Source organism: Sarcophilus harrisii, chromosome 5 (assembly GCF_902635505.1).
Source record: "Sarcophilus harrisii chromosome 5, mSarHar1.11, whole genome shotgun sequence".
NCBI classification, from domain to species: Eukaryota; Metazoa; Chordata; class Mammalia; order Dasyuromorphia; family Dasyuridae; genus Sarcophilus; species Sarcophilus harrisii.
The window spans coordinates 23705247-23810027 of record NC_045430.1 but is presented as its reverse complement, the minus strand read 5'-3'; the positions used below and the strand labels follow the sequence as shown (position 1 = coordinate 23810027).

Sequence of the window (104781 nt, the reverse complement as noted above, 5' to 3'; positions counted from 1 at the left end):
TAGTTTTTAATTGTCTAAAATCTAACAAAGAGACATATAACAATGGACTACATCTCCCTTATCAATCTAGCTCTGAAAATCTTTTCTAGATGGGAAAACTACTTCTCCGACCATCGCCACTACTAAAAAAGGCTACTCTGGGGAAAAAAAGGAAGCCTCTTTGCTTGTTCAGAAATGTATTTGTGGAAAAGGGAAGAACTGAAATGAGTATTTCACAGTTTGAGTGATGAAAATATTTACAAATATAGTGAGAAATGTGATTATTTCTGAAAAGACCACTAGCTGGTACTGGTGGCCATAGGGTAGAAATTAAACTTGATGAAATCACATTGGATATTCAGTCACTGTAAGTGGATTTTAAATGTTGTTGGTAAGGAGTAAATGCTAGAGGTAAAAAGAGATGAGACTAGAAACAGCTTAGATTTTAACCCCTGTTCATGTTCCTCATCTCTAGATAGATTCAATGATCTCCAACTCCCTTTTCTACTCCTAACATTTCTTATTTCTACAAGAGAGAGAATCATTTAGGTGAATTTTCATTGTTTTAAATTGCCATTTGCCATTCTTGTATGAAAATGTAGTACTTTTAACTTCAGCAATCTCGAGTTGGGAAAACTTTAGTGTTCTGAAATCGACCTGCAAGAGGGATGGAGAAATGGATGAAAGACCTTTTCTCCAGGTGTCTGGCCCCAGAGCACTGTGATCCCCAAGAAATGTGTGTTGATGAAGGGTGAAAAACATGGAGATGGAGGAAGTAAAGACCTTATGTGACTCTGAGGACCAAGAGAAAGAAGGGAAACTTTCAGGAAAGAGCAAAGACAATAAAAGTGGTTGGAGTTGACACGGAAAAAGGGCCAGTTGAGAAATAATAGCATTCTATGAAAAACCTGAGCATCCATTAGAGATGGACTGTTGATACTGAATGACTGCTTATAAGGGGGCGGATGTAGATAAAGACCAAGATGTGTGCTGATACTCCCTGGTTGAGGGGAAGCCTACTCTTTCTACCCCAGACTGAGGGTGATCTCTTTTATTTCCTGTCTAAGACTCTTTAACTATCATGGGGAACTGAAGCCATCTACAGAACTTGACTCATTGGGAACTATGGAGAGCTCCATTCATGCATATGCAGAAATGGTGTGCGAAGAGAATAGACCAATGACCAATTAGGCTAAGTACTAAGAAGTGGTAACAGTTATAGGAGAGCTAAGGCTATCTGTCCAGTCTTTTCAGGGTTAATGGAGCCAGCCAATGCCCACTGGTAGAATATATAGTATGTAACCCTAGTAAGTGATATTATCCCTTTAATGCAATCCTTTTAATGTTTTGTCTTTCCATATTAGAATGTAAACTCCTGAAAAGTAGGGATTGTTTTGTTTTCTTCTTGTATCCCCAGTAGTTAGTTAGATGCTTGACATATAACAAGTACTTAATAAATGCCCTTTCCTTCCCTTTTTTCTCCTCCCTCCTCTCATGCTTTCTCCTTCCCTCTCTGCCTCCCTCCCTCTGCAGCTTTATCATAGATATACTATTCATTTACCTGAGATCTATATATCTGAGACAATTTGTCTATAATAATCCAATATTTAATTTAAGATATTAAATGACACATACCTACAGTCTGAACACATGCATCTATTATATGTATATTATAATGTAATTTTTAAAAACTGGGAACAGTACAGGAAGCTATTTGATATAATGGGGATATAAACAGTCAAGTCTTTCTAATATGGGATTTATGGATTTAAAAATTTTTTGATGATGATACTTCAATACAACTGGTTTCCTTTCTATTTAATTTATGCCTTTAGTCCATAGGCTGCTAGGACACAAAAAAGTTAAGAATTTCCAGCCTAAAGGAACTGGAAAATGAGTAGATGCCCATCAGGTGAGAAATAGCTGATTAAGTTATTATGTGTGAATGTAATGGAATATTATTGTTTTATAAAAAATAATCAGCAGGCTGATTTCCAAAAAGTATAGAAAGACTTATACGAACTGATGCTGAGTGAAGTGAGCAGAACTCAAAAGTCTTACAAAAATCAATGTTGAAAATGATCTTTACACATAATTAGAAAAAGATACTACTGACTTATTTCAGAAAAAAAAAAAAAGCCTAGAGTCAGGGGATCCAGGTTCAAATCCCACCTTTGAATATACTTGGATGACCTTAAATAAGTCAGAACCTCATCTATCAAAAAAAAAAACAAAACAAACAAACAAAAAAAAAAAAACAGATTTGGATTGAATGTGGTCTTGGAGACTCCTTCTAGTACTGCATCTCTAATTTTATTCTCCTCTGGGTAAACAATGGAAAAGCTATGTTTCAGGTGATGGAAAGGACTACATTTCCTTCAGTACCTGGCCTCAGACATCACCTGACAAAATATGAGAACATTAATTCCCATAAACTATCTGTATTTTTAAAGTGATTCTTTGGGAAGTGAGAGAAATAAAGGGATGGAGCTTGCATTCTAATACTGGAAGATGAAACATCAAAGGAGTGATTTGCAAGCATATACTACTTATTAGGTCATATAATATATACTCTACTTTCTGAGACTGAACAAAGGCAGCAGTTTGGGTTTTTTGTTTTTTTTTTAATATTATTAGAGGTTGAGATGAAGGAACCATTCAGACCCCTGAAAAGTTGGCCCACTTTAACTGCACACTATTCACTTGCATAGCAGTGATAGAAGTAAGTTTGACAAGACTCGGCCCTTCCTGCAAGTCAAACCAAGCCTAGACCCAGCTAGGAATACTGACTTGTCTGAGACTTTGACTCAGTCTTTTTCCCTTTCTGGAGATAAGAATCCTGCAGGAGCTTATTTCCAAAAGTGCTTAAGGGTAGAGGGAAGCAGAAAGAGGGAAAAGACTGAGGCTGAATCCATTTGGGGAACATGTGTTGGTATTATTTGTCTCTTATTGTATTAAACTAGTTTTAAATCCACCCTACTGTTCCTGGAAGGATATGTCAAAATCAAATGAGATCACAAATAAAGCACTAAAAGCAGCTTAGGGAACATTACAATGCATAGAGTACCACTCCACAAAGCTTCCTCTCTCCAAGTTCAAATCCAGCCTCAGACACTAACTAGTTGTGTGATCCTGGGCAAGTCATTTAACCTTATCTGCCTCAGTTTCCTCATCTGCAAATTGTGCTGGAGAAGAAAATGGCAAACCACTCCAGTATCTTTGCTAAGAAAATCCCAAACAGGGTCACTAAATCAGGTAGGATTGAAACAATTGGACAGCATATAACATTATGTAAAGAACTATATGAAGAGTCTATTATATAATTATTGTTATGTCAATCAATTGACCTATGGTTCCCCTTATCATCTTAGTGATTTCTTAGACCAAAATACCCCTCTTTGGCTCTCTTGGATGTGTCATTTTCAGTGATTAGAATATAAACTCCTTGAGGTTAGTTACTGTCTTGCTCTTTCTTGTGACTTCAGTGCCAAGCTCAGCATTTTAAAATACTCATTCATTTTTTTTCAATGCTTTTTTTGTTTTGTATTTTGGCCTGGGTCTGATAGCAAAGCACGGTGAGAAACTAAACATTTAGCCTTGAATTGGCTCCATCTGTCCCCAGTTTCAAACTAAATGGAGACCAAGTGAATTAGGAGAATTACCATTAAAAATTCTAATACCTTGAACCCAAATCCAAGGAGGTTTATAATTGGTAGAAATCATGGACTAAAGCTTAAAGTCACCTTACTGATTCAATGTTGTATAACTCATCTCAGTCTTAGGATAAATAGGGAAGATGCACGAGGACACCAAATACTAGCAGGCACTCAATAAATGCTGAATTCCTGTGAGCTCACTAAAACCAAGGGCTGTCAGATTAAATCTAAACACTCAGCAGCATCAGGAGCCACATTTGTAGAATGAATGAAGTAGAACTTAAAAGGCTTCTGCTTACCTGGACCCTTTGGTAAGATTATAATCTAATATTGCCTCTGACTGTTGCCTCACCTTTTGCATTTCTCCTCCAGCCCTCCGATAAATCCTCCAAAGAATCGATGATTTCGATTTGGTTGCCAGCTGCTACAATCGCCCTTCCAGTACCTACCTCTTCTAAGACTGTCTCCCTTTCCTCTTCTACCCTCCCTCTTCAGATGACAAGGGCATCTCCCTTCTGCTTCCCTTTTACACTTTTTGTTTTGAAGAAAAATGTGCTCACTGGAACATACTGCAACTTTGGTCCCCATCTCCAAAGCCATTTGTGCTATCTCCCACCCTTCCAACACCTCCAATTCCTGCTTATACCCTGGCTACAAGGGATGGTTCTTCCTGCTTCTAGGTAGGTGCTCACTATCGCTCAGAGGCTTCTTTCACATTCACACCATCTAGCTCAACCTTTCTGGTCAAATGAATGCATGAACCAACAGAACATACAGGGTTCTATGTGACAGATTTTGAGTTCTGGGATATAAATCATTCTGCCTTCAGGGAAGAAGTCACAAATACTGTAATCGATACTTCCTTTCTAGATGGAAGCAGAAAGATAAAAGAAATATATGGTGCTTCAGAGGCTGAGAGTGGAGCAGGGAAACACACCATATGAATTTGGGTTGAACTAGATGAGAGCTTTCACCAATCAGTAGGCCAGGGCTCCAGGACAGGAGCTGAATTCTCATTTCTATCATCCTCTATGTGATTCTTTCACTCTTCAAGCATTTAGAACTTGGTTCAGTCTTCCCTCTTTACCCCAAGCAACTGTCCTGGGGTTGAGCTCCACTTCTCCAAGTGAAAAGCACTTGGAAATAAATTAAATAATCCACCACTCTGCTGAGAATCAGATCCCCCGAAGTACCTATAACAATAATCCTTTAAGGGTTTACAAAGCACTTTAGAAAAATTATCTTAGATCTGTGAAGGAAGGAATTTATGTCCAAAGAAGAACTAGAGAACATTATGAAATGCAAAACTCTTTAGAATCTAGCTATTATCTTAGGAATGTTCATTGAAAGGAAATGAACTGAATTCAGAGTCCAAGAATATAGGTCTGACTATATATGAAGGTAGGCAACTCATCCTAATTTCATAGTCCTAAGTTTTCTCCTCTGTAAAATGCTGTAAGTGGATAACCATCATTTGGGAAATGGCTATAAAAGTTATGGTATAAGAATGTAATAGATTATTATTTTATAAGAGATGATGAGCAGGGGCGCAGCTAGGTGGCACAGTGGATAGAACACCAGCCCTGAAGTCAGGAGGACCTGAGTTCAAATGTGACTTCAAACACTTAACACTTCCTAACGTGTGACCCTGGGCAAGTCACTTAACCCCAATTGTCTCAGCAAAAAAAAAAAAAAAAAAAAGAGCAGGCTGATTTCAGAACTCTGCAAAGACTTATATGAACTGATGCTAAGTGAAGTGAGCAGAACCAAGAGAACATTGCATACAGTAACAATAAGATTATGTGATGATCAATTATGATGGACTTGGCTCTTTTCAATAATGAAGTGATTCAAGGCAATTCCAATAAGCTTAGGATGGAAAATGTCATCTACATTGAGAGAACCATAAAGACTGAATATGGATCAAAGCATATAGTGTTATCACCTATTTTATTGTCTTTTTTCCCTTTTGATCTGATTTTTCTTGTACAACATGACAAGGAAATATGTTTAAAAGAATGGCACATATTTAACCTGTATCTGATTGCTTACCAGCTTGGGGAGGAACTAAGAAAGAGGGAGAAAAATTTGGAACACAAAGTTTCACAAAAATGAATGCTGAAAACTATCTTTACATGTATTTGGAAAAAAATACTATTAAAACCTTAAAAAAAAAAAGAAACAGACCAACTACTTTTTAAAGAAATAGAAGAAATAAAAAAGAAATAACTGATCCATCATATAGAAAAATCTCATTTTTTTTTCACTAATCCTGGGAAGAGGAGCTATTATTATCCTCATTTACAAATGAGGAAATTGAGGTTGAGAGGTAAAGCAGTTTGCTTAGAATCACACAGGCTAGCTAGAGGCAGGATTCAAAGTGAATCTTTCTTAACTCCACATCCAACATTCTATCCACCATGCCCATGGGAAACAAATATACCAATTAAAATAAAATAAAAAATGTAAGAACCTTGTTCATTCTGTCTTTTTGAAAGCTGTCAAGAACAGTAGCTCAACTGAACATCAAACATCCAACTACAGGCCTGGAGAGCAGCTGGCAGTACTGCTTTATTTTATGATCCTAGGACTGGGATTTAGGACCAGGCTGGAACGTCACACATGGCTTCATAAGATAGCCAAGAGAGAAACACAGAAATACTTGTTGGCAACAGGCTGGATGCCTATTCAAGCTGCCACAAGCAACCAAGGACAGGAAAATGAATCCTGATTTGAGACTATGAAGATTGTCTTTGTCAGCAATACTGGCAAATGGCAGGGAATTGCCCCAGATTATGCCTCTATCTGGCACAGAGGAATTTAAATACACAAGATGGCTCTATTTCAACAAACATCAATCAGTCTTTAACGTGGAAAGGGTATAGCAGAGGACAAGGACTAAATAATCTTTTAGGGATACATCTTGACTTGTCAGAAGTACTGTTCTCAAACATGAGGGACATAATCTACACTGTAGTTTCACGTATTGTGGAATAAAATTTCTTTTGATGATTTCAAGTTACTGGGGATCATCTGAGTTAGTGGAATATTTAAACGATAAAGGTTAAAAAAATGCCATTTGAACATTTATAATTATAACTAAACTAGTCAAATGCTACTGAGTATAGCTTCTTGAGAATCAGTATTTTCAAAGTGCTTTGATGTAGAGATTTATTTTCCTTGCAATCTTGATCAAACAGTAACAGTTCAGTTAAATCTTTCTTTAAAAACAATTGGGTACAAGTAAAACCTGTTCAGTCCTGTTTCAATTATTATGAATTTTGAATCCACATATTTATCTTGATAGGCAAATTCAGTAAAGAACCAAGCAAGTGTATCTACAAGAAGAGCTTCTAGTTTTAAAACCCAAAGCATGACCAAAAGTCTATGGGGGACACTGAGAATGGTGTGGTAGAAAACCAAACCAAAACACTCTCATGTTCCTCTCCTCCCAACTATCTACAAAAGTGAAAGAAAATGCTGATAATTTCTAGTTCAGACCTCTATTCCTGAGTCAGACTTCTTCTCCCATAGCATTTTCCAACACAAATTATTATAATTTATTATTACCATTATGCCTCTATTTATGCATAGACCAGAGAGGCTCCGAGAGCTGAAAGAACATTAAATTATAGCAACTAAAGTTCAAAGACTAGTTCTTCTATTTATCAGATGTATAAACTTGAGCAAAAGTTAAAGGTTGGTTTCCAAATCTGTAAAATGGGAGTTTTTAATGTATGTGCTAAGTTACTTAAATTAGGATATTATCAAACCTCTTTACACTAGGGATATTTCATTGTGCTTGTATTTCCAGAATCCAGTATAATACCCGGAGAACAGTAAGTATACTTAAGATATACTTGTTGACATGGCTAATATGGCACTATGTTTGACATGACTTCGCACATAAAATGGCTATCATATGGCTTGCCTTCTCAATAGGGGTGTGGAAGATGTTATGGGAGGAGTGAAAGGAGGGAGAGAAACAATGAATGTTAAATAAGTATTAAGTCTAAAATATAAGTTAGAACCTAAAATGTGTGTGCATGTCTGGTTTTTTTTTATTACACATATATACATACATACTTGCTAACTGGCAGAAAGCCTGAAAGTATTTATGTAAAAGTATGTAAGTGAAAATTATTCTTCCCCCAGAAATCTTGGGTAGCATTTCTCTTCTAGAACAGAGCGATCTCCCCTCCCACTCCTCATGAGCATCTTCTCTTCTTTTGATAAATACACTTATTTAAATGGTGCTGAATATTCAGTGATAATGAACTAGTCTAGAAAAACTTTATAAAGTTTGTTTAAAATGTAAGGGCAAAAAGCATCAGACAAGCGACATTTTTTCAAGTGAGCCTTTTAACCACACAGTGATAGCACAAACATATTCTGTACATTCCAAATTATACAATTATTACAAAATGATTAGTATTTTTGAAAGAATACTGCTGTGACTGTGATTTAAAGTACATGTCAGAATGTCAGCGTGAAAAGCTTTTCCTCCCAAGTCTTCTATAGTTCTATAGAAGTCATAACATGATGCTGTGTGAGAGCATGCCCATACTTAGAAAGATGCTCAATATGTGGCCCTTGGTACCACCTGCTACTGTGTTAAAGGACAGTATCACTAATTTCTACAGTGAGGCACTTTTGTTTGTGTTTTACACTGTTTCCACAACACCAGCAGGCTTGGTCAATAGCCCTTTGGGCAAAGGCCTCCAAACCCAATCCTTGCATTCCTAGGGGGCCCAGACCAAGGGATTTCAGATGTCAGTGGTTGAGATCTTCCGAGGCCAAATCGCACTAACTTTCTTCAAATCCAAATTTTTTTTTTGATCCTCCCAATATGAGACTGTGTTTAAATACATTCACCAATAAGTTTCGGCATCACAGTTCAGACACAAGAACAGCTAAACGAGTTAATTTGGTTGTTACTTATTTTAAAATGGAAAATGAAAAAAGCATCCCAGCAAGAGAACAGCAGAATGCTTTGGAATACCAAGGCTGAGGGCAGCCACTTAGTAACTATTTGCTCCTTGGCCTGAGATTCCGATATTAAATTGACTTGGCAATGTGCACTGCGATAAAGGCAGCTGTCTCTCTTTCAGTAACCCTTTTTATAAAAAGGATAACATGTCCATGAGCTAATGCTTCCAAAGTGAAATTCCAGCAGAGGGTCGCCCAACACAACCAGTATGTTTCAGGGTGTCCATTAAACAACTCGGCCGGTCTGCATGTCCACTTTGTGTCCACAGCTTGTCATCTTCAGGGATATTATTCTTCATTTGTCAGGCCTGGACCACGATGCATCACATCACACCACATCACATCACAAAGAAACCCTTCTCATTGAGTGAACACGACGGCGGCTCTTGTGTCACCTCCTACACTCCGAGACGTTCGGTACCAACTTCTTTGTGGATCCTCCTTCTGGGAAAAATCTTCCGTTTGAGGGCAATTAGCTAAATAGTGGAAGGAAGGCAAAACATGACTTGGACATGTCCATAATAGGATTTAAAATACAGTAATCAACAGCAGAATGGCGGCATCAATCAAACTCAGTAAATCAACCTGCTACATATATTTTCAATCTTGCCAACCCTGAGAAAATAGTCATCAGCATGTAGAATTTTAAAAAGCCTACTGCAAATCTGTATGGAAATAAGAAGTTTGGACTGGTATTTTAATTTAATAAAATTTATCCATGAAGCATAATTCCTTTAAGCCCATACACAATTGTGTTAAAAAGTACACACTTTTTTTTAAAGAGATGACTCACAATTAGGTAAAATTAAAAGACTAACATCACATTTATCCAATAAATGTACTGTTTCTGTATCTAAAAATGCACGACATGGTCATCTGGTTAAAAGATTTGGAAAATTTACTATAATATAAACTTATTATATTATAAACTTATTCCAGTGAAGGAATAATAATCAATTTAGATTATTTATACAGACATGCACATGAAGAGTGTGTACATATCTAGCATTACATACAAAAATGTGTCTTACAAAATGTAATAGTATCAGATGACATAAAAACTAGTGTTAGAAATGGAACTTTTGAAACAGTGAAGAAAAACAATTAAGTATCTCTTAGGATTAAATTTGGATATTAAATTAGGATATTTGAACAGATATTCAAATATCCCTCTTTGAGAATGTTAATAAGGTTATAGCTTGAGTCACCAAAGGTCACCTGTTGAATCTTCAGGTCAAAAATATTACAGGCAATAAGTTTTGAGGGTAATAAAGGAGTACACTGTTTGATGATATATATTTGGATATCATATATCTAAAGTTAAAAGTTTTAGGACATTATAGATTATAAATTTATATAACTTTCTTCAAATTATCAGATATTAGCATATAATAAATAAGGTCTGGTATTTAGCTAAAGCTCACAAACCTTACCTGCTCAGCAAAAAATGAGAATACAGTAAACATGATCAATGTTACAAGTACACAATGGGTCCAAAATTTTAATTTATCTCTATATGTTCTCCTGCAAAGAGAAAGAAGAAAACAATTATGCACTTTCACATAAGCTTATCCCTACCAATATTTAGATTGTGGTCAATTATCATTCTTTAAATAGAATAAATGAATATGGAAAGGATATGTGGTTTCAAGAATAGGGAACTTCTGCTAGGAAAACTCCCTCTACCAATGCAGGTAGCAATCTGTCATTAACTTCTCTGAACAGTCCTGGGAGTAGACTGAGGTGTGCAGAAGGGAAATGTCTTGTCTAGGGGCACAGAGTATCAGAGATATATGATCTACACTTAGATTTTCTTGATGCTAAGTCCTTATGCTATCATGCTATAAGTACTAAGCTATTATGCTATTCACTAGACAATGTTACCACTATAAAATAATGACTTCAAAATCAAAATCATTATTTGCACCATCTGCCTTTGAAGGTATTTTCTTCAAAATTTAAACACAATCTCACAAAGCAAATATTAATTCTCCTCCTTCCCCCATGTTAAATACTATTAATTTCCTTTTGTGAAAGAAATCACTCAAAGGAAAAACTTAAAATTATATGAAACTCTCAAGTCTGCCCTCAATAAGTTTTTCTATGAAACTTGTCTCTTTATTTTAATCAATATACAAACTAATCATGTTTCCTCTCATGCTTTAATCATGTTTTTCCTAGATGGCAAGCACGTCTCTAAATGAAAAGCACACCAACAGTTAATAGCGGTTTGCTGGAGAGGAAGGCTGGAAAGTATCTCACAGTTCTCCTTCTCTGAATGGAGGGGAAACAAAAATGCTCTTAAGCCAATTCTTTAAATTTCAAGAAGGAAGGAAAGGAAGGATTGAAGGAGGGAGCACTATGACCTACAAACAGCTTCCTCTTCTATTAAGAAGGCAATATTTGGATGTGGATAACATGCTCCTTTAGAATGTCACTGATAAGCCATAAAGGTGGCACGGAGGAGGGGTGGGGAGCAGTATACCCTTCCCCTTCCTCTAGAATTTTCCCTCCTAGGTGCAGTTGATCTTGTGAAGTCCCTGTTTGCTGACTCTGCTTCCTTCATTCCTGGTCCAAGGTCACTGCCCGTGGCCTTTGGTTTCTCTCTTTAAGTTCACTCATCCTCTGAAGAACTCACTGACTGATGCTCTCGGCTTCTCCATTATCTCTGTGCAGATGACTGTCCATAGCACTAACCTAAAATCAAACTTATCATTTTCTCTCCCAAATCTGCTTCCCAAATGCCTTCCTCATTTATCTTATTCTGAATTTAACATGCATTCAGAATGAGCATTTCCACATACAAAGAAGACCACAAAGGACAGTACACATGAAACCATGACTCCCAATTTCATACTGCACGTATTTAAAAAGTCAATAATAAATGCATTGGATTTTTGCACTGGAATTGCAATGCATTCTTTTCAAAATGATTCTGCTTGTCTGGGCTTACTTTCCATACTCAACATTCCTTATTTCTGTCGCTAAAACTCGAAATCATTTTTTATCTTTTCTTTTTTCTCGCATCTCAAAAGCCCATCAATTCTTTTCACTCTCATCCATTCCTGCCTTTTTCACTGCCTTAGTTTTAGCCTTATCATCTCACATTTGGATTAATTCAACAACTTTTTGTCTCTTGCCTTTTCTCTTTAATCCATCTTGCTAGAGCAACTGACCACATTAACCTTCCTAAAATAACATTTTTGAGGTAAAAATTCACTGCCCATGAACCAATCTGAACAGTGCCCCAAAGTATAGTAATTGCTAACAGTTATAGAACATTTGAAGGTTTACAAAGTACTTTTGTAAATGGAATAAAGTCTAAATTGCTTAGGTTAGCATCCCAAGTCCTCCACAATCAGGCCCCAGTTTACTTTTTTAAAACCTCATCTTCCACTGCTACCCAATGGCTCGAATCTGGCTATCTGTCCATCCATTTTATCCACCTATCTGTCCATACGTGCATGTGCCTATATGCTCACACATGGGCATGCATATGCCCCCCCCACCCACACACACTGTGTGTCTCTCTCAGTCTGTCTGTCTCTGTCTTTGTGTGTGTGTCTGTCTCTCTCTTCCTATCCCTGAAAAACTTTTCTCATTTCCATCTTAACATCCTTACTGACATAGTTCTCCATCTTTCTTTCAGCTCAAACAACTCTTGAAAGCCAGAACTTAAAGATTCCCTCATCTATTCCCCTCACTTTACAGATAAGGAGATTGAATTCAAGAGGCTGGAGTTTCTCCCAAGGGCAGAGTAAATTGGTTGCAGAACCTAGTCCAGAATTCTTGCCATTAAACTGTGTAAGCACTTATGCTATGCCACCTTGATAACACTTTTTAGGACCGACTCTCACTCTTACAACAACCTACCAACCCTGAAGACATACTTTATACTGTTTTCCTGCAGGGCATCTGGAATGCATATGATAGGTGTTCTATAAATGTGTTCCAAGGCTAAATTAATGAGTAATTTTTTAAATTTTGTTTTTATTTTTTTAAGAAACATTCTGTAATTGAATCTTAACTATTGAGTAGGCTTTGGTGGAATGATTCCTCCCTACAATTTTACAAATAAACCATCCCTCCAAAGCAATCCCAACAAATTTTGGATAGAAAACAACATCTCCATCCAGAAAAAAGAACTATGAAGATTGAATGTAAATCAACACATGCTATGTTCGCTTCTTTTTTTTTTTCCCCTCTTCTCCTATGGTTTTTCCCTTTTGTTCTGATTTTTCTCTCCCAACAGGATGCATAAAGCAATGAGTGCCCAATAAATAAATAAAAAATTTGGGGGGGAGGAGGAGGGAGAAAAAAATCCTATCATCAGCATAAAGGGATAGTTTTTTATCTCCTCTTTGCCCATCTTTATATCTCGAATTCTATCTTTTATCTTAGTTCTATTGCTAGCATTTCTAAAATTATATCAAATATTATCAGAGAGAATAGGCTTTATATTCTTAGATAATTGGGAAATTTCTAGTATATTCTTTTTCTGTATTTTAATCCCAGATCCAGAAAGTTAAATGTTTTTCTTGGTTTTTATCTTAATCTTTTACACATTTGCCATCTATAACTGCTTTTCTTTTCTGAAGCTCCTTGCTTTTTATAATATTAAGATGTCTTTATTTTGTAGGAGCACTTATTTAAATATTATAAATGAATATTTTGAGAAATAATATATGCTCTGTGATTACTGTGATCAACTGTATGATCATGACATGACAAAAGAACTTACCATTCCTGGAGCTCATGCATATGAAGGAAACGATTCCGATATTCTCGTGGTAGCTCAAACTGGGATGGCTGGGGAAACATGGACTCATAAAAATCTCTTAGCACTGCTTTTACTGTCTGCGCATCTTTATGATTGTGATCAATATTGTCATTCAGGCAAACAAATTTCCTGAAAGAACAAGCATCTGTTGTTATTTCTATATTATATCTTCAAAATTTGAAGAAAAGACTCAATTTATTACATTCAGAAATTAATGAGAATCAGTGCAAAACACACATATTGTATCTAGGATCTACGGTGACATACTCAACATGCCATCTGGGGGAGGGGGTGAAAGGAGGGAGGGGAAAAGTCGGAACAGAAGTGAGTGCAAGGGATAATGTTGTAAAAAAAATTACCCAGGCATGGGGTCTGTCAATAAAAAGTCATTAAAAAAAAAAAAAAAAATCAGTGCAAAAGAATGAAAGTTATCACTTGTGAATCTCTTCCTAATAAATAATCTATGTAAAAGATTGGATATAATTCCAATAGACTTGGGATGGAAAATGCCATCTGCATCCAGAGAGAGCAATGGAGACGGAATGTGAGTCGAAGCATAGTTGTTTTTTTTTCCCCCATTGTTTGTTTTCTTCTTTCTTGTGTTTTTCCCCCCTTTTGGTTTAATTTTTCTTGTACAACATGACAAATGTGAAAGTATGTTTAAAAGAACTGCACATATTTAATCTATATCAGATTACTTGCTGCCTTGAGGAGGAGGGAAGAAAGGAAGGGAAAAAGAAAAGTTTTGGAATACAAAGTCTTACAAAAATGAATGTTGAAAACTATCTTTACACATTATTTGGAAAAGTAAAAAAGTATTGAAAAATTGAAAAAAATAGATTCTACAGAGAAGCAATGCCATCAAAAAGGGTACCAGTTCCACTGATACTGTTCCCATTCTGTCTAGAATTTAATAGATACTCTAAGAATAGCTGTATCAAACAGGGTGATAATCCTTCTTAAGTCTTCTTAATAAAGCCAGTTCTCAGATCACCGATTTATCAATCAGAACACACCTCAATCTTTTATAATTTAGTAGGGGCTATAAGAAAAAACAGCATTTATTTTATGTAAGTTAAAATGGTTTCCCAATCTTTAATTCGTCTGGGCTGAAAGCAATATAAAAAAGTCTACCCTAAGGCACTGATGATGATATTCCTTCCCGCTACCCTGTAGGACACCAATTTGATCAAGCATTATTTCCCTGATAATGTGGAAGTAGAAGACAGCAGCATTTTAAAAAAATAATTATATTATCTTTAATTCTTTCACTACAAGGAAAAAATTTTTGTTTCAATTTATTGGCCTTGAGAACGTCAATGGATCTCAATCTCAAGCCTCAGTAAATGGAACTTGACCTGGGCTTGGCCTGGCCCAGAGCACCTGACATCAGTTAACTAGCCTGAATCAGAATAAATCTGTGGTTGTTGAACTGGGAGGCCATATGAAAAAGAGTCTGATATCTTGTAGCTGCAACATATCCTCTCAATGGGAAAAGGAGAAGACCTTTGTTGACCCCCTGGTATTAGCCTGATGGATAGTAAAGGAGCTTGATACGGAAAGCAAAAATATAATTTCCTAGCTTTACAAAGTTTTAGAAAATCTAGATTACCAATACAGGGAAAATGAAAACAAACTGTCTTTGAGAATTCAACAACTGATAAAGTTAATAACACTTAACTAGGTTTCTACAATATGCCTTATTAGCCACCAAAAACTTCTACATTATTATATTGCTACATGACAGACATGATACCTTTTCCAAGAATACAGCCTGCTTGCCATATTAGAAGAGGGAAAATTAAAATGAATAAATATTCAAGAAACCAAAAAAAGATTTCAGTAGTTCTGCCTTCTCTTCACCTCAATGTTTATTTGTCCCACTCATCCTTTCCTCCAAAAATAGCTATTTAAAAAAAAAAGCCCCTCTGGTAGTCCTTAACAATGTTCATTGGCTAAACTTTGACACGGTTGACGTTCTTCTCAGAGAGCTACATTACCACTTCGTATCTATCAATTACTTAACTTTACTTCCATTTCCTGTACTTTTTTTTAAAAACTATATTAGTCAATGACTTAAATGTGATACACAACATTATCTTTTAATCATTTTTTCTTTAAGTTGTTCAATTGAAATCTGAGTGTTGTCACATACTCTCTCTTTGGGGCTAATTTCCCTCCCACATAATTTTCAGCCAGGGACTATACTTGTTCTTTGTTCAAACTCTTTGAAATCTGTATTCCAAATAAAGGGCAGATATCAGTTTAAGCCTGTCCACCCCTGTACCAACAAACTATAAAAGGGGCTACTTTCTCCCAACATTCTCAGTGTTTTGACATAGTTGGAATCAAGTGTGGATTAAGAGTTCCAATTATCTTGTTAAGAATTTTCAGTTGTTCTCTTTTTAACAGACCTAACACTCAAGGAAATATCTGGGTAAGGAACTGCAACTCTATGTCATCTGCCCCCTCAAAAACCTACCCCATTCTCTAGAATTTGCAGAATTAAATAGAAAATTCTTTGAAATTCAAAGCCCTTCATAACTTGTCCCACCCTCTTATCTTTCCATTCTTCTTTCAACTTATATCCCTCCCTGGAATATAACAGGTGCTTAATAAATGTTACTGGCTGACATATCATACCTCCATTCCAAATTCATTGAAGTTCCCCAAACCCATCAACCTTTTCTCCTTTTTGGCCAGGTGGTCTTTAATATATTCCCACCTGGCCTGGCCTCCTATTAGCCCTAATCCAAAAGTTCCCAGGCATTCCCGGGTTATTTTTACCTTCTGAATCTAATTCTTCCTGTGCAACAAGAAAACTGTTTGGTTCTGCACACATATATTATATCTAGGATATACTACGACATATTCAACATATATAGGACTGCTTGCCATCTAGGGGAGGGAGTGGAGGGTGGGAGGGAAAAATCGGAACAGAAGTGAGTGCAAGGGATAATGTTGTAAAAAATTACTGTGGCATGGGTTCTGTCAATAAAAAGTTACTATAAAAAAAAAAAAGTTCCCAGGCATGGTCCATGATTACCCATCCCCATCTTTGTTCTTGCATTTTCTCATAAGTGACATCTTTTGAACCTAATAACATCATGATTGATGCTGGCCCCTCTATCAAATTACTTCTTTTTTTTAAAAGTATATTCTTTCTTGTCCGTATTCTAAACAAGAATTCCATCCTACCCAAGTCACAAGGAACCTAAGAGGTAGAATATACCACTTTGAAGAAGATTTCTAATTCATTTTCTTTACTACTCCAAATGCATATTTTGTGCATTTGGAGCATTTTTATTTGAGACCAGAAGGATTACTATTTGGCCTTTTCCTGAATATTTTCCAAGATATACTAGTCTTCTCTGTTATTTGCTCTTCTTTCTCACAGTTTTTCTTCCCCTCTCCCCAAATTGCATTTTAATGCTTCACTTCTGAAACTTTTTTTAATTATTCAAAATGAGTTATAAGTAAAGAACATTAACCAAACCTATATCTAAAAGCCATTATTAGATATACTCCAAATACAGTTTAAGCCTCTCCATCTCTATACCTATCACAAACTATAAGATTCAATACTATTTCAGAACTTTTACAGATTGTATCTAGAATACTATGACTATTCATTTTAAATTATACTAATCTTAAGCAAAGGTAGGCAGTTCCTGCTTGCCAACTTAACTTGATTTTGGAATTTAATGGAGGTAGAATAAACAGACAAACAAAACATAAGATTGTGGCTTCTGTTCATACCTATGTAGCTAACGATTGATTAAAACAAAAGGTTTAAAAATTGGGGGACAATACTTTTCGCCAGGACTTACACAATTTTTGAGCATAGGACTGGTTAACTCAGTATTCTAAATGTATTCTAAACATATGTTTCATTTCTTAGGTATCTGAATTGCTAAAAGTCTAAAAGAATTATGAGGTGGGTTGAACTTTGCTCTTTTCTTCAATATTTGTTCAAAGAGAATTTTCTGACTTGAGAGTCAGAATACACAGTGGATTCAGTTCTAAGGGGATACTTATTAATATGATGTATTCTTGAGGTTTATTTTATTTGTTTGGTTTTATTTGTTTTGGTGTGTGCTTGACTATGACTATTTTATTCTGGTGTTGTGAACTATGAATTAGTATTTGCATATCATTTATGTTACTGTCAAAATGACTTAACTGGAGGCCAGAATTGTTTGTGGAACAAAGGAATGAGCCCTTTACAACCTGGCCCCAAACTATCTTTCTGGACTCACTAGATGTTCCTCTAACACCCTGGCATTCTGTTTTCTCCCATTTCCACGCTTTTGTACGGAAGGCCCCCCGCCTAGAATCTACTTCCTGCCCAACTCAATTTCACAGACTCTTTCCTTGATTCCAAGTTCTATGAAGCCCAAATTCTATCTTTTACATGAAGCCTTCCTGATCCCCTAAACCATTGGTGCCTTCTTTCCCTAACCACTTATTCAGTATATTTGTGGGTGTATTCTTGACCTCTCAACAGCAATTCCCCATTAGAAGTAAGCTCTCTGTGAGTAGGGACTGTTTCACTCATGCCATCTCCAAAACCGAGCACCATGTCTGCCATGTGGTATGCACATAATAAATGATTGATTCCAGTATCTTAACCCTTGCTCCAGAAATCTAAATACTCTTCTCCTTGATTTTTACCTTTTACATACTTTTTACCTTTTATACATACAGCCTTTCTTTCTGAAGCTCCCAATTTTATATCAGTAGCAATTTATAGCTATGTAGATTCTGTCCCAGAAGTCTATTTTTTCATCTAACACTTCATAATGCCTAAGCAACACTTTATAGGTTTCCAGGAAAACATTGTACACAATAACAGCAAGATGTTGTGATGATCAACTATGACAGACCTAAGTCTCTTTTCTGCAACACAGTGATCCAAGACAACTCCAAAAGATTTGGGATAGAAAATGTCATCCATATTCAGAGAGAGAGAACTAGGGAGACTGAATATGAATTGAAGTATAATATTTTTACCTTTTTTTTTTAAGTATTTTTTTCCCTCATTTTTTTTCTCTTTTGTTCTAATTTTTCTTTCACATAATGACTAATGTGGAAATATGTTTAAAATGACTGTACATGTACAACCTAAAAAAAAATAACTTTTAGGTTCTTCTTGATGTTATAACCTGTCTTTAAAACATTTTAAAATAAAAATTAACAGTCTAAAATACAAATTAGAAGAGTTAATTTCTATCTATATAAAACCATTCACAACCATTTTAAGGTGTTATAAAAAAAAAGATACATTATACATTATATATTGACTGAAGGAAAGGTCAAACAATTTGACATATGAAATATAATATTGGCAGCCATGTTTTAAAACCAATTACAAACAACCTAGACAAAATGATCATTTTTTGTTATCTGAAGGTTTATTTTTTTGAATTATTAATTATTGAGTTCATTCTAAATTAGTTTTTGCTAATAAAAAAATTTTTTAAAAAGAGACCATTTAAATTTCAATGTGCAAAATAAGAAATGAGTACCTGGGATTTTTTCTTATGTCATCTAATTGGCCAACCACATGAGAAACATTGGTGCGAATCATTTTGAAAGCAATTTCCTCTTCTCCCATGATTTCAAACCTAATTATTACCAAGACAAAATGAAAGGGAGAAAAAAAATTTACAGATTTAATATAAATATAATAACTTAGCTAAAATTAAAATCAATAAGTGCATAATCTTAGAAAATTTTAAATAAATATGTTTAGTGAAAAAGAGGATACTTGAAAAAGAATGAAAAATAATTGGCCCCATCATGCTTAAGCTCAAAACCACCATCACATAAATTACATACCTATATTTGTTTTTGTCTTTATATGCTTTATGGATTTTATCAGTTACTGGTTTACAGTTGGTTACTAGACTTTTAGTCACTGGTGGCTGTGAGAAAATATAAGACATATCAGGTATTAATGACATGTACAGACATTGTCAAATTTTCTCTTAATGGGTACAATCAATGGAAAAAATATCCTATTTACACAGTACAATTGGTCTTGGTTCTTTATGCAAACCAATGGAATTTGCAAAGTCTTATATTACTTAACTTCCAATCTTTATTTATAAATAATTTCTACACCTCAACTTTAATCTAAATTATAACAGGTATTGTCTTACTGACATTTACAGAGGAAAATCTATGCTAAAAATAAAACTGCTCCTCATATAGAAAACAAGATTTTTAAAAAATAAACTTTGCATTTCAAATTTGAATTGTGGTAGAACTTTATTGAAATCTCATCTCTTAATGATTCTATAATTTGATATCAATGTTATGCTGGAAATTTTAAAGGCCATGATTGTCCAAGGAAAAAGAACATGGTATAGTAAATAGGAACTAGCCTCTGAGTCAGGAAGACTGAAATTCAAATTCTATGGCTCAAATATTGACATTATCCTAGGCAAGTCATATAACTTCTGGATGACACAAGCAGTGAGCTATATAAATTGCAGAATAGCTGCTGCTCTGTAGTGGTGGAAGGGTTTCTTCATGAGTTCTCTATTCCATAATAATCAACAAGCATTTATTAAGTATCTATTGTGTGCCAGATTCTGGGGCTTCAAGTACACCAAATAGAATAATTTTTATGCACAAGGCGCTTATATTCTTTTAAAACACCTTTTCATTCTGCACTTTAATAATAATATGAAGTAGCATTTCTATGAACACAGCAAAATACAAAAAGGATTTTATATGAAAGAATAAGTTGCTTTTTTAAAAAGTACTTACTAAATTTTACCCACTTTTAAAACTTCTCTGCATGTCTCTGCTTCCCTCTGATCTCTTCTACACATCATAAAAAAGTTTTAACAGTCATTGTTTATTAGATATCATTACTATTATTGCCTGCCTCCCATCACTTCGTGGGAGGTATACCACTCTTCTCTCTGACAGAGAGATGAGGGATTGAATATGAATAATGAAATAAGACTTTTTGAACCTAGACAGTACAGAAATTTGTTTGGTTTTACAATGCATATTTGGCATTTGTTGCAAGAGGTTGATTTTTTCCCCTTTTTCCCTCCATGAAGGTGGGAAAGTTTAAAGAGAGAAAATAAATTTTTGGTTAAATAAAAAAATAACGTGAAGGGGTTAAGTGCAGATAAAATGATGGCTTATCTAAAAAACTCCAGAGTATCAGAAAAGAAACGAAGACAACGAATATTTTCAGAAAAATGGCAACAAAATAAAAAATTTGACAGGAGCTGTGAGCATTTCTATATAGCAGTAAAAAAAAAAAAATGCAGGAAGAAATCATAAAAAACAGAAATCTCATTCAAAAGAATGAAGTGCAAAAAACATCTAGAGAGATTCAAGATCAATGCAGATACAATTATAAGATACTATTTACAAAAATCACAAATGACAAATAATTGAAGGAGCATTCACCACTCATGGTTTGATTTTGTCAATGTAATTAAAATTATAATACATCTAAAATTATTTATAAACTTGCAAATAAATATATATATATTTATATGCATAACTACAAAGGGAGTTTTGTAACCAGACAAAATAACTTAAAATTTCATATGGAGGAACAAAAGTTTAGTATACCAAGGAAAATGACCAAAAAAAAAAAAAAGGAAATCAAGGCTGTATGTTAGTTTCAAACTTTAAATTATAAAGTGATATTCCTTAAAACTCTTTAGTACTGGATGAAAAACTGAAAAGGAAATAAGTGGAATACAGCATCCTAATCCAGCATATGTTAGTTAAGTGCCTGCTGCGTGCCAATCACTGTGTTAATGCTAACTTTTAAAGATTCAAGTAGGAAAAAAGAAATCCAAGAAAGACTAAAAAAAAATTCAATTCAATAACCTAGAATAAGATAAACCTGACTACCTGGGGATGAATTCCCTATTTGACTAGAAATACTTGAAAAACTAAAAAGCAATTAGTTAGACAAAAGTTACATTTATTCCAATACCTCCACCTATCTATCTACCTACCTATCTATATGCATATATATGTATATGTAATGTATATATATGTATATGTCTATATGTAAACTGCATATAAACAAATTAGGAGAATGGAATAAGAAGCAGATGACTGTCTAGATGTAGCATTCTTTTTTTTTTTTTAAACTGAAAAAGGGATATAGGAAATTAGAAAACATTCAAATACTTGGTTGTGATCACATGAGGATAAAAATTTTTAAAATGAACAAAATCAATGCAGCCAGTATAAGCAAACTGACAAAAATGACAAACGAGTCAAGTTATTGTTAAAGAAGCTGAGGAAAAACAAACCACTAATGCATTGTTGATTGAGAGCTATGACTATTCCAACCATTGAGACAATCAACATGAAGTATCACATGAAGAAAGTAATTAATTCGTCCATACCCTCTGATCCGCTGGTGAGCAAAACCCAAAAAGATGGATGATAAAAAAAAGGAAGGTCTCATCGATATTAAAACATGCAGAACAGTATTTTTTTTTTTTTTTTTTTTTTTTTTTTTGTGGTAGCAAAGAATTGGCCACAATTCTTAGGGCCCACAGAATTCCCCTAAGGAGAATGGCTAAACAATATTGTTATACCTGAATACAATGGGGATGCTTCTGCTTTAAGAAATAATGGTCATGAAGAATTCAGAAACATGAGGAGAGTGATTTGCATTGATTACAGAGTGAATTCTGTAGCAGAACCAAGAAACACTATATTCAATCACTATAGGTTTATAAATGGAAAGAATTGGAAAACAAATTTCAATTCGGTTGAACTGAAATGATAGTTTGGTAATGAAGAAAAGATGAGATGCTCTCTTCCTTTTTTTGTAGAGGTAGACAGGTATAAAATACTGTAAATACTGTAGATACACTTCATGTTTTATTGGTTTTGCTAAACTGTCTTTTCCTCCATTTTCTTTTATTATCTTTGTTACAATAGAAAATGTGCTAGGTAGGGAAAAGGGAGAAGAAAGGATATATTCAGAAATTAATGTAATACAACTTTTTAAAAGGCAATTTTTTTGGTTGTCTAGACTAGATCGCTTCTAAAATTCCATAATGTGAAGAAAAACAAAAATAAATATATAATTACAAAGACAGAAACATATTATTACTCAAGGACAAAAAAAGAAGGCCCAGTTAATGTTAAATTGGGCTTGATGAGCAGGGGAAAGAGATTAGTTAAAGGGATCTGTGGTCAGAGACTCTCAGACAGATGGAGCACATCAGGACAGAATCTTGGGAAGTCTGCTGGGCCTGGATCCAGGGTCAAGATGACCTGCCAGAAAGGGTTTTGATGACCTGCCAGAAAGAGCCTTGCTTTCTCAGTGAATTGGGCTGAGACAGTCCAAACTCATCCTGGCACAGAAAAGATTCTGAGAGATTGAGCTGATTTAACCCTCATCTGGCAAATGACTACTCTACAATATTCTTGACAAGTGGTCACCCAACCCTCTTTAAGATTGCTCAGGGCAGGGATCAAACCAGCCTATTCCATCTTGAGCCAAATCTGCACCCACTTTCTATCCTAATTCTGGAGCCAGGAAACACAGAATAACCTGTAATCTTGATGACTTTTAGAGTGAGAGTGGGGAAAAGGATGGAACACAGAAGCCTCGCTTAGGTATTTTGCGAATATTACCTCATTTGATCCTCACAACAACATTGAGAAGTGGATGTTATTATCCCCATCTTACAAATGAGGAAACTGAGGCAGAAAGAGTGACTTGCCTAGGGACATGCAGCTATTAAGTGTCTGAAGCTGGATTTGAATTCAGATCTTCCTAACTCTATCTCAACATCATATCCAGCTATTAATAAATGGAAGAATTATCTGAATTTAATAATTATCTTTCATCCAACAACACATTATTAATTGCTTAAGTGTGAAGCACTGCATTAGGTGCTAGAGTACAAAGTGAAAATGTTGAGTTTATTGATCCTTTTCTTCCAGGCACTTAAGGCCCACTTATGTCTTCCTGCTTTTCCAACCTTATCTTCTATCCCTCTCCCCTAGACATTCTACCCTCAATGGTAAAAAAAAAAATGGCCATCCTCTCCACATATGCTCCATGCTTCCCCACCTGCACAGTTACAATGGCCATCTCCCTGCTCAATCCTTCCAAGGGAACCCCTGGCCATGTAACCTGCTCTGGGACTATGCCTGCAGGAGTCCTTCCTCCCATCTCCAAATAACAACACCCCACTCCAGCCTCCTAGCAGTAACACTGTAAGCAGCCCTGAGTCTCAAAAAAGCAGGAAAGCATTTCATTCATTAATCTCCCCTTTACAGAGAATACCGTGCTGCATCCAATGTTCAAGGCTCTAGATAGGGCTTACAAAGTTATGATTAAGGGGCTCTGGAATCAGGAGGACCTGAATTCAAGTCTAGCCTCAGACACTTGATACTAGCTGTGTGATCCAGGACAAGTCACAATCTCAATTGCCCCCCCACACACACACAAGCTATAGATAACAAGTAGGGGGTGAAGATTACCATCAAATGAACAGACAATTTTCAGATGATGAAATTGAAACTACTACCACTCATATGAAAGAGTGTTCCAAATCAGAGAAATGCAAATTAAGACAACTGAGATACCACTACACACCTGTCAGATTGGCTAAGATTGGCTAAGATGACAGGAAAAAATAATGATGAATGTTGGAGGCCATGTGGGAAAACTGGGACACTGATGCATTTTTGGTAGAGTTGTGAACGAATCCAACCATTCTGGAGAGCAATCTGGAATTATGCCCAAAAAGTTATCAAACTGTGCATACCCTTTGACCCAGCAGTGCTACTACTGGGCTTATACTCCAAAGAGATACTAAAGAAGGGAAAGGGATCTGTATGTGCCAAAATGTCTGTGGCAGCCCTGTTTGTAGTGGCTAGAAGCTGGAAAATGAATGGATGCCCATCAATTGGAGAAAGGTTGGGTAAATTGTGGTATATGAATGTTATGGAATATTATTGTTCTGTAAGAAATGACCAGCAGGATGACTACAGAGAGGCTTGGAGAGACTTACAGGAACTGATGCTAAGTGAAATGAGCAGAACCAGGAAATCATTATATACCTCAACAATGATACTGTATGAAGATGTATTCTGATGGAAGTGGATTTCTTTGACAAAGAGAAGATCTAACTCAGTTTCAATTGATCAATGATGGACAGAAGCAGCTACACCCAAAGAAAGAACACTGGAAAATGAATGTAAACTGTCTGCATTTTTGTTTTTCTTCCTGGGTTATTTTTACCTTCTAAATCCAATTCTCTTTGTGCAACAAGAGAACTGTTCAACTCTGCACACATATATTGTATCTAGGATATACTGCGACATATTTAACATATATAGGACTGCTTGCCATCTGGGGGAGGGGGTGGAGGGAGAGAGGGGAAAAATCGGAACAGAAGTGAGTGCAAGAGATAATGTTGTAAAAAAATCACCGTGGCATGGATTCTGTCAATAAAAAGTTATTATAATAAATTAAAAAAAAAAAAGAAAAGAAAAAAGATGATTACCATCAAATCACCCAAGACTAAAGCCATACACCAATAGATAAGTGGTAAAAAGAATAATAACACACTACGAATATCCACATAAAAAGAGTTCTCTAGATGGCCACAAAAAAAGGAAATGCAAATCAAACTAAATTGGAGGTTTCTCTTTGCAGTAAATTACCACAGATGACCAAAGTGCACTGGCACATTAATGTGCTGTTGGTAGAGCTGGAGGGTAATTTGGAATTATCTGAAGAAACTGACTGTTCATGCTCTTTGACCCAGAGATTCCATGCATATGCATATATTTCACAGAGGTCAATAACAAAAACTATAAGAAATGGCCCTATAAACTCCAAAATATTTATAGGGTGGATTTTTGCAGCAGCAAAGTACTGGATGCACAGTAACTAGGTGATAGGGAAAGCAGCTGTACTGTATGGATATAATGGAATCTTACTGGGCTCTACAATGAGTACAGACAGAGAAGCAAGGACTTGGATGAACTGAGTTTACAAAGTATAGTAAATATCAATGGAGAAGCAACAAAGACAACTGCAATAGGGTACAAAGGGAAAAAAATGACAACAGAGGGGTAAGGGACTGTGATGTGGAGCACAGCATGTTCTATCAAACTTTTTGGATATGGCAGTTAATTGGGTTGAGCTGTTTTTTTTCTCTTTTTTATTCTTTGTAATATCATTGCTGACTGACAGAGGGAGGGGGACATACTAAGGGCATGTGGGGAATGTAAAGACCAATGATGGAAAGAAAATTAAAATATATTTTTAGAAGCTTCTCTCTGTTGAAGCTCAGCTTTGAGAGAAAAAGTTTGCTCATGGAAGAGTTCTCTATGGAAATGACATCAAATAGCTGTCCATTTCCCCCACAAAACCACAATTCTACTAGTCTTCTTTCAATCATTTCCTACACTCTTGGGAAATACCATCATGCAATCATAAAAGCAGTCTCCTGCTTTTCTCATTCTCTTACCCATTATTTACCTGTCATCTTTTTATAAATTTTCAGATCCAGAGCAGAGACTAACATTAAGAGATGGAGAAATCATGAAATAATAGACCTAAGAGCTGGAAGGCCTCTACAAGGACATCTGGCCCAGGCCCTCCTTGTATGGAAGAGGAAGGCAAGGCTCTAGCAAGGGTGGCCTGAGCCTCCGAAGATCCCCCAGGCTGGGAGCCTCCGAGTCAGAATCCAGACAGACTGCAGAGCTGGGTTCTTTAAATTGTACCAAGTGCCCTCTCTGATCCCATTCTTTCTTCTGACCCTTCCTAATCTGCCTCCAGCCTTTCCACTGGCACCATGAATTCTTTTATGTAACCTGTTTGCAGTTTTTCTGAGAGGAAAAAGGAAAACTATTGGGAAAAGTTTTTTAGTTGCCATAAGTCTTGACTACAATCCACCAAAAATCCCAGAGAGGAATGGATTGCTGGCAGCTTTGTTTTGTCCTTTTCAGGAGGCTATATAGATAGTTCAGCTTCATTCTGTCACAGTGATGACAGGGTCATTGAATCTGTTCCTTTGCATCCATGCTATCCCATAAAGTTAGCTTCCCTATGCCACTCACGAGGCATCTGGCATGGACCTCCAAGTGAAGTTTTAGAGGGGGTCCACAACTATTTCCAGCTCACTTCTGAAGTACAGATTAGCAACCCTAAGCTTTCAGTCCTGAAAGCCAAAAGCCAAGCAGATTCACTGCCACGATCCCTGCCACTCATCCTGTGGGAGCTAGGGGATATGTACCAACAGGAGGAGGGGAGAAAAAGGCAGGGACCACATTCCATTCCTGGACATTTAAGTTCAACCAATATTAAATCACAAAGGATATCTGTTGTGGAAGTTATGGCATGTACTTAGATGAACTATTAACAGAGAGCTTTTCTATTAGTGTGTGTGAATGTGTACACCTTTCCTCCTTAAGCAGCTGTCGTTAGCCCTGTGCTAGTTATCATTTTTTAGTCATTTGAACAAAAAAGCATAAATGGTTACACACACACACACACACACACACACACACGCACGGACACACATACACACACGTACATGGAAAATTAGTTGCAAGATGACAGGAAAAAATAATGATGATTGTTGGAGGGGATGCGGGAAAACTGGGACATTGATGCATTGTTGGTGGAGTTGTGAACGAATCCAACCATTTTGGAGAGTAGTTTGGAACTATGCTCAAAAAATTATCAAACTGTGCATACCCTTTGATTCAGCAGTGTTACTACTGGGATTATATCCCAAAGAGATTATAAAGAAGGGAAAGGGACCTGTATGTGCACGAATGTTTGTGGCAGCCCTTTTTGTAGTGGCTAGAAACTGGAAACTGAATGGATGTCCATCAGTTGGAGAATGGCTGAATAAATTGTGGTATATGAATATTATGGAATATTACTGTTCTGTAAGAAATGACCAGCAGGATGATTTCAGAAAGGCCTGGAGAGACTTACACGAACTGATGCTGAGTGAAATGAGCAGGACCAGGAGATCATTATATACTTCAACAACAATACTAGATGATGACCAGTCCTGATGGACCAGGCCATCCTCAGCAACGAGATCAACCAAATCATTTCTAATGGAGCAGTAATGAACTGAACTAGCTATACCCAGAAAAAGAACTCTGGGAGATGACTAAAAACCATTACATTGAATTCCCAATCCCTATATTTATGCACACCTGCATTTTTGATTTCCTTCACAAGCTAATTGTACAATATTTCAGAGTCTGATTCTTTTTGTACAGCAAAATAACGTTTTGGTCATGTATACTTATTGTGTATCTAATTTATATTTTAATATATTTAACATCTATTGGTCATCCTGCCATCTAGGGGAGGGGGTGGGGGGGGTAAGAGGTGAAAAATTGGAACAAGAGGTTTGGCAATTGTTAATCCTGTAAAGTTACCCATGTATATATCCTGTAAATAAAAGGCTATTAAATTTAAAAAAAAAAAAAAAAAGGAAAATTAGTTGCATCCAGAAAAGAGGAGAAGACTGGGCTAAGTGAGCTGCCTTTAGAAAATTTTATAGTTTTTATTATCTTCTAGTTTCTCCTAAAAACAAAGACCCATACTTTTAATGCCAAGATTTGTGACTGAAGAATTCAAAGAACACACAATGGAAAACAGAGATGACATAAAAACAAAAGACATCGATAAAAAGGATCATATTAAAAGCACATCCCATTTGAGAAGACAATGTGCATGGTGGATGCAAGGATGCATCAAGTTCCCCAAAAGACTGAACAAGGACAATGGGCTAGCCACATGGTAGGCATTCAGATCTATTGATCACTACATGATGTCAAAAGACAGCAAGGGGGAGCCCCGGGAGTGACCTTACAGGGGGCAGGGGCTATGGTGGGAAGAGCCCAGTCCCTGGATTCTGAGGACCTGTGGTCAAACCCCAGCTCTAATAGTGTAACTCTGAACAAATCCCTCCTCTGGGCCTCCATAAATGAGGAGGCTGGTTCCTTGCAGCTTTAGACCCATGATCCTGGGCCAGGGCCAAGGGGAGCACTGAATGGCAGGCACAGAGGAGCTAAGCTCAGCACTGCAGGGAGCATGTTCAAACACAGGAGGTTACCCACTATCGGTGAGATCTCAGGAAGGAGAAGAGGGACACAGCTAAATGACGGCTGAAAGGCTTCTCAGGCAGGTGACAGAGCCAGGAGAGATGGCTAACCTTCTAGAGGACAGAGTTAGTGGGCAAAAAAGCTCTCAAGGAACTAGAGTATTGGCTGAAATCTAATGAGGTGAACTGCAACGGAGGTTTATGAGCACTTAAAAAAAACTTCACAAGAACAAAATCTGAAAAAGGCCTGGGGATTCTGGTGGCTCCCAGCTTGACAAAAGCCACTAGTGCCAAAGAGGAGAGGCAGAGCGTCTGGAAGCAGAAAGGTGGACATTTCCTCACCCTGGGCAATGCAGAAGTCCATGACAAGCTGGACAGCCCCCACAGAGCGGAGATAGGATGGGGAAGGACCTGGAAATCAGCCCCATGACCAGCCTATAGGCATTTCCTCGGAGGAAGGAAAGACTTAGAGGAGTACTATCAGCTAGAAGAACGATGAGACTTGGCTCAGAGACAGATGAGGCTTGAGGTAAGGAAGACTTACTCCATAGTGAGCTGGCCCAGCAGTCCCTGCTCCCCCCCACCTTGAGTGTGAAACCCTTGTTGGGGAGGCTGTCAGGGCACTCTCCTTTGAGAACACTTAGGGTGTTCTTGCAGTCAGTCATCCCCTCCAAATCTGCCTGGGTGAAGCTGTAGAAGGGGAAGGCACTGCTAACTCTGTGTAGAGACAGACCTATACCTACTGATGGAAGCAATTTTTTCTCTTCAATGTAAATCAACAAAATTTATTAAATGGCTACCGTATGGAAGCCACCATGCTAGGGACATATCATTGATTTCTTTGTTTCTTCTTTTTTTCTAATTTGCTCCTAGAGCCAAAAATAAAATGGTGAAGACATGACTTTAATAGTCCTGCTTAACACTAAAATTCTCTTTGACATGATACTTTATTTTTAAGGGCAGGGATGGTCTGGCTAGTGTCTATTCTAAATGTCTATTTGGATTATTATTATTATTTTTTTTTTTTTTTTTTTTGCTGAGGCAATTGGGGTTAAGTGATTTGCCCGGGATCACACAGCTAGGAAGTATTAAGTGTCTGAGACCAGACTTGAACTTAGGTCCTCCTGACTTCAGGGCTGGTGTTCTATCCACTGTACCACTTAGCTGCCCCTTGGATATTTTTTTTTAAAAAATACCAAACACTTGCTGAACTCCTGGCCAAAATGGCAGAGTGAATAGAAGCAATGCAGCCCAGTTCCCATCGACATAATCCAGAAATAATAAAACAAAAGAATATCACAAAGAACAATGATTAGGAAATAAAGAAAATTTACATTGAGCACCTTCCTCCAGCCTAAGTCAGTACTTAGGTAAGAAAGCACCCAAAAGGTTGAGAATACTAAGGTGCTTGGAGGATTCCAGCTCAAACCAGTTCAGGCCAAAAAGATAGAGGACCTTGCCAATAAGGCTGTCAAGCCCTGCTGCCCCCACCCCCACCCCCCAAAATCAATTATCATTCTGGAGGACTGAGAAGCTCTAAAGAGTTTACAGCTGGGGCAGCTGGGTGGCACAGTGGATAAAGCACCAGCCCTGCAGTCAGGAGGAGGAGTTCAAATCTGGCCTCAGACACTTAACACGTCCTAGCTCTGTGATCCTGGGCAGGTCACTTAACCCCAATTGCCTCGGGGGGGGGGAAGAAGGGGGGGAAGGGGGGGAATAATTTACAGCTACTGACCTGAGCTGCCCCTGACAGACTTGGAGAGCTAGCTCAGCACTCTGTACCCAGGGAGCTGCATCTAACAGAGGAGAGGGCAAGGGACAGAAGCCTGAACAACACAAATGGATTCCAAACAGGGACTCACCATTTCATCTAAAAAGGCAGGAATTGATGGACCCTGCACTTGACTAAAAGGTCTGGAATATGAATAAATGAAATATGAAGGCATCAATGACAAAGAAATTGTTGTGTATTCAGGGAGCATCAGGGTATAACCTTAGAAAAAGAGAGCTAATTCTATAGTAAACACAAGCAAAGTCTCAGATTAAGTAAATACAAAGTTTCAGATTAAGTTTGGCTTGTCTATAAGATTTATTAGAATTCCTGAAAAAGATGAAAAAAATAAAAATACTATAAATAAAATGAGAGCCCTGAAGCAAAGAACTGAAAAGAGAATCAATAGTTTAGTAAAGAATGTGCAAAACCTTACTGAAGGAATAGATTCCCTGAAAATTAGTATGGACCAAACAGAAACAAATGATTCCATAAAACAAGAAGAAATAGTAAAGCCAAAAAAAAAATTCTTTTTTAAAATAGAAGAAAATGTAGAAATTATCTATCTAAAACTGATCCAGTAAATGGTTCAAGGAAAGAAAATCTTAAGAATCATGACCACCCAGCCCTCTTTGTAGTGGCCAGAAACTGGAAACTGAGTGGATGCCCATCAATTGGAGAATGGCGGAATAAATTGTGGTATATGATTATATGGAATGTTATTGTTTGGTAAGAAATGACCAACAGGATGATTTCAAAGAGGCCTGGAGAGACTTACATGAACTGATGCTAAGTGAAATGAGCAGGACGAGGAGATCATTGTATACTTCAACAACAATACTATCTGATGATCAATTGTGATGGACCTGGCCATCCTCAGCAATGAGATCAACCAAATCAGTTCCAATGGAGCAGTAATGAACTGAAGCAGCTACAACCAGCAAAAGAACTCTGGGAGATGACTAAAAACCATTACATAGAATTCCCAAACCCTCTATTTTTTTCCAGCTACATTTTTTATTTCCTTCACAGGCTAATTGTACACTATTTCAGAGTCCAATTCTTTATGTACAGCAAAATAATTGTTTGGACATGTATACTTATTTTGTATTTAATTTATACTTTAACAGATTTAATATGTATTGGTCAACCTGCCATCTAGGGGAGGGGGTGGAGTGAAAGAGGAGAAAAACTGGAACAAAAGGTTTAGCAACTGTCAATGCTGTAAAATTACCCATGCATATAACTTGTAAATAAAAAGCTATTAAAAAAAAAAAAGAATCATGACCACCCTCTATCCTGATTCCTCACCACTCCCCTAAATTTCCTATATACCACATTCTAAGAAATCCTAAATGAAAACTGTCTTATACCAATTATAACCAAAGTTCAAAGTGAAAATAGAAAGTTACATCTTAAAAGAAATCTTAAAATGAAAATTTCCAGGAATGCCAAAATCCAAAGCTTCTAAATGAATAAAAAAATAGTATGAATAGAGATACAGTGAGAGTTCAGGTACCAAAGGACCACAATCAGGTTTAAACAAGACTTGATAACTATAATTTTAAAGGGTGGGGAAGTTGAAATATGTTATTATAAAAGAAAAACAATAAAAAGCCTTTAACCAATAATATTTTACTTAGTAAAACTGAGTATAAATCTCTAAGAGGAAAAAAATGGACTCAATGAAAAAAAAAAGAAACCAAATCATTTCTGATAAAAAGAGAAGTGCTAAATACAGTCTTTGAAACACAAAAATCAAAAGCAACTGGAAAGGTAAACCCAGCAACTGGAAAGGCTATACAATAAGTTTTTATCATCTAATAGGGGAAGAAGAAACAAATATCCCCTCAGAACCCTAATGATTTTAAAGATCATAAAGGAAATTAAAAATAAGACAAACGGAGATCCTATAGATAATTTTGTGAAGAATAAGGAGGTAGGAAAGAATACACTAAAGAAGAACGAGGGAAGAATTTACTATTTGTCATAGTCAAGGGTACAAAAGAAAAAGAAAAACTAAAACATATACACTATGATGTATAAAAATATCAAATTCAATAGAGACCCAAATGAAGACAAGGAAAGATAAGGGGAAAAGGAGAGTAGCCACATAGACTCACTCATTACAAAAATAAACTCCAGCACTGGAGAAGTTGGGAAAGAAGGGCAGGGAAAAGAAAGAAGAAGGAAAAGGGAAAGAAAAGGCAAAAACTTGTAATCTGAGACTGAAGGGAAAACTAGGGGAACAGCAAAATTGGAAGGTCAATCACTAATGTTGAGCACCCTCCCCATCTCACATTTTTACATTCTTTATAAATGAGGGAATAGAGGTAAAGAAATGGGAGAGTATAAAAGGAAAGATTAGAAGAGTATATGCAATAACAATCACGATAACCATGAATGGGGTGAATTCAACTATAAAACGAAAAAAGTTGGCAGAATGGGTACAGAAAGTAGAATCTAACAATATGTTGTTTACAAGAAACACTTTAGATAGAGACTGGAGCAAAATTCATTATGCTTCAAATGAGCTCAAAAAGCAGGAATGGCATCATGAGCTCAGACAAAGCCACAATAAAGAAACATGATTAAACAGAGATAAAAAGAGACATTACATTATGCATAAAAAGGCACCAATGACAACAAATTAACAGCTAGTGAGTCATTAAATGGGAGAAGAAAGGGCACACATTTCAAAGCTGAGCAAAGTTCTTTTACAAAAATGAGCAAGTATTAGGGCAAAGAAACCTCACCAAAAAATGCAAGAAAGGTGAACTATGTTTTTTATCGATCACAATGCAATAAAAATTATACTTAATAAAGGAACTTTGAAGAAAACAAAAAATTTAATTGGAGATATAAAATTTGATATCATACTGATCTTATATCAACAGATCTAAAATACCAGTATCATTTCTGCTAAAAATACTAAAAAGTATAAGACTATTCCTTAATGTAATCAATGGCATATATATATTTTTAAAAATAGAAAATTTCATCCAAAAAAAAAAAAAAGAGATAAACATACCAAAACTTTTGAAATGCATCCAAAGAAGTCCTGAGGGAAAAAATTTATATCTCTAAACACTTTCATTAACAAAAGAAAAGAAAAGATTGATAAATTAGCATGCAACCAAAAAAAAAAAAAAATTCCCCCCTCACCAAATTAAAACACCAAAATAGAAATATTGAAAATCAAAGAAATCAAGACTGAGAACAAAAACCCAAAATGAATAATACTATTGAATAATATTAGCTAGTCTTATGAAAAAAAAAAGGAAAACCAAATAACACATGTTAAAAATAAAAAAGGAGAAACCAAAAGATGAAGAAATAGAGGAAATTTTTAGAAATAGTTTTATCCCAAATACCAACAATTTAAATGAAATGGATTAATGACTACAAAAACTTTGAATGCCCAAGTTAAAAGAAGAAAAAAAAGAGAACTTAAATCACACAATTTCAGAAAAATAAACTAAACAAGTCATAAATGATCCCCCAAAGGAGAAAAAAACAAACCCAGTACCAGATGGATTTAAAATTGAATCTGATCAAATGTTCAAAGAACAATGAATTCCAATATGCAAAAATAGGAAAAGGTATCCTACCAAATTCCTTCTATGATACAAATATGTTCTTGATACCTAAACCAGAAAGACAAAAATCAGAGAAAGAAAACTAAAGACCAACAGAGGAGTATTAGCATAAATAATTTTAAAAGCAGCTACTCAACAAATCAAAAAGATTGTACATTAAGATCACTAAGATTTATATACCAGAATGTAAAGTTAATTCCATATTAGGAAAACTGCGAACTTAATAGACTATATTAAATAATAATCAAAATTACATATGAATAGATGCAAAAAAAAAAAAAAAAAAAAAAAAAAAAAAAAAAAAAAAAAAAAAAAAAAAAAAAAAAAAAAAAAAAAAAAAAAGCTTGACAAAAAACAACACCTATTTCTGGCAGAAACACTAAACAGCACAGGAATAAATGTAACTTTCCATATTATGACAAGTAATATCTATCTAAAACCAAGACCTAGGCTAGCTTTATATATAATAGAAATAAACTAAAGGCCTTTCCAGTAAGATCACAAGTAAAGTGAGGATGTCTTTTATCACCTTATTCTTTAAACATTACTAGAGATGTTGAATATAGCAGTAAGACAAGAATAAGAAATTGAGAGAATAAGCATAGACAAAAAACAAAATTAACACTTTTGCATATGATGAGATGGTCTACCTAGAGAATTCTAGTCAAAACTGAAACAAGTGGTAACCTTAGCAAAATAGCAACCCCCAAGTGCTTCAGCCTTTCTATATATTACCAACAAAATCAAGCATGAAGAGATACAAAAGAAAAATTCCATTCACAACTAAAAGATGCATAAAATAAATGTATGCACATACCTGCTAAAGCACACATAGGAACTATAGTAATAACAACTACAAAACTTTCTTTATAGAAACTAAGACAGAATAATATTGCGATAATATTACCCATATTAATTTGCTTACTTAGTGCTATTATACATTTTTTAAGTATGTTAGAAAGGTAGAAAAAAAATCAACAATAATAAAGCTGTTTTTAAAGAATAAGGTTAAGATTTTTGAGAGAAATTATGGGAGGGAAAACAGGAGGAACTCTAAGAGTATCAGATTTCAAACTATACTACAAAGGAATAATAAAACTATTTAGTACTTGACAAAAAATAGAAAATTCAATGAGTACAAGAGATTAGTTACATAATAGAAAAGCAAATGAACATAGTAATGATGCTTAATAAACACAGAAACTAAAACTACTGGCTAAGAATTCTACTAAACAAAAAATTACTGAGAAAACTAGAAAGTAATCTGGAAGAAAATTAGGTTTAGAATAGCATCTCACATTTTGTACATACACCATGATGAGTTCCAAAAAATATATATAACTATATGTTACATATATCTATAGGTGTGTGTGTGTGTGTGTGTGTGTGTGTGTGTATATATATATTTTTTATATTAAAGGTCACATTATAAACACATTAGAGGATCAAGGAAGAAAATACCTTTCTGCCAACTCTGAAAAAAGTAAAAGTTTGTGCCCAATGATTCTTTTAATAACATAAAAGTAAAAACTTTTTGCACAAACAAAAGCAATACAGTTAAAGTTACAAGGGAAACAGTAAAGCACTTAGCATACCATTTATTTAAGGAAACTATTTAGCACCTGCTGTTGTATGCCAGAAACTAAATTAAGTGCTTTACAAATACATCATCTCACTTCATCCTTATAGCAACCTTGTGAGGAAGGTGTAATTATCACCATCCTTAATTTACAGTTGAGCAAATTATGACAAATAGAGGTTAAATAGTTTGGCCACAGTCACAGCTAGTCAGTTTCTGGTGCCAAATTTGAGTTTGAGTCTCCTTCCTCCAGGTTTGTGCTCTATCCAAGACAATGGATATACAAGATAAATGTAGAACTGATTCAAATATCTAAGAATGACAGCCATTCTTCCAAGACAACTGATCAAAGAAACTGATCAAAGTGCTTTCAAATAAAGAAATCCAAATTATCAACAGACATAATTTAAAAAGTTTCAAATCACTAAATAATTAGAGATGTGCAAGTCAAAACAATCTGAGATTCTACTTCAGTACTCATCAGTTTGGGTAGATGACAAAAGAAAAATGACAAAGCCCCCAAGATCACTAAACTTTATATAAAGAGTTAATACTACTGAGCCTATACTCCAAAAATAACCCTCCCCCCCCCAAAAAAAAAAGAAAAAGGAAAAAGAATTATATATACAAAAATTCTTATGGCATTTGTTGTTGTTGTTGCAGCAAAGAACTGGGAAGAAAGAGAGTGTCCATTGACTGAGGAATAGCTTAATAGCTGGTCTAGAAAAGGAATGGAATATAACTGATGAAATGACAAAAAAAGAAAGCTGGGAACACTTTTTTTGAAAAATAAAGACAGAAAAAAACCGAGCCAAATGAACCATTTATACAATAACGACAATACAGTCGAACATTGAAAGACTTTGGACCCTGATGAGAAATTAGCTAGTCAGAACTCCAGAGACCAGATGATGAGGCCTGCATCTCTTAGTAGGGCAACAATGGAGCCAACATGGAGAATGGTAGGCATACATTATGGGACATGGTAAACATGTGGATTTGTTCTGTTTGACTATTTATCTGTTAAAAAGTATTGTATATTTCTTTCAGGGTGAAGGGGAGTTAAAAAAAATACTTATTGACAACTATGGATTTTGTGATATTGCGTAAAACAACACTGAACAAGCATAGATCACAAGATTAAAATCTAGACTGAAAAGGGAATCTATGGCTCTTTCAGTTATACAAATAGGCAATCAAGAAACAATATGATTGCTCTTTCTCCAATGCATATGGTCATGTTTATCAAATATAGTAAAAATATCAGTACTTCCCAAATTCATGTGTAGACTTACTGTGATACTCAACTATCACAGGCCAGGAATCAGATATAATCCTACCAAAAATTCATAGGGAAGAACAAGGAGAAACGACCAAGAGGAGCAGCTCTGGGAAATAATGATGAAATGTTTTTCATATAAATGGAACAACTAATGGTGAAAAATCAAAGGTTACTTTAGAGTTGTGATTACTGAAATTGAGAGTAGATTAAAAAAAACACACACAGTACTTCTTAAAGCAGAAACCATTTTGATTTTTGTTGCTTCTCTGTATCCCCAGTGCTTAGAACATTGCCTGTCATAGATAGTAGGTACTTAATAATAAATGCCTGTTAACTTACTAGGAGAAAAAAAAAACATGGAACAGGAAAAAAACATGGAAACAGAAGAGAAAAAAAATAAAAAAAAGAAACAGAATAGAGAATCCAAAAATAGAATCAAATGTATATAAGAAATCAGTGTTACGTTTATTAAAGATTCAAACAACAACTAAAAAAAAAAACAAAAAACCTAGAAAAGCAAATAAAAACTTGGATGTATTGAACTATTTGGGGAAAAACAGGTCCAGAGGTATAGCTCCTCCCATATACTACTCTGAACTCTACTTGAATCAATGATCCAAGATTTTAAAATTATTTCCAAAATAATTCAAATCTCTTAATATTTACATGTTTTGTTTTTTTTAATTCTAAAATGGAAGTATATTTATCTCATTTGAGGAGGAAAACTGTTTATCATACAAATGGAACCAAGTAACAGTGACATTTCTTTTTTTGTTTAAAATAAGTTTTTATTGGTATCTTCTGTTTTTCATATCATCATAGCTATCTCGAGTAAGCCTCTCTTTTTCCCTCCCAGAGCAGATTTCTATCTATAAAGGCAAAAAAAATGTGTATGATAAAAAGACATTTTCCACCCAAAAAAGAAAAGATAAAGTATTTGTGGTAAATACATCTGATCAAAATCTGATATTCAGAATTTATAATGATCTGGTACATATTTCTGAGAGTCACAATCGTTAACCAACAGTAGGATTGTGACCAAGTGACAATTTTGAAGGAAGAAATAAAGATTTTTAAGAACTACTTGAAAAATTGCTCAAAAATCTTAAATTAAGAAAAATGATTCTTAAATGATTTTACAATGACATTTTGTTCCCAAAATGGCAAAAAAAATAACTAAAAATTAATGTTAATGGGGTTGGAAGGAAATAAGAAATCATATTGTTGTATAATGGACTTTTTGGAGAGCAATCTGGCAAACTACTAATTTAGACATGAGTATAACATTATAGTGAATTTAGAGTTGGCTTTGGAAAAAATTTCAGGTCTAGCCTCTAACAAACACCAGCTTTGAGAACCTGGTCAAGTCCCTTAATTAAGCTCTTGGTGCATCAGATAGTTTTCTAAGCCTCTAAGTTATAGATGAGCAGCTCATGTGTAATGTAAAGGGAAATTTCCAGGACAGGCATTCCCTACATGGTTGAAATCCCAGGTGTAGAACCTGCAACTCCCAAACAATTCACTCTTAATGAGTTCATTTAGTTTAGAGATTGCTGTTCTCATACATAGCCATCCCAAGTAACCTTTCATTTTTCTAGAGCACATTATCATTTACCAAGAGACTGCTGTCATTGCTTTCCATTAACAGATAAGGAACATGACACAGGTGAAACAATGTGTTCTATGTCACCCAGCAAGCCATGTGTCAAGATAGGTTATAACATGAATCACAAACATAATTTAATTTGTTTTGGTAATGCCATTGTTGGAATTACATCCTAGACATATCAATAAAATAAAAAGGCCTAGAGGTATAAAAGTAGCCTTTGTTGTTTTATGATAAGATAGTAAAAGCCAGAAATAATCAATGATAAATTAAGATATGCTACAACATAACTATATCATAAAAAGACAGCTATACTAAAGAAATTTCATTATTTAAAGTGATTATGCTACAAATCCCTCTGTAACACAAATAACTGCCCTCTCCCTCAATTCCTCTTGCCCCCAACTACTCCATTTTGACTTTTAAATGTTTGGATATTGGATGCTTAGTAGGTGAGGCATATCCTTGGATATTCTATCCATGTAGACATCTATTTTTATCCCAAATAAACAATTTAAATACTTAGCAAGTATTACTAGTTTTTTTTACACCTCTTTAAAACATTCCAATGCACAGTCAATAATCATTTCTCCATGGATAAACAGTTACATTATCAATAAACTTAGCAGATTTCCCAAGATACATTTTTCCTTCTGGTAAGTTTTTCTCCTTACTTTTGGATACTTTCTGTCTGCCTTCTCCCCCCACTGCTCCTTTTGCCCCCTATTATTTCTATGAAATGAGGAAGCATAAGCAAAGCAACTGAAATATTAACCAAAACAAAGATTGATGTGGAATGTAGCATCTTGGAAAAAAAAGAAACACAAGGTACACTAGAGTGAGAAAGACTGATTTTTCACAGCATGGCACCCCTTGCCCAGTGCTGTGTACTACAGAAATGATACAAAAGCCCAGGCAAGGAAACTACTATGGGCTGGGTTTAAATTATAGTTCTGAGAAATGCTATCTTAGAAAATATTCTTACCAGGTTAGGGTCATAATAAGCTTCTTGGGTTGGAGGGATGTTGTTTATCAGAGTGACGTTAGTAGGGAGCATTTTAGAACAATTTATTAACATGTGCTCCAGGCCTGTCAAATCCTATCATGAGAAAACAAGAACGAAAAGTTAGAAGTATTTCAGCAACTGTTGGCATTTGGTTTTTAATGATATTGTGACACAGTCAAGTATCCAAAAATAGCTAAAATAATAAAGTTGACCTTGCAACAAAGATAAACACTAAGAAATCGTGGGTAGTGCATAGAGCACTAAGAGGCAACTTTGTTAAGTCACAGTAACCGCTGATCTGCATAGCCTAATGGTATCAAGCCTGGAAGAAGTTCATTATCCCAGGGAGGTAAAGGTTGCTCTCTGGACCCTTCCTCCCAAGCCGCAAGTAGTGTAAGTCAGCAAAATAAATGTTTCATATAAGCCTCCAAGTATCCCTCCAAATGGATAACATTTTGAACATTTGAACAAGGTGAAAGAAGAGGCATGCACTTGCCAATTTTGGAGACCATGGCCTTTCTCTTTCAATGTTGTGGCCTGCATAGCTTTTCAGCTCAATCCCTCTATTTCAGCTCCCATCCCCCCATTTTAGGAATGAGACAGAAGAAAGAAAAGTGATTCTGCAAAGGACCTAGGATCAAATCTGATTCTTTCATCTTCTTCAGTCTCAGTTTTCTCACCTATAAAATGAAGTTGGACTACATGACCTTTTAGATTACATCCAATTTAGACCTATGGATCTAGCCCTACTTGGAACAGCCCAAAGCTTAAGTGAGGCAAGCCACAGAGCCCCAAGGCCTTCTACCCCATGAAGGGTAAAGAGAAATAAAAGACCATTTTAAACGCATTTTCACCACAGTCAGTTGCCAGATCTTTTCCAAGTGCTGTGACTCAAAATAATCTGTCATGCTAAAGAAACAAACAGGAAAATACAAACTTTAAAAACTAACCAATCTTAATTCAGGTTATATTCTACTTAGGGCTAAAAAAAAAAGAAAAAGAAAGAAAAGCATAATGACAGATACTTTTTCCAACAAATGTGTATTGCTTTTTATTTGGGTAATAACCAAAATTTTATCTATTGGAGGAACAAAAGCAAAATCTTAAAAATCTAAGTTAAAATTTTACAGAGGCAACCTCTACAATCTTTCCTACTTCTAAATCTATCATCTCACTGTATAAAATATTAAATTTATTTTATTATAGTTATATCATATAATATATAAATATATGTAATAATTACATATTACATAATTATATTATAATAATAAAATTATAAATTAAATTAAATTTTCAAACATTGCCCATTAACTGTTTTGAAGGACGACACAAAAGTCCACGTGCTTTTCTTCCTAGTGTTCCTCCCCAGAACATACCCATCCCCAGTAGTGACATATCTAGTTAATACCTGCAAGCTTAAAGGCAGGTCATGAATCCTCGTAGCTAACGTCCGAATCTCCCTGTCTGACAAGATGCCAGAGTGGTCAGTATCAACTTCATCAAAAACTTGAGCAATGTTCAGCGGTTGCAGTGCACTCATGAGATAGTAGAAGTATGAAAAGGCAAACTGCATGTCTTCGGAGTGGCGCACTTTGTGAACTGAAGTCTTGTCAAATTCTTCAGGAAACCTAGTGCAAATACAACACAAGGAAGTCAGAGCTGGCTCCATCCAGAGTATCGGTATGCCATTAGATGTAGAGAGGGCTGAGTTGGTATGTAATGGCTACAATAATGTAAAGGATATGTATAACCTATATCAGATTGCTTACTGTCTCAGGGAGAAGTAAGAAGAGGGAAGGAAGGAGAGAATTTGGAAATTAAAATTTTTTTAAAAAATCTGAATGTTAAAAATTGTTTAATTAAAATAATTTATAATAATCATAAAAATAAGTAATGGAAGAGATAAAATCTTAAAAAATATTTATTGTGAGAGATAGCTACCTGGGCAGGTATGGGGAGGGATGTAGAAAAGGATATAGTTGAAACTGATATAACTAGAACTGATGTAACAAGCAAGGGTGTCCATTTTTTGGCTGTTCTTTAAATAAATGTAGTTTTAATATAGGAATTTTAAAAATGTCTTTTCCCCAACCTACATCTCATCACTCTCATTTCCAGTTACTTCCTACAAGTTCCTCTCTCTTGAATCAAGCAAATTTTTGTTTTGTTTCCCATACTGCATGTGTTCATTTTCTGCTTGACATCATTACTGGTCATTCTCCTGCCACAAGAAGGCTTCAGACTTCTTTTCATTACACTCTTTCTTCACCTTCAAGTTATGTTGCTCCCAGAATTCTTTATTGATGAATGCTTTCATAGGTAGCAACAGTACCTCTGGGAGACCAGAGAGCTTTAGACTTGGCTGGACACTTTGAGCATCACAGCTGTGAAGAGAACGTTAACTTTATAACTACTTACCTTTAACAGCTTCCTATTTACTTATACTCTGACTGCTAGAACAAGTACTTTGGCTTCACTGTCCCCTATAAAGCCAGCTATATCTCTTCCTTTGAGTTCTAAGACTACCTATGAAAGATAGGGGTGTTCCTATTCTACTGGTGTGATCTTGGAGCAATTTTTTTTATAGAGATGAATGGTTTAAATAACTAGTTCAACATATTACCAAATATTCCTCCTACAAATCCAACAGAATGGATATTTAAGTCTAGATACAGGCATTTTTACTCACATATCCTGCAGTTCTTGCATAACAATGCGGTCAATCATATGAGGCATATGGGCAGGGACTTTCCGAGATGTAAATCCAAACTTGCTATTTAGAATTTTATTTACATATCGGAGAGAATCGGCAAATGTATCTTTGAGTTGTCTTCCAACATATTTGCTTTCTGTAAAGTATGACAACTGTTTCTTTAGTGATTCTTCTTCCTAAGAAATCCATAAAAATATACAAGACTTTAAAAATAAAAATGATTGAAAGGAAGAGAACTGAGTAATATTTTATAAAAAGAAGTAACAATGATCAGTGAAGGAAAACCCCAACATCCTAAGTTTAAGATAAAATGGCTGTAAGGGATACTCTCGGGCTACCTGGACATCCTTGAAGGAACAGTTGCGAGAGTAACTGTATTTGCAAACATTATTTATGGAATGACACACATTTTGCTTTTCTGCTGATATTCAAATCTGTCTGTATCCTGAAGAACACACATTAATAGAAGTTAATACGGGCAAGTTAATTGTAGCTATAAAGAAGAAAGGAAGTCAATATAAACAAGTTAATTGTAGCTATAAAGAAAGGTGGTTCCCGGTAACTTAAATGCCGAAAAAGAAGACTTCAGCCATAGTGGAAGCCACCAAGGTTTCTTGCCTTAGCAAATATTGCATGGAGAGGCCAAACTGGCCGTGAATATGGCAGATGCCCTGGAGATTTCCTTTTAATTAGGCGCCAATGTGAACAATTAAAAGGGCCTGAGCTTGAAACAGACAACAAGGAGTGCGGGGAGAATGCTGGTCCTCTCGGCACAGACTGCCTAACTGGGAGAAACCACCGAACCTGGACATGTTAATGCTGGCAGGCCACAACCCTAAGGAAACAGAAGAAACCAAGGTTTGCAAAGATGAAATCACTTGCTTAGGGACAAAGAACTGGTCAAGGCTTCCAAGCCTCTGCCCCAGCTCTCCCCACGTCGCACTACAGTGCCACCTGTGTTGCCAGTTAGAACCGTGGCCCTGACACTGCCTCCTCTGACACGGCTGTGCCGGCAGGCAGTAACTGATAGAGAGGTTGTCTCAGAATCCAGAAGGTCTAACTCCCAGAGCACCAGGCCAGGGCGGTCCCAGATGCTCCTGGCAGGAGCTTCCGCCCCGAGACTTGCCAGCACCGAGTTGAAGCCTGTGCCCTGACTGAGCCCCCCCACCCAGAGTCTTCCTTCTCTCTCCCTGCTCAGCTCCCCCAGCACCTGCTCCCCACTGCAGCCCCCTCCCTTCCGATCTCCATCTTCTGCATGAAGCGCCCAGTGATCAATGCCCCCAGCTAGGATGAGTAACATGACTTTTTTTCCTTCTAACAGGAGAGGATGACACTGAGCCCAACTTACCTCCAGAAGATCTTGGAAATACTTCCTTTTTTCCCAAGGCAAGAAACCTGCGTAGCTCCCAGCATATTCCTGAAGCTTTCTTCCTGGTACTCCTGCACCATGGCCTGTTTCGCCGTCGGCAGCATGAGCTTCCTGTGACCCTCCTCCTCCTCCCTCCCTGACCTTCCCCACAAGCTCCTTGTCCTGGACAGAGGCCATTCCTCTGAAGCCGGCACGGCCTTCCACTTTCTGAGCGGCCGAAACAGCTTGGGCCCTGTCCTCAGGGAGCGTGTGATCCCGAAGCCCCTCAGCCAGTCTGCCAGCCCCTGCAGTTAAGAGGCCCGTTCCCTTTGCATTGTGGGCATTTTCTGAATTTTCTTTGGGGAGATCAGGGGGACGCTCGCTTTTCACTGGGTCTTGCAGACTCCTGTCCTTTTCCCTTTTTACAAGTGTCACTTCGATGACCTGAGTGGCACCTTTCAGAAACGGTTTCAACAGGGCTGACTTGGACAGGTTATATCCCTTCAAAGTAATGTCCCCAGCCTCCAGCTTTACATCCAGCTTCTTCAGACTCAATTGGACTTCTTTGGGGAGTTCAGAAATATTTACAAGGGGCATTTTTATAGTTTCCTGAACGTCCTCTGCAGGTTTCTTGTACTTTGGGAAGCGTTTTTCTTCTGGAACATCTTCAAATAGGATTTCTGCCTCTGGCAGAGGTGTAGTAGGACTAGCCAAACTGGAATGAGGCTTCTGGGTGGTAATATTGGACTTCGGCTCCTCCCTAGTGTCTACTTCCACCGTGATCTGCATTTTGAACTCCTGGTTGTTTTGATTTTGAAATGTGAGGTTGAAATGTATAACGGTGGCATTCATGCCACTGTGCAGTATGAGGTGGATGGTCTTCCACTTGTTGGCCACAGAGGCATGGCGGATGACTGGACTGTCACTGTAGGCACCCTCAATTCCTCTTTTGGCTATCTCAGCAAAGCTGAAATAGGGGAGACATTCGCCCTTGGGGATAACGTAGTGAGTCTGGTTCGGGATGAGAGTCACCTTGTATAATTCATCAAAATGATCTAGAAAAAATACCACAACACTTAAATATTCTGGTTTGGTAGAGGAAAGTTCAGTCTTGGGAGTTCCCTGCACCAAAGAATTCACAGATCTGGTATGGGAAAAACTGGTGCCTGGAAAACCTTTTTTTCTTCCTTTCTCTTTACTTCTCACTGCTAGCCTTAGGTCAAGTTTAAAACAGTGGCCCAAGTACATACTCATTTGAAACTGACACCGCCATCTCCTCAGGGTCTCTTGGGAATTTTCCTTTGGGTTTCAGCCCTCAGGACTCTCATCTTTATCTACTCCCAACTAGAAGGGATTCTGGGGCAGCTAGGTAGTGCAGTAGATAGAGCAGTCCTGAACTCAGGAGGACCTGAGTTCAAATCCAGCCTCAGACACTTAATACTTCCTAGCTGTGTGACCCTGGGCAAGTCACTTAACCCCAATTGCCTCAGCCAAAAAAAAAAAAAATTCCTTTTCCAATCCCTCCCAAGAATTCTCTGTGTCTTACTTGGTGATACACTGTCTGATGAACTCAGAACATTTTAATTTCTCCTATATATGCATATGTATTTGCTGTGAAAGTTCCCTGAAGACAGGCCAAGTATCCGTTTTCACTTCTATATCCCCAGCACCCAATGCCTATAGCAGGTACTTAATAAACATCTAGCATTATATGGAACCCAGAGACAAGACACTATGCCAGTGTATTCCAATGACCAATTTCATCTTTCGGAACATTTCTAATGCAATACATTCAAGCAAAATTTTATAGAGCTATCAATATGATCCCATTCTGAAGCTTTTTATCATTGCTAACTGTTTTTCTATGAGTGTATGTAGTGTATGCACACATACACATATATATATACACAGAGACATAAACATGTGTGTATGTATGTGTATGTATATAATAAAGAGAGAGAGAAGAGAAAGAAAAGAGACTGAGGGAGAAGAGGAGAGACAGAGACAAAGGAAATAGAAAAGGAGGAAAAGAGAGAGAGAGAGAGAGAAACAGATGAGAGACAGAGAGAGACAGAGGCAGACACAGATTTGTCGTTATTTTTGAAAGCTAAGGCAGACTTCTTTGAAAGCTAAGGCAGACTTCTTTGGCTAAAGTAACTGAATGTCAGTAATAGCAGGAAACAGAAATAGCAGGAAAAGAAACTTGCTTAGTTTCTACACTATTCTAATAAACTCTGTCCTTTTCTCAGTCCCATTTTAGAAAGTACCATGTTTTGGTTCTGAGCCCAAATGTAATCTTGCAGATAAGAGTCCCTCAAGAAAAAGTACCCAGCCCTTATTTACAAGATACTCATCCCTTCCCTCAGCAGGTCACATACCTTGTCCACAATCACCAGCGTCAAATCCACAAGACAACACATTGCATGCCTGATCACAGAACTTATCGGCAAGCCAAGAATTAGCACATCCTTGGTTACAGTAAGAGATACCACTAATTCCACCACCAAAGTGCCATGGAGGTCCAACCGCCCCGCCGCCGTGGCCACCCCCTCCAGCAGGATATCGACTGCTGCCACTGTTCCCTGAAAGAGAAGAGACTGATACTCATTGCCCTTTTTTAAAAATGGAATGCACTTATTCTGTTCTGTTTCTCATCTCCCACCTCTGTGCCTCTGCCCTTGATGGTCCCCACCTTGCCTCTACTACACAGAACATTTTTTCCTTCAAGATGTAACATAAACACCCTCTTTGCAACCTGTCCCACTTTCCTACAACTGTTAGGGCTCCCCCTATCTAATTGCCCCATATTTACCTTCTTAGAATTTATTCCACATACACATTTGCTGCCTCCCTCAATAGAAAGCAAGATCCTTGAAGCATGTGTGTCCCTTGTGTCCCGGGCTCTCACCCAGCACAACGCCTGGCACCCAATGCAGCAGGAGCCCAGGTCCTAGTCCTGACTCAGTGGAGGTCCAGCCACAGGCAGATCCCTCCTGAGGCTCAGGGACTTCACCTCCAAAGCAGACCCGGCACCGAGAATCTCTTTGTTGTTTTGTTGATTACTCCTTTCGGTCCTATCTGATTCCCTGATCCCCATTGGGGTTTTCTCAGAGTGCTTCACCTTTTCCTTCTATAGCTCATTTTATATATAAGGAAACTGAGGCAAACAGGATTAAGTGTGCAGGATCACAGCCAGTAAATGTTCAAGGTGAAACTTGAACTTGATCTTCCTGATTGACTCTGAGCCAGGCCCTCTCTCCACCAGGTCTCCTGGCTGTGCTTTGTAGACCATATCGCCATTACATTCTTTAAGAAAACTAACTACAACAGAAGTCTGGGCTCAGTACTGAGGCATTCTAAACTTAAGTCACTTTAAATAAGCAAAAAGGTTCCCCAGATTTCAAGACAACCCAGGGGAATTTCTTCTAAGTAAAATAGGAGACCAGGTCCAGAACAGATCTGTAAATAACTGTACAAGCTCTAAGCTGTTTTTTTTTTTTTTTTTGAGTGTCAATAAAAAATATCACCTAGATGCTTTTGCACCCTTTCTTACCAATGCAGTCTCCTCCATCCCAATCACATGCAGAGTTATTACAAGCCTTATCACAGTAACCATCTTTAATCCAGGAACCAGGGCAGCCCTCAGCACAGTTGGGAACAGGCCAAGTCAAATAAACCTATGGAAAATAAGAGATATTTTTAACTTCTTTTATCTCCACCTAGTCAGGATTCCAAAAAACTACCTACTAGACACTTAGAAAAAGTCAAGTGATAGATGCTGTCAAATCTCAACTAATCCAGATTTTGCTTCCAAGATCACTAACATCAACTAGAGTATTGGGTTTAACTACTTGTTCTGAAGATCACCCTTCCACCTTCTTCTTTCTCTTCCCTTCTCCTTCCCTAATCTCCTTTCTCTGTGTGCCTCTATCACTTTCCCTCCCTCCTTTTCTCTCCTTTCCCCACCCCATCCAAGCTCTATCTCTAGCTCGCCTCCTTCCCTTACCCTACTTTAATTACTCTGCCTATAGCCAGCATCTCACTTCAGCTTCTTGAAATCTAAACATTTAATGACCATTCCTGAGTCTAGAAAAAGTGGGGTAAGAAGGTGTTTCTGCCATTGCTTTATCATCACTTAGAAAGGAGCTATTTCCACATTTTTACATCCAAAGGTTCTGATAGAGGTCTCATTTCTAAAATATATAGAGAATTGACTCAAATTTATAATAATTCAAGTGATTCTCCAATTGATAAATGGCCAAAGGATATGAACAGACAGTTTTCAGATGAAGAAATTTTGACACTTTGTAGTCACATGAAAAGGTGCTCCAAATCACTATTAATCAAAGAAATGCAAATTAAGGCAACTCTGAGATACCACTACACACCTGTCAGAATGGCCAAGATGCCAGGAAACAATAATGACCAATGTTGGAGGGGATGTGGGAAAACTGGGATACTGATACATTGTTTGTAGAACTGTGAAACAGATACCTTAACTTATTTAACATATATTAGATTACCTGCCATGTAGGGGAGGAGGGTGAGGGGAAGAAGGGGAAAAGTTGAAACAGAAGTTTTTGCAAGGGTCAATGTTGAAAAATTATCTATGCATATGTTTTGTAAATAAAAAGCTATAATAATTAAAAAAAAAAGTGATCAAACTATGCATGTCCTTTGATCCAGCAGCATTTCTACTGGGCTTATATCCCAATGATATCTTAAAGGAGGGAAAGTTACCCATATGTGCAAAAATGTTTGTGGCAGCCCTGTTTGTAGTGGCTAGAAACTGGAAAATGAATGGATGCCCATCAATTGGAGAATGGCTGAATAAATTGTGGTATATGAATGTTATGGAATATTATTGTTCTGTAAGAAATGACCAGCAGAATGATTTCAGAGAGGCCTGGAGAGACTTATATGAACTGATGCTAAGTGAAATGAGCAGAAACAGGAGATCATTATACACTTCAACAACAATATTATATGAAGATCAATTCTGATGGACAATTCCAATGATCTTGTGATGAAGAGAGCCACATACTCCCAGAGAGAGGACTGTGAGAACTGAGAAAAAAGAAAAAGAAAAAAAAAACAAATCTCTCCCAGCACCAGAGCATCCCTGCCTGAGCTCATCCAGAGGCTCCCCAGAATATCCCTGCCTAGGCTCATGCAAAGGCTCCCCAGAGCATCACTGCCTGAGCTCATCAAGCATCTCCCCAGAACATCCCTGCCTGGGTTTGTCCAGATGCTCCCCAGAGAATCCCTTCCTAGAGAGGCATCTTCCCAGAGCATCCCTGCCTGAGCTTCTTCAGCATCTCCTGAGAACATCCCTGCCTAGGCTCATCCAGAGGCTCCCCAGAGAATCCCTGCCTAGACTCATCCAACATCTTCCCTGAACATCCCTGCCTGAGCTTGTCCAGCATCTCCCAAGAATATCCTTGCCTGGGCTTGTCCAACATCTCCCCAGAACATCCCTGCCTGGGCTCATCCAGAGGCCTTCTTGGCCGAGCGAATCTCTGGTACTTATCCAGCCCCTGCCTGTATACTCCTAATTTCTGATGATTGACAGAGACCTCCCCGCTTCCCAAATCGTTCCTTCCCCATCTCCAGCCTCCTCACACTGCACCTCACTGGTACCCTCCAGGGACCCACAGATTAAGACCAGCTCTTGCTCTTCCACAGGATAACCCTTCAGAGCTGAGACAGCTGCCAGATTTCCAGGCCATGGCGTGTCTCCTAACTTCCCCAGTCCCCCTATTCATCTCATCTTCAACTCACATTAAGGGCAGTCCCAAGACTTAAGCCATTCTGCAGACAGGGTCTAGCTGGCCGCTAATTGCCTCTCCTGCTCAGCCTCCTCCTGCTTGTGCCGATGGGGCCATGGCAGGACCAACTCCCTCTTCTGACTGTGCCTTTCCCTGAGTGCAGTGACCTATCTGAGGGGCCCTCTGGGAGCCCTGTCTCCTCTCTGATGCAGACCTGCAGTGTGTATGAAGTCGGCTACAAGTCTTTTTCCATTCAACTGCTCTCACATCTTCTTCTGTGCCCAGGAGGTATCCACAGGTGGGATTTCCCTTTTCCTTACTACAAATGGCCTCTGGTTCTAATCTGATGGAATCGTCAAATAGCATTTAGAACTGAGGGTATTTTAGAGGTCATTACTTTCATTTCAGAGGTGAAGTAATTGATGCTGAGAGAGGTTCGTTGATTCAGGCAGGGCAGAAGTGAGATGTGACCTTGGGTCCTCAGATGCTCTGAGTAGAGGAATGCCTAGCCCCCCAAAAGCCACCTAAAGGTCACTCTTTGTACTTTTTGTACACTCTTTGTACACTCTAAGTACTCACTCTTTGATGGGCCAGTGGGATTACATCTCATCCAAAAAAGTATAAACAATCTAATTCCATTCACTTCCTCCTAAATTCCCAACAGAACAAAGCTTTTTAAAAATACTTTTTTTCCTTGAGAATGAGATTGTTCGACAATTTTCAGATGAAGAAATTGAAACTATTTGTAGTCACGTGAAAAGGTGCTTCAAATCACTATTGGTCAGAGAAATTCAAATTAAGATAACTCTGAGATACCACTACACATCTCTCAGATTGGCTAAGATGACAGGAAAAGATAATGATGAATGTGGGAGGGGATGTGGGAAAACTAGGACACTGTTACATTGTTGGTAGAATTGTGAACAAATTCAGCCATTCAGGAGAGCAATTTGGAACTATGCTCAAAAAGTTATCAAACTCTGCCCAGCCTTTGATCCAGAGTGTTACTACTGGGCTTATATCTCAAAGAGATCTTACAGAATGGAAAGGGACCTGTGTGTGCACAAATGTTTGTGGCAGCCCTCTTTGTAGTGGCCAGAAACTGGAAACTGAGTGGATGCCCATCAATTGGAGAATGAATTGTGGTACATGAATGTTATGGAATATTATTGTTCTGTAAGAAATGACCAGCAGGATGATTTCAGAAGGGCCTGGAGAGACTGACACGAACTGATGCTGAGTGAAATGAGCAGGACCAGGAGATCATTATATACTTTAACAACAATACTATAGGATGATCAATTCTGATAGACGTGGCCCTCTTCAACAATGAGATGAATCAAATCAGTCCCAATAGAGCAGTAATGAACTGAACCAGCTACACCCAGAGAAAGGATCCTGGGAGATGACTATGAACCAATACTTAGAATTCCCAATCCCTCTATTTTTGTCCGCCTGCATTTTTGATTTCCTTCACAAGCTAATTGTACACTACTTCAAAGTTCAATTCTTTTTGTACAGCAAAATAACTGTATGGACATGTATACATATATTGTATTTAACTTATATTTTAATATATTTAACATGTATTAATCAATCTGCCATCTGGTGGAGGGGGTGGAGGGAAGGAGGGGAAAAGTTGGAACAAAAGGTTTTGCAATTGTCAATGCTAAAAAATTACCCATGCATATAACTTGTAAATAAAAAGCTATTAAAAATTTATAAAATAAAAATAAAAAACTATAATAAAAAAAAATTATCAAACTCTGCACCCTTTGATCTAGCAGTGTTGTTATTGGGCTTATATCCCAAAGAGATCTTAAAGAAGGGAAAGAGATCTGCATGTGCAAGAATGTTTGTGGCAGCCCTCTTTGTAGTGGCAAGAAACTGGAAACAGTGGATGCCCATCAATTGGAGAATGGCTGAATAAGCTGTGGTATATGAATGTTATGGAATATTATTGTTCTGTAAGAAATGACCAACAGAATGATTTCAGAGAGGCCTAGAGAGACTTACATGAACTGATGCTAAATGAAATGAGCAGAACAAGGAAATCATCGTACACGGCAACAACAAGAGTATATGATGATCAATTCTGATGGACGTGGTTCTCTTCAACAATGAGATGATTCAAACCAGATCCAATTGGATCTATGAACATCCAATTGTAGACGAAGAGAGCCATCTATACCCAGAGAAAGAACCATGGGAACAGAGTGTGGACCACAACATAGCATTTTCATGCTTTCTGTTGATGTTTGCTTGCATATTGTTTTCCTTCTCAGGTTTTTTTCTTTCTAGATCTGATTTTTCTTGTACAGCAAGATAACTATAGAAATATTTATACATATATTGGATTTAAAATATATTTTAACATATTTAAATGTACTGGACTACCTGCCATCTAAGAGAAGGGGTTGGGGGAAGGAGGGAAAAATGTGGAAGAGAAAGTTTTGCAATGGTAAATGTTAAAAAATTATCCATGCATATGTTTTGTAAATAAAAAGCTTTAAAAAAACAAATAAATTAATTAAAAAAAAGAAAGAAAGAAAATAAGACTGTCCCGGAAAATGTTTATACAATCCTCTGTCTTAATTGGCAAACAGTTAGATGAAAACTCAATATTAACTTTTGTAACTTTAATATTCTATCATAAATTTGAATAGAAACTTACACTAGCTAAGGAATTGTGATATTCTCCACATTTTAAAAGTCCTAAGTGATATGGAGCTATTTCCCAAAAATAATAAATAAAATATATACATATATATTTAAAGAAGCCTACAGGATTGATATGTCATTACTTTAAATGGAATGGCAGCTCTCTCTGGACAATCAGGACAAGAGTGGATGTCATTAATACAGATTATTTGGGAGAGATACATTTTCAGTCTTTTACTGTCATTTTTTTTACTCTGATGATTTTCTAAACTGCTGAGCATGGAGCACCTCAAAGACCTTCTGCTGCTAATGGAGGCTTTGTTCCCTCCATTCCTTGACAGGGGGTTGCAATCATCATTGTGGCCAAAAGTTATTACATGCCCAGCATTCAGGTGTGGAAGTGACTCAATAAACGATTAACTGCCCTATGGTTTGACTTTGTATCTAAGTAGGAACTTTCTTCTCAGCTTCACTCACCTTCTGACCTTTGGAGTGACTATAAAAATCATCTGGCCAGACATCCTTCCCAAACATCACATCATCATTTAAGTAAATAAATTTCTGCGACAGCCCTTCAATCCGATGGATGTGACTTTCAATAGCAGGGGAGCTAAAAGTAGGCAAGTGACTTAAATTCCGAAACACCTCCTATGAAGACAAAGCAGAAGAAGGATTGGGCTCTTTTGTCACAAGTCAATATATTCTTTATAGGCCACCTAGTGATTACTCAAGAACCAATTTCCCTTGACTTATAGGATACCTGCATGCTACCAAAGGAAGGATACCCTTAAACTCCTTCCCTTCAGGGCAGCAACCTCCCCAGAAGGCCTCCCTTCTCACCTCCCCACTTGGTCCTCCACTGTTTTTTTGTGATTCTGGTGATCTGAAACCTGAGTACAAATCACAGATCAGGAAATAAATTTCTCATCAGAATCCAAAGTTAAAGACCAACTAATCTGCACAGTAATTTGAGATAACTAAGACAATCCCTGCAGCACAATCTAAGATAAGGAAAGGAAATGGCAGAGACATGGACTCCTGGTGAGCAGGGATGGTTTCACTTTGTTTTTGTATTCTGAGAACAATGCTTGGCACGCAATAGGTGCTTAATAAGTGCTTGCTGAATAACTGATTGATGGGAGGACACTTACCTGATGTGTTACTATAGTAATCCGAGGATTATCAAGATTCAGCCAGGAAGGAATCTGCCCATTGGTTACGATGAAGATATTTCTCACCCAGGGAGCGTGCTTCTCTACGGACCTCAGAGAATATCTCAGCTCTTCATTGTCTTCAAAACGACTGGCAGAGATATCTTCGTCCTGTTTGGACTGCAAGAACCATCGAGCCTGTTAAGTTGTGCTCTCAGCACAGAGCTGAGAAAGGAACCTTTACCCATGTGGCAACCGCTGTCCCACAAGCTCTTCTCATCCCTTCTGCCCCCTGCTGAAGCTGGGATTAGAGGTAGGAACAGCTTGGGAATCTGGGCAAGTCACAATATCTGTCATTGGGCAGTTGGCTGCAGTAACTGTTACGTGCCCCAGCCAGGTAATTCTCCAGTGCTCTTTTCAGAGCCTTGATTGCTAACTTTTAAAAATCCCTCCCATTCCGTACCTGACTGATGGCACTGAGATCCCATAACAAATAGGCAGGACTGAGAGTCAGCTCTTTTCCCTCAATGGTCATGTTCTTCTTAGCTTGCTTATTCAGTTCCTGGAAACCTCTGGGGTTATTCAATTTGAGAAGAGCCACGCTGGCTTCTGAATACAACTGCAACTACACAGGAACAAATTAAGAAATAATAAGCTTCCAGGGGGAAAAAAGAGTCACTTCAGATTTTCCAAATCCACGTTTCCTCAACACCATTAGTTATGGAGGAACAATCCCCCAAAAGGAAGGCTGGAGTGTCATCAGGTCATTGGCCCTGAATCCATAGACCCTATCTGTGAGTCTTCTGTGTCAATAAATTTCAGATTGGGAGAAAAAATTACTTGAATGGAACAGTAACTAAAAAAGGAAGATAAACTGGATTAATTCTAAGGAAATAACCTGAAATATAGGGATTCAATGAGCCTGTACTTTGACTTATGTCACTGAGCCCTCACTCCACCCCTTGTACCCTGTTCTTCCTTTCTTCTGTCCTCCCTCTTTTGTCACCCAGTCATCTCCTTCAGCCAATCTTACAGATGGCATGGGTGACTACTCAAATGGGCAAGACTGGGACTGTTCAGCTTCTCTCCTCAGCATCCTCACCAGCCTGGATCTAATCTTTGTCCTGTGCTGCTCCTTTGCTCCCATCTCCTGTGGCCTTTGGCTCCAGCAGCCACCCTCCTCCTCTGATGGATTCCCACCTCCTCTTTCTATCAGCACCTTCTCCATGCCCAGGGCCTCCCGAGTCTTAGGAAAGCCTTTTCCTGACCTCAGGCCCATTGAATGTTTCCTCTTATCTCTGCTTCACTGCCCACGTCTTCAAAAGAACTGTCATCACTCTCATGGTGCCAATGCCCCCTTTCCTGGTGTGATACTCTCCCACCTCCCTAGCTTTGTCTATCTGTCCATCTTTGTCCTTCTGACAAAGAAGACCCAAGCTAGGTGCTCAGTGGACTAATGGAAAGTCCAGCAGTGGTGACACTGAAGCCTGTGACTGCTAAGGAAAGGACCTAGGGAACTACACCTTTCTACATCTCAGGCCTCTATTCCACCAGGCTAATTTCTCATTTGTTAGCTTAGCTGAATTGAAACGCTCCCGCAGTTCTGATCTTCACTGCCCTGTCAGCATTGGCCTCCTCTCCCAGCAGCTCAGGAGCACTCAGCAGCCCGTAGGCATATTTCTCCTTATCTCAATCTAGATTAAGCCTTCACATAGGACACCAGGTGTTAAATACTGCAATTCTCTGTTTACAAGTACTATCATGTGCTTGCACAAACATACACACTTCCTGTTACTTAATAATAAATCCCTGCAGATCAGAACTGTGAGTCCATGAGGAATGTCACACATGGAATAGCACAGCTGAATCTGGGACATTGTGAATTGTATACAATCCCCAGCAATCCCACTGAGAAAGAAAAGAAAAGCATACTGAAAAGAATTAATGTGGCTGCCAGGTGAAATATATCCCAGAGTCCTTCAATTTCAGGTCTGAAAACAATAGGTATCCAATTCAATGCTGCAATTTTATAGATGGAAGAAACTTAACCCACCCAAGGTCATCTGCTACTTGCCCACAGTAATATGACAAGAGGCAGGGCCAGAGGAGTGCATTCTTGGCCTCTTAAGCTGGACATCAGCCTTGATAAGCTCCTACTTTACAAGGAAGCTTATTTTTTAAAAGCATGGGGGGGGAGAGGGGGGAGGGGAGGATGGGCTGGAGGGAGGGGAAGAGCACAAGTAACAAAGCATTATGAAAAGCAGAGCACAAACTTTTACAGAAGGTGTAGGAATAAGCCAGGGTTTACTAACAATATGGAGGATGAGACAAAGAGCTGCCTTACCTATGCCCTGACTAAGACGGGCAGGAAAGAAATAAATGCAGTGCTTGAGACAGGTAGTGCCAGGCTAACAGATGCAAGAAAGTCAATCAGATGAAACCTGACTCTGGCCTAGACTTTTCTCTGAGATAATGACCTGAAAATTGGGAAGGAAAGGATATATTAAAAGAGGGAAACAGAGCTCAAGATCAGGAGGGAGATAAGAGGGCAGGGAAAACTTTACAAGAACTGAGAGGAAATTTCCAGGCCCAAATGAATTATCATCAGAGAGAAATGGGGGTGTTATTGGAAAGCTGCTGTTTCTCTTCTCTGAAGTATTACAAAGGCTGTTGCAAGGAGCTGGAGACTGGAAGTTTTGGTATCCCTATAAAAAAGGGGAACATGGACCCCAGAAACAATAACCTCATGAGCCTGACATGTTTTACCCTAGAGAAAAGTTCTAGTTACTAACCTGGTGGGATGTAAACATTAGAAAAGAAAAGGGAGCAGATGTAACTTCACAAAGCACTAACTTCAGTTTCTTTTTGATGGGGTTATTTAAGACTGAGGGCTGATTGCACAATAATTTTTGGGAACAGGATGAAGAAGGGTGAGCCACAGAATAGTACAGGTGGAGGCACCAGAACCACCAGGAAGACCTCCAGTGGTTTACCAGCCCTCTCTGGGTGGGGAACTGTGCTCATCACTCATTTGGAGGAATACACAGACCCTGTGCTCATCACCACACTAGCACATGAAACAACACTGGGTGAGGCACCTGCCTAAAAAGCTGGGCAATGACACCTTGGGCTCCCACAGGCCTCACACCTATGGTGATCACGTCATTTGTGGCTGTGGGGCTCACACTTAGCTTGCAGATGAGGCTCATGTACCTCATCCTGACAGACCAAAAGAAAGGACTGGAAGTAATCAGAGAGAACCAAAGGGTGCTAATCATTCTAGCTACAAAAACACCAGCTTCACTCCCTCAGCCTGTATCCCTGCCAGCTTCACCTTCTCTGACCTCTCAGCCCAATCAATGCAAAGGAAAAAAAAAGAAGCCCTCCCGAGCCCTGCTGCACAGAGAGCTGGGAATGTGAGCACTGCACCGAGATCTTTCTCAGCAGAGCCCTCTCCATCAGCTTGTGGCCGGGGAATCACTGAATCCAGGCCTGGTCACCAAGCTTCTGTGATGCTTCCCCTGACTCCTGCCTTGCTCATCCACTTGCTCTCATGTGGCAATGCCTTGATCCACACACTCAAACACTCCAGGGCCTTGGCTGGCCAGCCTGACCTCTGCCACCCTTGCTGGCTCCTATCCAGACTGCTCATCATTCACAGAGGGGAGACCCTCCTCCCCAACCTCAGCAGGTCTGACTAGTCTGGTTCCAGCAGCTCTCAGACTAGCCCCTCTTTGGTTTCTGAGCTTTGGCTCTGACAGGTTCGAAATACCAACCACACAAGTTCAGAATGAGGGAGGCTTGGCTTAGAGCTCACAAGGGAAAAAAAAAAAAAAAAAAAAAAAAAAAAAAAGACTTAGAGGAAAGTTTTACTTAGCTGCAATGTCCAAAATGTGGAACAGTGAAAAATAGCTACCAAAAAAGCCAACCCAGTTCTACGCTCATCACACCCCCCGGCCTCCCCAGCTGCACTCAGCATTCTCCCCCCTCCAAGGTTCACCGTACATGAAATGCTTTCCCAGCCTCCCCTTCATGCCATGGAAAATTCCTGCTCTATCATAAAGGTCACTTCCTCCTTGGCCTGGGGCAGGTTCTCAGCAGTCTTCTCCATCTGAAGATTTCCAACCCTGCTTTTCCCCTGTCTCTAATGTACTTTCCACAAGGGTAAACACTATACTATGAAATTGGAAGCCTCTTGAAGAGAAAGGACTTTATTTCACTTAAACTCTGAATCTCCAGCCCTGAGCCCAGCACTCTGCACAGAGAGAGCACTGAATACATAGAGCTTTTTGTTACTGAGAAACCACCACCAGCTCTTGAGAGAAACAAGACTGCTTATTTCCATATATGCATGCATGTGTGAGTGTTGGGGGGAGGGAAGGGGAGGACCTGCCCCAATAGTGTCAGTGGCCATTTTTCAGCCACCTGCCTCTAAAAGCATTCCCTCTCTCCCTTTCCAGTCTGCTCTTTTTAATACCCAGTAGATGAGAACTATGTATAAAAAGTAAAGCAGGGTAAGCCCCTGCTAACATCCCCTCCACATGTACCTGCATGCACACACCTGAGCACAGCACACCTTGGTTCCTCCCAGACCCTTATGTTGGTCTCTTTCATGGTTCTGGACTCTGGAGAGTCACTGTAACTACATGGACCAAGGGGCCAAGGCTGGAAAATCCCCACTTTCTTCACCTGGATTCACATTCCATCCACTGAGGGGGCCGGGAGAGTCTGTGTTCTTGAATTTCAGGATGAGTGTAGGGTTCCTCCACTATTCATCTACTTTTACCCCCATCCTTACCAGTGTTATTTTGGAGGCTAGGTTTTCTGGAAGCTTTGCTCTCAGCTGCTCAGTTTCCTTGAATGTCGGTGGAAATCCACTGAGGAAAGCCAAGTCACGCATGAGCACCAGGCCAGGGACTTCTTTATCTGTTGTCTGGAAAAAGACAAAATACATATAACCTGATTCTCTGGCTTTTTATGCTTTAGAGCTATACTTGTGACCCATGGAAAAGAGGTGAGACCAAAAACATTACTTTGTGTTTCTACTGGGCTTATACCCCAAGGAGATACTAAAGAAAAGAAAGGGACCAATATGTGCCAAAATGTTTGTGGCAACCCTGTTTGTAGTGGCTAGAAGCTGGAAACTGAGTGGATGCCCATCAATTGGAGAATGGTTGGGTAAATTGTGGTATATGAATGTTATGGAATATTATTGTTCTGTAAGAAATGACCAGCAGGATGAATACCGAGAGGCTTGGAGAGAATTACATGAACTGATGCTAAGTGAAATGAGCAGAACCAAGAGATCATTATATACCTCAACAACGATACTGTATGAAGATGTATTCTAATGGAAGTGGATTTCTTTGACAAAGAGACCTAATTCAGTTTCAATTGATCAATGATGGACAGAAGCAGCTACACCCAAAGAAAAAACACTGGGAAATGAATGTAAACTGTTTGCATTTTTGTTTTTCTTCCCGAGTTATTTTTACCTTCTGAATCCAATTCTCCCTGTGCAACAAGAAAACTGTTTGGATCTGCACACATACATTGTATCTAGGATATACTAGGACATATTCAACATATACAGGACTGCTTGTCATCTAGGGGAGGGGGTGGAAGGTGGGAGGGAAAAATCAGAACAGAAGTGAGTGCAAGGGATAATGTTGTAAAAAAAATTACCCTGGCATGGATTCTGTCAATAAAAAGTTACTATAATAATTAAAAAAAAAAAAAAAAAGTAAATGTTTAAATTATAAAAAAAAAAAATTACTTTGTATAAACCTCAAAATCGCAATGCCAGAAATAATTGGAGTTAATCTTAGTTAACCAGGGAGATGAGAGCATTAATGACAAAAGAGCTTCTCAAAGTCACAAGGCATTTATCACCAGTGCTGTTACATATCAGCATCATAGGTAACCTACCAGGTAGGCTCTCCACACAGACTGTTTGCTGACTCCTTTTGACATTCCAGCCTGGGCATCTTCAACTATAAAATATAATTACAACACATACTGAGCATTCACTCTGTGCCGAACATATAAAACAAGTATAAGACACAATAATCTTCGGCTTCAGAAAGCTGACAAGCAAGCTGGGGAGACAAAATTGAGATATAAAATCATTGGAGAGAAAGAAGATTATTAGACCTGGCATGGCAGTCTTGATGGATTGTCTTGCATTTGGGAGGGGAAAAATAACTATGCATTTGGGAAATGCACACATTGGCTGTACTAGCTGAACAGTTCAAATTGTTACAATACTTTGGAGAAGTTGTTCCTGAGTTAAACAGGTGGTCAGTATAGAAAATGTGCCAGTGTCAATGGAAAATTCCAACAAGGATGACACACAAAAAAAATGTATCTTGTCTGGAAAATCTGTAGGTTACAAGAACATATAACTTTTGTCCCAGTTTGTTTCTCCAATCACTGGATACATTTATGGAAGATACATAATAGGCTCCTGTGGGGAAAAAAGACAGATTATAAAGGATATTAAGCAGACAGATAATGGAATTTACTTTCAAGGATCCTGCATATCTGAAAGATTCCTCTATATGTAACATCAGATACTGAGAATAAACTTAGTACCAATAAAACTTATTTAACAGTTAAAAAAAAAAAAAAAAAAAGATGTAAAATTGTCCTGGAACAATGCAAAACAGTATGGACTAAGTAAACAGTTGAGACCCTCGGGACATCTGCTGGGGCCAGGGTGGTTAGTTAAGGAAGGGTTTGAGAAAGAGGTGGTACTCAAGCAAATCTTTTAGAGGAGAAACAGGATGTGGTCAAGGAAATAGTAAAGTAACAGCAGTGAGAAATTAAGGAGCATTTTATACATCTGGAGGGAAGTTTAGAAAAAAGTAGAGGAGAAAATTAGAGGGTAGGCCAGAGGACCAGAGCTGTAGTTTCCCTGTTACAAAAAACTCCAAGATGATCAAACTCTCTCAATCGATCTGCAATTCAGGCTTGCTGCCCCCATTTATACTCAGAGAGGTCCCAAGGGTACCAAGTGGTTCGGGGACTGACTAGCCCACAGGTCACAGATACAGGATCAGAGAGTCAGAGGGTCTTCACACACTAGACTACTCTCTAAAGAGAAAAAGGAAAAAAAAAAAATAGAACAGAGATTGGATAATTCAGGTGGGATTATATGATGAAGCGATCTGGAAGCCAAACAAAGAAGTTTAGACTAGAGACAATAAACAGACAATAATGATCAAAGAGTCACTTCTTAATTTTACAGATTTGGAAACTGAGGCCTAGTGAAGGACCACTGAATCTCAGATATAGCACCTGGAGGAACCTTGGAGGCCAACTTCGAGCCCACAGATGAAGTGACTTATCCTGAATAGTAACACTGATAGTCAATGGCTAAGATGGGAGCTGAGTCCAGATCCTCTCAGGCTAAATTTAGTAGACTTATTTTTCCCCAAACTGCTTCTTTTCTAGAGAAAATGTGTTTTTGGGCAGAAGAGGGACATAAAGTAGATGAAGTTTTAGGAAGCTGAGTCATGAAATGGGCAGTAGGACAATGAAGGAGAGAGCTGGCTGCACAGCCAGGAACATTTGAGACTCAGTTCCACCTCTCACAAATACTAGACACCCTGCCTTGGGCAAATTACTTGGCCTTTCAATGACACAGGGGCCTCTCTCTCTCTATGGCACAAGTCTATCAACCTGGATAGAGGGGGCTTCCTCACTGAGATCCTCATAACCAAGAAAGCAGAGGAAGGATATGTAGGATGATTATAGGGATGAGGTAGTCAAGGATATGGACACTGATAAGAACAGTGGGAATGGAGAGCAAGGAAGAAATGCAAGATACTTAAAGGAAAGAAAAGCTAGAAGGAATGAACTGAATTGGTCAATCTGAGAACTTAAAACTACAAATTTAACTAAAAATGATTAATTCAGACAATTGTCCCTCTAAGTTTTCTTCTAGTTCCAATAGTCAATAATTCAGAATTTAATATTGCATTAAATTAATTTCCCACTTGGATGTCATGATACTTCAATCCCAATCACAAAACCATAATTACTTCCATTTCTCCCAAGCTCAAAAATCTTTCAATGTCAACCGTGCCACAAGAATTGACTGAGGGACAGCTGGATGGCGCAGTGCACAGAGCACCAGCCTTAGAATCAGGAGGACTTGAATTCAAATCTAGTGCCAAACACTTAACACTTACTTGCTGTGTGACCCTGAGCAAATCACTTAACCCCAACTGCCTCACCCAAAAATAAAGAAATGAAACACCCTCCCCCCCCAAAAAAAAGAATCAATTCGAGAATTGAGTTGGTTTCACAGAACTAATGAATCACATTTATAAACTCTTTATTTTCAAATAAAACTTAAATAGGTGATCTCACAATTAACTAAATTTATAAATCTGAATGAATAGTAAACTAAGATTTCTTTAAATTGTAATTTCTTAGATGAACTTAAAATGGGATTTGATTTGCAAAACTTTGTTTTACCCTGGATGATTAAAGATGAGATTGATTGTGTAAAATGGGGGTAAAAGCTGTTTTCGAAAAACTACAAATCAGAACACGATAGCTGTCTTTGAGGATTTAAAGAACTACTTGTACATTTCAGAACTCTGACATTTCTCTTAAATCAAAATTCTTTCCTCTGTGCTCCTAGATCAATACCCCTCATTGGACCATGTTTCACTCATTAGAGTTCTGACCCTATTAGCACCAAATCAGTCCTCCACTATGCTCCATTCTTGAATCCTCTGCCTCTTTTCTCCTTTTGTCCATCACTTAGTCAAACCCCAAACCTAAGTAAACCCTCTTTTTCTCCATTCCTAGCTTCATAATGTTAACATGTACTGAAATACCCAATGGGTCCATTACCAATTTAGGTAATCTAATTTTAACTGAATACTCATCACTATATATTTAAATTAGGGGTTCTTAACCTGGAGAGGGAGTATTAACTGTATTTTGACAGAACTGGTTTTTTTGGTAACTACACACACACACACACACGCGCGCGCGCACGTGCTTGCTTTTTATGCATTTAAAACTACAATTCAGAGAAGGCAGCCATTGGCAGCATCAGCCTGCCAAAGGAATCCATGGCACAAAGAGAGGTACAAACTCCTACTTTAAATCCTCTCTTCTTTCCCAGACTAACTCTACCATGCTCCTTCCAGTCCCTACTCTAAGCTGCATCTTCTCAAAGCCCCTGTACCACACCTTCTTCTCCATGTCCACCTAAATAACTTGAACTCCTCATTTATTGAGGAAAGGCCATCCTCTACAAACTCCTTCTCCCTTCTTCCACATTTCTAGTCCCTCCTAAGATTCTCTATGTTCTCTTCCTGTGCTCCAGAGTTTATGGAAGACAAGGCTGCCCTACTTGTGATTTGTGACCTAGAACCCATTCCCTGTAGGCCATTGATTGCAGCCTCATCTCTACGAGTTCATTCCCCAACTAGCATGCCCAGGGATCTGGAGGCTACAAAATACCTTCACAGATCCTATATTGCTATCAAGTGATTACCCTTAAACAGTCACACTTTCCAAGTGTTATCCAGGCCTCCATCCGCTCACTTCCAGGACCTTCTTCAGTCACTGCCAAGGTTATCAAGGAGTTCTTTGCTTCTTAATTCTATACTTTGCTGAGTCCTGATCCTATTTCTTAACACAGTCCAGGAAGGGGATACCATTCTTCCATGAATAACTGAGGCATAAAGTAATATTTTCATCAAAGAGGGCAAGCAAAGTGCCATGTGAGATTCAAAGAGGAGAGAGGTCATTACTGATGCGGGGAATAGGAGTGAAACGAAGAAAGGTGGCAGGCAGGAAGCAGAAGGCAAAACACTCCACACACAGAGGCCAGGTCAAGTAAAAAAAAAAAAACAGGCCAAAACAAAGAACCGCATATTTCAACATGGCTCAACTACATTGTCCATGGAAGAAAGGAGTTTGTGTTCAGGCTGGAGAAGGGCTAGAGTGGCTCCAGACTGTGAAATACTTTGAAGGACAGGCCAAGGAACTTAGATTTTACTTGATAGACAATAGACTACAATAGGTAGCCACTACTGGTCTGAGACATAAGTACAGTTGCTTATAAAATGGCAGAGTTGTGAGAAAGATTTGGTATGTGCAAGAGCAGAAAGGAAGCAGCTCTCTCCCTTGGCAGTCTCACCCTTTGATTAGGCTGAGTGAAAGAATAAGGTCAAAGATTACTTTATAGTAGTAGGAACTGGGACCTAGAATTCAGGTGTAGAGGTCAGATGAAAGACAGTCTGGCAAAGCAGCCAAAGCTCTGGACTCAGAATAAGGGACATATGGCTTTGAAGTCCACCTCTGATCCTTGCCAGCTGTGCAACCATTGGCAGGTCAATTAACCTAAGAGTCATCTTCCTCCTATATAAAAAGGGAACAATAATACCCACAGAGCCTAACTTCATAAGGCTATTGTGAGACCACAATAAGATAATTTATGTAATTATGATTGGCAAGGAATATGGCTTCCTCTCCTTCTGAGAAGGAAGAAAAGAAGGGAAGGAAAAGTAAGAACCCAAAAGGCTTGGGAAGAAGGGAGGAAGGCTGTTTTAAGTGCATATGTTAAATAGCTTTCATGCTTGTCAGTATAGCAGTAGGTCAAGGTCATTTGCTAGTGGCAGGGATGGATAGGTGAGATGAGAGCTTAAGGGACCAAGAAGAATTACTTGGTCAAAAAGTAAGGAATCAAAGAGTTGCTTTGCAGCAGTTGGGGATACACTCATTCCATCCTGTGCAGCCACATTTATATGTGTTAGGGCTGGGGGAAAGAATACAATACAAGTTTTTGTTATTCAATCATTCCAGTCCAATTCAACTTTTCATAACACCATTTGGGATTTCTTGGCAGAAATACTGGAATGGTTTGCCATTTCCATCTCCAGCTCATTTTATAGATGAGGAAATGGAGGTAAATCGGATTAAGTGATATGCCACAGCTAGTAAATGTTTAAGGCTAGATTTGAACTCTGATTTCCTTACTCCAGGTTCAGCATTCTATTCACTATGGCACCTAACTGCCCTTTATAATAAAGTATTCAGCAGCAGACCTCTAAAAGGTGAGGTTTTAGGTAATGTGTACCATATAAAGGACAGAATGGCACTGTGGAGAGAGAGTTGACCCAGGACCGAGAAGAACCAGGTTCAAATACCAGCTTTGATATATATAGGCCATAAGACCCTAAATAAGTCATAAACACTGATAACTCTGCTCTAGACCAATCTCTAAAATTCTTGAAGGCAATGACTCTTAATAGTAAAGGAAGTTTCCTTATATAGGAAAGAAAACAAGCAATTATTAAGCACTTGTGGGTGTTCCCTACAGCAATGAAATCATAAGTACAGTTCTTAATCCTATATAAAGTCAATCAAATTCTCTTTCTCTAACATGGGACTGAAAGCAGTGGGTTTTTAAAAATCATTCTCTAAATATTCTGTTTACTAATTTCTTTTTGTTCTTCTTGTAACATTAATTTCATTGCAATTCATTTAATATGCACATCATGTTAATACAAATATCAAACAAGTAATTGTCACTTTTTTCATACCAATACAAAGGAGCTTACCTTCCTTCTGACTGTCAAAAACGACGACAGAAACATTACTTGATGGATTTTTGGGTTTTGCAACATAGAATATGTCACTAGCAGACTGCAAAGAAGGATAAATGGATGGCAACTCCTTCAGGCTGATGTTGACAGGCAAGGCGGGGTCAAGTATGAGCATGGGTACTTTGATGCAGTGTGTTAGCAAACATTCTAACTGCTTCTCACTAGAAAGAAATACCAGTATTATCATTAATAACTTTGAAAAACCAATCTGGCAGTAAAAATTATAGTAATATCATTATTTGTAATGACACTGAAAAGTCAGGATGTTTTAATAGACAAGCATTTCTATCAAGAACAAAAATACAAGAAAATAAAGACAACTAAGGTTACTAGTTATCTATGTGAATTAACATTTTAAAAAAATAATTCTTAAATATTTATTCACTTTAAGCTGTCAAAGAAATTAATCATTCACATTCTTATAGCATGGTTTATAAATTTTATTAGAAAAAACAAAAACACACAAACAAAAACCATGTGTGGGTTTTTTATCTACATTATTATCTACAACTATGTGCAAGTTAGCCCCATTTTGCAGATGTGGAATCTGAGGTTGTGAGAGACCAATCCCCTGCTCACAGATACAATGCCAGAGTACATGAAACTCTCAGTCTCATCAGAGCAAGGCCTCCTATTTCCCAAAAGGTTTCCTTGGCCTCTCCAGAATCCTTACTTATTCATCCCAACTCTTACCTATCCTTCCCTCCTCCAAAAAGTCATTGGTCATGATGTGACCAAATCCAATACAATAGTGTCAGCTTGACAACTGTCAGATTTCAGGACTTGAAACCTTTGTTTGTTTTTGCTCAAATACAGACTAATGTATAAAAATCATAACTAATATATAGTAATAAAATTAGTTTTCACTGAATAAGAGTTGAAAAACAAAAGTAATGTTTACCTTTTCTTTGTGGGTTCTGTGGAGTTCTTCCCAAGAATTTCTCTAAATAAAAACAATAAAATTAAGATCACCATAGAATAAAAACACATGGATGAAGATGTTCAACTGGTGTCAGGAAAAGAATGGTAAGAAATAGAATGTCTGATGAGCCAATTAATTATTATTAATGATAACAAAAGGTATTCCACCACCCCTTATGTCAGTCAGCAAGCCATTATTGAGCACTTACTATCAGGCAAATGCTAGATAACAACAAAAAAAGCATAGTCCCTGCTCTCAGGAAGAAATCTTGATTTTATTATTCGTTTTGGCTCTTTGTGGTTTAGGTATCAGTACCATATTTGTATCATAGAAGAAATTTGGCAAGACTCCTTCACCTATTTTTCCAAATAGTTTACATAGTAATGAAATTAATTATTCTTTAAATGTTTAGTAGGATTCACTTGTAAATCCATATGGCCCTGGAGATTTTTTCTTAGGGAATTCATTGATGGCTGTTCGATTTCTTTTTCCAAAATGGGATTATGTAAGTAATTTATTTTCTGTTAATCTGGGCAATTTTATTTTTGTAAATATTCATTCATTTCAATTAAATTGTCAGATTTGTTGGCATATAGCTGGGCAAAATAGCTCCTACTTAATGATTTAATTTCTTCTTCAGTGGTGATGAGCTCATCCTTTTCATTTTTGATGATGGCAATTTGATTTTTTTCTTTCTTTTTTCTACTCAAATTAGCCAAAGTTTTAGCTATTTTGTTAGTTTTTCATAATACCAACTCAAATTTTATTAATTAGTTCAATAGTCTTATTTCAATTTTATTAATCTCTCCTTTGATTTTCAGAATTTTTAATTTAGTATTTAATTGAGGGCTTTTAATTTGTTCTTTTTCTAATGTTTTTAGTTGTACACCCAATTCACTGATTTCTTTCTCTATTTTATTCACATAACTATTTAGATATATAAAATATCCCCTAAAAACTTGTTTGGCTGTATCCCATAGGTTTAAATATGTTGTCTCATCATTGCCATTCTTTTGGATGAAATTATTATTTCTATGATTTGTTGTTCAACCCACTCATTCTTTAGAATTAGATTATTTAATTTTAATTGCTTCTTAGTTTATCTTTCCCTGGCCCCTTGTTTAATGTAATTTTTATTGCATCATGACCTGAAAAGGAAGTACTTTATTTTTGTCTTTCTGCATCTGATTGTGAGGTTTTCATACCCTAATATATGGTGTAGGTGCCAATTTTTGTGTAGGAGCCATGTACTACTTTTAAAAAAGGTATATTTCTTTCTATCCCTATTCAATTTTGTGCTGGTCGTCTTAAAGCTCAGCCTGTCCAGATGCTGACAAGAGACTTTTGGGGAGGATGGAGAAGGGAGCTCCGGCCTTACCTCATTGCTTTCTGCTCTTCTTCCATCTGTTCTCTCACCTGCCGCAGTTCTTTAAGCAGTTCAACATCAGTGCCATTTACCCAGGTATAAACCACATCAATGGGCATGGGCAAACAGAGCCTGAAGGAGAAAGGTCCATACAACATTGGAGATTGAATTTTCCACATGGATTACAACAAAACTTCAAAAAAGAGTTTGAAACACCAACTTATAAAAGCCACATTATCATGTTTCTTCTCTAAGTGTCTGCTGGGAAGCAATGAATTCCATTTGTAAAGTACCAAATATACACATTTTCCAAAACAATGAAATTTCTTTGCTCTTTCCCTAGTTTGATTTAAATCAATCTGAAACACCAAAAAGTGAAGTTTTTAACCAATATGTGTGGGATTAGTATCCTGAGGCCATCGATTTATGCCTCAATTTGGGAGTTACATACAACAAATGCATCTATCTCCAAAGCATTCAATCATTTTTGGAAAAAAAAAAAAAAAAAAAAAGATAAATGGGAGAGGATAACTTTCCCTTTATACAAAAAAAAATTCATAATATAGTCATTAAACAGTCAGCTATCCAATGCTTTTAAAATTATTCAATTCATGATCAACTGATTTAAAGCACTACAAGCAAGATACAGATCCTTCGCTAAGGAAGCTTGCAGGTCCTTGAGGACAACATTAATGAAGAAAGAAAAACGGATATTAGCAAAATAATTATTTGAATGTTTATGGGCTCTTCTAAAACCCTTAACAAGTTTTGAAGTTGAATATGCCACCTTTAAAATTCTATGAATGCTTTTCCATTTTTCAGTTGAATCTTTTTTTTTTTTTTTTTCATAAATAGTGGAAATCTGTTTTCTAAATTATCACAATGCTGATAAATCAGCAGGTTCTCTGGTCTGCTTCTGAATTATTATAAAAATGTAGTTCGTACATTTAGAAAATACTGTAAGTATTGATGTAAAATACTGAATTAGGATCTAGAGCAGAGACTACTTCAGCTTTCTTGGGTCAAGAACCTCTTGGGAAGTAATTTATTTGGGTGAAGCCTTTAGATAGATACTTAGAGTCATGTTTTAAATGCATACGATAGAATACACAAGATTACAAAAAAATAAAATTATATTAAAATAAAGACGTAATTGTTTTTCCTTCTCCAAGTTCATGGACCTCCAGAAATAGAGGTTAAGAGGGGAAAACCTTTTATCTAGAGGAAGATCCAGTGGATATACACTCCCATAGAGGATTTATGGAAGGACATGGACTAAAATTACAGAATCAATCAATTAACAAGATTTATTAAATACTCTGCACAGTGACGGGAGGATGCTCTATAATGTACTAGACAAAATATAGGTAAAAATGGAACAAAGGCCATGCAAGAGTTATACAACTAAAAGCTAATCACACTATTGTAGAGCCCTGAGAGATGACCAATTTCCTGGCAACTATGGCATAAAAAGAAAACACTGGCATACAAAGTATTCATTCTCTGATGAAAGAGAAGGGAGAGATAAATTTTTTCTCATGATCCTCTCTTTCCTCCATGACTTCTCAAGATTGGGATTTTTTTTGCCCATGTCCTCACATAAATTCTGCAAAGATCTTTCCATGATTGAAGGCTTTCTCAGAGGTTTTTTTCTTTTTTCTAACCCTTCATTCCGGTATTCCCTCACTCAGACTACTCATCTGTTAAGCCTTGTTATTGCCATATAACCAACCAATCCACTTCTTTCTCTGATCCCCTATTTCCTGGATATTATTTATGTCTCTTCTTGCAAGTAAATTATCTCTGAGATATGCTGTGTTTTACACATATTCACCAGGTGTCTCTCTGCTGTCTTGTAAGTTGTTAATAGTCCCAAGTCTTCAAATACTGGGGTATTTATTCTATGATTCATAATCACATGGTATTCCACATAGGAAAATTTAACAGAAAATGTCAAGACTAAAACCTCAGATTTCTCAATTCCCAGTCCAAGAGCTTTCCACATGAAATGGATAAAGAAATGGTCAGGGGACTTTTTGGGCCAGCATGGATTAATTAAGAAAGATGTTGTTCCAGACAAACCTCATTTTTCTTTATTTAGGATTGAGTGGTACATCAGGGAAAGACTTTAGGATGGTATACCCAGCAAAGGATGTGACAAAATGCTGAGTTTAGTACTTTTCCATATGAGTTTTCAATTAAACAGGGTTGTTAGAATCAAGCCTGGAGATGGACAAATATAGTCCCGACTTTTTTGAAAATGGAAAACGGGAAAAAATGCTAGAGGGCAGCAAACTGAGTTTTGCAACATAATATTAAAAGGATGACTGAGAAGAATTTAGTATGAGAGGCTGTGAATAGTAAATGCATAACTTCTTCAAGAACAGGTCAGGCTAAATTAACCACAAATAACTTATTGAGTAGGCTGGCCAATCACAGAAAGGCTGACACCTTCCACCTGGATTTTTTCACTTAACACTGGAGTTTCATGCTATCCTTACAGACAAGATTAAAAGACATGGGTTAAAGAAGACAATGCAGATACGTAGATCTGGAACCAAAAAATGGTCATTATGAAACTAATATCAGCTGGAGGATGGTCTACAGTATATCCCAAGCATCTCTCCTTGAGTGCAAAAACTGTTTTCTTATGTTTCTTTGTATTCTTAATGTTTAGCACTGTGTCAGGCACATAATAGACACTTAACAAATGCTTGTTGATTTGCAGAAACCAAAGCTCAAAGAGATTAAATGATTTGGTTGAGTTTATATTAATTTTAACATCAGCCTTTGAAATAATTTGTTTCTTTTAAAAAAAAAAAAATCACCAAAGTTTGATGTGAAAGCTACGTGTAAAAAGATGTTTTCACATATTTGCTCTTAAAGATTATTTCTAAAAACACAAAACATCAATTCTTCTACTTAGAATAAACAGTAATAAGTATCCATCTGTTAACACTAAGGTTCTTGGAAGAGGATGGGGAAGAGCACAATCAGACCACATATCACGGGATAGCGTGTCCAGAATATAGGCAAGAGGGCGTCAGTTCTGCTGTCCTCTCCGCCAGTCAGATGATCTCAGAGTTCTAGGATCAGTTACTGTGCCCTCCATGTTAAAAAGAACATGTGGACAAAGCGGAGCTGGTGACTAAGAGGGTAAAAGGCCTAGAGATCACATCTATCATTCCCACAGGAAAAGGCCCTGCTGATGCTTTAGTCTCACAAAGTACTGGGGAAAATGACACCCCACTATGGAGATCTTCAAGGACCTGAAGCCTGTCATTTGAAAGGGGGTTCTGCCTTGTCCTGCTTTGCTCTAAGAGGCAGCACCAGGAACACTGGGTAACAACTGTAAGGGAATTCTCTAACAATGGCCTGGCCATGGGGCTTCAGAGGCAGGAAATGCCCTCTACTAAGAAGCAGCTCCAGGGAGTGGAGAGTCACCTTGCTGGAGAAGATGAGTCCCTCAACTAACATCAGTCAATACATATCAAAGACGGGATTTGAACTCAGGTCTTTCTGAGCAAAGCCAGCTTTTTTCCACACCACACTATTGTTTCTCAACATAATGGAGATGTTAATAGTAGAACAGGCTGACAGGTTAGGCGGTGGGTTTCCTGTCACTGGACATCTCTCAAATAGAAGCTAGATAATAACTTGGGGAGGCTGTAGGGGAGCTTCAGGGAGGGGCTGGCAAACAAACCATGAGGGCTCCTTTTTCAAGACTGTATTTCATTCCCTTGCAAAAGAAGCTATGCCTTTTATGGCCTAGCACAAGCACAAATTCTAAATCCCTGAGCCTAGCACAGTTCTGGCAGGCAAAAGATCCTAGTAATCAATCCCAAACAGATGATCAGTAATCACTCCCAAAGAATGGTACTTATAACCTTTAGAATTCTGGGAGGAAGCTAAATCTTAACACCATAGACAGCCCAACCTGGTCTAATCCCATAAATACTTGATTATTACTATTGTGAAATATTCCCTAGTGCAAATTTTAACCTTCCTAGAAGTTTCAACTGCTTACTTTTAAGTATGGGGTTACCTCAGTGCAAATTTTAACCTTCCTAAAAGTTTCAACTGTTTACTTTTAAGTATGGGGTTACCTAATCTCATTCAACTTTTTCTGCTCCAAGTTTTGGAATAAGAGCTCTTTATCTTCACCTGAAAGAAATCCTTAAGGCTGCACTGAAAGATTCCTTCATGATGCTCTTATCATGTGCTTGATAAAAACCAAAAAAATCAGTATTCCCATATATTTATCCAATTATTTCTGGTCAGAGAGCCATTAAATCCTATCAATTGTCTTCATGTGGTTTAGTGATCTAGGATGGAGAGTGTTAATCTCTGGTTTTCACCTTCCACTGAGCCATGGAATCAAAGACTCCAGCCCGATTTTACACATAAATGAGTAAAACTGTTTTTGAAACCAAAGCCTCCAAGCAAAATATTTTGATTGAGGCCACCTAAATAGTTGCCAACAGAACCAGATTAATTTTAACATTAGCCTAAGTAAAATGCAAAGATGATAAATCTGATGGTTAAAAAAAACATAAGCTTGACATGAAAACCAGATCGTGTGAAAAGTTATTTTGATATATTGGGTTATAAAATGAAAACACAATTTGTCCAGCTAAGGAGACTCATGCCAAATATTAGCTCTTCTAGGACAGATAAAGAGCATCCGAGTCATTTTCTTGCACCCACTACAATCACATGACTTCCTCAAGGTCAGTGAGTCAGTTGGCAGTTTCTCTAAGATTAGACTCTGGCTTTTCTATCTGAGGCTTTGTTCCAACCACTAAAACCACTGTTTCAGTTTCCAGATAGGTAGACTATTAGAAACAAAGCATGTCTCAGAGATGGCATCTACATCATCTGTGACTCAGGCTTGATCATTATCCAATGTCAGAAGGCATTAAAATTAATTTTTTGTTAAAACAAAGATTTTTCTAAAAGATCTTAGAAAAATTGTAACAGAATACTGCGGAACTTAAAATCACAGAGCTCAAGAGACATTCCATTTTACAAATGAGGAAGGCATGGTGACAATGGGCTACCTACCAGTGGTACATTCAAATTCAACAAGCTTTCAAAGCCTATGTGAAGGCCTCCTGTCTTCCTTGGCAATCTGGCTTCCAACTGCATTATCACACAAAAGGAACTGCTCTTAGCACAGTGGCCAAGGATCTTTTAAAGTGCCAAATCTAAGGGTTTTTCTCCATCTTCACCCCACTCAAGGGCAACCCTCTGTTCCAGGATACTTTCTTCCCATCTTTCTGGCCAATCCACAGATCCCATGTAGGCTTACTAACCAGGATACACTCCCTGACTGTGAGTATTGGCCAAGGTTCTATACTAGATCCTCCTTCTCTCTCCCTCCACACTCTCCCTCAGCAATCTATGATACGCCCATACAGGCAGGTGACTCACAAATATACACAGCCAGTACTGTCTCTCTCCTGAGCTTCAGATCCACATCACCAACAGACTATAGGACATTTCAAACTGGACAGCCCAGAGATATCTCAAAATCTGAACTTCCCTTTCTCTTCCAGACATCTCTATTTCTCCCCCGGATACCACCCTCCTATTTTTCAGATTCATTATCACAAGCATTAGCTAAGGTCATTGCAGCTCACCCCTTCATTCCAATCACCCTGCTACCACTGTAGCTCAGGTACTTGTCACCCAGGTGATTCAAGGGCCTCCTATCTGGTCTTTTTTCCTCAGGTTCCTCCCACTGCCCAGTAGCCTACAGAAAGCTTCAGTAAGGTTTCCTTACTGCTGATCTGACCACACGACCTCCCTGCTCCAACAGTCCCCTCTGTCCTCTCAGGTTAGGGTGCAGAGTCAGTTACAATCTGGCCCCAATCCATCATGCTAGTCTCACTGGAAAGTACTTCTTCCTCCATGTCCCCATCACTCTTTGGCCCCCCAAACTGGTTTCTTCTCTACTTCTGACATCTCCATTTCTGCTTCCACAGCTTTGCCCTGGTTGTCCTCCCTCCTTGCTTCTCCTTTGGAGGATCCCTTCCTTACTTCCTGCCCAGCTCCAGCAAAACCTCTGTCTGAGGCTCAGATTTAGGGGCAATGTTGCTCTATGAAAACCACAGAGACAGTAAACAAGGCCACTGTGATGGTGTCAGGGCTTGCACCTGCACCTCAGTCTCTGAAAGCCCAGGCTGATCTCCACAGTGCCGCCCATCCTTTCCTAATACCAGCTCAAGCTTACATAGCATAGGGACAGATAAATAATGAGAATGTAAGGGGTGTGTGTGTGTGTGTGTGTGTGTGTGTGTGTGTGTTGAGAGGGGGGAGGGAGGGAAAGAAAAGGAGGGAGGAAGAGGAAGGAGAGGAAGAAAGGACTGAGTGAGAAGTATAAGATTTAAGGAAGATAAAGATTGCTCTCACTTGGGGTATTAACAAAAACCATTAAGGAGGAAGCAGCACCCAAATCACAGACAGTTCAGTTCTAGACATCAACACAGTTGAGAAAGGATAAGCTAATCTATGAACAAATATATTCAGTAGCTTGACTAGAATTAGAAAGAGAACTGGAAATTATGCCAAATGAAGAGATGATCATAAAGAGACAAGAATGGGCATGGTGGGATATATGTCAGCTGCCTTTAAATATGTGACAAGCTATAATGGAGGGAGTCAGAGTCAGCCTGGCAAGTCTCAGAGAGTAGAATGAGGGGCAATGGGACGAAGCTACAGATAAGCAGATTTAAGATTTCTCCCCCCAAAACATCCAGAAGCCTTAAAAAAAAAAAAAAAAAAAAAAAAAAAAAAGAGCCCAGAGACACAGAGGCAGGCAAACAAGGTAAAAAGTTTAGTGAAGAAGATAAAAGCTTTGGTCACATTGAGTCTGAGGATTTAGGAGAGCTAGATTTCAGAATTCCCAACAAGAGGTTGAAAAAGTATTCTAAATTTTTTACTTAAAAGAATTTAATATGTAAATGTCATTCTTTTCATTTTTCAATTTTTATTCAAATTAGCTACTCAAATTAGAAGAAAATGCATACAAGTTTAAGCATTGTCTATTAAAGCTTAAAATGTCCACAGAACAAAATTTTTAAAAATTGCTGAAATCTTTGCATATTACAATCCATCTGTAACTGTAATGTTCCAGCTAGCGTTCTGGAGATCCTCCGAATGGACCTTGATTTCAGCAGAACAATCACCACATGAATAGTCAGGAATAAAGTTCAAAGTCCTTATTATCTCCATCACAGTCTGTTTCCTTCACCTGGGGCCAGGCTAGCTTTCTGGGGGACCTTCAGGTGGCCTTGGTCTTAGTGGAGAAGTGAAGGAGACAGGACAGCCAGCATGAGAGTCTTTATCTTCAAGTCTCTTCATTCCCCTAGCCTCCAGTCCTCTGTCTTCTATATCTCTGAGTCTGTCTCTAGGTCAGACTCTGACCCCTTAAATATTCTATTACAATTAAATCCATTCATCATACTGATTATAAGCCAATCATTATATCACTAGGGAACCATTATTTATTGTAAGATTAAATCAATCATACTGAACTAGAGAATTATTAATTACCATGCTAAACTAGATAACCATTGTCTTATCAATTCCACTGAGTTAACATCTTGTTGTAAGAATCCTTGCCTCAAGTATATTTCTCCAGAGTATCTAGCCCATTACATATAGCTTTTGCTAGCAAAATTTAATAATTTGAAATACACTGTCATAAAAACCAAAAATCCTTAAAGCAAACTAAAATTAGGATATCATAGATACATAAAATTAATACAAAAACATGTATTTAAAGACTATCTTAACATCCAATTTTCTAAGCATCTAATTTCTTTGCAAAATATGAGGGGATAATAAATTTGGAACTGGAAAGGACCTCACATGTCATAGAGTTCACCTTTACCCCTTCATTGCACAGACAAGAAAAATGATGTTAAAAAAGTAAAGTAAGAGTCACATGGCTAATACATGTCTGGGGTAGGGTCTGAATCCCTATCTTGACATTTAGTCCAGAGCAGTACCCACTGTTCCATGCCGCCTCTGCAACTAGAGGCAGTTAACAGCATAACAAGTCTAAACAATGAACGATAAGTAGGAGAAACATAGGAAGGTAGCTATTCTAGAAAAGTTGCTACCTTACCTACATCACAGAGATTTCCCAATCCACATGTAGATTTAGCTCACGTACATGGATGATATCTAAACTAGTTTAGAGTTCAACAAGGCATTAAAATTCTGTGTATTTCATTGAACACACATAATTACATACTTTTAATAGACAGATACTTGCAGAACTTTTCATTTGTATATAACAAAGAATGACATGCTAGAAGTCCAAAAATAATCTTCAAAATAAATCTTACCTATTCTGAAAAGACTTTCCAGCAATGTTATCTCTATATGAATCAAATAGAACATGATATTGGTCCCGGCTCCATTCCAGAACAACCTAAAAAAGAAAATTATTACATCATAGTACATCTTCTTAGTATCAAAGAATAATGGAATTGTTATCTCTGTCCCCTCCCCCTACTCCTACCTTTGGGTGGTGGGGATAGAAGGGGAGAGGCCCCTCTTCCAAATATACTTTCAAAGATCTACCAAGTGTGATTACCCCTAAAATAACATCTATTATGAGTTCTTTGAAGTCAAATTCTATCTTTTATCTTTTTTTTTGTATTTCCAGCACTTAGTACAGTGCCTGGCATGTGGGAGGCACTTCATAAATGCTTATTGATTGACAGATTGAAGAGGGTGGTAGTGAAAGAGCTCAACAGTTGCTGCTTTTATGGCACAGTAACTATTTTATCATTTTATCAAAATATGAAGTTAAAAACATTTTAAACATATTTATATTGATATTTCTATAAAAATTATGGCTATTGCTCTAAAGACTGCCCCTAAGTATGGCAATGCTCCAATTCCACAGTTCAAATCCTGTCGGAGACTTTGCAACAGAACAGAGAGACCATAGTTCCATTTCTTTCAAACACCTCCTTTGTAAAGCAGTTTACAAACTTTAAAGCCTCACATACATGCCAGATTAAAAAAGGAAAAAAAAAAAAAACTTTATTATGCCTAATAATAACCCTAAAAATAACCTCTCTGTTCTATGAGCCATTAGGCCTGGTGTTTCTCGTGCTATGCCAGAAAGCATAAGCTTGGCCCAGCTGGAGAAAGCAGCAAAGGCTTCACTAAGGAAAAGGGCAATGAATCCAGGTGCCTGCTGTGGACTCTGTCCTGTACTAGGGGAAAGGGAACAAAACAAAGAATGGAGTAACCCCAAGAAGCTTACATTCTTAGGGAGGAAACAAGAATATCTAAAAACATTGACAGCATAAGTGAACTGAATAAGCACAAATATACATAAATGTAAGGGACTCTGGCAAGGGAGAAAACAGGTGGGAAGATTGGGAAAGCCTTCATGCTCAAGCTGGGAAACCTGAGGAGTGGTTTATGAGTGCGGTGAATAGAGAGAAAACTAAAAGGGGAGAGAAGGGCTTCTTGTCTCCCTATCTGTGCTGATGGCAAGCAATCTTAATAAAATCTACACGTTGCAGAAGATAGAATACATAATTCCCTAAACCACCTCCTCTTACTTGACTATAGTCAAGATTCATCCTGATCTGTATATGACTATTGAACTCAGACGGCTCCATGCCCTTGCATAATCCTCCCTCATTTAAGCCCAGCTCACTTACATGTCTGGCATCATGGTCTCTGAGAACAAAGGACAAACAACAAGCGTGTATAAAGAACAGATGCCTAATGATGGTTTGTTGATGCCTCTGACTTGTTTCCAATTCTTTCATATGTCTAAGACTGATCTACCCCACTTTATGGTCCTGCAGAAAAAAAGCCTTATGACCCATCTTTTACCCAACAGGTCAGACATCAGTCTGTCTTACCCTTGCTTTCTATACAAATATATATGAAAAGGCAGCTTGGCTGAAGTGAACAGAAATCTGGGCTCCAATCCTGCTTCTCAGTATTGCTGACACACACTTGCTATGGGCCCCTGGGCAAGGCACCCCAGCCCACCCTCTAAGACTAGAAATGTGAAGAAGGTACAGATCTGCTGTGATAGAGTGAGTTTTACTCATTTGAGTTTTCCCTACATCAATTAATTCACAAGTCTAACCCCTAACTGCACCCCCGACCCCGATATAAACACACATTTGTGAGCACATGTTCCATTTTTCTATATCTGGTACTATGCCTATTTTAAATTAATTTATTAAATAGTTACAATATGCAAGACGTTGCCAATCATAAGACCATCCCTGCCCTTAAGAACACATGTGCAAATTCACTTAATCATTTCTTTCATCAGATAAATTCATCTGAAAGTTTTCAAATTGGGTCCATTATAGACACTCACCAAGCCAGCAAAGAATAAGTTGGCCTTTTTGAACACTTACACCGATTTTCTGGAAACTGTCATACATAAAAACAAGGAGAATTCCTTAGGGATTAGAGTTGCTGTCTTTCTTGCATGCTGCAGCTTGCCTCCTCTTTTTCTTCAATCCCATGGGCACCTCATTCATCCCCTCTGATTAGCCTTAACTCTTAGAACACCACAGCTAATTTTTGTAACAAACTAGAGCAGATCTCAGCAAGTATGTTTTGGATTTGGAAATAATTATGTGTGTGTGTGTGTGTACATGTACACATATATGTGTATACACATACTACACACACACACAGGTACCAGCTGAAAGATTTCAGTTTAGATAAAGAGGCTGGGGAAAGGGCAGCCTGTGATCACAAGGGTTTAGTTCCCATTATCAAGTTGCAACCAATATTTAACTCATTAAGGGTTTGCAAAAAGCTCCAGAAGGCAAACTCCTTTTCAAAGCCTCAAAAAGAGGGAGCTAATGAGTGAAGTGAGCAGGACCAGGAGATCATTATATACTTCAAAAACAATACTACCCGATGATCAATTCTGATGGAAGTGGCCCTCTTCAGCAATGAGATGAACCAAATCAGTTCCAATGAAGCAGTAATGAACTGAACCAGCTACACCCAGGGAAAGAACTCTAGGAGATGACTATGAACCATTAGATAGAATTCCTAATCCCTCTATTTTTGTCCGCCTGCATTTTTGATTTCCTTCACAGACTACCTGTATACTATATCAGAGTCCGATTCTTTTTGTACAGCAAAATAACTGTATGGACATGTATACATATATTGTATTTAACTTATACTTTAACATATTTAACATGTATTGGTCATCCTGCCATTGGGGGGAGGGGATTGGGGGAAGGAGGGGAAAAATTGGAATAAAAAGTTTGACAATTGTCAATGCTGTAAAATTACCCATGCACATATCTTGTAAATAAAAAGCTATTAAAATAAAAAAAAAAATTTTTTTTAAAGAGGGAGCTAAGTACACAAAGCAGAGTATTTTCTGGCTGAGAAGCCCACTATTCACCAAACTGCTCTCCTAAATGCTATCATCCATCTCCTACCCCCATTCCTATCCTTGTCAGTTGTCTGGTGCTTTCGGGAAGATAAGTTCATTCATTCATGATAAGAAAGCCATGGCCAGCTGGAGCCCAGGATGTGTCCAGCACTGGACTAGGGAACCACTTTACATAGTAACTAATGGAATGAAACACTCTCAACATTCTAAGGGAACCTCAGAAACAAGCAGTCTCATACTTGATTAAGTGTGTAGTACCCTAGAGGTATTTTAATTTGCCCTTCTCTAATCTATAGTAATTTAGAGTCCAGGGTTGTGGAACCATAAGGAGTCTCATAACTGAATGTGAGGGTCACAGAATTGTAATTTGTCGTCAGTAAATGTTTGATTTGGATACTATTTTATATACTACATACCCAGGGTCACATACAAATTTCTTGGGCAAAAAAGAATCACAAATGAAAAACATTCAAGAAGTCCCGATTTAGAAAATTTTATCAGTTGACTATATATAGCTTCAATTTCTTCTTTTGAAATCTGCTTATTTATATCTTTTGACCAACTATCAGTTGGGGAATGGCTCTTATTTTTATAAACTTAACTCTATTCTCTATATATCTGAGATGCCAGAGAAACTTGCTATAAAATTTTCTGATACAACTTCATTCTTTGGTACAGTTGTATGCGTAGTTTCCCAGATTATCTTTTAAATGCTTTTATTTTGTCTGAAATTATGACTGCTATCCCTGACTATTTTTATTTTATCTAAAGCACATTACATTATGCTATAACCATTTATTTTAACTCTGAGTGTGTTTCTATTTCAAATTTTATTAATAACAGTGTTGGATTCTGGTTTCTAATCCATTATGATCCATTCTAATCCAGTTATGATTACTGTATTATTTTCCTTCATCCCATTTTCTTGCTTATTCTCCTCCTTTGTTCTTCAAAATTCTATTTTACTTTGTACCACTGCCTTCCTTAATATGCCCTTCATTACATGTATATTCTCCCTCTTTGAACAATTCGCATGAAGTTCAACTACTGTGCACCTCCTCTCCCCATTTTCCCCTTATTGTCAAAGATCTTCTTCACACCCCTAGCAAAGCCTGTTCTTGACAAGGTCACACCACTCTTGGTCAATCACCACATCCTATTCCATATATTCACCATGATCACCTTTAATTAGCAGGCCCCTTTTGGAAAATTAGGACCTTTGCTATTTCAATTTCTGTTATTCCTCGTTCTTCTACAGCAGTCAGAGCTGTAAGCACAACCACCATTCCTTGAATTTTAAGATGGATAAAGAACTTTGGGATGACTAAAACCATTATTGAACTCCCAATCCCTATATTTTGCCACCTGCATTTTGATTTCCCTTCACAAGCTAATTGTACAATATTTCAGAGTCTGATTCTTTTGTACAGCAAAATAACGGTTTCCTGTATACTTATTGTGTATCTAATTTATATTTTAATATATTTTCATCTATTCATCCTGCCATCTGGGGGAGGGGTGGGGGTGAGGTGAAAATTGAAAAGAGGTTTGGCAATTGTTAATGCTGTAAAGTTACCCATGCATATAACCTGTAAATAAAAGGCTATTAAATAAATAAATTTAAAAAAAAAAAAAGATGTAGCTCATCTTAGACCAGATGGACTGAATTGATGGTCAGAAGCCAGGGATAACCTTAGTTATTTAGGGTATAGTCTCCTTCTTAGGCATTTCTGGTTTGTTCTTTTGGTCCCAAATCCATTTTCCTTGGCAAAGAAAACAAAAGTTATTAAGAATGGAGCTGCTCAGTTACCAAAACTATTTGGTATTGGCTAAGGAATAGATTAGTTGATCAGTGGAATAGATTAGGTTCAAGGGATAAAACAGTCAACAAATATAGCAACCTATTTTGAAAACCCAAAGATCCCAGCTTTTGGGATAAGAACTTACTGTTTGATAAAAATTGCTGGGAAAATTAAACTAATATGGCAGAAACTAGGCATTGATCCAACTTAACGAACCAAGATAAGGTCAAAGGGTTAGACCTAGGATAAAGAATGAAATTATTAATAAATTAGAGGAAAAGGATAAACTCTCAGACCTGTGGAAGGGGGAACTTAGACAAAGAACTAGAGATCATTACTGATCACAAAATAGAAATTTTCGAATACAAACTGAAAGTTTTTTACAAACAAAACTAATGCAGACAAGATTAGAAGGGAAGAAAAACTGGGAAAATATTTTTAATAAAGGTTCTGATAAAGGCCTATTTAAAATATATAGAGAATTAACCTAATTTATAAAATCGCCATTCTCCAATTGAAAATGGTCAAAGGATATGAACGGAAATTTGATGAAGAAATTGAAACATTTAGTCATTGAAAAGATGCTCCAAGTCATTATTAATCAGAGAAATGCAAATTAAGACAACTCTAAGATACCATAACACCTGCGATTGGCTAAGATGACAGGAAAAATAAATGATCGTTGAGGGAGGGAAAACGGGACATTGATGCATTGTTGGTGGAGTTTGGAAAATCCAACCATTTTGGAGAGTAGTTTGGAACTATGCTCAAAAGTTACAAACTGTGATACCCTTTGATCCAGGATACTGGGATTATATCCCAAAGAGATTTTAAAGAAGGAAAGGACCTGTATGTACAATGTTTGGGCCCCTTTTGAGTGGCTAAAACTGAAACTGAATGGATGTCCATAGGAGAATGGTTGAATAAATTGTGGTATATAAAATTATGGAATATTACTTTCTGTAAGAAATGACCAACAGGATAATTTCGAAAGGCCTGGAGAGATTCATGAACTGATGTGAGGAAATGAGGAAGAGACTTATATACTTCAACAAAATACTATATGATGACCAGTTCTGATGGATCAGGCCCTCCTCAGCAATCTAGATCAACCAAATATTTCTAATGGACAGTAATGAACTGAATTAGCTATGCCCAGAAGAAGAACTCTGGGAGATGACTAAAACCATTACATTGAATTCTAATCCCTAATTTATGCATACCTGCATTTTTGATTTCTTCCGTTAATTGTACAATATTTCAGAGTCTGATTCTTTTTCTACAGCAAAATAACGTTTTTGGTCAGGTATATTTATTGTGTATCTAATTTATTTTTAATATATTTAACATCTACTGGTCATCCTGCCATCTAGGGGAGGGGTGGGGGGGTAAGAGGGAAAAATTGGAAAAGAGGTTTGGCAATTGTTAATGCTGTAAAGTTACCATGTATATATCCTGTAAATAAAAGGCTATTAAATAAAAAAAAAAAATTATTTAAAAAAAATTTAAAAAAAAAAAAAAAAAAAAAAGAATGGAGCTGCTCAGGGGTCTTTTTGTGACCAGTAATTAATCCCTTCTTAGAGAAATATGCTACCTACCTTTCTCTTCCTTTTTCATAACAAACTGAAGTCCTAAGAATTAAACATCACTCAGAATTGTCCCACTACTTATATAGAAATAGTACTGATTCTAAGGGATGTTGGGACTGAAGCAAATTACAAAAATTTCAATACTGCCTCCCCCAATTAACATATGGCCATATGTTTTCTATATCTAAAAATAATAAATAAGATATGGTTAAAAAAGATAGAAAAAAAAAGGAAAAAACTAAACAATCCAGATTTTTCAAAGTTGAAGCTCCTGGCCAGGAAAGCTCTCTCTTGGTCCACAAGGGATTCTCAACTCGGGGCACTCCTTGTCCATTTCACTCCATGACTTCCTTGTGACATTTCCTATTCTGTCATATCCTTTATCTCTTATAATTTGGGTGTGTTTTTCACATTTTTGTAATTTATTTGTCTTTTCAGAAAAGAAACCTTGTCACAATGGAAAAAAGACTTGGCCTTAAAGCCAAGGAGCCCTGGGCTCAAACTCTGCTTCTGACTCACAGTTGGCTATGGGACTTTAGGCAAGTCACTATAACTCAATGCTCTCTGGGCAGTCCTACAAGACTATTTCTCATAGAGATAGTACTGATTTGCATCCCCTCCTCAAGAAGGTCCTTGTCTGCTTGCTTATATCATATTTGAAGACTGAGACCAAACCTTACTCTTCTTGGTATACCCATCCTAACACTGTGGTATAGCGCTGTTTATGTAGCATGAAGTTCTCTGGATCTCTGAACACAGAAGTGCAGCTATTCATACTGTCATCGCTGATTGCAACTCATCACAGGTTCATACTTTGTGTGATTACTGTCTTCCACAAGCCCCCCTGAATCCTTTCTCTGCTTTTTATACTCTTTTTTTTTTTTTTTTTTTTTAGCCATAAGTTTCATACTCAGAGTGCCCATCCATTACCCCTCGCTTTCTGCTTTTTAAGCCAATTCTTAGAGATAAATCACCACTAGTCATGCAGGGACACCTACTTATATACACTGCACAACTTACAATGCCTTAAGTTGACATTTTCTCAAACACATGCAAACATATAGTGCAACTGATGTTAAAAAGATGCCCTTCAGTAGCAGCAAGAGATTCAAGGACCCAAAAAGACTATACAATATTCCAAATAAGATGCTGTCCAATTTTCTGGATGACTTAGGGCCCAACCCCCCTACTGTAGTACACAACACAAGATATACACACTAATGGGCTAGCTCATCCAATTGACTATCCAACTTCACATCACAACTTGCATAATATAAATTCTTCATCCAGTCTGTGTTTCCTAATTTGGTGATTAGGCCAGTCTCTTCTGAGAGACCAGAGTGTGTTAAAAATTGTTGTCATCATTTGTCCTTCATTCTCAAAGAGGATCATGATATCAGGAAAGTGATTCATTAAATGAAAGTGAATTGGCTTTAAGTGACAAAGGGATGTGCAAAGTCACTAGTCTTACTCTTTCCTCCAGAAGTGTCAGCATCCAATGATAAAATGAAGATCAGAATGACTGCAGATGTTAAAAGCAGCATAGTGAATAGAGGACCAGGCCTACTAAAGACCAAGGGAAAAGCTATTAATCTCTCAAACCTTCAAGTAATATTCTATCATAAGTTATAGAGAAGGGGACGGCTAGGTGGCGCAGTGGATAGGGCACCAGCCCTGACGTCAGGAGGATCTGAGTTCAAATCTGATCTCAGACACTTAACACTTTCTAATTGTGTGACCCTGGACAAGTCACTTAACCCCAATTGCCTCAGGGAGGAGGGGGAAAGATGTTATAGAGAAATTGCAGAAAATATCAATGGAGGTAGTTTCTACACTTTGAAAATAATCATAGGAACACAAGTCTGTACCAAAACTAAAAATGTACGTGTGTGTGTGTATGTGTGTGTAAAACTGAAGGGGCCTCAGTTATATAAAACTGTGCATACCCTTAGATTCACCAGTGTCTCTACTGGGTCTGTATCCCAAAGAGATCATAAAGGAGGGAAAAAGACCTACATGTGCAAAAATGTGCAATTTTTTGCAGCCCTTTTTGTAGTGCCAAGAAACTGGAAATCGAGTGGATGTCCATCAGTTGGGGAATAGCTGAGTAACTTATGGTATATGAATGTGATAAAATATTATTGTTCTATAAGAAATAATGTGCAGAATGTTTGTGGCAGCCCTTTTTGTAGTGGCTAGAAACTGGAAACTGAATGGATGTCCATCAGTTGGAGAATGGCTGAATAAATTGTGGTATATGAAAATTATGGAATATTACTGTTCTGTAAGAAATGACCAACAGGATGATTTCAGAAAGGCCTGGAGAGACTTACACGAACTGATGCTGAGTGAAATGAGCAGGACCAGGAGATCATTATATACTTCAACAACAATACTAGATGATGACCAGTTCTGATGGATCAGGCCATCCTCAGCAACAAGATCAACCAAATCATTTCTAATGGAGCAGTAATGAACTGAACCAGCTATACCCAGAAAAAGAACTCTGGGGGATGACTAAAAACCATTACATTGAATTCCCAATCCCTATATTTATGCACACCTGCATTTTTGATTTCCTTCACAAGCTAATTGTACAATAATTCAGAGTCTGATTCTTTTTGTACAGCAAAATAATGTTTTGGTCATGTATATTTATTATGTATTTAATTTATATTTTAATATATTTAACATCTACTGGTCATCCTGCCATTTAGGGGAGGGGGTGGGGGGGTAAGAGGTGAAAAATTGGAACAAGAGGTTTGGCAATTGTTAATGCTGTAAAGTTACCCATGTATATATCCTGTAAATAAAAGGCTATTAAATTAAAAAAAAAAAAAAAAAAAAAAAAATAATGTGCAAGCTGATTTCAAAAAAGCCTGGAAAGACTTACATGAACTGATACTGAGTGAAAAGAGAAGAACCAAGAGATCATTGTACACAGCAACAGCAAGATTATGTGATGATCAACTGTGATAGACTTGGCTCTTCTCAACAATATGGTGATTCAAGGCAATTCCAATAAATGGGATGGAAAATCCATGCAGAAGGAAAACTATGAAAATTCAATGTGAATCAAAGCATAGCATTTTCCTCCTTTTTTTTTTTTTTTTGGTTTCTCTTGGTTTTTTCCTCTCTTGGTCTGATTTTTCTTGCACAATATGACAAATATGTCTAAAAAATTGCACAAGCTATAAAACTGTACACACACCCTTTGACCCAGCAGTAGTACTACTGGGTCTGTATCCTAAGGAAATCATAAAGGAGGGAAAAGGACCATATATGCAAAAATGTAGCAGTTTTTTTGTGGTAGCAAAGAAGTGGAAAATGAGTAGATGCCCATCAATTGGAGAATGGCTGAATAAGTTGTGGTACATGAAGATAATGAAATATTATTGTTCTATAAAAAATAATGAGAACTGATTTTTAGAAAGGCCTAGAAAGATTTACATGAATTGAAGCTGAGCGAAACAAGCAGAACCAGGAATACATCGTACATAGTAAAAGCAAGATTTTGTGATGAAAGTCTTGGTTCTTCTCAGCAGTTCAGTGATCCAAGGCAATTCCAATAAAGTTTGGATATAAAATGCCATCTGCATCCAGAAAGAGAACTATGGCAATTAAATGTAAATCAGCACATGCTATGTTCATTTCATTTTTTTGTTTTGTTTTTTTTCGCTCTCAAAGTTTTTCCTTTTTATTCTGACTTTTCTCTCCCAACATGATTCATAAAGAAATGTTTATTTTAAAAGTTAATATAGAGGCAGTGTGCAGAGCATCATCCCTGAAGTCAGGACTATCCAAGTTCAAATCGGGCCTCAGACCCTTAACACTTCCTAGCTGTGTGACTCGGAGCAAGTCACTTAATCCCAAATGCCTCAGCAAGAAAAAAAAAGTTAATATACATATACAATCAGAAAAAAAAAAAAAAATAAAAAAAAGAATTGCACATTAAAAAAGAAGTTGAAGGAATCTTTACAGCATTTCAAAATGTGATGCAATTAGTACAATATAATCCACACAAAAAGGAAATATCTGGACAATCTCTCCGTAGTTAGGGAATGAATTCTTTCACTTCTTAAAATTTTGCATAGAATGTGACCTATAACAAATACTTTGATGAATATATCTTTGTTTTACATCTTACTTTAGTTTTTTTATAATTACAAATCACAGTAAGACTTAAGAGTCACAGGCCATAGGCACAAATCCTAGCCCTGTCATTATTACTTGCACAGTTGTAGGTAACTTCCTTCTACCACTCAATCAATGAAGCAATGATTTTCACCGAAGAGCATTTTCTTCATTTACATTTTATAAAACACAAAGGATTGCCAACCTTATGGCCAGACTTATACCTCACACAATAGAAATGGTCATTCAACCAGATTTACTGGATTAGGTTGGCTCTGTTCTAATATTATGCTATATAGCATGTTTCAATTTAATAGCATGGGAGTGGCTGTCCCTTAAAAAGTAATGTCAACAGTATAAAAGTCAGGCTGGCAATTGAATAGTAGAGTCAATGAAAAGTTTTTTTTAGTTACTTAAGTGTTAAGTGGATCAAAGGTGAGAGAACTGGTAGGAGAAAAGAAGATGAGAATGGCTGGTAAATGGAGGAGAAGGCCCAACTTCCCAATCTTTATCCTTCTGTAGAGAAGGATCTTGAGGCAGGAATAAAGAACCAAAATAGTTAAAGGAATTAAAGGAATAAACCAAAGGAATTAAAAACCAAAATAAACAGACAGAAGGCAGAACTGTACCAAAGTCAGATGAAATAAAGCCAGGGTACTAAGAGAACAGTAGTAACTCCTGAACTACTGGAACAATCACAGGTAACTAAAGATGCTTCAAGAGTAGCAGATAAATTACATTGAATTCCCAATCCCTATATTTATGCACACCTGCATTTTTGATTTCCTTCACAAGCTAATTGTACAATAATTCAGAGTCTGATTCTTTTTGTACAGCAAAATAATGTTTTGGTCATGTATACTTATTATGTATCTAAGTTATATTTTAATATATTTAACATCTACTGGTCATCCTGCCATTTAGGGGAGGGGGTAAGAGGTGAAAAATTGGAACAAGAGGTTTGGCAATTGTTAATGCTGTAAAGTTACCCATGTATATATCCTGTAAATAAAAGGCTATTAAATAAAAAAAAAAAATTTAAAAAATTAAAAAAAAAAAAAAAAGAGTAGCAGGTAAAATATGATCCTGCTCTGTGAGTCTGACTTTTATTATTGGAAAAATTCTAAAGTGTATGATTAAATAATCAATCAAAGTTTATTAAGTACCTCCCACATGCCAGGCACTGTACTAAATGCTTGAGGATACAAAAAGAGGCAAAGGACAGTACCTGCCCTTAAGGAGCTAACAATCTGCAGGGAAACAATATACAAAGACAGAAAGCAATATGTGGAATAAATAGGGAATAACTGAAGAAGGGAAAACACTGAGTGGAATTAAGAAGGCTTCAGTTGAAGGCAGAATTTTAGTTGAGGCTGAAAAGAAGCCAGGGATGCTTTGTGACTTTCTAGTGAAGAAAGCAGCAATCACTGAAAGTTTTCGATACAGCCAAATGCTTTCCTCACAACTGTAGAAGGCAGGTAGAAACAAGCCTTTATCTCCTCCCTTTTAAGTTAAGTACCTTTCCCAAGGTCAGTTCCCTGTCAGAGGTTGGATTCTAGGGAACTAAGAGAACAGTAACTCCTGAGCTACTGGAACAATCACTGTGTGTGTGTGTGTGTGTGTGTGTGTGTGTAAGACGACTAGATTGATCTAAATAAATCAGGTAGATTCTAAGACAGAGGAATGACCAGATCCCAGAATAGTCATTTAGTAGACTATATCAACTAGGAGGGACAACTTAAATGGGCCATTTTCCCACGAATCTGTCCTTCGAAGGCTATATCACATTTTCAAGAACTAGGGATGAAGAAAATGATAATATGACTATCAAATTTGCAAATGACACAAACCTGGGAGAAGTAAAATAATGGATGACAAGTCAAGATCTAAAAAAATTAGAATGTAAAAAAAAAAAAAAAAAAAGATCCTTATCAACATCGTTTGTTTCATAGTGTTTATATTACTATCTCTTGCCTATCCCTTCTTTTCCTTTCCCAGTCTGTCACACAACAGAATATAGCCAAAGTTCAATAAAAGCTTTTTCCTTGATTTCAACAAGTGAAGATAAGGGGCTTAAACTAACACATATGACAAAATGTAAAAGAAAGAAATATAAAGTCCTACACTTAGTTTAAATAAAATTTTAAGAAGCCCAAGCATGTTAGTATGAAATACAAGATGGGGGAGGTTTGGCTAGACATCAGCTCAGGAGACAAAGATCTCATGGTTTCGGTGAACTACAATTTCTCTGAGTCAATAGTGCAACTAAAAGAGTTAACGTGATCTCAAGTTGCCTGAGCAATCTTGTGGTCAGACCACAAAAAGGAGGTATATGTTCATCTCTGAGTCCCACATTGTTACAAAGGAGCCTGACTTCTTTGTAACAAGCAGGGAAAGGGATAAAGATGAGACTTGGTTAAAGAACCTGGAAATGTTGAACTGGATAGAGAAGATTTAGAAGGGATATGAGAAAAGTGTTCCAAGTGATTGAAGGAAACTCTATGGAAGGATCAGAATCTTTCTTTCCCCACCCAACTCCTGATATCATACTAGGGGAATTCAATTCATAAGGATTCTATTTCAAATGCCTTGGTTCCTCAACTTATTCACTTGCCATGAGCTATTCCTTCACCCAGTCTCAGATACACACAGTCGATTCTATCCATGATCCTGTCACACACAAAAAAGTACCACCTCTAGGTTCAAGAATTGTGAAATCTCCTTAACTGACCATAATCTTAGTTTTTCACCTCTCAATCTTCATCTGTACATGACCTCCCGTTAGTTCTCTCCTAGACAAGCCATCTCTCTCTTCTCCTCATCTTGACCCTTTGATGAATCAATCAATTCAATTCTACACTCTCCTCTTAAAACCACACAATGCCCTTCATCATAAAGCTGATTATGTTCAATCAAGCCTCCGCCTTGGCCAGATCCTTTCACCACCTTCATACCTACACATAAATTGCTGAAAAAAGGTGGAAAGAATCATGCAACTGTTCAGGATTATTTGGAAATAGCAACAAAGGCTTCTTTCTTTCTTTCTTTTTTTGTACTAGCCCCATGGTTTCATTGGCATTTACTCTCAGGAAAGATACTCATTCTATCTACTCTGAAATATTAGTAGTTATAGTAATAGCACTGAGAGGTTAAGTCACTTGTCCAGGGTCACACAACCAGTTCTTCACACGAGACTTGAGCCTATATTTCCATCTGAGGCAGGCTCTCCATTCTTTAAGGAAAAGTTGCATTATTTCTTAAAAGAAAAAAAAATCCCGCATATACCAAAATATTTAGAACAGTGTTTTTTGTGGTAACAAGAAATCAAGAACAAAATAGGTACTTGGCAATTAGGAAATGTCTGAATTGTGGCCTGTGACTGTAATGCAGTATCACGGGAAACAATGATTATGAGGAATGACTAATTACTGGGTGACAATCCTCTGGAGGGTAAACTCTTATTCCAATACCGATTATTACATGCCCTCAGACATTTCTCTCAGTTCTAAGATTCTCTTGAATTGTAAATCTTTCTTAAAGTTTAAATCCAAGAAATCTCATAAACTATTCAATTCTGAATTTTAGATTTTATATGTTTTAAGAATTTTAGATAATGAACCTTGTTCTTAATTGTGAAGGTAAAAAACATTTCTATTCACAAGTCTTCGACCCCACCTTAGGATCATGTGAAAACCTAATCAAAAGGTAAAGTAAATAATAAAACGGTGATGAATATAATCTGTGAAAGTTCCTAGCAAAAGAAAATTGAAAATAAAATCAGAAATACTATGACAAAGAAGAAATGATTGCCCTGAAATATTACTATACCACTATATAACACTACTTATCCCAAACTCCCTTTTTCCTTCTAGCCAAGTTGGTAATTCAAATCATTTAACACAGATGAGACAACATGAGTCTTTCTCAAGGGTCTTGACACAATGAGCTCCTCCTTTGACCTTAGGTAACTTACAATTTAAATTCAAGAGATGCAGTGATATATCATAACTCTCAGAGAAACTTTCTAAAAGTGGGAAGAAACTTGGGATCATTAAAAATATGGGGCAATTCCCTGAAGCAAACAATCCCACTTTCCTCTTCCTATTTGATTCCCTGTTCATTATTCTATGATTTCTGTCCAAGTTAGAGATATTGGTGAACCAGTTCTATAGGCTGTCCATCTGTTGGCAGCTTTCAATCTGGATAATAGGCCACCTGGTTTTTCCTATAAGGATAAGGTCAAACTCGAATAATTACAGATCTCATTCAGGAGGTTCTACAATGTTCTTAGGCTGGGGTACCACCTGCATAATGTCTCTAGAGATAGGATTAAGAGGACCCCACATCCAGGAGAGAAATTAATTTCTTGGGCTCTACATTAAGCATCCTCCAGGAGAGTGGCAAGCATGTCTCATTTTATTCTTCACTGAATACTGGCAATCATCATAGGTTGGCTGAATAAAATTTTATGTGGTTATTGCTTTAAAGAATCTTATATGCTTTTAACATACTTGGGAAACTCTTTAGTAGAGTGGAGCCTGTAAGGGAACATTTGCCCTAATTGAGCAACAAGAACAAAAGATTTCCTGTGATTCACTGTGATCCAGTGTCCTGGATTTCTCTGACTTTCAATGGACCATATGACTATAAATTATAAATACTCTGCTGTGGAGTAGCACTGCCATGAAAGCCTATCTTCAAAGTCATACCTGCATCAAAGAACAGATGGAGAACACATAGGTGCTGTTGTTATGGGTATTCTTCTCTAGATCACTGTTTTGAAAACTAGGACCTATAACTTTTGCTAAAAGTTTTTAGTATTTTACCCATTTTCAGATATTTGGAGCTTCTCTCAATATCCTCAAAATTATTTCATACCCAACAAAAAAAAAAAAAAAATCTCTTTTCTTCCATCTTTGTTTTCTTTAGTCCCTCATCTCCTTCATGCAGCACACTGTGGGCTGGCAGGTTAGCGTCTAACAGCAGTGAAGACAAATCAATAGCAATATCTAGGCACATCTTTGCCAATTTTTTTTTTTTTTTGGGGGGGGGGGCTGTTCCTTAATTAAATTCCTTACAACGTTATTCTAAATGTTCTTGGAATGTTCAGACTTAACTGGATCTATTCTATTCACAAGTTTTCTGAAAACTGATTTCTCCAATTAAAAAAAAATTAGTAGGATATAGTACTCGGTATCATACAATTCTCTATTAAATTTTAGAAAGAACATTCTAAATTGACATTGATTGTGACTGCTATTTTTCTCTATTTGGGAAGCAAGTAAATGCTGTCTGAACTAGTTTCTAGGTTGTTCTGGTCTTATAGGGATTACTTTGTACTGATTTACATTTCAAAGGAAATCTTGTGGATCTATGTCAATGGTTAGTCTTTTATCCATTTCCCACTGGGGAGGGGAATGGGAGGACTTCTCTTTTAGGTAATAACAACCATAATTAATTATGAATTTTCCAGTTATCTTATGTAGTTTCTGTATGCCTCCCACAGGAAACAACAGAAGGCTTCCTTTAAAAAAGACAACTTGTTTTCATTCATTTTAGTTGCTTTAGCATGATATAAAATGTCAGATCTTGGGTTAGGAGAGGTCTTGGAAATTCTTTTCCCAATCAATACCTTTGTTTTTCAAATAAGGAAAAACTGAGGCCCAAAAAACCATACCTACTTCTGTAAGAAGTGAAGAATTTACAGAAATAGAATTACTTTGAACCTTTTACAATATAACTTATGAGTGCGAATTAAATTAAATTAAATTAAGGTGTGAGATCAGAGAAATATGAGATAATTCAAGGCAGTCTGGGGAGTGGAGGAAGAAAGCAGAGGAGGCGAGCAGTGAAATGCTTTTAGATAAAGCTTTTAAAAAGATTAGTAACCTTGTATTGAAGTTGGAGGTAAGGTAAAATAAGAGAGGCATTGGAAATGAGGAAGCTAGTGTACAAGTCCTAGCAAACACATATACTTATGTGAAAGAGGAACATATACCAAGGATAACAGAAAAACTATCTCAAAAGAAAAAAATTAAGGGAGAATCAGGTTTTAGTAATAAAAATGATGGACATTCAGATAAATATTAAGCTATTTCCCTGCCAGAGAAATGATACATAACAGAAAGAAATTCAGAAGAAATCACAAACAAAAAGGGTAGTTTTGAAACTAACATGTATTATGGGGATAGTTAGTTGGCTCCCTCAAGCATTAACCCTGGAATCCAGAGGACTTGAGTTCAAATCAGGTCTCAGACACTTACTAGATCTATGATCCTCATACCTCCAAAAAATACAAGCTATATATTAAAAATTGGTGGCTTTATATAATCTATATCAAATTTCTTGCTGTACTAGGGAGGAGTGAAAAGAGGAAGAAAATTTGCAACTCTAAATTTTATTTTAAAATGATAAATATTATCTTTACAAGTAATTGGAAATATATAGAAAATTGACTAATTTATAAGAAATCAAGCCATTCTCCAATTGATAAATGGTCAAAAGGATAATGACAGACAATTTTCAGATGGAGAAATTGAAACTATTTCTAGTCATATGAAAAAGTATTCCAAATTATTGTTGATCAAAGAAATGAAAATCAAGACAATTCTGAGATACCTCTACACACCTATCAGATTGGCTAAGAAGACAGGAAAGATAATGAGGAATGTTGGAGGGGATGTGGGAAAAGAGGGACACTGATGCATTGTTGGTGGAGTTGTGAATGGATCCAACCATTCTGGAGAGAAATTTGGAACTATGCTCAAAAAGTTGTGAAACTGTGCATACCCTTTGATCCAGCAGTGCTACTACTTATATCCCAAAGAGATACTAAAGAAGGGAAAGGGACCTGTATGTGCCAAAATGTTTGTGACAGCCCTTTTTGTAGTGGCCAGAAACTGAAAATTGAAGAGATGCCCATCAATTGGAGAATGGCTGAATAAATTGTGGTACATGAATATTATGGAATATTATTGTTCTTACAGAACATGACCAGCAGGATGAATACTGAGAGGATTGGCGAGATTTACATGAACTGATGCTAAGTGAAATGAGCCGAACCAGGAGATCATTATACATTTCAACAACAATACTACATGATGATCAATTCTGATGGAAGTGGCTCTCTTCAACAATGAGAGGATTCAAATCAGTTCCAATTAATCTGTAATGAACAGAACCAGCTACATCCAGAGAAAGAACACTGGGAAATGAGTATGGACTAGAATATAACATTTCCAGTCTTTCTGTTATTGTTTGCTTTAATTGTTGTTTCTTCTTCAAGTTATTTTTACCTTCTTTCTAAATCTGATCTTTCTTGCACAACAAGATAACTGTATAAATATGTATACATATATTGTATTTAACATATACTTTTAACATATTTAACATGTATGGGACTACTTGCCATCTAGGGGAGGGGGTGGAGGGAAGGAGGGGAAACAAAAGTTTTTGCAAGGGTCAGTGTTGAAAAATTACCCGTGCATATGTTTTGTATATAAAAAGCTATAATAAAAATTTTTTTTTAAGTTGGAAAAAATAAAATATTTTTTAAATTGTGTGGTTTCATATAAAATCTTTTCCATTCTTTGTAAACAGAAATGTTGACATTTGTTAACATTTTCCAAAATTAGGATAAAAAAATTGTTTTAAAGAAAAAACAGCTAACAAATTCTGAGAAGTGGATGAAGGAATGCTGACTTATACTATACTGGGACACTAAGAAATAAGTGAAGAGGAAGAAAAAAGTAGGAATTGAAGGCAAAAAGCATAATCTTAATTTTAGGAAAATGTTTTAATTAATTACTACCTATGCAACAGATGAGTCAAAGGGTGTCCAAGCGAAGAAAAATGAACAGAACAGCAATTAGAGATGGCCGAGAGTACTGGTTTAGACTCTTATTATGTCTTAATTTAAAACGTTCGTTTTCCACTTTTGTTAACAAGAATTCTTGTATATGCATTAACACTACATAATCTTGAATCATCTCTACAGTTTCTCTCAACTAGATAAACTTAAATAGCTTCACAAGAGTGGCCAACCGAACCAGCTCAAGGTGTATAATAAATCTGCCCTTCTCAAATAGGAAAATGAATAAATTGGCCTATTATTTACTCCAGAGAGACAATGTGATATATGGGAGAAAGAGCTGGAATGAATCAGTAAGACTTGGGTTGAAATGCTGCCTAGGACACTTAGCTGTATGAGCCTGGGCATGCCATCTTAATTTCCTTAGTTGCAAAAGGAAAAAAAAAAAAAAAAAAAAAGAGTAATAATTACAGCACTTGCCTCCCAGGATTATTTTGAGGATCAAAGAGATATTTGGTAAATAAAAAGTGTGAACTAGTAGTCTTAGCAGCAGCAGCTTCTATAATTAAGGGCTGCAGGGAAGAGGGAGAACGTGAAGTGGGCCTTAAAAGATAGGCATCAAGATGGACAGTCAAGGAGTTTCACATAACTTCTCTGGTCCTATCAAACTGGAAAGGTTTTGAGTAATGGACTGTCACAACCTAAAGCCAGTCTAGTTGAATGCACAGAGGCTTATCTCTGAAGGTACCCCCCCCCCCCACACACACACACACACACACCGCGTGGTGTTTTTTTTTGACACAACTTGTGAAACCAAGAAAATCATACTAGTAAAACTGGCATCAGAGGAGAAAGGCCACAAGTCAAGGAAATCATTGTTCCTTTAAGTATATAATAAATCAATCAACAAATATTTCTTAAGTGCCTTAAGTCAAGAATATTAATAAACTTAGATGTAATTGACTTAAAACTTTATGCTTTTTTTACAACTTAAAAGTCCTTAGAAGGGTTGAAACATGGATTCTAAGGACTACATGAACAAAATGGCAGACAGATAAGGGGGCACAATGCCCTACACCACATATTCATTAATAACTCACACCAAATAGTACTTTAAGTAAAAGGGTCTTCAACTACATCCTTCTCTGTGCTACAGATAAAACTCAACAAAAAGGCAAGTTTTGAACAACCTGAAGAATTTTTTTTAAAGTACTAGAACTGTATAGTTACATAAGAATCACTCAAAAATTCAAATAAATTGCACCTGTATACACAAATATTCTACTAATAATTCAACTTCTGCCAAAAGAAAATATTGACTCAACTTTAAGTAAAGCAACTCAAAGTATCTCAAGTAATGCATTTATTCATTCAAAAACATTTTAAATAGGCCATAAGTTACTGTTAAGGGCATCCCTAGCTACTGCTCAAATATAGCCTCTAAAAGTTTCTAATTCATCTCAAGGCAGTATTAACCATATAGTGACTAAGGAATTTCAGAGCTGACTGACCTACGTGTTGTTCTGGAATATTTCCATTCTTCTAATTGCTTGTGCTGTACCCCAAGATGCCCCGTGCTAAAGTACAAGGAAGTTAGCCTCATAAAAGTCATGTGCCCTGGAGCCCAAGCTGGTCTTGTGTCATGAAATGATATAGAAATCTCAAAGAAAAACTACGGATAAACTAATTAATGACCTATTCTGAGTAATTTGTCTGAAACAAGTATACATTAACTTATATCAGATTGCTTGCTGTTTTGGAGAAGGGAGAAAAGAGAGAAAAATCTGCAACACAAGGTTTTGCAAAGGTGAATATGGAAAACTACTTTTGCATATATTTGGAAAAACAAAATACTATTAAAAAATCAGATTAAAAAATAGAAAACAAAACAAATCAAACAAACAAAAAAAGTGTATAAAGTTTAAAACCTGGAAATTGATGAAAAAGATTTACAAAACGCCAAGGCCCCTGGAATCTTTAATCCTTCAGCGGGATTGAAACCCTCCAAATTGAAGCACAAACTTCTAAAAGCCCAAAAGTCAAAATGTGGGTTCAAATGTGGGAGTGAGAAAAGAAGAGGACTAGGAAGGAGCAAATAAGAGGAAGAGAGTATAGGAGAGGAGGGCACAGGAACACAGTTGTTCAGGAGAGGTGAAAAACTTGGCATAAACTCTAATAATAAAATGGAGATTAAGGCCAAGGTCTTTTAGAAGCAAGGACTTTCAAAGAAAGACTTGAAAACTTTAGTGTTAAAAGGCGGTTAAGGAGGAATACCCTGGATGCTCAAAATATTCAAAGTGGTGTAGATCAAAAAAGAGATAAACAAGGATGAACATAAACAGGTTAAGACTGGAGGGCCCATCAGGTGGAAGTCAGGTGCAGTGCAGATCTCTTCTCCAAGATGGGAAGTCATTAACTTCTCCCTCCTCCCCTCTCCTCTCCTCTCCAAATTAAAAGGCAAGGGGATAAATAAAAAGAATGGTAGAGGGCTTAGAGCATCATGGGGAGGTGCTATCTGAAATAAAGGGTTTGCTTCTCCACATATAAGATTTAGAGAAGGATCCTCCCCCAAAAGGTAGTTTTGGGGGTAGTAAGCTGAGTTTCAGGAAAGGAAGGTAGTGAAGCCCACTTGTATCAGCCTGGACAGGATTGTTAAATTTTTGTGTTAGCAATTATGCCTTGAAACTCGGCAAATGCTACAAATCAGGGTTTAATCTACTGTTTTGCTCTTAGTCACCATGCTTAAGTGGTGGCAGAAGTGTTAATAATGTAGATTAATTTATTATTTTGGGAGACAATCAGGTTAAGTGATTTGTCTAGGATCACACAGCTAGTGCCTGAGGCCAGATATGAACAGAGATATTCCTGACTCCAGGGCTAGTGCTCTATTCATTGCACTATCTACCTGACCCAACCCATAGTCAATTTGGAATCTTCCCAGAACTGGATGTTAAATATTTATCACCATACCCCAGAAATTTAGGAAACACGGACCAAAGGAGGGCAATGAAAATTATCCCGGTGAATGAGAGGCTCACCTCTCCCAAGGCAAAGGCTTTCACCTCAAACAAAACAAAACAAGACAGGGTATTTTTGTTTTGCTTTGTCAGTAGATAGTGTTCAGGATGCCTTGGGATGATCCCGATGTGAAAGGCACACCAACCCAAACTAAAAGCAATCAAAACCTCAACTTCTCCTTCCCCCTAAAAGGAGTATGAGATGACAAGCCTTTCATGTTGTAAAGAGACGCTTTTGGAAACAAGTAGGAAAGGACCTTTCCAAACTCACTCCCTCCCCCTAGAGATGGGGAATAATGGGGGAAAGAGGTCTAAAGGAGACAGTGGGAGAATTCAGAAGTCGATAGTGTGTAAGGACGTAGAGATTTAGGGATGAAAGGGGATATTTCTCTTTCCAAACTGAAAGGCTGGTGCATAACTCAAAGCTATGAGGAGGTGAAGTTGGCGCTCCCGGTGAAAGGACAGAGACAGAGAGAGACAAAAGGAGAGAGACAGAGACAGACAAAAGGCGAGAGACAGAGACAGAGAGAGACAAAAGGAGAGACAGAGCCAGAGAGAGACAAAAGGAGAGAGACAGAGACAGAGAGACACAAAAGGAGAGACAGAGACAGAGAGAGACAAAAGGAGAGAGACAAAAGGAGAGAGACAAAAGGAGAGAGACAGAGAGACAAAAGGAGAGAGACAGAGAGAGACAGAAACACAGAGGGAAAGAGAACAAAGAAGTGGGAAAGCTGAGAAAAGAAGTCCTTTCAGATGAATCAGCTGATGGGGAGCATTAGCATAAAGTCCACACACACGTACATAAACCAGCAAAAGAAGCATCAAGTGGTGGTTAGCGGAGGTATTTCCTAGAGACATAGAGAGCCTGGGAAGGGGGTCAGTGGAGACCCCTTCCAAGGGATTCCACATAAAGGGGGACTCTATGGATGAGAGCGGCAGTGAGCCCGTGCAAAGGCAGCAAGTGGGAGGGGAGCAGGATAACGGGGGGGGGGAATAGCGGGACCCCTTCCTCAGAGGCACTCCCACAGAGACGGTATATGGGGGACAGCAGCAGCGGGTGCAATGCTGGGGGGGGAATAGCTGGGACCCCCGAAGAGACGGCACGCGGTGGAAGCAGGAGCGGGGACCCCCGCAAAGGCTGGGGGGGGGGGGGCTGGAGAGCAGGGACCCCTTCTGCAGAGGCAGCGCCTGAAGAAATAATAGACGGGAGGAAAGCAAACCTCCACCGTCACCGCCGAGGGTGCAAGGGCTGAGGTGAAACAGCCGGGAGCCCGCAGGGGTAGCACGTGGGAGGGGGACGGGAGCGCGGGCCCCCCGCGGAGACGGGCAGCGCGTGAGGGGGGCCGGAGGCGGCATGTGGGTGAGCGGGCGGGCGGGGAGCAGCAGCCCCCCCCCCGTCCCCCTCCCCCCTCCCGGGACCCGGCGGCGCCGCGCGGACTCACCTCTCCAAACTGGAAGGCGGAGACGATCATGAGGACGACGCCCCCGAAGCACAGGTAGAGGCCGTACCTGTGCGACAGGCAGGTGTAGGTCTGCCTCTGCAGCAGCTTGAGCAGCATCGCCGCCGCCGCCGCCGCCGCCGCTCATGGCCGCCTCGGCCACTGTCCCCGGCCCCGCTCCGCGCCAGCCGCCGCCGCCGCTTCCGGGAGACCGCCGGCCGCGACCCCGCCCCCGGGCCGGCCCGCGCCGCCACCCTAGCGAGCGAGGGGCGGGGCCCCGCTCCGGACTCTGCCAGGCCGCCAGCGCCCCCTGGCGCGCGGAGGAGAGCGGCGCCCTCCGAGGCTTACGGAGCAGGCGCAGGCCCCGCCCACCTCAGTCCTCCCACCGCGTGCGCCTGCTCTGAGCAGCGCTAACGCGGAGGCGGGAGCTTCGAATCCGAGAAGTTGCGCACTCCTGGGAACCCGCGTAGAGACAAGTGCGATCTGTAAACGCTTTGAAGGTTGCAGAGCATTTAAATGCAGTCTCGTTGGCGTCCAACTCTCCTCCCGAAGTGCGATCATAACCTTCTAAAAGTTGCAGAGACGTTTTGCTACATTGTCTCCTTTAAGCTCCTCCAGGAAGGCAGTTTGCAAACCCTTTCAAGGGGGCAAAGCCCTTTAAATACAATGTCTCTTTCTGAGCTTCCCCTCCCCGGGAAGTGTGGTTTATAAAAACAATTTCAAGGATACAAAGTATTTAAATACAGTCTCATTTGTGCTACTAAAAAAAGTGTGGTTTGTGTCTTTTGCAAACATTGTTTCGTTGGGGGCTTGCAATAACAATGGTTTATAGACCCTTAAAGCCTGAAAAGTGCTTTAAATGCAGGGTGTCCCAAAAGTCTTAGTGCATTTTGAACTACAAGAGACAATGTATTTAAAGAGTGTTTGCAACTTTGAAAGCGTTTTTTATAAACCACGCTTCTTGTTCATTCTTTCAGTGGCTCCGACTCTGTGACTTCATGGACATGATCAGTCTTTTTATCCTCCACTATCTCTCAGTCTGTCCAAATTCATGTTCTTTGCTTCCATGACACCATCTATCCATTTCATTCTTCTTTGGCCTTCAGTCTTTTTTTTTTTTTTAATTAAAGCTTATTATTTTGAAAACATATGCATGGATAATTTTTCTTTTTTTTTTTTCTTTTTTATCTTCATTTTATTAATCGGGGTACCAGCTTAAAATATCTTTTAGGCTAGCTTTACAATACATGGATAATTTTTCAACATTAACCCTTGCAAAACCTTGTATTCCAAATTTTCCCTTCTCTATCCCCATCCCCTCCTCTACATGATAAGTAATCCAATATATGTTAAACATGGTAGAAATATGTGTTAAATCCAGTATGTGCACACATATTTATATAATTATCTTGCTGCACAAGAAAAATCAAATCAAAGGAAAAAATGAAAAAGAAAATAAAATGCAAGCAAATAACAAAAGGAGTGAAAATACTATGTTGTGATCTACACTCAGGTCCCACAGTCCTTTCTCTGGGAGTACGTGACTCTCTTCATCACAAGACCATTGGAACTGTCCATCAGAATTGATCCTCATATAGTATTGTTGTTGCCATGTATGATGATCATTTCACTCAGCATCAGTTCATTAAACACATGTGAGGTTTTCTTGGCAAAGATGCTGAAATGGATTGCCATTCCCTCCTGCCACTCATTTTACAAATGAGGAAATTAAGGCAGAGAAGGTTAAGTGACTTGCCCAGGGTCACACAGCTAGGAAGTATCTGAGAATGGATTTTGAACTTCAGCCCCTGCACTGTATTCACTGTACCACCTATTTAAAACTTCTTCATTATGATAGCATATCTTCCATTGAATATTAACCATGTCTTTCAACTTTGAGATACCACCACACACCTTTCAGACTGACTAAGATGACAGGAAAAGATAATGCTGAATGTTGGAGTGGATGTAAGAAAACTGGGACACTGATACATTGTTGGTGGAATTGTGGATGGATCCAACCATTCTGGAGAGCAGTTTGGAACTATGCTCAAAAAATTATCAAACTGTGCATACCTTTTGATCCAGTAGTGTTACTAATGAGCTTATATCCTAAAGAGATCTTAAAGAAGGGAAAGTTACCCATATGTGCAAAAATGTTTGTGGCAGCCCTTTTTGTAATGGCTAGAAACTGGAAATTGAATAGATGCCCATCAATTGGAGAATGGCTGAATAAATTGTGGTATATGAATGTTATGGAATATTATTGTTCTGTAAGAAATGACCAGCAGATGATTTCGGAGAGGCATGGAGAGACCTACATGAACTGATGCTAAGTGAAATGAGCAGAAGCAGTAGATCATTATACACTTCAACAACAATACTATATGAGGATCAATTCTGATGGACATGACTCTCTTCAACAATAGATGATCCAAAGCATTTCCAGTTGTTCAGTAATAAAGAGAATCACATTGTTGGTGGAGTTGTGAACGAATCCAACCATTTTGGAGAGTAGTTTGGAACTATGCTCAAAAAGTTATCAAACTATGCATACCCTTTGATCCAGCAGTGTTACTACTGGGATTATATCCCAAAGAGATTATAAAGAAGGGAAAGGGACCTGTATGTGCACGAATGTTTGTGGCAGCCCTTTTTGTAGTGGCTAGAAACTGGAAACTGAATGGATGTCCATCAGTTGGAGAATGGCTGAATAAATTGTGGTATATGAAAATTATGGAATATTACTGTTCTGTAAGAAATGACCAACAGGATGATTTCAGAAAGGCCTGGAGAGACTTACACGAACTGATGCTGAGTGAAATGAGCAGGACCAGGAGATCATTATATACTTCAACAACAATACTAGATGATGACCAGTTCTGATGGATCAGGCCATCCTCAGCAACAAGATCAACCAAATCATTTCTAATGGAGCAGTAATGAACTGAACCAGCTATACCCAGAAAAAGAACTCTGGGGGATGACTAAAAACCATTACATTGAATTCCCAATCCCTATATTTATGCACACCTGCATTTTTGATTTCCTTCACAAGCTAATTGTACAATAATTCAGAGTCTGATTCTTTTTGTACAGCAAAATAATGTTTTGGTCATGTATAATTATTATGTATCTAAGTTATATTTTAATATATTTAACATCTACTGGTCATCCTGCCATTTAGGGGAGGGGGTGGGGGGGTAAGAGGTGAAAAATTGGAACAAGAGGTTTGGCAATTGTTAATGCTGTAAAGTTACCCATGTATATATCCTGTAAATAAAAGGCTATTAAATTAAAAAAAAAAAAAAAATAAATAAAGAGAATCAGCTACACCCAGAGAGAACTATGGGAAATGAGTGTGGACCACAACATAGCATTTCCACTCTTTCTGTTATTGTTTACTTGCATTTTTTTTTCTTTCTTGGGTTTTTTTACCTTCTTTCTAGATCTGATTTTTCTTCTGCAGCAAAATAACTGTATAAATATGTATATATATTGTATCGAACATATACTTTAACATATTTAACATGTATTGGACTACCTGCTATCTAGGGGAGAGGAGGAGGGAAGGAGGGGAAAAGCTGGAACAGAAGGTTTTGCAAGGGTTGATGTTGAAAAATTTAAAAATATCATGTCAACTTGTTCAGCTGCAAGTGCCAGGTGCATCAGAAAGTGCTGGCTTTTTTTTTTTTTTTTCCCTGAGGACTTAGTAAGCTATTTTGCATCAGTGGTTGTCAGTTCTTGCTTGTCAGTTTTGTTTTCAGTTTTTCCTTTTTACTTTGATATAGTTAGTTGAATTTTCATTGGAGCAGCTGAATGGTACCACTGTACTTAGAGGCAAGGCCTAGAATGTGGAAAACTCATCTTCTTGAGTTCAAATCTGGCTTTAGATATTTAATAGCTGTGTAACACTAAGGCAAGTCAGTCACTTAACCTATTTGCCTGGGTTTCCTTATCTGTAATAGAAGTAGAGAAGGAAATGGCAAACCACTCTAATATTTTTACCAAGATAACCCCAAGCGGGATCACAAAGACACTACTGAAATGACAATAAAAACTAATGCCATTTTCATTGAAGGTTTAAATGATCCTTGAAATGTCTGATGTCATCATACCAAAAGCTACTATAATATCGCTGTCACTGAAGTTTTTAATTGAGTTACATCTTTTGTCTATTTCTTTCTAGTAATACCTATTCTTAAAAGCCACAAAATTAAAAATACAATAAGAGCCAACAATGAAATGCTTGTATATCATGGAAACCAGCATTCAACTGACAGCATTTAACTAGCTAAAAATATGTAAACCAGTTCAATCTGATTTCATCTGGTCAAAATCTTACCCTAGTATCAATAGCAACAGACATGTAGGACCATTGTAGTCACAAGATGAAACATCAAAATTGTTGCTAGTGCCAAATCATTTGTACACATCAGTGGTCAACCACCTTCATTTTCAGATGAGGAAACTAGGTCTAACATTATAAAGTAACATTATAAAGATCAAACAAGTGAAAACATGCAGAGCCAAGATTTTTATCCAGGTCCACTGTCTCCAGAATTCAAACTTATTCTCCAGTGTATCAGAGTTCTACACAAAACTGAATAAATGAAAACAAGCATAAGTTTGGTATTTAAGGAAAAAACCTTAGAAAATTCACTGACGGAGAACTTTTTTCACAAGGATAATAGACAAATGAGATATCATTCTTTCTTATTTACTAGAGTATTTTTTTTATTTTATTTTATAGTATCCCACACACATGTTTTCAGGAAAGAAAATCAAGAGAAAAAAAATTCTCCTTGTATACTTGGTACTTAATTGAAGTTCTACTCTAACATCTCATCAGATTTGGAAGTTTTCCTGGCTCAAAGAAAATCATGAGCCGGAGGGTTGGAGGTAAGAGGTGGAGCAGTATGCCAAGCTTAAAGGCTTTCATCATGGGTCCTGTTATAATAGATTTGTCATTTGAGGACCAGCCTAAGTTAGAAAAGCTCATCATTAGTAGGTTAATGAATTTTTCAACCATAAAAATTCAAGAAAATCATTTATTAAGGCTTAAAAGCGCTAGAATCTCTGGTTTTCTCTAAAGCTTTATTTCCATATAAGATCTTTCCTCAACCCCTCAGCTTTTCCCCCTCCCCCCAAAAAATTAGTTTGTATTTATTTTGCACATGTAGCTCTTGATCATTATATTGTGTTGCCTTTTTTTTTTTTCTAAATGCTGGGGGTTTAAGAAAGAAAAAATGCTTTAGTCACATAGGCCTCTCTATTTCTACAGATGGTGTCATGGAAGCAATGAGCATGAGCTTTGGAAGACTTTGGGAAATGATGGAGGATAGAAGTCCCAATGGATCACAAAGTGAACAAATAAACAGCTAATCTGTTTAAAAGTTACCCCTTGCGGTCTCTTGGGGAGGACTGAGTTTTAAGACTTACACTCCAATAAATCACAAAGTTACCAACTACTATAGGCACATTGCACTGATGCATGTATGGGCACTAACCCTAGATATCTCCCTCTTTTTCTCTCCTCTCCCACACATCTCTTCCCCAATCTATCTGTATTGATCTGTCTCTCTATTTCTCTCCTTGTCCCTACTATCCCCCTTTCTCTCTTTCCTCCCAACGCCTTCCTCTTTCTATATTCTCAAAGCTTCCACTATATGTGGAAAATTTTCATCTTGATTTCATATTCACTTTCTCTCTTCTCAAACTAGAAGACATGCAACTCCCAGAATCTTTATAACCAGCTTTTAAACTTTAAAATAAGGTACTACAAGCACAAGCACAAAATTAACTAGGCTAGCATTAACCAATAAACTGGGCCAAAGGCCTCTCTCAATGTGCAAAGATCCCAGTAAAGGCTGACAGAGTCTTTTAAATATAAGTGTTTCTTCTGATTGGACGGACAGTACATCATTTGGACCTCTGATGGCCACCTAGCTGCCCCCTATGATAATCTGAGTTTTAACATTACCTTACTCACTCTTCAAGCTGGTCAAGTCACTCAAACCATGTCTTAACTTTCCTTATTTATAAAATGAGAGAGTTGGATTTGCCCCCTTCTCCCCCCTCCCGGAGTCCCTTCTAGCTCTAAATTTATAATCTTATTGTGGCAAGTGCTATCTCTCACAGGTAGCATGGGGGGTGTCTTTGTGTCTCAAAGGGAAAAGAGATAGAACAGACAGCTCTAGCTTCTCACAGTTTCTCTAAGACTATTTTTAATTCCTGCAAGAGGGGAAGCAGGAAGTTAGGGGTTGATGGCCACCATTCAGTTCCCCTCCGAGACAGAAAGGAAACCAGGTTAGAATTAAATCTATATATTCCCTAAAATCTGGCTAGATTTTCAGGTTTAATCTTATGGTCATTGTTTCATTATTGGGGGCAAAAAGATCTCAAGCTTTATATCCAAGGTTTGACTCTACTAGTTCCTTAATCAATATACATGGCATTTAGCCAAGAAATTGGTAGCAAAAGAGAAATCAGAAAAAATTTACGTAGGAGAATATATACAAAGCAATACGGTGAAGGAGATCTCCCTTTGGGATGGAGGCTCTACCCCAAGAATATTCTCTATCTTACCTTAAGTCTCTAATGTAGCAAGCTGGGGGAAAGGACATGGTGGAAATAAACAGGTCCTCTCATG

The 104781-nt window shown here is 37.7% G+C and overlaps 1 protein-coding gene across 2 annotated transcripts; it reads right to left on the bottom strand.

The window, feature by feature from the left end:
- Nucleotides 1-6584: 6584 nt before the first annotated feature.
- Nucleotides 6585-98269, bottom strand: GNPTAB (N-acetylglucosamine-1-phosphate transferase subunits alpha and beta). Of its 2 annotated transcripts, XM_031939555.1 has the most exons (21): nucleotides 98133-98269; nucleotides 75274-75359; nucleotides 66929-67048; nucleotides 65530-65571; nucleotides 64584-64789; nucleotides 58921-58985; nucleotides 57791-57925; nucleotides 53456-53617; nucleotides 52993-53172; nucleotides 52319-52489; nucleotides 46966-47089; nucleotides 45791-45994; nucleotides 43413-44467; nucleotides 42041-42240; nucleotides 40760-40979; nucleotides 39331-39444; nucleotides 19246-19331; nucleotides 18933-19031; nucleotides 13366-13533; nucleotides 10058-10148; nucleotides 6585-9100 (listed from the first exon to the last, which is right to left on the bottom strand). In XM_031939555.1, the coding sequence occupies exons 1-21, from the start codon at nucleotides 98247-98249 to the stop codon at nucleotides 9023-9025; spliced, it is 3723 nt and encodes a 1240-aa protein (XP_031795415.1). In that variant the 5' UTR covers nucleotides 98250-98269; the 3' UTR covers nucleotides 6585-9022. The 2 variants fall into 2 exon arrangements, with proteins under 2 accessions (XP_031795415.1, XP_031795416.1); XM_031939556.1 differs by lacking the exon at nucleotides 75274-75359 and having other exon boundaries at nucleotides 98133-98235.
- Nucleotides 98270-104781: the final 6512 nt, after the last annotated feature.

Bases quoted from the DNA above. Each gene is read 5' to 3' on its own strand.
- GNPTAB (XM_031939555.1), bottom strand. From the start codon at position 98,249: ATGCTGCTCAAGCTGCTGCAGAGGCAGACCTACACCTGCCTGTCGCAC. The intron at 53,618-57,790 runs GTAAGGATGGGG...GTTCCTGTGTAG, and splicing joins TAGCCTCCAAAATAACACTG to TTGCAGTTGTATTCAGAAGC. The intron at 19,032-19,245 runs GTATGTAATTTA...GGTAATAATTAG, and splicing joins AAAGACAAAAACAAATATAG to GTTTGAAATCATGGGAGAAG.